The 142560-nt window shown below is 49.6% G+C and overlaps 3 protein-coding genes across 35 annotated transcripts; all 3 read left to right on the forward strand.

The window, feature by feature from the left end:
* The first annotated feature begins 2061 nt into the window (after positions 1–2061).
* Positions 2062–3633, forward strand: LOC127038003 (hepcidin-2-like). The gene is made up of 3 exons (XM_050930325.1): positions 2062–2162; positions 2635–2700; positions 3559–3633. Exons 1-3 carry the CDS (start codon positions 2079–2081, stop codon positions 3631–3633), a joined length of 225 nt encoding a protein of 74 aa, XP_050786282.1. The 5' UTR covers positions 2062–2078.
* A 40604-nt stretch (positions 3634–44237) lies between these two features.
* On the forward strand, positions 44238–102628 carry LOC127037973 (uncharacterized PPE family protein PPE40-like). Of its 33 annotated transcripts, XM_050930243.1 has the most exons (26): positions 44240–44377; positions 44805–44825; positions 46226–46282; positions 47379–47402; positions 47850–47906; positions 49682–49705; positions 51742–51765; positions 52206–52262; positions 54433–54456; positions 54905–54961; positions 56737–56760; positions 58886–58909; positions 59358–59414; positions 61340–61363; positions 63508–63531; positions 63972–64028; positions 65804–65827; positions 67970–67993; positions 68441–68497; positions 89049–89072; positions 89526–89582; positions 90087–90110; positions 90556–90609; positions 92563–92592; positions 99455–99484; positions 102345–102628. In XM_050930243.1, the coding sequence occupies exons 1-26, from the start codon at positions 44306–44308 to the stop codon at positions 102354–102356; spliced, it is 963 nt and encodes a 320-aa protein (XP_050786200.1). In that variant the 5' UTR covers positions 44240–44305; the 3' UTR covers positions 102357–102628. The 33 variants fall into 33 exon arrangements, with proteins under 33 accessions (XP_050786234.1, XP_050786200.1, XP_050786201.1 ...); XM_050930244.1 differs by lacking the exon at positions 65804–65827; XM_050930245.1 differs by lacking the exon at positions 61340–61363.
* Positions 102629–133232: 30604 nt separating this feature from the next.
* On the forward strand, positions 133233–135035 carry LOC127038002 (hepcidin-like). Its single transcript, XM_050930324.1, has 3 exons — positions 133233–133404; positions 133873–133944; positions 134817–135035. The coding sequence occupies exons 1-3, from the start codon at positions 133321–133323 to the stop codon at positions 134889–134891; spliced, it is 231 nt and encodes a 76-aa protein (XP_050786281.1). The 5' UTR covers positions 133233–133320; the 3' UTR covers positions 134892–135035.
* Positions 135036–142560: the final 7525 nt, after the last annotated feature.

Genomic DNA, 142560 nt, shown 5'->3' on the forward strand with positions numbered 1-142560 from the left:
CCCCTCACCTGCTCCCCGCAAGGTGTCTGAGAAGTGGGGCCACCTGGCTTTTGAATTTAGGGGTGTCTAAGGATCTAGGCAGTTTTTAATCCAAAACTCAATGTGCAAATATACCCCCCCCCTCCCAGCTGGGCTGACAGGGGAGTGGGGACACTCCACACTCTGGCCTTCTTGATGCAGGACACAGGGCAACATTTTCAGACATTCATGGAAATGTTCAGACTCCATGTCGCTCTTTCAGACACGTCTCCTCACAGGGATTGGATCCCATCGGGTCGGCAGAGGAAATGCTGTTCATCCCCTGGGAGTGTTGTCTAGGTCCCGGTGCTCCTCTACACTCCTCGCCCCCACCAGCTCTGCCGGAGCCCCTCACTCCCGACCTGCAGCCCCCTGCTAGCTCAGCCCTGGGATCTCGTGGCCGGTCACTCGAACTGGGACCTAGACTATACTGCCCCGTGGCTGAGCAGCATTTGGTCTGTAGACCCGACGGGATCCGAGCACTGTGAGCCCTGTTAGAAACTGGGAATTTCCATGTCATGGAAAATTTGTGTCAAAGCTCCCACTGGTTCACTGCAACACAGAACAGGAGACTTTCCGGGTTAAGGGGCGGTTCCTCGCTTGGAGAGCCGTCCACACCTGAGCGTGGAGCTAGCTAGCGCCTGAGTGCAGAACAGAGTGCAGCCTCTGAGAACAGAGTGCAGCCTCTCCCAGCGACAGGAGAGGCCAGGTGACTGATCAGCCCTGAGCAGCAGCTGCCTGGACGGATTTAAGAACAAAATCAAATAAAACGAATGGACGATTTCAGTTACTGTCTCATGCTATCAGAATAGAATCCCGATATTCCCGGCCCCAAGCCCCACTCTGTCCATTGTCTTCTCTCCAGGTAAACAGGGTCGCAAAGAGGGTGGCCTGGGTCTCCTCTCCTCTCAGCCCCCCTCGGGCTGGAACCGGCTGGTCAGGTCACCGGGGTCCTATCTTCACAGCCCATTGTCCTCCCACTGGCCAGAACCAGCTGTGACTCCTGAGCTGGGTCACCAGGTCACCAGTCGTTGGGGTCTCCATCCTGCAGGCCATCGGCCGGGGTCCCAAGTTCCCTCTCTGGTCCCCTGTAACAACAAACTCCTTCTCCCCTCACCTCGTTACACCAGTAACACCTGGGGACACTCCTTCTGCTTGCAACCCACTGGAAAACACGGGAACACCAAGAAAACCCCCCACTTTGTCACAGAAGTGAATTTGTTTTTTCCAAAATGTTTCCTCAGCTGGGGCAGGGACTGTTTCGCTGTGTCAGGGCAGCGCCCAGCCTGGCCGGTCTGATCTGTTGGGGTCTACTGATGCACCTCTGTAACATAACTAATGACAAGTCCCCACAGCCCTGGAGTCTGGGAGAGCAGCATCTGTGAGACTCCTCTCCAAGCTGATCCAGCTGAACATGGAGTCAGTCAAAATCTCTGGCCAAAGTCTGAAAATATTGGCCTGTGTCCTCCAAACAGGATGGCCAGACTGTGGAGTGGTGTGAAAGGGTGTTAAAGGGAATTGGAGTCAGGACACCTGGGTTCCAGCACCAGGTCTGGAGGGAAGTGGGGTGTAATGGGTCAGAGCAGGGGAGCTGGGAGCCAGGATACTTGGGTTCTCTAGGGGTGCCAACCCTCCAGGTTGTCTCCTAGAACTGGGGATTAAGCTTTAATGAAAGATTCTGACATGTGATGAAACCTCCAGGAATACGTCCAGCCAAAACTGGCAACCCTCGTTCCACCCCACTTTGGGGGGGTCTAGCAGATCAGAGTGCGGGCTGAGAATCAGAACTGTCTAGTAGAGGGTGTTGTCACCTGGTTAGAGATGGAAGCATTTCGGTAAAAATGTCCAATATTTTGTAACCACAAGAGTCTTTTCCCATAAAGATGTGGATCGTAGGTAAACAGCTGTTCATCCAGCCCTGTCCTTACTGGAATCTCCCTTCCCCTGCCAATCACTGACTCCACTGGCCAGGAGGGCTCTGAGCTAGTGAATAAATACAGGCCCCCGTAGCTCCCAACTCCACTCAGCTGTTCGCAGAGAAGACCCAACCCCTAGAGAAGATGAGAGTCCAGATGCTGGCTGTCCTGCTCCTGTTCGTGTCCCTCCTTTGCGCTGAGGGAATCCGCGGAGCATCCCTGGCCGATGTGAGTGGGGGACCCTGTTCCATTCCTGGTGTGCCAGGTGCTGTCCAGACACACAGCGAGAGGCTGACCCTGCCCCAAAGAGATTCTGATACAGTAAAAGGTGGGAGGGGAAACTGAGGCACTGCCTGGGGAAGTGAGTTTCTCCTGGTCACACAGTAAGGCAGCAGCAGAAGTGGGAATTCAGCAGTCCTGCCTCTCAGACCCCCCTGCCGACCTCTCCCTCCACTGCTCTAATGAAATGGATTTCCCTCCCCTCCCAGAGTCAGGGACACACCCCAGGTGTCCTGACTTCCAGCACCCCTGCTCTGATCACTAGACCCCGCTCCCCTGCCACAGCTGGGGCAGAGCCCAGCAGTCCACTCAGGACGTGCTTTGGAGACGGGCATCAGATTCCCTGTGATCCCTCGGGAGCCGCGAATGCTGGTCAAACAAACACGGGCACCAGTGACTCCCTGCTCTCTCGCTCTGACAGGGCTCCGAGTCCCAGCGCACGGAGGAGGGCCTAGGCGAGTCCAAGGTGATGGTGAAGAGAGAAGCGGTGAGTAGGGGGAGGTGGCTTCACTTGTGTCACTGCTGGTACTGATGGGGGGAGATGAGGGGTATGCTCGGTGCCATGGGCTAACGCCAGTAAACTTCTGTGGCAGGTGGTTTGACAGATTTATGTCTAAAATGTCCCCTAGGTTGACTGCATTAATATCCAGTGGTAGGGAGTCGCACAGGCTAACCCCAGGAAACTCTGTGGTAGGGAGTCCCAACTCCAACATATCCTGTGGCAATGAGTTCCACAGTTTAACACCTATACTATTGCATGGGTTAACCCCAACAATATCTTCTACCAAGAAGCATTTCTCCTGCCCAGCAAAGGATCAGTCTGTGAACTCTGACATCTTGCAGAGAACATAACCCTTTAGCACTCACTCATTGCTGGGAGTCAGGAATAGAACCCAGGAGTCCTGATTCCCAGTCTTGTCCTTCCTCTGTTCCCACCCACCCCCGATCTGACCACTAGACCCCAATCCCTTCCCATAAGCCTTTAAAAATTTAAATCTTTCTATACAGATCAAAAAATGTCTCTAACACCACTTGGGAATAAGAGGTTGGGGAAAAGCTGGGAGGGGACTGGGAGCCAGCACTCCTGGCTTGTGTCTCCATTTCTGGGAAGGGAGTGGGGTCTAGTGGTTGGTGCAGGGGGGGCTGAGAACTAGTACTCCTGGGTTGTGTCCCCAGTTCTGGGACAGGAGCGGGGTCTGGTGGTTAGTGTAGAGGGGCTGGGAGCCAGGACTCCTGGGTTGCGTCCCTGGCTCTGGGAAGGGAAAGCGGCTTGGGAGAAGGTAGGCGGGGGGTCGGTTCAGGGCAGGCCTCACTCTTGTCTCTCCATCTCTTCCTGACGGCTCAGAGTTTCGCTGGATGTCGCTTCTGCTGTAACTGCTGTCCTGATATGGGAGGCTGTGGGATCTGCTGCACCTTCTGACCCCCTTTGCCAGTCACTCTGATGGCACCATGAGAGTCCCCAGCCTTTCCTGAGAGCAGATCGAAACCGGCCTGGGGCTGAATTTGCCTGGGTTCAGGGGGATGCTAACCCTCCTGCTGAACCCCAATAAAGTGTCTGCCTAGACATGGAGTTTGTGTCTTTATTCTCATGTGTCATGTGCTTGTCACCCATTCCCTGTGGGGCTGTGCCCGACCCCACTCCCTGCAGCACAGCGCCCCCGACTGCCATGCTAGGGCACTGCAGCCAGCCCTGACTGCCAGGGGAGATGCCCCACCCCAACCTGCCCCCCTGCAGCACAGCGCCCCCTAGCACTGCACTGGGGCACTGCAGCCAGCCCTGACTGCCAGGGGAGATCCCCCACCCCAACCTGCCCCCCCGCAGCACAGCGCCCCCTAGCACCGCACTGGGGCACTGCAGCCAGCCCTGACTGCCAGGGGAGATGCCCCACCCCAACCTGCCCCCCCGCAGCACAGTGCCCCCTAGCACCGCACTGGGGCACTGCAGCCAGCCCTGACTGCCAGGGGAGATCCCCCACCCCAACCTGCCCCCCCGCAGCACAGCGCCCCCTAGCACCGCACTGGGGCACTGCAGCCAGCCCTGACTGCCAGGGGAGATGCCCCACCCCAACCTGCCCCCCGCAGCACAGCGCCCCCTAGTGCCACACGCTTGGGCACTGGGGCCAGGCCTGTGGGCAACGTGAGGGCCCCTCTCACAGGGCCACTTACTGCAAGTGCAGAGAGCTTAGCAGGTTTGCTGAGATAACGCCTCTCAGTGGTAAGGCTGGTAACACAATGGAAGGGTCCCAGGCACCCTTGTTTTATGCCATTGGTTCCACAACTTTTCGGCGTCACGCCCCCGTTTTTAATTTTTGAGAAACCCTCACCCCCCTCACGTCCCCTTTACCATCATCCAACCTCCCTTTTAATAAATTCAATTCATAACTGAAACCTCCGGCTCCTTGTCCCCTGACCCCCCCCCTCCCGGGACCTCACACTCGTCCAACCCCCCTGCTACTTGGCCCCTGACCACTCCTCCTGGGACCCCACCCCCTCTCCAACCCCCCTGCTCCTTGTCCCCTGACTCCCCCCAGAACATCACACCCATCCAACCCCCCCTGCTCCTTGTCCCCGATTGCCCCCTTCCAGCACCTCACACCCATCCAACCCCCCCTGCTCCTTGTCCCCTGACCCCCCCTCCCACGACCTCACACCCATCCAACCCCCCCTGCTCCTTGTCCCCTGACCCCCCCTCCCACGACCTCACACCCATCCAACCCCCCCTGCTCCTTGTCCCCTGACCCCCCCTCCCAGGACCTCACACCCATCCAACCCCCCCTGCTCCTTGTCCCCGATTGCCCCCTTCCAGCACCTCACAACCATCCAACCCCCCCTGCTCCTTGTCCCCTGACCCCCCCCTCCCGGGACCTCACACTCGTCCAACCCCCCTGCTCCTTGGCCCCTGACCACTCCTCCTGGGACCCCACCCCCTCTCCAACCCCCCTGCTCCTTGTCCCCTGACCCCCCCCTCCCGGGACCTCACACTCGTCCAACCCCCCTGCTCCTTGTCCCCTGACTCCCCCCAGAACATCACACCCATCCAACCCCCCCTGCTCCTTGTCCCCGATTGCCCCCTTCCAGCACCTCACACCCATCCAACCCCCCCTGCTCCTTGTCCCCTGACCCCCCCTCCCACGACCTCACACCCATCCAACCCCCCCTGCTCCTTGTCCCCTGACCCCCCCTCCCAGGACCTCACACCCATCCAACCCCCCCTGCTCCTTGTCCCCTGACCTCCCCCTCCCAGGACCTCACACCCATCCAACCCCCCCTGCTCCTTGTCCCCGATTGCCCCCTTCCAGCACCTCACAACCATCCAACCCCCCCTGCTCCTTGTCCCCTGACCCCCCCCTCCCGGGACCTCACACCCATCCAACCCCCCCTGCTCCTTGTTCCCTGACTTCCCCCTCCCACGACCTCACACCCATCCAACCCCCCCCCCCTGCTCCTTGTCCCTTGACCGCCCCCTCCCAGGACCTCACATCCATCCAACCCCCCCCCACTCCTTGTCCCCTGACCCCCCCTCCTGGGACCTCACACCCATCCAACCCCCCCTGCTTCTTGTTCCCTGACCTCCCCCTCCCAGGACCTCACACCCATCCAACCCCCCCTGCTCCTTGTCCCCGATTGCCCCCTTCCAGCACCTCACATCCATCCAACCCCCCCTGCTCCTTGTCCCTTGACCGCCCCCTCCCAGGACCTCACATCCATCCAACCCCCCCCACTCCTTGTCCCCTGATCGCCCCCTCCCGGGACCTCACACTCATTCAACCCCCCCTGCTCCTTGTCCCCTGGCCCCCCCTCCCAGCACCTCACATCCATCCAATCCCCTTGCTCCTTCTCCCCTGACCTCCCCCTCCTGGGACCCCACTACCTATCCAACCCGCACTCCCTGCTTCCTGTCTCCTGACTGCTCGCCCAGAACCTCTGCCCCGTCCAACCGCTCCCTGTCCCCTGACTGCACCCAGGACCTCCTGCCCCTTATCCAACCCCTCCTCCCCCCACTCCCTGCCCCCTTGCCATGCCGCTCAGAGTGGCAGGACTGGCTTATTGGAAAACCTGGGAGGTGGGTGGGGGCAGAGCGGGGGTGGGGCGGGAGGCTGGCCTCCCCCACCGGGAGCTCAAGGGCCAGGCCTCTGCAGCGTGGGGGACGGGGCACTTGCTGGAGGATTCTCTGCACCTTGAGGTCTTTAAACCACGAGCTGAGGAGTTCAATAGCTCAGACGTAGGTCGGCGTTTGTTACAGGAGTGGGTGGGGGAGAATCTGTGGCCTGCGCTGTGCAGGAGGTCAGACTAGATGACCATAATGGTCCTTTCTGACCTTAAATCTAGGAGTCTATGAGGATGGTCCCACGGGCCAGATACGACTTGCCCACCTGGGGTCTATTAAATAATGAATAAAAAATAATGGTTACGATGATAATTTTATTTTATGAAAATTTCACAGCTGCGTGCCCCCCCCTTGGAATTTCTTCATGCCCCCCAGTTTGAGAACCAATGTTCTATGCCCTGTACCCCAGTCCCCTCCCAGAGCCGGGGAGAGAACCCAGGTGTCCTGACTCCCAGCCCCCCCTTCCTTCCATTGTAACCCACTGGACCCCCCTGCTTCCCACTACAAGGATTGTAGAAGAGGTGCTGCTTCCTCCCTGCTTTGACTCCCTGCAAAGATCAATAACCGGCATCACTATCACCTCCCAGTCTGACCAGTGACACCACCCCCAGGAACAGCCCTGGACTCCCCAGCCACCTGCCGTGCCACAGCACCCCCTGGTGGTCAGCAGCATTAGTGCAGCCCCGTCATTTTCACCAGCAGCCAGTTTTCCTGGATGCTCACAGCTTAACTTGCAAAGATCCTGAAATTGCAAAAATTCCCCTGGCCCCGTCCCTGCCCCTGAGACTGTCGGAGCAGAGCCGGCGCCCCCTAGACGTGAGCAGCCCTGTGTCCCATTCCCTGCGCCAGCCAGGCCCCTTCTCCGTCCTGTCTTTGGGGTCTGATGCCCTTTGGCCTTTCCCGGGCAGCTTTCGAAGGGACCCGGGTGGCCATGGGGGCAGGAGTCTCTTAGCAGGCAGTCCCACGCCCAGGCTGAGCGCCCCCTACAGGGCTATAGTCAGGAGGTTGAGGCTAGTGATCAGGGAAGGGGCTCCTGGCTCTGCAAGTCTGGAAGAAGGCAGCCAGGGGCAGGTGGACGCTCCCTCAGTGCTGGGGGGAAGCGATGAGGAAGTCACTTTTCTCCATGGGGTGATCCTGCGCACGAGCAGGGACTGGGAACACGCAGCCCCCTGCTCCCCGGTGCAGGGATGGAGCAACGCAGCAGGACGCCGTCTCTCCCCTCACTGCTCCCAGACCCTGCGGGCATCTCGGCCCGGCTTAGCTCTAGGGCCCTCTGTTGTGAATGGGCCCGTTAGCTGCAGAAACAGACTTTGGTTGGCTAGAATGATCCCTTCCCCTGGGAAACTGCCTGGTTAGCTGGCAAAGGGCAGGGACTGTCTCTGGCTGTGTCTGGGCAGCACCCGGCACGATGGGGCCCTGATCTCAGCTGAGGCAGGGTCTATCTCTGTCTGTGTCTGGGCAGCACCCGGCACGATGAGGCCCCAATCTCAGCTGGGCCAGGCACGACGGGGGATTTCTAGTTGTTATTGTGACACAAAGCCTGACTCTTGGCAATCCCAGCACTAAGTGGCAGGGACGGGAGGCTGGGGGTTGTTATGTTTAGAGGAATAGTAAAGGGTTGCACACAGCGTTGTTTTTGCAGGTTGCACGCATTGCACCCCTACCCCCTGGGTGCTCACCTTGATTTTCAGACTCCCTGCAACCCCCCACCTCCTCCCTCAAGCCAGGGGCTCCGTGTGCCCCCCTCCTCCCCCTGCCATAAAATTGAACCCCTCCAAGGTGACTTGGAGGCTATGACAGGGGCTTATAACTGACAGAGGCACATTATAATGTGAGAGAACAGAGCATGAGACGGATTCTATTCTGAGAACACGACACCGTTGAAATCTTCCATTCCTTGTGTTCGTAAAATCCGTCAGGGCAACTGCTGCTCAGGGCTGATCAGACACCCGGCCTCTCCTGCCGCTCGGAGCGGCTGCGCTCTGTTCTCAGGCGCTAGCTCGCTCCGCGCTCGGGTGGGGTTGGCTCTCCGAGCGGGGAACCCCCCTCCAGTGCAAAGTGGGGATCTGCCCGGAGCGTCTCCTGTTCGTGTTGGGGTGAACCAGTGGGACGCTCTGACACAAATACCTGAGAACTGGAAATTCTCAGTTTCAAACAGGGAATCAGATCCTGTCGGGTCTACAGAGCAAATGCTGCTCATCCACCGGGAGTGTAGTGTAGGCCCCGGTCACAGTGGGCAACCATGAGATTCCAGGGCTGGGCTAGCAGGGGGCTGCAGGGGGGGGGAGGGGGAGAGAAGGGGGAGGGGAAGGGGCTCTGGCAGAGCTGGGTGTGAGGAGCCCAGGGCTGGGCAAGCAGGGGGCTCTGGGTCCAGGTTAAGGGACAGCAGTAGCAGGGCTGCCCAGAGGATTCAGGGGGGCTGGGGCAAAGTAATTTTGGGGGCCCCTTCCATAAAAAAAGTTGCAATACTATAGAATATTATAGTCTCGTGGGGGCCCCTGTGGAGCCCAGGGACTGGGGCAAATTGCCCCACTTGCCCCCTTCCTGCCCCCCAGGCAGCCCTGAGCAGCAGAGCTGAGAGTTGGGGCAGCTCAGATCTGAGCTAGTCAGGGGCTATGGGGAGGAGTGAGGGGCGCCAGCAGAGCTGGTCGGGGCGGGGAGCCCAGGGGAGCCCCGTCCTGTATGTCTCTACTTTGCAGCCTGTCAGAGACCTCCCAGCCCCTCCCTGACACCCCCGTGCGGGGCATTCCCAGATTTGCAGCCCAATTAACCCTTGAAACCTCCTGGGAGCCAGACATGGGCCAGGGGGCTGGATCTTTGCTTTCTGCCCTTCACCCGCACCCCACAGGGTGTCTGAGAAGTGGGGCCACCTGGCCTTTGAATTTAGGGGTGTCTAGGGATCTGGGCTGTTTGTAATCCAAAGGTAAAGGGGTGACTCCCCCCGCCAGTCTATGCTGGTAGGGGAATGGGGATCTGGTTGTGATATCACCTCTGTACATGGCATTACTCAGAATCATGGGGTAACCCAACTAAATCCCAGGGGCAGGGAGTCCCAAAAGTTAACCCTGCTACTATCCAGTGACAGAAAGTTCGGGGGTTAACCCCACTGATACCCAGCGGCAGGAAGTCCAATAGATTAGCACTACAAATATCCAGTGTCAGGGAGTCACGTGAGTTAACCCACTAATACCCAGTGGAAGAGGATCCCACCGGTTAACAGCACCAGTGCATACTGGCACGGAGTCTCGCAGGTTAACACCACTAATACCCAAAGAAAGATAGTCCTGCCATTTAACAACACCGGGCGGCCTAGATTCGCTCAGAGAGAGCGAGCTCAGCACAGCCCCTGCAGTGTGAGCATGAGACGGGGGGCAGGAGAGAGGATGGGGCAGACCAGGGCCAGCTGCACCTAGACCCTTCTCTGACTGCAGCCGTCTCTGAGCTGCCACCTCCCCGAGTGGGATCTCGCGCTCGGCCACAATAACCGGGACCTAGACAACACTCCTGGGGGATGAGTAGCATTTCCTCTGCCGACCCGATGGGATCCAATCCCGTGAGGAGACGTGTCTGAAAGAGCGACTGTCTCTGGCTGTGTCTGGGCAGTACCCAGCACAACATGGCCCTGATCTATTGGGGGTCTATCTGTGCAGCTCTGTAATATAACTAACGACAAGTCCTCACAGCACTGGAATCTGGGAGAGCAGCACCTCCCGGAATCTTTTCCAAGCTGATCCACCTGAAAATGTTGCCCTGTGTCCTGCTAAGAAGAAAGCCAGAGCATGGAGTGTCTTAAAGGGTGCTCCCCATTCCCCTGTCAGCCCAGCCTGGCGGGGCATTCGCCCCTGGAGCTTTGGATTAAAAACGGCCCAGATCACCAGACACTCCTAAATTCAAAGGCCAGGTGGCCCCACTTCTCAGACACCCTGCGGGGAGCGGGTGAGGGGCAGACAGCAAAGATCCAGCCCCTGGCCCATGCCCAGCTCCCAGGTGGGTTCAGGGGTTAATCGTTAACCAGGCATGTTACAGTAACAGGCCAAGATCCTGGCTCTGGGGCTGCAAATCTGGGAATGCCCCACACGGGGTGTCGGGGAGGGGCTGGGAGTCTGGACTAGCCCCAGCTCTGGGAGGATCCAGTGGGGGTGGGGCTGAGAGTCAGGACACCTGGGTTCTCTACCCCTGGTTTCAGGACCCCTTGTGGTTCCTGGCCAAGAAAGAGCAGGGCCAGTGCTACTCGCGGTGTGACCCCTCTGGTATCAGCGGGATTGTCAGTGCCTGGCAGAGCCGCAGAGCTGGGGCCTGCACGTCCCCTCTAAGGCAGGACCTTGGTTTGTGTGGCCGAGCCCACATGCCCCAGGCCTTGCTGTGCTGTCTGCGGAGGGGGCTGATCACATCCTGTCAGGGTGTAAATCCAGCACTCGCGGCTCCGCTTTATTAGCTCAGGTCTCTGACAGTCTGCGAGGTAGAGACAATTGACCACTGAGAAGAGTCTAGAGCCATCCTCTTTGGAATCCCCTTTCAGGTAGCTGAAAGCAGCTGTCAAGGGATAGCTCAGTGGTTTGAACATTGTCCTGCTAACCACAGGGTTGTGAGCTCAATACTTGAAGGGGCCACTTAGGGATCTGGGACAAAATTAGTGCTCTGCTAGTGAAAGCAGGGGGCTGGATTCAATGACCCTTCCAGTTCTAAGAGACAGGATATCTCTATTAATTTAAAAAAAATACTGGGAGAGTGGGGCAGCTTTCTTACCAGGCACATTGCTACTCCCAACAGATAAATTGCTGCTCCTCCAGCAAATCACAGTTACCTTTTTCAGGTTCACTTTTACAAGCTGTACTAGCCAACAATCCATCACCCATCAAAAATCTACCCTTTACATCCTCAGTTAGGGCTCTATCTTGACTATCCACTTTAATCTGCTCCTGAGAAATATTTTCCTGAACAATGAGATCTTTCTGTGCATGATCTAATTCCAGATTCACTTCTGAGACATTTGACAGACATTCAGAAACTTCATTCACAGACAAACTGCTCTTTTCCTTAGACAGACATTTGGAGAAACCCTCCCCAGGCAAATCATTGCCCATAACAGACACAGGTTTAAGATCATTCCCTTTCTGTGACTGGCTCCTTGGACTGAACAAAGCTTTAATATTGTCCCCAATCAAAAGATCCTCTGACAATAACATCCTTACACCAGCTATAACTTCATGTTTAGCACCATTCCATTCAAGGTGGATTCTGGCTAACGGCACACGTACAGGAAACTCATGGAGGATCACAACATTCACACTGATTTGGTAAGCAATCTTCCTCTTTGACAAGATCCACTTTTACAAGGGTGATGTCAGAAGCCATAATTTGCCCTAAACAGTTTTTACCATTGACTTTTACACTCTCTATGAATTTTTCATTACCACTCCCATAACTAGCTTCTACTGAACTGACAGTAACAGTATTTACATAAAAGGCGGCAGTGTTGGGGTACATTTGGTTACACCCAGACAATTGCTCAGAGTTATACAACATAACAACATTGTTATAACCTGAACTTTCAGGATAGCGTTTCTGCTGTTCTGCACTTGGAGCTGAAGTCCAGCCGTGTCCTGTTGCAATTGGTGAGTCTTCTGCTGCATTTGGTGAGCTTTCTCCTCAGCAGCCAGCAGCACCAGATGCCCCTATGAGCTCTTTCTTCTCTTCTAGCAGCTTCTCTTTCGAATTCAGCATTCCTTTCTTTGGCTTCTTTCCATAGCTGGGCCAAGGCTTGCTTCTCTCTCATTCAAATTTCTGCCAGTTTTTGTTCATGTTCCAATGTCAGGCTCTTTCTCAGGGCTTGCAGCTTCATTGCTTCTGCAGGTTCTGTAATATCAGGTGAGGGCTGTGCTGCTGCCTTCTGATCAATGGCCATATAGAATCAGATCTTACCCACAAGTCACGTTGTTGCCAATCCTTTAGAATCTAAAATTTAAAGGTTTATTAATAAAAGGAAAAAAGTAGAGATGAGAGCTAGAATTGGTTAAATGGAATTAATTACATACAGTAATGGCAAAGTTCTTAGTTCAGGCTTGCAGCCGAGCTAGAACAAACTGCAGGTTCAAATCAAGTCTCTGGAGTACGTCCCCAGATGGGATGGGTCATTCAGTCCTTTGTGTAGAGCTTCCCTTTGTAGCAAAGTCCCTCCAGAGGTAAGAAGCAGGACTGAAGACAAGATGGCGATGAGGCATCAGCCTTTTATAGTCTTTTCCAGGTGTAAGAACATTTCTTTGTTTTTACTTTGGAAAATTACAGCAAAATGGAGTTTGGAGACGCATGGGTAAGTCCTTGCACACTTTGCTGAGGGTATGTCTACATCTACAATTTTGCAGCGCTGGTTGTTACAGCTGTATTAGTACAGCTGTATAGGGCCAGCGCTGCAGAGTGGCCACACTTACAGCAACCAGCGCTGCAAGTGGTGTTAGATGTGGCCACACTGCAGCACTGTTGGGCGGCTTCAAGGGGGGTTCGGGGAACGCGAGAGCAAACCGGGGAAGGAGACCAGCTTCGCCGCGGTTTGCTCTCGCGTTCCCCGAACCCCCCTGCAAACCGCAGGGAAGGAGACCTGCTTGCTCGGGGGTTCGGGGAACGCGAGAGCAAACCGGGGAAGGAGAACTGCTTGATTACCAGAGGCTTCCTCAGGTATGCTGGGATACCTGCTTATTCCACGGAGGTCAAGAAAAGCGCTGGTAAGTGTCTACACTTGATTACCAGCGCTGGATCACCAGCGCTGGATCCTCTACACCCGAGACAAAACGGGAGTACGGCCAGTGCTGCAAACAGGGAGTTGCAGCGCTGGTGATGCCCTGCAGATGTGTACACCTCCTAAGTTGCAGCGCTGTAACCCCCTCACCAGCGCTGCAACTTTGTGATGTAGACAAGCCCTGAGTCACCAGGTGTATCTGCCTTCTCTCAATGGGTCAATTGTATAGCTGATGGTCCTTAATGGGCCATCGAGCAGGCTAGGCAGAGCTGACATCAGCTTGGCTGGGGTGTCACCCAGAAGCACAACATAAGTTTGAAATACAGACAGTATAGAGCCAATATGTACAACTTCAACTACAAAAATGAAACACACATATAGACAGCATAATGATACCCGCAAACCATAAGCTCTTCATAGACCATTTACACAACAACCTTTAGACAATATTTTGCTGCAAATATATAACAGTGGTCGCAACAGTGATCTATACAGTTACAGGGCTTGGCTACACTTGAGAGTTGCAGCGCTGGTGGTGGTTTTACAGCACTGTAACTTACTCCCCGTCCACACTGGCAAAGCACATACAGCGCTGTATCTCCCTGGTACAGCGCTGGTTGTACTCCACATGGACGAGAGGAATAAAGAGAACAGCGCTGGTGCTGCAGCGCTGGAGTGCCAGTGTAAACAGTGATTAATCTTACGACGCTGTAACTGACCTCCGGAATTTTCCCATAATGCTTTTAACTGAAGAACTCTCTTTGGTTTGTTGTGAACTTGGGGCTCCCGGAGCTGCTTATCTAAAAAACAAACACAGCAATTGTTTGCTGGAGCAGAGGCAGGCAGGGAATGTCCACAGCTAGTGTTTGCTTGAGGAGAGAAAAAGCAGGGCGGGGAGGACGGGGGAGGGAGTCCTTCGGAGCAGCTGCTTAGCTGGTCTGAAGGCTATTTGCATTTAAGAGTGAATGGGAGAGGGGTGGGGGAAAATCCATTCTCTCTCTCTCTCCCACGCTCCCTGTCATACTCCACTCCACCCACCTCTTTTGAAAAGCACGGTGCAGCCACCTGAACGCTGGGATAGCTGCCCATAATGCACCACTCCCAATGCCATTGCAAATGCTGCAAATGTGGCCACACTGCAGCGCTTTCCCTACACAGCTGTACGAAGACATCCTTAACTCCCAGCGCTGCACAGCTGCAAGTGTAGCCAAACCCACAGATTGTGTCAATAACGTCATATGTGGGGAGTAAGAACTGCCTGAGCTAGCAACTGCCTGAGCTCAGGGGCCAGAACAGACAGAGGCGGGGTGAGGAGCAGGTGTTGTATGTGGGAGGAGAGATATAGGGGGTGTCTGTACAGCACCTGGCACAGCCAGAGCTGGTGCAACCACTAGGCAAACTAGGCGGTCGCCTAGGGTGCCAAGTGGTTGGGGGTGCCAAAAAGCGGCGAGCCCTAGCAATGGAGGAGCCGGCCTGGTGCAGGGTGGGCAACAGCCCTGAAAAGGGGGCGGCACCACCAGCAGGGAGCAGCCGCACCCCCCCTCCCCTCCTGCCCAGGCTGCAGCTGGCACCCCCCCCCAACTCCTGAAGGCTGCAGCAGATGCATGTGGGTGGCAGGCAGCCCCCGTGGGCCCCCCTGGCTCTCCTCTCATCACGCTTGGGCTCTGCGGCTCCTGGGCATATGAGCCACCGCCACCGCCTGGGCGCAGGGCCCTGAGCCTGCTCCTGGGAGCCGCAGAGCCTGAGTGCGGTGAGGGGAGGAGCTGGGGGGGGGCGCACGGGGGCTGCCACCTGCATGTATCCACTGCAGGAGCCCCCAGGGGGTGCACTCCCCGGTTCCCCCCTCACCGCACTCGGGTTCTGCGGCTTCCCGGAATGTGAGCTGCCGCCACCACCATCACTGCCCCTGCTGGAGGGCTCCGGTGATCTGCGGGGGACAGAGGTGGTAGGCAGCATCCAAGCACGCAGCCACCTCCTCCTCGGGCTCCAACTTTCCCGACTCCTGCTGCTCTCCAGCCCGTGCGCTCCCAGCCAGGCCATTCCCCAGTGCATCAACAGCTGGAGCTGAGGAGGGATTGGGGTGGCGGGGAGGCAGGAAGTTGATTCAGGCCCCGTGGTTCAGGGAGCCGGGAAAGTTGGAGCCCGTGGAAGAGTTGGCTGCGCACTAGGATGACACCCGCTGCCTCTATCCCTCGCAGATCGCCCGAGCCCTCCGGGAGGGGCACTGGTGGTGGGCAGCATCCGAGTCCGCAGCCGTCTCCTCCCTGGGTTCCAACTTTTCTGGCTCCTGCCGCTCTCCAGCCCATGTGCCCCCAGCCGGGGGCTTCCCCTGTGCAGCAGCAGCTGTGGGGGTTGGGGTTGTGGGGGAGGCAGGAAGTTGATTCGGGCCCCATGGTTCAGTGAGCCAGGAAAGTTGGAGCCCAGGGAGGAGGCGGCTGTGCGCTCGGATGCCACCTGCCGCCTCTGTCCCTCGCAGATCACCGGAGCCGGGGTTGGCTCCTGACCTGGGAGCAGCAGCGGGAGGTGGTGCAGGACTAGGAGGGATGCTGCCATGGACTGTGGCCACCAGGCAGAGTGGGGTTCCCGGGAAATGTTCCTGACCATCCCCGTCTGTCTGGCTTGGCAGGAAACTGCCACGGCGCCGACCCCAATGGCCGATGACCTGAACCTGGGAGTTGTAAGTTGCTGCCCTGTGGGGGCCCTTCCTCACATGTTGCATGGGCCAAGCCTCCACAGCTCAAAAAAAACCCTGGACTTTCTAGCTGTATTTCCCTGTATGGATTAATCTGGGCTTTCTATGAGAAAACAATCTATTTAAAAAGTTACATGATTAAATTTTTGATATTTGCATTAACCTAACTTTCAAAAATATGCCCCAACTTTTTTTATTTGCAGTGTTTAAATCAAGAAAACAATTCCAGTGCAATGATGTATCCTGCTCTTTAAACTGTTCAGAAAGCCACAGCATACAAAGAAATTAATGTAGCTAGCATTTTAAAAAATAATTCAACTGAGTATAAAACACAGCCACAAAACTAGGACTATCATGCCAAGACAGCTGGTTTCACACTTCCCACATAAGGAAGTGATCAGTAAAGTAAGAAACACACATGCATAAGCGGAGTCAATGTCAAATAGAAACAGAAGTTTCAGTAAATATTAGTTTAAACTTAAAGACAAACTTTAGAATCATATGGGAGGGGCCTATTTTATGAAGAACATTTCAAAAAAACACTTTTCTTCAGCTGTTGGAAAGTTGTCAGGTCATTTTTAAGTAGAGATATCAAAGGTCTGCAAATCTGTCATTGAACTTATTACTATGAACACGAAAGGTATGAAGATCATGATTTTTAATGTCTAGCAACGTTCTGAATTCAAGCTCCCAGACTCATCTTTTGAAAAGCGTTTTGCAGGTTTCCTTTGAGGATGAGGACTGATAGGTCAGATATCGAGTGATTTTGTGGGGGCCCAACTCATGAGTTTGAGGTTGGCAATACGGAATATTACATCATGTCACCAAAGAAATTTAAGTCATGGTTTCTCAAACTTTTTCACAGGTTGCATCTTAATACAGTTATTATTTCATGGGCCAAATCTTCCCTCTCTGTATTAATTCTAATGAACAATGCCATATTATGCCATATTCATTTTTCAAAGTTTATACTAAGCAATGCTCGGGAGGAAAGGAGGGAGACGGGGGCGCAAGGTAGAAGTTTCACCTAGGGCGCAAAAAATCCTTGCACTGGCCCTGGGCACAATGGGGCCCGATTTCAGCTGGGGCAGGACCTGTCTCTCACTGTGTGCCAGGGCAGGGCCCGGTTCGGGGGGCGTATGTTTCTCAGAGGAGTTGGTGAATGGGAAAATCTGTTTTGTATCAAAACAGGTGATTGTGGTGCGAGTGCTTGGGGGTCTGTATCTCAGTGAGGGGTGATTGAGATGGGGGGGCTGACAATTTTGAGGTTCTCTCAGCAGTCCTGAGGGTGAGAAGGGGGGATTACGATCCCCAGGTGGGGCCCCCAGGTTGGGATCCTGTGAGCCAGCCCAACGGGGTCACACCTCCCTAGGCTGATACCCAACAATATTACTGCAGAAAGGTCATGGGGCCACATTACCCATCCCCTGGCTCAGGCCCAGCTCCCATCCAGCTCTCCCTGGGGCTCCCTCAGCCCCTCCGGGCAATAAGCAATGGGTCACCACAACTTCCCACTGCCCCTCCCTGCCATGCAGTGGGCAGCCAGCAAGGGCAGGGGCAGGGACAGCCCTGCTCAGGGCACGTCTAGTTCGGGGGCTGCAGAAGAGGCAGCAGGAGCTGTGAGGAGGCAGCCCCAAGTGCCTAGGTGTAGATCTAGTACGATGACCCGGGAGACACCATGTGTCCATGGGGCAGAGTAGCCCCCAGGGCCTGGACTGTACCAGAGCCCCTTGCCCTGGGCATCTGCTGAGGGTGCAGAAGGGGTGAGTAGGGTCCCATTGCTCAGGAAGTGTCCGTGGGAGGCTGTGTAGGAGGCTGTGCATGTAGGAGGCAGAACGTGCATCACCCACAGGCTGTGTGCGGATCTGGGTGCCCTTCATGATGAGTCACCTGCTGAGCCACCTGCAGAGTTCCCTGGAACTGAGCAAGAGGGAGGGACAGAACCGAGCTGTGTAATGTGACTGTTGCTGGGATGAGGGTTTGTGTCTCAGTGAGAGGTGATTGGGTGGGGGTGGCTGGGGGGGTCTGTGTCTCAGGGAGGGGTGATTGGGTGGGGGTGGCTAATGAGATCTGTGTATCATTGAGGAGGTAAGTGGGATGGGTGGTTGGCTGAGGTTTCTGCCAGCCCTTTAACAATCCATTCCTCTCACCCTAGACAGTAACACAAACCCCTGAGTCTCCTGCTCTGCCCATAGCCAGCTGTTTAACCCTTTGGCACCCACTGGGTAGCAACTCCTAGACAAGTCAGTCCCTGCCAGGCATCTCATCCAGAAAAACATTGCAGAGAATTCCCGCTCCCCCCCAGACACAGAAACCCTCTGTCCTCTTGTCACTAACGGTACACAAGTGGGAGCAGACTCAGCCCCAGCCTCAGACACCTGGGTTCCCCTCCCCAGGCTGACCAGGTCCGAGGCAGATGGGGTGTGTGAGAGTGAGGGGCTCCTCTGTGGGCTGAGGGAAGACATCTGCTCTCTGCTCATCGCCAGAAGCTCTGTGATCAGCGAGGTCAGTGCGATCTCCCTGCCCTGCCCAGGTGTCAGGTCAGACAGACAGGGTGAAGGGCAGCAGAAGCTGGAGCTTGCCAGATCCAGCGAGCTGCAGCCTTTTCCCCCCAGCCCAAGAGGGGCCGGCACAGACCAGGCTGCAGAGGCCAGGTCATTAGAATCCAGGACGAGGTTCTGGAGACTGGGTCTAGCCATTGCTCAATGGTGGTGCCAGGGCCAGGGGCTCACGGTGCCTCTTGCTCTTGCCCTAACGCTTTTCCTCAGCGCTGCTGACACCGGGGACCAGCCCAGCCCCTGCCAGCACTGCAGGGTCCAACATATCCCTGGCACTGCCAGTGCCTGACTCTGCCGGTGTCTAAACCCAGCTGTGGGGTCTGTGACTGTGGGGCTGTGCTAGAGCCAGGCCCTCTCATAGGTCCAGAGAAGCCTGGGCCACTTCCAGCTTTTGAGGCCCCTAGCCATAAGAAAAATAAAAATGATGGCACATGAAAACAAAATAAGGTACAAAAAAGAGAGTGAGACAGAATTTGAATATTGGTTTATTTAACTGTAACCCTTCTGCCCGTCAGAGCTGGCAGCACTAGGGGCCGGGTGAAGTATCCAGGGGTTCCGTTTCAATAACGCAATGAATAACCGGCTCGAGCCCCCACCCAGTGACAATTACATACCCCCCCCGGGCGCCTCTAAGCGGCAATTCTTCCCCTCTCCAAGCACAGTCTGAGTGTAGCAAAAGTCTTTTAATAAAGGAGGGAAACAACCTGGTGTTATCTTGGGGAAACACCACAAACACGAGTCATAACACAAACTATGAGCAAAGACCCACCCCCAAGTGAGTTTGGCGGTGTCCTTTTCCCCTCAGGGTCTTAAGTCCAGCAACCAACCGTCACCCCTCCCACAGTTTCTGACCTTGGTCAGTGCAGCCCCAGAGTTCAGAAGTTCATCTGCAGAGTTTACCTCCCAGCCTTTGTTGCCGGCACAGACAGTGCCCAAGGCCAAGCACCAGCGGGGGGTCCGTCGCCCGGTGTGCCGCGCCAAGAAACACACCAGGGTGGAGAACCAAACAAAATTTATTTGAGATCTCAAAGCGATGCAGGGAGGCTGACGCCTCAAATCGTGCACACCGAACACAAGCAGTTTCCTCCTTTTATATCCCAGTTGCTTTCTGAGAATTTTTTCTTGCTGACTAGCTGGTCTCTCACTCCCCCCTCCTTTCCCATCCAGCTGCAGTATCTTTTCTCACTCAATCTTTTGTCTTCCCCCTTCCTCCCCCCTCTCCACTGCTGAGACATGTACACAGTATTTTAAAACGGCCTTGCGCGGGCTTTAGCCTAGCTTCAATGTATTACAGCAGAGAACTGGCTCTTACAACCGAAAACTAATTGCTAATGCTACATTTTTGCAGCTATTAGTACATTAGGTTACACAAAGTGTTTAACACGGAGGAACATTGGTTTATTGAGGCCTGAGCAGGAGGGCTTCATCGACACTCGTGATCGTCCACCCTCCCGAGCTACCTAGATTTATGCCTAGTGACACCAACAACTCCCTCCTTTGAGAATACTCAACAAACTTTTGGCTGAGTGTTGTTACATTTAAAGGATAACATGTGATTAAGCTTTAGGGAGCTGGAGTGCTTTACAGCAAGCAAGCAAGAGAAGAGTAACGATACACAACACCACACCAGTGAGCAGGAGGTGAACAATGCCTTCCCCTAGTTTTTCCATATTGAGTAACCAGCCGCAGAGGGAATCAGAAATAGCGGGTTTTCTTTTCTGGGCCTTTTACTGTTTAAAAGCTTGTTTGACTGACAGGATGTGCTTGTTAATATTCTGTGTGTTTTCTGGGACATAAGTACAGCATTTATTTCCTATAAGGGCGCACACCCCGCCCTGTGAAGCCACACTTCCACCCAGGAAGTGTCCACGTATGTCTCCATGATCACAGATTAGATGGTATTCCTGATGCGTCTGTAAGGGCAGTGGGCCAAGTCTGGTACTTAAGATTACTTTGAATGGCCATCAGCTGGTTATTCAGGAAATTCCAAATTTCTAAACATACTAGATTTCACTGCAATGCCTTTTTAGCTTTAGTTATATTTAATACCATTTTTTGGTGTAGTACTATAATACACCTGTTATTTAACTATTTTTAAGTACTGTTAAAAGGCATTAACATTAATAACATAGGAGGGGAAAGTTACTGGAATGGTTTTAATATGGGTAAAATTTCTAGTGGCAGAACAAACTTTTTGGGTACTTGTTATTTAAACTTTAATTAGAGAGAGCTATACATGCTGAAGGATTTATTCAAAACACAGGGAGCAGCCTGTAGATTAAACCCCAAAATTTAATTAATACCACATTCCCAAGCATGGGTTCCACAAATGTTCTTCTGCCAGTGTATAATTTTTTGTTTTTTTACCAGGGTCAGTCTTTAATTTTTTTTTTAGTTAGGAATTTCTGGACTTAATGGCAATTTTAGTAGAGCTAGTGTTTCTTTTTTTAAAAAAAAACAGTCGTGGTTTAGCATTTTACAGAGGAGAGGTTACCAGCACATCACCCTGTAATGGTTTTGATTTTTCTAGAAAAAATTCAAAGGCATAGTAGATTTGTCAGTGGACAAGGGAGAGGTTACTAGCACTTTACCTTGTACTTTTTCCCTGCTGTCCAGAAGGCACAGTGGAGCTAGAAGGCAAAATAGGCTAATCATTAGTAGGAGAATTTTTCCGATGTGGAGGGGTTTTTTTGCAGTGAGAATCTTGGGTTCAAGCAGTCAGTCTTCGGCACTTTACAGCGGTGTTGGTAGTCAGCGGGACTTAATAAGGGCCTTTTCAGGGTGGAGCCAGAGCAGTTTTTTATTGGTGGACCTTTACATTGATCCCGTCTCCTGGTTTCAAGGAGTGGCAGGACTGCTAGGGATTTTGGGTAGCGCTTCTTTATCTGTGAGAAAAGAAACTTAACACATTTTATTAGTGCCTGGCAGTGTTTTTTAGATTTCATAGCTGCGTGGGCAAATTTAAGCCCTTCTTTTTCTGATTGTCAGCAAAGTTTTAACTGTGAGCAGTGTTTTTGAGTGGAGTTAGTGTTTTATTTATAGCCTGAGCTTGCTATTTTATTTTATTTTATTTTTTAGTTAATTTATTTTGTTTTTTGGGTTTTTTTGGCTTTTTTTTTAACCTACAAAGGAAACTTTTACTTTTTACTTATACACCTTTTTCCAACAACGAACACATAAACATTGCCATTATACAGTACATTAGTTTTATTATTGAATGTATGCCACATATATCCTTTTACTAAAGTAACCTTATTACAGAGCTTTGGAGCAACAAGCCAGGATAAGCACACCCACTTTGAGGAGTTTACTCAATACAACCTTTAGTCCAATAGCCTCCCACCATTCCCAACCTTCTGGCTAGAAATTTAAGGTAGCCAGAAGGATTCCATATACAATATGGGGAGTGGGTTAACTTTTTATGTTTTTGCTTTTAAAGACTGTTGGTATGCAAATTTTAACAACAATTTTTGCAATTAACAATTTGGCCAATGAAATTTTTTTTTCTTACTTAAGGAAATGCATTAGACTTTAGTATATTACATTTTTCTGATTTATTTAAGCACTTTGTATTTCAAGTTGAACAAAACAAGTATTTGCATTTTAATTTAACCTTTTTGTTTGATTTTAAACTAGACTATTCTGTAAAAATATTAAACACAACAATTCCGGCCACAAGACAAACACCACAAGACAGAACATAGAACACAAAACATAATTTCTATTGTGCCAGTAAATGCATGGTATGTTGAATGCTGTTCAGCTAGCATCAGTTTTCTCTGATTATCTGAAAGACAAAAAAAAAAAAAAGGTTTACCCCTTCTAGGCAGACAATTATTGCTTAAAATATACAAATACCCTTGTTGACTTCAGGCAAAACAGAGGAATTACCCCATATTTTTTTGTATTTGTTTTATAGGCAGCCCAGGTTTTTAATTACATTACACTGTATATACATTCTTTAGCTAATTTAACTAAATTGTTTATAGCCAAATTAAATGATTGCAATCCAATAATTTTTTTGCCTGAATTTATTTACAAACATTTTACAGACACCAAGAATTTTTTTTTAGCATTTTTACAAAGTTTAACTACTGTTTCCTTCAGCAACTACAGAATTAACTTTTTACTCTCCTTTAAATTACTTGCTTGTCTTCCAGTAGCCACTTTTATTAACTTAACTTACCATTTTAAGTAAGTCCTGGGTATTTGAAATCCCCATGCTTACACTTACTGACTTCTTTCTTCCACTACACCCTCAAAGTTTTCCAACCTGTTTTTCAATCTTTCTGTCTGTTGCCTGCCCGCCTGGGCCCGATCCTGCTTTTTTTGCTGAACCGTCCCTTCCATGGGCACCAACTTGTTCCACTACCAGTTTAGCTAGGAGGGTGGGCTTCTCAACTAGCCCCCACCCCTCCTGGTCTCTTCCCTTAAACATTCTTACTCACAAGGCTACCCGAGTTCTCCCTCGTGAGGCTTGTCACCTGAACAAAAACACATGGCCCACTGGGCAAAGGCCATTTACTTAACACGTAATTTAAAGAACTGTCCTTAGAGGGTTTACCCAAAGACTTATTCATCTGTCTGACACTTAAACAGAAAAGAGAATTACACAGAGCAGAGGACCTTACAGTTTAAGCCAGGCTTTCCCACTTCTATACACTGACCGCTACAGGGGACGGGACAGAAGGATTTCAATTTAACCTCAGAGCTTCCTCGCACGCATGGCATCCACTCCGAGAAATTACGAACGAGAAGCTCAGTTCCACCCACACTTCTAATGCCCAAATGAACAGAGCAGAAAAACAACAGTAACCGGTTAAACAGAACAGAACCAGAACCAGAACGCGTTTTTTTATCCTATTAGGACTCACTTTTACTTATGCAATTTTTAACATATAACACCAACACTACCAAGCAAAGCAAACATAAAATAACAAGGGTAAAACAAATAGATGGTGTAAATTCTGCAGGGCTCCCCCCTTTTTAATTGCTTACCAAACTGTGACAAATTTCTGTTACCAATCTATTCCTTGTGTCAGGTGATCAGGCTGACACTACAGGATCGTTGGGGGAAGATAAAGAAAACACACCATATAACTGAATTTTAAAGCTTCATTAATAAAATAATAGAACGACAATGGAGAGCATTGGGAATGCTCCCTTATTACTCAGGAAAACATTAATGCCCCAGGCCCTAAGCCCCTTTTTTACTCACACACATACGTCCAGACTGGTCACGTCTGTGTATAATGTTTAGAGAAGGGGGAGAGGTGGATGGGAGATTATTCTGTATACAGCTTGTCCAGAATTTCCAACATGCTTCTGCTCTTGGGAGGGCTGTTCTCTTACACCCTGGAATCTCCTGCGGCATTTTTTTTAGAGATTCCAGTCCAGGTTGGCTGCCTGTGGCTTTTTTGGTGTCACCAAGCCACATCGGCTCTGGGGTCACAAAGGCACACTGTGGGATCTTACTGGACAGTTAAGCTTTGCAAATGTAATCTTAGTTCTGTAACTTGTATTGCCTTTGGTTCGCCTTTGTCTATATTTTTTTCACAGCCAGCTGGGGCTGAAAGCAGCCCCTCCCTGCACCAAGCACAGTCCGCACCGATTCCTGACCCTGAACGCAGAGCAACCCCCCCCCCCTTCATTCCTGGGCCAAGATGAATTTTAAATTAACCCGTTTTTTTTTTTAATAGACAAATTTGCTCATGCTGTGTTAGGGCTTTTTGGTGATTAAACGCTCCTCTTAGATGTATGATCTTATCTAGATTAAAGTACGTTCCAGTGGGCATTGTTTAGATGGATTTTCACACCTGTAAATATTTCAATTCATTAAATACCTGCAGGTTGATGAACCATAATGTACATACATGTAATATGCTGGGGTACCCTTAGGGGGTGAGATGGAATGTTTAGACTGTCCCCCCCCCCCATTTTCCACTTACACACACAGGGAGGGTGCCCTGTCCGCACTAGCGGCTCATAAACTAAGGATTTTTCCCTACAGGGTACTCACACAGGAGAGGCTAACGAGGGTGGCCATGACCCTCCTACACCTCCCTTCAGCAAAGAGCGTCGGCTAGTCTCTGGGAGACGGCGCCGCTCACTCTGATTGCATCCTGTGAGATGATCAGACTGTCAGTAGCTCACACGGAAAAGGAAAGAGGAAGGGAAGATGGGTACACACACTCCTAGACCCGGGTAGCTTCCTCACCGGACAATGCCAGGCCGAGTCAGCCCACCATGGGTCGGACCTCCTAAAGATCCACTAGTTACCGGGCTTGCATTAAAGTAGTCCTGGTCACGAGCTTTTGCTTTACAGGGTACTCTGGGCGTCTTCCTGTAACAGTCACTCATACTGGCCCCCAGTACCATTCTGCAGCTGATCTTGCTTTTTAGCTACAACAGGGAGAGAGTGCACTAGGACATAGGGTCTCCCCTTTCTAGACAGGTCTCTCCTTTGTCCCTGCACTATCCCTAACCTGCTTTTAAATCCTTGCACTCCGCCAGACAGGGGGAAGAACGGGAGCTATGATGGGGGATTTTTTTTACAACAGCTCTTCATACAAACAGCTTCAGAAGCTACCCGTTCACTGACAAAACAGGAGTAATTGGAGGATCGTGTTATAATTAAGTGATCCTTCCGGTGGCCACCTTTTCTGGTCCTCTAGCTGATATTGAGGCCAGTCTACTGTACAGAACTTTTTCAGTTTATTTTTAGTCATCGGATTCGAGCCAAACACCTTCCAATTCACTAGAATGCATTCTAAGGGTGTACACCGTACCTGGCACCCCATACCATGCCCTTGACCCATTATATGATGCTCTATCGTCTAATGGGAATTACAATGACTGGGCGTCCCCAGCCTCGGGCCTAAGTCCACACTACTGGACTGTTCCTACCTTATCCAAGGGACCGGTTCCTCACTGTCGCCCACAACTGCTTCTCCACTACTCGAGCGCGTTGCATCGTTGTGCCCTCTGGGGTCGCTCACACTGCGTCTCTGGCAAGACCCCCGGTGAAGTCACCGGTGCGCGCTGGGCGTCGGGCATCGCCGCGATCCGTCGACCACCAGGAGGGATCCAGGCAAGGCTAATTTTAGCCTTGAGCCCCTCGTTGGGCACCAAGAACCGTTGCCGGCACAGACAGTGCCCAAGGCCAAGCAACAGCGGGGGGCCCGTCGCCCGGTGTGCCGCGCCAAGAAACACACCAGGGTGGAGAAACAAACAAAGCTTATTTGAGATCTCAAAGCGGTGCAGGGAGGCTGACGCCTCAAATCACGCACACCGAACACAAGCAGTTTCCTCCTTTTATATCCCAGTTGCTTTCTGAGAACTTTCTCTTGCTGACTAGCTGGTCTCTCACTCCCCCCCCTTTCCCATCCAGCTGCAGTATCTTTTCTCACTCAGTCTTTTGTCTTCCCCCTTCCTCCCCCCTCTCTGCTGCTGAGACATGTATACAGTATTTTAAAACGGCCTTGAGCGGGCTTTAGCCTAGCTTCAATGTATTACAGCAGAGAACTGGCTCTTACAACCGAAAACTAACTGCTAATGCTACATTTTTGCAGCTATTAGTACATTAGGTTACACAAAGTGTTTAACATGGAGGAACATTGGTTTATTGAGGCCTGAGCAGGAGGGCTTCATCGACACTCGTGATCGTCCACCCTCTCGAGCTACCTAGATTTATGCCTAGTGACACCAACACCTGGGTGGAAGTGAGGGAGGTATGGGGAGCTTCTTACATGCTCCACCGCTCGGGTTGATGGCCGAGTGCCACGTCTCCCCGTGGGGTTCTGCTGCTACCTTCACCACCAGCTGCACCTCTCCGCCAGCCGCCCTACTTTCCGCTCCGCTGTCCACCAGCCACCCTGCTCTCTGCTCTGTTCTCCGTTCCTCTCCACCAGCTGCCCTGCTATCTGCTTTGCTCTCCGCCAGCAGCCCTCTTATCTGCTCTGCTGTCCACCAGCCACTCTGCTCTCTGCTATGTTCCTCTCCGCCAGTCAACCTGCTATCCGCTCCGCTCCCCTCTCCACCAGCTGCCCTGCTATCTGCTTCGCTCCGCTATCTGCCAGCCAGCCTGCTATCTGCTCTGCTCTCTGCCAGCCACCCTGCTATCCACTCCGCTCTGCTCTCCACCAGCCACCCTGCTATCTGCTCCACTCTCCGTTCCTCTCCACCAGCTGCCCTGCTATCCGCTCTGCTCCACTCTCCACACCTCTCTGCTAGCCGCTCACCAACTTGTCTTCAGTCCCCCCCAACACACTTAACCCAGCTCTCAGTGATCTCAGCTCTTTGTAATGCCAGCATTTTAGTGACTTCCACTCTCAGGCCATGGCTACACTAGAGAGTTGCAGCACTGGTGAGGGGGTTACAGCGCTGCAACTTAGGATGTGGCCACACTTGCAAAGCACGGCCAGCACTGCAACTCCTTGGTTGCAGCGCTGGCTGTACACACGGTCGAGCCTCGGGTGTAGGGATGCCAGTGCTGGTGATCCAGCGCTGGTCAGCAAGTGTGGACCCCACCAGCGCTTTTATTGACCTCCGGGGTATAAGGAGGTATCCCAGAATTCCTGTCCACAACAAACCGGAGGAAAGGGAGAGCTCGGAGTTCAGCCAAACTACTTATTTAAAAAACAAACACAGCTCCTGCTTGCTGAGCGAGCGGAGGCAGGCAGGGGAATTACTTTGGAATGTTCACAGCTGTTTGCTTGAAGAGAGAAACAGCACGCTCACACGGCAGAGGGGGAGGGGGAAGTCCGTGTTGAGCAGTTGCTGATCTGGTCTGACGGGTATTTAGCAGTATATAATTTGCATTTAGTGAATGAGAGAGGAGTGGGGGAAGGGAGTTAGAACTTTTAAAATGATTGAAGGTAGGCACAGTCCTTAGAACTTGCAAGGCAGGGAGCTGAGAACAGTGTCAACTCCAAAAATCCACTCTCTCTGTCTCCTCCACGCTCCCTGTCACATTCCACCCCACCCCCCTCTTTTGAAAAGTACGTTGCAGCCACTTGAATGCTGGGATAGCTGCCCACAATGCACTACTCCCTACAGCGCTGCAAGTGCTGCAAATGTGGCCACACTGCAGCGCTGGTAGCTGTCAGTGTGGCCACATTGCAGCGCTGGCCCTACACAGCTGGATGAACCCAGCTGTAACTACCAGCGCTGCAAAACTGTAAGTGTAGCCATGGCCTCAGTGAGTTTAGCTGGTAGTAGAGGAGCCTCAGTGTTAGCGCACCACTAGCCCAAAGTAGGTCTAACACTTAGACCCAGGTATCAGAGATCTCAGCTCTGCAGCCTGTAACAAGACTCCTAATGGAATCAAAATTATTATTACACAGTTGAGAAATAAGGGGTCAAAATAGTTTTTAGAACCCTCAGACATGGCCCATACTACCAGGTATACATACCTGTCTCCAGCCTCCCTCAGTTCACTGGGCTTTGGAACCCATGTCCCTTGTCTAGCGAGTGCTGCTAAGTTGAGGACAAGTCCCTCGATCATAAAATGCCAAGTACAATTCTACTGTCCTTGATTCACATAACCAGGACAACAACCCTTTATTATTCCTGCCCCGATAACAAAGAGACTGGGGATCCCACAGCAGCCAAAATGACCATTTGGGCAGGCAGTCCATCATGTTAGGCAGGGAGGGTGTGCCCATGCAAACAAGATCAGCTCCTGAAGTCCTTGTCCACAGCTCACCACCAGATGCTCATTCTGACTCTGCTTACATAACAAATGCCTTGATGTCAGTAGGGCAGGGTCTGTTTTTCACTGTGTGACTCTGCTGTGCCTGGCACAATGGTTCCCCAATCTTTGAGGCCTCTGTGTCCTGTCCAATCCAGCTCATAACACAACCCATTGGTCTGAGCTGTGGGAGGCCAGCGTGTGCTCCATCCACAATGGCGTGAAGTTCAGTATTTCAGGATGTCCTGTAGTACCCACCAGGCAGCAGAAGGAATCCCTGGAGCTGGATGGATTGATCCTGGGTGCTTGGCGGGTGCTAGTTATAGAGAAGTCCTTGGGACATCACCCTGGCGTGGTTCTCTGCAATGCCACACAGCCACTCTGGCAGGGTCGCTGCTCAAATGGGACCAAAAACTGCACCTTCCTCAGGAGAGTTCGGAATGGGCATTGTTTCTACAAGGACATGACTCGTGCTGATCAAAAATCTCCAGGGCGTGAAGGCACACAGTGTGACGTTGCAGTCTATATGATTTTATAAAAAATTGATGAGGGAATATAATGTAACCAAAATATGCTTCATGCAAAAGGTCTCTTGTAAGGTATCATTACAAAGCTTATTGTCTACTGAGTGTGGTCATCCTATTTGTATAAAGGTACCACTCTTGTATCTGAAACTAGAAATATGAAATAAAACTCTGAGGGCCTATTGTAATTATGCAAAGTGTGGGCCATTAATGGTGGTATGGAATCTTAATGGCTCCCATCAACAGAACAATTGACTGGATGGCTCTGTTTGCAGGCAGGCCTTCCTGTGAGTCAGGCTGGGAGGAATGAAGGCTTGGGGTCTGAGGGCTTGGCTACACTGGTGCTTTACAGCGCTGCAACTTTCTCACTCAGGGGTGTGAAAAAAACACCTTCCTGAGCGCTGCAAGATACAGCACTGCAAAGCGCCAGTGTAAACAGTGCTGCAGCGCTGGGAGCGCAGCTCCCAGTGCTGCAAGCCAAATCCCATGAGGATGTGGAGTACATGCAGTGCTGGGAGAGCTCTCCCCCAGTGCTGGCGCTGCGACCACACTCAGGCTATGGCTACACTGGAGAGTTGCAGCGCTGGTGGTGGGTTTACAGCGCTGCAACTTAGTAACTGTCCACACCTGCAAGGCACATCCAGCGCTGCAACTCCCTGGCTGCAGCGCTGGCTGTACACCTGGTCTGCTTGGGGTATAACGATTGCAGCGCTGGTGATGCAGTGCTGCTCATCAAATGTGGCCACCAAAAGCGCTGTTATTGGCCTCCAGGGTATTAGGAGGTATCCCAGAATGCCTGTTCACAACAAACCGGAAGAGTGGCGGAACTCCGGGCACCCCGGAGCTGCTTATCTAAAAAACAAACACAGCTCCTGTTTGCTCCAGTGAGCGAGCAGAGGCAGGCAGGGGAATTGCTTTGGAATGTTCACAGCTGTTTGCTTGAGGAGAGAAGCCACATGGCGGAGGGGGAGGAGGGAGTCCGTGTTGAGCAGCTGCTTATGTGGTCTGAAGGCTATTTAGGAGTGCATAATTTGCATTTAGTGAATAAGAGAGGGGTGAGGGAAGGGATCAAAACTTTTAAAATGATTGAAGGTAGGTGCTGTGTATCTTCCAGTCCTTAGAACTTGCAAGGCAGGGAGCTGAGAACAGCGTCAGCTCCAAAAATCCACTTGCTCTGTCTCCCCCACGCTCTCTGTCACACTCCACCCCATCCCCCTCTTTTGAAAAGCACGTTGCAGCCACCTGAACGCTGGGATAGCTGCCCACAATGCACCACTCCCAACAGCGCTGCAAATGCTGCAAATGTGGCCACACTGCAGCGCTTTCCCTACACAGCTGTATGAAGACAGCTGTAACTCCCAGCGCTGCACAGCTGTAAGTGTAGACACACCCTCACACTTCAAAGCGCTGCCGAGGCAGCGCTCCCTGCGGCAGCTCTTTGAAGTTCTGAGTGTAGCCATACCCACACAGTAATATGTGATCATGTCACCTGAACTGGAATCCATCTTTAACCTGGTGCTTTTCCAGTGTGGGGAGCGGGAGAGTGGAAACCCAGAGGGACAAAGCATTCCTGCCTTGTGCAAAAGATATATAAATGGGTGGAACAGAACAGAGCGGGGACAGGAGCCATCATGAAGAATCTCCTGGCTACCACCTGAGCTGGAATAAGAGCTGTACCAGGGGAAAGAATTGTGGCCAGCCCTGGAAGGTGTCCAGTCTGAGGAAAAAACTTACTGAAGCATCTCTGAGGGTGAGATTATCTGTATTTAGTTTGGTTAGAAATAGATATTTGCATTTTATTTTATTCTGCTTGGTGAGTTACTTTGTTCTGTCTGTTATTACTTGGAACCACTTAAATCCTACTTTCTGTATTTAATAAAATCACTTTTTACTTATTAATTAACTCAGAATATGTATTAATACTGGGGGGAGCAAATAACTGTGTATATCTCTCTATCAGTGTTATAGAGGGCGAACAATTTATGAGTTTACCCTGTTTAAGCTTTATACAGAGTAAAACAGATTTCTTTGGGTTTAGACCCCACTGGGAGTTGGGCATATGAGTGCTAAAGACAAGCACACTTCTGTTAGGTGCTTTCAGGTAAACCTGCAGATTTCGGGCAAGTAATTCAGACCCTGGGTCTTTGTTGGAGCAGATGGGAGTGTCTGGATCAGCAAGACAGGGTGCTGGAGTCTTGAGCTGGAAGGAAAACAGGAGCAGAGGTACTCTTTGCACATCGGGTGGCAGCTCTCAAGAGGGTTTCTGTGATCCAATCCGTCACACCCGGTCCCTCCTCTTTTCTAGGAAGCCCAGCGCATGCCCTGACCTTCCCCCAGGCTAGCAAACCTCGTATCTTAGGAGCAAAGGAGACTATATAAGTGCAATTTGGCTGCTGGGGAAGGAACATTTCCAATGTGAGCATAGGACCAGGCCACAACATTTTGGCACCTGAGGCAGGTAGCTCAAATGACGCTCCCATGCCCCCTCACTTGGGTCAAAACTTTGAAGGGTCTCAGTTCTGCCTTCTTTCTCTTCTACTTCTCTCATAGTACTGCTCTGCTACCTACCCCAATAAAGGAGAACTAACAACTTAAAATGCCTTGTTCAAAAATTTTATCTGTTTGAATAATCAAAGTGGTGCCTTCCATGCCTTCATGGTTGCAAAGATTTGAACGGCTTCCTGAAGGTCCACAGTCTGGGCCAGCTCATGCTCTATTAAGATGGTTGCAAGGCCAACCAGCCTCTCCTGTGTCATTGTGGAGCGTAGATGTGTTTTTATTAATTTCAGCTTGGAAAAGCTGCATTCTCCACTGGAAACTGTTACAGGAAGTGTAAGAAGTATGCATAGAGCAACGAAAGCATTTGGAAAGAAGGTGGTCATTTTATTTGTGCACATACATTCCAGAACAGCCTTTGGCACCTAAATCACTCACATCAATATCACGTCATCACGTGTCAACACTGTCTCTAGTGCCCTGCATTGCTAGTGCAGGTCTTCATCAGGTATAATGAGAAGTTTTGGACTATCATACAACATCCCAAATATACTGCTGTGTTCCTTGAGCTGCATGAAACGTTGTTCTGTTGACTGTATTGCACAATCTAGCACTTGGTTAAAGAATTCAACTTTGAATTGTTGTTTGGGGTCTCTTATGGGATTATCCCGTGCCTTGTAATCAAAATGTCATCTTCTTCAGTGACTCTTGTATTCTTGAATGGGTGGGAAAATAGTTTCAGTGTGAAGTTCCTCTGCCAATTCTTTGCACTCTTCAGAACGTTTTAAAATCCCTCATCTGACTGGTAAGACTGTAGGTATGTCTTTGCGTTGTCCAGTTGTTCCATTGCTTCAGATGTATCAAGGTCAACACCCTGGAGTCTCTTGCTTACAACATTTATTTCAAACAGTATGTCAGGCCATAGCACTAAGCCACACAGAAATGTGAAGTTATGTATGTTTCTGATGGTTCCATTTCCCTCTGCCACTGTTCTCCCACAAACAGTTCCTGTCATAGCATTCTCCTCCATATTGGCAACTATGGCATCATCTATCTTCCCAATTTGGTGTTTGATAGGCTTTATTGCCTCCACGCGACGTTCCCACTCAGTGGTTACAGTGTCAGAGAGGATATTCCCAGATGTTGCTTCAAAATTTGCCATCAATGAGTTGATGCAGAGAAATATGCTTTGAATTACATTAAAAAACTTCAGCAGCCTCACTAGAAGCTGATGCTGCATCACTGACCACCAAGTTCAAAGAATGAGAACTGCATGGAACAAAAAAAAACCCTCAAGGTTTTAACTCTCGGGTCTATGTCTGCACTCCTCTGTTCTTTCCTCTCATGTTGGCACCATTATTGTAGTCCTGACTTCTCATGTCAGCTATCGCAATTTCCATATCGTCCAGCTTTTTAAGAAGCACATTTATCATACCAGCTCCTGTAGTATCATCTATGTCAATAAATTCTAGAAAATGCTCTTTGACAGTCACTACCGCAGGGGCGTTTTCACTTGGTTCTGTTGTCGTTACAAAACACACCATTCAAGTAATTTGTTCCATATGGCTGATGTGAGGTGTGCAGTCCAGAATCACAGAGTAATATCTTGCTGACTTCTGATCTGCCACAATCTTCTGTTTGACTTTCGTTGACAGTAACTGTATGATCTCATTTTGAATTGTTTTCCCAAGGTAGTGGTGTGTGTACATTTCTTGGGTGGTAACCCTTCTTAGATGCTCCTGAAGTACAACATCAAACTCAGCCATCAGCTCCACAGTTTTAAGGAAGTTTCCATTGTCTGGCACATACAGCTGATCTGAAGTGCCATGCAGTGCTAGGTTTGAGTAGCGAGCATTCTCACATTGGCAATGAGCCTTTTCAGAACATTTTGCCAGTAAAGCGCCCGGCAATGTAATCTTCTCTTGATGCTGATCATCTATGGTGGCCTTTAAACTTGGTCTCATTTCAAATTCTTTCCACCTATGGAATGCTCTCTGGTGATTTGCTGCCTTCTCATGGCATGCCAGATTTCTAGACAGATTTTTCCAGTCTTTTGTTCCTGTAGAACCCAATGTGGCTGGAACATTAGACTGGAAGAGTTTGCAAGAAAAACAGTATGCAGTATTCTGGGTTTTTGAGTACATAAGCCATGGCCTCTCCACTTTGCCACCATTGGGGATTTCACTCCAGTAATATGTTGGATGGAAACTTCTATTTTCATTGTCTTTGGGGAACATGACGTTTTTCACTTGCTGTGGCCCAGGCAGTACAAGGAAGTCCCTCAGGCTGCTGCTCAAGTAGGTCCACAGTCCTGGATCATCTAGGCTTAAGAAACAAAGCTGTTTCTTGTGCCTCCACCACACTCTTCTCAGGGTACGTCTACACTACGGGATTATTCTGATTTTACATAAATTGGTTTTATAAAACAGATTGTATAAAGTCGAGTGCACGCGGGCACACTAAGCACATTAATTCGGCAGTGTGCGTCCATGGTCCGAGGCTAGCGTCGATTTCCGGAGCGTTGCACTGTGGGTAGCTATTCCGTAGCTATCCCATAGTTCCCGCAGTCTCCCCCGCCCCTTAGAATTCTGGGTTGAGAGCCCAGTGGCTGATGGGGCAAAAATCATTGTCGCAGGTGGTTCTGGGTAAATGTCATCAGTCATTCCTTCCTCCGGGAAAGCAACGGCAGACAATCATTTCGTGCCCTTTTTCCCTGGATTGCCCTGGCAGATGCCATAGCACGGCAACCATGGAGCCTGTTCAGCTTTTTTTTTTTTACAGTCACCGTATGTGCACTGGATGCCGCGGACAGAGGCGATACTCCAGCGCTACACAGCAGCATTCATTTGCTTTTGCATGATAGCACAGATAGTTACCAGTCGTTCTGTACCGTCTGCTGCCAGTGGAATTTGGCAATGAGATGACAGTTATCTGTCCTTCTGTGCTGTCTGCTGCTATCATGGGTGCCCCTGGCTGAGATCGGCCGGGGGCGCAAAGGCAAAACTGGGAATGACTCCCTGAGTCAATCCCTCCTTTATGGTTTCTAAAAATAGCCAGTCCTGCCTAGAATATGGGGCAAATGTACTAGAGAAGCAGTGTATCAGAGAGTACAGCTGCTCCGTGTCAGATCCCGCAGAAATGATGAGCTACATACCATTCACGGGGGGTGCCCCTGCAATAACCCCACCCGTTGCTTCCCTCCTCCCCCAACCATCCTGGGCTACCGTGGCAGTGTCCCCCCCATTTGTGTCATGAAGTTATAAAGAATGCAGGAATAAGAAACACTGAGTTTTTAGTGACATAAAATGATGGGGAGGCAGCCTCCCGGTGCTATGATAGTCCAGGCAGGACATTAAGCAGTGTGGGAGAGAGGAGCCCAGCATCCCACTGCTATGATAATCCAGGCAGTACAGAATCTTTTCTTTTCACATGAAAGGAAGGGGACTGATTGAAGCTCAGCCCCCAGTTGCTATGATGAAGACGGTTACCAGCCATTCTGCACCATCTACTGGAAATGACCGGGAGTCATTCCTATTTTCACCCAGGCGCCCTTGGCCAGCCTCACCTGAAGCCAGCCAGGAGCACTCACAGGTTGATAAGAAGGACGGTTACCAGTCCTACTGCACCATCTGCCACCGGGGAGGGGAGAGGAGTGGATACTTCTCTTCACTGCCGCAGCATCGCGTCTACCAGCAGCATTCAGTAGACATAGGGTGACATTGAAAGAAGTCAAGAAATGCTTTCTTTCCCTTTTCTTTCACGGTGGGGGGGGGGGAGTAAATTGACGAGCTATTCCCTGAACCACGCCGGACAATGTGTTTGAACCTACAGGCATTGGGAGCTCAGCCAAGAATGCAAATACCTTTCGGAGACCGCTGGGGACTGTGGGATAGCTGGAGTCCTCAATACTCCCTCCCTCCCTCCATGAGCATCCATTTGAGTCTCTGGCTTCCCGTTACGCTTGTCACTGTGTAGCCTGTAGATTTTTTTTCCAAACGCTTTGGCATTTCGTCTTCTGTAACGGAGCTTTGATAGAACAGATCTGTCTCCCCATACAGCAATCAGATTCAGTATCTCCCGTACGGTCCATGCTGGAGCTCTTTTTGGATTTGGGACTGCATCGCCACCCGTGCTGATCAGAGCTCCACGCTGGGCAAACAGGAAATGAAAATCAAAATTTCGCGAGGCTTTTCCTGTTTACCTGGCCACTGCATCCGAGCTGAGATTGCTGTCCAGAGCGATCACAGTGGTGCACTGTGGGATACTGCCCAGAGGCCAATACCGTCGATTTGCGGCCACACTAACCCTAATCCGATACGGTAATACTGATTTTAGCGCTACTCCTCTCGTCGGGCAGGAGTACAGAAATCAATTTAAAGAGCCCTTTATATCGACATAAAGGGCCTCGTAGTGTGGATGGGTACAGCGTTAAATCGGTTTAACGCTGCTAAAATCGGTTTAAACGCATAGTGTAGACCAGGCCTTTGAGCTACACTTTTGTTCAGGAATGTGCATGGTTACATCCATTTGAGATGGAGATATGGATGCTGCAGTAGGTGACTGGTCACCTGAACTCTGACTAACTGGAAGATCAGGCATCTCCTCACCAGTCACATCCTCACTGGGGCCGGAAGGCTCAGCATGAACATTTGTGTCTATGTATCTCAGGAGAGCTCCTTCCTGCTTAGATAGAAAAGCTTCCTTTGCTTGTTTTCTTTTTCTAAATGCTGCCCCAGTGGGGCGTTTTCTTCTTTCACTCATGACTGCTGTTCTGTGCCAGCTATAGTGGCTCTCAACACTCAATTGAAGGGGACAAATAAGCAGGCTGGTAGCAGGGCCTGAGTGAGGGAAGATATCAGTGTCTTAAGGGCCTAACTGGCTCCTACTACTTCAGGTGACTGCCTGTTCTCCTCAAGTGGGTTCAGGGAAGCAGCAGGAAACAGGAATCTCCCAGAGAAGCTGGTGTGAATCAGTCCAGGCTCCTGGGAGGGCTAGAGAGGTACCTCTCCCTGCAGCTCCTGCTGCTTTCTGTTATTCCCTCCCACCTCTTCTCCTGCCTACCTCTTGTATCTCTTGTGCCCTCCTTCCTCCAGCACAGCTCTCCCCATCTCTGTGCATCCAGAGCAGAGAGAAGACATATGCACCAGCAGCAGACACAATTTTCTACACTCTGGGTCCTAGTGGCATTTTCCTCCCCAACACACACACAGTCTGGCACCTGAGGCGGCTACCTCAGTTTGCCTCATGCTAAGGCCAGCCCTGTCTGAGCATCCAGTGACTTCAAACTCTGACTGACGGCACGGCAGAACAGCATGGCAAAAACTGCCATATTCCAAATGTACACTTCACCAGCTGTGCAGATCTCTGAAGAGAAACCACTTATAATCAAGGAATTAACTGATTCCACGGTCCAGACTATCACTGTGGTGAGAGACCCCTGGGTTTTCTTGGATTTGCTCAATTATGGAAGAGACTTTATAATCTACAAGGAAGGAAAAGATCAACCATTCCCTACTACACTCAAAGGCAGGATCATCAAATCTATGTGCATGATCAATGGGGGAAATCGACAGCTCCAAAATCACCTTGTATCCTCACCCTTTTTTCAAGGGTACAGAGGAGTCATTTCAAAGTAAGACACCTCAAGTAGAGGGCACATATTTTTCTCTCAAAGTTGCTAAGGTAGCTGTGGTCTTCTTTGATGACGAAAACTACACAGGAGAAAAGAGGATCCTGCTGAAAGGAGACAAGGTGCAGAATTTCAGTGCTGTGAAGTTAACCTCCATTGGCAAATCAGTGAAGACTGCCTGGGACATGGGGCCGCAATGAAAATGGGTGAGAACATTCCCCTTCCCTGCATACAGAGGAATGGCTCCAGGTCCCCACCTGGTCCCTAGAAGAGGATTCACTCCCTGCTCTGACGATGACGGGCGCTGATTGCAGACATTCCCCTGCCTGACTGTGCGACCCCTCCCTGAGCACACAATGAGCACTGACCCAGGAGCAGAATCAACCCAGCTGAGACGATGGGAGGAGGAAAGAACCTGTCCCAGCCACTGTCCCCAGCCAGCTGGACTCAGCACCCCAGAGCTGACCCATGGAGCGGGAGCCCCTCACCACTGCGGCACTAAGGTCCCTGGCTTTGCGGCCCCAGGGAAAGGCAAGGCCGGTAACATGCAGTCAGAGCCCATGGGCGAGAGCCCATCTCCCCACCGTTTGTCACCAAGGGGGCTGCAGACACTCCAGAGGGGGCAGGACAGTGACTCCCTGTCCATCTGGGCCTCCCCAGCCATCTGCCTGACACAGACCCTGCCCCGGCTTCTCCTGCTGCTTTGCAACAATAAACATAATTTTCAAGTAGAATCTGCATCTAATTATTAATGAAAAAGGCAGGGGAAAGGAAAGGGGATAACCTGTGTCTCAGTGAGGGCTGAGTGGGTTAGGTGGTGGCTGGGGGGGTCTGTGTCTCAGGGAGGGGTGATTGGGTGGGGGTGGCTAATGAGATCTGTGTATCATTGAGGAGGTAAGTGGGATGGGTGGTTGGCTGAGGTTTCTGCCAGCCCTTTAACAATCCATTCCTCTCACCCTAGACAGTAACACAAACCCCTGAGTCTCCTGCTCTGCCCATAGCCAGCTGTTTAACCCTTTGGCACCCGCTGGGTAGCAACTCCTAGACAAGTCAGTCCCTGCCAGGCATCTCATCCAGAAAAACATTGCAGAGAATTCCCGCTTCCCTGCAGACACAGAAAGCTTCTGTCTTCTTGTCACAAACGGTACACAAGTGGAAGCAGACTCAGCCCCAGCCTCAGACACCTGGGTTCCCCTCCCCAGGCTGCCCAGGTCCGAGGCAGATGGGGTGTGTGAGAGTGAGGGGTTCCTCCATGGGCTGAGGGCAGACACCCGCTCTCTGCTCATCGCCAGAAGCTCTGTGATCGGCGAGGTCAGTGCAGTCTCCATACTCTGCCCAGGTGTCAGGTCAGACAGTCGGGGCGAAGGGCAGCAGAGGCTGGAGCTTGCCAGAGCCAGCAAGCTGCAGCCTTCAGCCCTCCAGCCCAAGAGAGGCCGGCACAGACCGGGCTGCAGGGGCCAGGTCATTAGAATCCAGGACGAGGTTCTGGAGACTGGGTCTAGCCATTGCTCAATGGTGGTGCCAGGGCCAGGTGCTCACGATGCTGCTTGCTCTTGCCCTAACGCTCTTCCTTAGCACTGCCGATGCCGGGCGCCAGCCCAGCCCCCTGCCAGCACTGCAGGGTCCAACGTATCCCTGGCACTGCCAGTGCCTGACTTTCCCTGTGCCTAACCCCAGCTGTGATCAGGAGCAGGCCCGGCTGCCAGAGCTGTGTGGGGAACGGTGATTCCACGGTTGGGAGGAGTTGCTAGCTGAAAACCCAGCTTGGTTCCCATTTGAGGAAGAACCTGAAATGCTGAAATTTGCCATGAGAGGGAAGGTTGTGGAGTCCATAACTGTGGGGCTGCCCTATAGCCCAGAGCCTGCGTGCCCTGGGATCCATGACTCTGGGGCTGTCCACCTGTCACGGTGCCCTGGAGGCCAGAGCCTGTAGGCCCAGGGTGCTGTAAGGCTGCAAGCCTAGGATCCTCATGGCCAGCGCTGCCAGGGGGATTCTGGGCACGTCGAGGGGACTGGCGCCCTGGGAGGCTGGGAAGAGACTTCGTCAGTTTATACCTACCCTGTTGCACAGCAGCAGAATGGGAAGGGGCATCTCGTACCCCGGGAGCTGCAGCACCCTGGAAACACTGTGTATAGGAGCAGTGAGACTGTCTACTTTCCAAGAACACTATCCTGCATTCCCCAGAAGGGAGTGGTTTTATAACTGCCAGGGCACAGATGGTTTAGAGTGTCCGGGTGCAGACTTCGGTTCCGGCGAACTCTGCAGGTGACTCATCATGAAGGGAACCCAGAGCCGCAAGCAGCCCGTGGGTGATGCACGTTCTGCCTCCTTCATGCAGAGGACTTCACAGCCTCCCACGGACACTTCCTGAGCAAATGGGACCCTGCTCGTCCTTTCTGCATCCTCAGCAGATGCCCAGGGGCAAGGGGCTCTGGTACAGTCCAGGCCCTGGGGGCTACTCTGCCCCATGGACTCGTGGTGTCTCCCGGGTCATCGTACTAGATCTACACCTAGGCACTTGGGGCTGCCTCCTCACAGCTCCTGCTGCCTCCTCTGCAGCCCCCAAGCTAGACGTGCCCTGAGCAGGGCTGTCCCTGCCCCATTCCCTGCTGGTTGCATGACAGGGAAGGGCAGTGGGGAGTTGCGGTAACCTGTTGCTTGCTGCCCGGTGGGGCTGTGGGAGCTCCAGGGAGAGCTGGATGGGAGCTGGGCCTGAGCCAGGGGATGGGTAACGTGGCATGTGGCCCCACGACCTTTCTGCAGTATTAACTGCTTTGTCTTGACCCCAAGACGAAGTAGCAAAAGACACAAGATTAACAGCTATTTTATGAAGGACAGATTCTGTTCACACAGCCAGGCTTGCCCAGTGTCCACTGCATTTTTTAATCCCTTTGTGTACTATGATAGGGGCTTAGACACAGATCCTCCTGCCTTTCCGGAGAAGGCTCTCAACGTTTTTCTTTCCCCAGCCCTGAAGAGGCAGTCTTATCTTTAACAAAGGTAGCACAATGGAATGCTTTGGACTGGTAAGATCCCCTCGGTTACCCCACTCTCTGTTCCCAAAGGTCAGCTGGGAGAACACTTGCCTCCAGGAAATCAGACCCCCAGTCTTCCCTTAAAACCTGATCCACAAGTGAGGGGTCTGGCATTTCAAATGCAGATCTTTCACCCTTCTCCTGAGAAAAATTCTCCCTACAAAAGGAGGGAAGATCCTCCTGTTCCACCTCACCTTCCATCTGGACTTTCCTCTGTGAGCACCCCTCTGATGCAGACACCCCTGTGTCCCCCAAAAGGGAAGATGACCCTGATCCAGCTGTGGGCTCACAGCTACCAGCTATGACAGACCCTTCACTGGTCAGCAAAATCCCTCCCGTTCACTCAGGTTGGGCTTGCTTCCAGCCACAGCGCCCTTCCCACCACAGTGGACACCAGGACCCCAACTTCCATCTCCGGGATACATGTCTGTGTGCACCCCAGGGCAGGGCCTGTCCCCTGCTGACCTGTAACTTCCTGGCAGTCAGCAGGACGCCCTCCCTCTTACAAGGTGAAACATTCCCCCGCCACCTGAGATGATCACGGACAGGAGCTGGCTGTATCCAGTCCTTCCTGCAGGGACCTGCCTTGAGCCCCAGGGCTGCAGGAACTGCTTACGACCATCCGTGCTGCTACCGAGCACCTATGACTTTACCCTCCCCTCAGAGATTTTCAGCACAAGATTCCTTCTTGCTGCTAACAAACCCTGGGACAGATTCTGCCACATCAAAAACATCATTCCCCAGTAGAAACAGTGCAAACATGTGTGCCACTGCTGCAGCAGTCAGTTCAGCCTGCTGATCACCAGTGTCCATGCACACCTTAGCTAAAGGTGCAAGGACTCTGTAACCTCCCACCAGTTCTAATTCTCCCATTTGTCCTGGTAACAAATCCTTCTCCTGGATCAGGTCCCTCCTGACCACAGAAATTTCTGCACAAGTCTCTCTCCATCCGTGGAGCACTTTCCATCAAGCTTAACAGCATGCATATGCTCACTGCTTGGCTGTGTAGAAGCAACCTTTACAAATCCTGCCTGGAAAGAGGCAGTAGCCCAGGATACCCCTGTGCTCTGGGAAGCAGCAGCTTCATGTGTTACCTGCTGCCTGTTCCCACTTAGCCTCGGACATTTATTCCTCAGGTGCTCAGTGGACTTACAATGATAGCACCTCTTGGGCTCCTCTGCTTGTACAGGAGACTTGGAACGAGTAACAGGGGAATGGAGGAGATGAACGTCCAGCCTCCTTTTTCCCAGGGGTGAAATGGTGATTCTGCTTTCCACCAACCCTCTACCCCTCTGCCAGTGGTTTATGTTTAAGTGCAGCTTGTGATTGCTTGTAAGAGTCTGCAAACTCAGCTATTTCCCCCACTGCACCCACCTTTTTCTCCCACAAATACTGTTTTACATCTTCACTGCACATATTCAGGAACCGCTCCTGAGTAACCAAATCACACATTTCTTCAAAGCTTGTAATGCCTTTTCCTCTCACCCACTTGTCTAACAAATCTCTCATTTCATTTAAATAGGCCACATTACTTAATACAGATCCCCTCTTAAGACTCCTGAATTTAACCCTGTAGGTTTCCGGTGTAATCTGAAACTGTTCCAAAACCAGTTCCTGAAATTTACCATAGTTCGAAGCGTCTGCAATAGGCATCTTATTGAATATGTCCAGAGCTCTCCCAGTCAATTTTGCAATTCAAGTAGTCATTTTTGATCTTCAGGAACCACATGGAGAGTGCATGGTCTCTCAGAGGTGATGAAATATTCAGCAATATCACTGCATTCATCATACTGCGGGCATAATCGTTCCCAAGGGTGGATTTTGGGAGAAGCAGAGCCAGCTGCTGAAGGGTATGTCTCTTCATCTCCATTACAGACAGTTCATGCTTCTGGGTCTCAATTTGGGCCTGTAGTTCTCTGTATTTTAACTCCAGGGCTTGATGCCTCTTTCTTTCCTTCTCCTCCTGAGCATGTTGCCTCTCCCTTTCCTTCTCTTCCTGGGCAGCTTTCTGTGCCTCAACTTCTATGTCTTTTAAGTCTATGGCTTTTTTGTGAGCAGCTTCCTCCCTGGCTGCCTCTGCTTCTTTTTAGCCTCATTTGAAACTCACAGTCCTTTGCCTTCTCTTCCGCTTCCAGTCTGGCCAGCTCTAGTTTTGTAGTTCCCTCACTGGTAGTCATTTTCCTGCTTTCTTGTGCTTATTTCACTTACCAGAAATAAATAAACAGAAAATAATAAACCAGTAACCAGTTTGTTTGTTCTCCAGCCACCACACTCAAAACTTACTTACCATCACTACCAGTATCTCAAAGCAATCAGCTGTGCACAGATCCTGCCGACTACGCCACTGTGATGGGTTCAGTCACAGAGACCCCCTTGGGACTGTCACCTGATGTGCTGGACTACCTCTGAGTCTGTTTTCTCTGTCAATTTGGGCCTCCAGAACCCTGCCTTGTTGAGCCAAACACGCTATCCTGATGGAACACAGACCCAGGGTCTGAACCACGCCTCCAAAGCTGCAGACTTAACTGAAAACAGCTTAAGAAGTGCTCCTGTCTCCAGCACTCAGACACTCAGCTACTAAGGGGATCCAAACCCCAAAATAAATATGTTTTACTCTGTATAAAGTTTATACAGGATAAACTCATAAACTGTCCACCCTCTATAACACTGATAGAGACATATGCACAGCTGTTTGCTCCCCCAGGTATTAATCACTTACTCTGGGTTAATTAATAAACAAAGGTGATTTCATTAAGTATAAAAAGGATTTAAGTGGTTTCAAGTAATAACAGAAAAAACAAAGTAAGTTACCAAGCAAAATAAAATAAAATATGCAAGGCTAATGTTACTGAAATATTGGGTCTGCCTAGCTGAGGGCCAATAACAGCCTGACAGGGATAAGGAAAAGATGCTTTATTTTGCAGAAGAAAGGAGAGCCTTGTACGTTGGTTCAAAACACTTTACTCAGTACAAAAATTAAGAATTTTTTATACACACTCACACACAGGCTTCGGTCGTGCTAGCATTTGATTGGTGGTTAACAAACCCTGCACTTCTGCAATTTGCTCAGCAAAAACCAACTAAGAACCAGCTTTAACTGCCTCAAAACTGATAAGGGGAGACAGTTTAAAAGTTTAGGGTACTGTGTCTGTGAGCCTTTTCCTTTTTTTACTGGCTGCTTGTAAGCTGTTAAGGGGGGCTAACAGTGACTTTCACACTAACTTAATACACTAAGGCTCTAGTTACAAATACTAACTTCTCACCCTAGATGTTATCTCAGGTACAAGCCTTTTGAGGACAAGGTTGTAGTTTATGGCCTGGGTCCAGCAATCACTCATCTCCCCCGTAGTCTCTTGAGCCACCTGAAGACAGGGCCTTTTATATTCTCTCTCTTGTGGATGGAAACCCCTTTGTTCTTTTGCGCAAAATCACAGAAACAAGATGGAGTTTGCAGCCACCTGGGTAAGCCACATGTCCATGAATGATTCAGCGTTTTGCAGGCAGATGCCATTGTTTACATGTTAGGTTGAACGTTACCAGGAAAGTTCAGATGTGCATTGGCATCTCTCCAAGTTCATTGTTAGTTAAGCACTCCCAATACTTGAATTGTCCCTTCACAATATGTTGGGCAAACCTCCCTTGTGTTTACCCTAGAGCAAACACTTCAAATACAAGCATGGAGCCAACACTCCTAACTTCAGAAATAAAAATGATACATACCTACAAATAGGGTGAATATATTCAGGAAATCATAACCTTTGCAAAGATACGTTACATGACATATCTAGCACAAAGCACGTTCCAGTTATGTCATATTTACACTCATAAACATATTTCCATAAACATACAGGGTGGAACATCACAGTCTCATAAAACCACTGGATCCCAGGAGTGAGAGGGAACAATTAGGTCATGTCTACACTTCTGTGTGGTGAAGATGCTCTATGCCGACAAGAGAGAGCTCTCCCGTCAGCATAAAAAAACCACTCCAGCAAGCAGCATAAGCTGTGTCAGGAGGAAAAACTCTCCCGCTGACATAGTGCTGTGCACACTAGCGCTTTTGTCAGTGTAACTTATGTGGAATATTCACACCCTTGAGCGACATACGTTTTGCTGATATAGGCAGTACTGTAGATACAGCTTACATAATAATTCTGTATAGTAATAAGCAGTACTATTAGGGGAGTTGTACCACTTGAATTATATCAACACAAAGTGCCTGGGAGACTTGGGAACCTACTTCCCATTTTCAGATGTCTGCTCCAGGCCAAGAAACACTGGGGTTGCAACCTGTTTCCTACGGCCTGACCTAGCTCAGCCACTCTTGATTCTCAAAAGCCTGGGGTTGCTGCAGAATGAAAAAGTGAGTGTGAAAGTCTGGGCTAAAACAGGATGTGGTGGAGGAAAGAAAGGAATGAGGATGTGATAAGGAGGAATGGGAGGGTTTAGGGGAGGAGAAGGAAGCAATTGGCTCTCACTGCAATCATGTTATCAGGGGTTGGAACAACGAAGTGTGCAGTGCCCCGCCCAGCATACAGTATAAATACAGTGCTCAGCCTTGCCATCTCCCACAGAGCGTGCCAGACCAGAAACAACTCCGCTCCAGAGAGAGTAAAGACGCAAAGATGAAGGTGTCATATGTGGCCGCTTTCCTCATCGGGCTCCTCTCCCTGGAGAGCACCAGAGCGATTCCGTTGGTGAGATGATGTACCAATTATTTATATTACAGTAGCATTTAGATGGTCCATCTGAAATCAGGACCCCATTTTGCTGGGCGCTGCCCTGACACAGGAGAGATAGTCCCTGCCCACACTCTGGTGAGGATTTATTCTGCTGGGTGTTCAAAAGACAGAGAGCGAGGGACAGATGTGGACCCAACTGGAATCAGGGGTCCTTATGCCAGGTGCTGCACAGACACACCACGAGGGCAGCACTGCAAAACTGGCCCATGTAGGAGGCAGGATACCAGACCAGAGGGGCCCATTCCTCTGTTTTAGTCCCAGCAGGATATCAGGCTAAGCTGACGCATCGGTCTCATCTAGAGCAACAGTTCATAACTTACTGCATGTAGGCTGGTGGGGGCCGACCAGCATGCACTCCTAACTTTTCTTTCTCTTGTTGCAGAAAAACCAGTTGTGGTCTGTGGTGAGTATCAGCTGTCCTCTTTGCTATCAGACTTTCATGCTTTGCCTCACCAGTATCCTACATCGCTGCTCAGTAACAGCACAACCGTATTCCGGGAAAACCTTCTAGGCAACTGTCCTCCTGCTCTGCTTTATCCATTAATCTGACTTGGTGAAACAAATTATGCAGCCTTGGGATGTCTGGGGTTTTTTTCTGAAGATCATCTCTAGGTTTCCAGGAGTAGATAGAATGATGTTGGGAGCAGAGCCAAGCTGTTCTAAATGCCCCGTAGCTCTATTGGAGCAAATGAGACCAGCTCCCCTAGATGATGTAAATTGTCTGTAGCTCCATTTGGTCAATGGATAATCAGGAGGGGGCCTCTAGAAGTTACCATAAAACACATAATAAATACCTCTCATCTTACAGGGCTCTGGTAGCTTCAATAACAAAGTGGGTGATAGCAGCTTTAATGACAACAGCATAAATATCAGTGATTCCCTCCTCACGCCATGTAGCTTTATAAATATCAGGTCAATCAAGCCTGCTCCAGCTGGTTTCTTGTCTGGTAAACTTTACCAAGCAAGGAGCATTTCCTGCAGTTTTTCCATGTTACAAAGGCAATTTAGAAATGCCACCTGCTGCAGGGGGCTTATGAAAATCTCCACAGGCTTATGGCAGGTTGACCACCTCTGCCACAATTCCCCTGCACTGCTATAAATACCCCACAAGCGGATTTCCAATATCACCCAGAAGACACTGCTGCTTGGAGCTACTTTAGAAGGTCCCCATCCCATGTGAACACAGAGTAGGTTAAAGGAGGCTTATGAGAGAAGGACTCATTTCTCTGCCCCAATTTAGGCAGGGATTCAAAACAGACTGGCCCAATGTTCTGACTAGGTGTGGCAATTCTTTAATTACTCAGTGATACAACCCCTGATACACTGGTGGGGGGCTGAACAGAATGTTTTGCTAAGTTTTCCTTCTATTGGAGCAAAAAAACCAGTTCTGGTCAGCGGTGACTATCAGCTGTCACCTTTCCTATTGGACCATCATGCTTTGCCTCAAAAGTACTCTGTAACACTGCTGACTAACAGCCCAGACCTTGGCTGGAAAAGTTCTCTGCACAAATGCCATCCTAAACCCTTTTTTCCCCATCAGTCCAGCCTTGTATAACAAATTTAAGGCCTTGGAATGTTGGAGCTTTACCAAAAATTCTCTCTTGGTTTCCACCAGTGGATGAGAATGAAGTTGGTGCAGATCTCCAGTTCATGTAAATTTGCTGTAGTTTCATAGGAATCAATGGGGCCCGGTTCAAATTGGTGTAAATTGTTCAGAGAAGCACTGGAATCAACATGCCACATCCTAAGATGCTATAAATCGTGGTTACACAATAAATGTAATACAAATTCCCCACTTTGCAGGGCTCTGGTAGCGTAAAGACCGGTGACGTGGGCCACGGCAGCTTTAACGACAACAGCGTAAGTGGCTGAGATTACCTCTCCATGCTATGTAGCTTCAAACACATCAGTGAATTGACCCCGTTTTGGCTAGTTTGATCTCAGGTAATGTTTGCCTTCGAAGAGCATTGGTGGCATTTGCCCATGATGCGAAGACAGCATGGGAAGCCCTCTCACTCCACAGGGCTTATGAAATATTGAGAAACTTAAAGCAGATTGACCTCCCTCTAACACAGTTCCCAGGGTAATAATTAGGAATGTCAGACGAGGCTTTTTTATATTACCCAGAAGGCATTTCTGCTGGGAGCTACCTGAGAGGTTCTCCAGGTGAAAGCGTATTTGGGAGGCTTGTATAAGATTGGCCAGGTTGATGGGAACTTGTCCTCCCAACAATTACTTTGGGCACCAATGAAATATCTTGCATGGGTGATCTCTGACATCAACCACAATGCATTGCACCTGGGAGCTATCCCAAGAGCTTTTGCATAGATGTACATACCCACTGGGCGCCTAATGACAATTTCCCATAGCCTCAGGGGAGGATGATCTCTTCTTCTACAAGTCCACTGGACAGGCATGAAGTGTCCCACAGTTCCTTTGAATACTCACTAAATATCTCACACGAGATCCTTCTGAAATCACATGGAATTAACTGCTCTTGGCAACAGTCCTAGGAACTGAAGGTAAATTGTGCCCTATCAAGGATACGTAGGCTGACTTCTTTCCAATTAATTTTGCCGTGTATCATCTGAGTGCGAATAACACGTGGCTTGTTTCTTGCAGAACAAAAGAGGAGATTCAGATATCTATGAATAAGAAACATACTTAGCTGTGAGGGGATCTAAGTATAGCATAAGAGTTAAAGTGCTAGATTAGCACTGAGTTGATATTATTTATGTCAATAGCATTGATGAGGTCAGCACTGGAATACTGGGCCTTTTAGGAGATATAACTGGGGGACCCATTCCTCTGTTCCAGCCCAGGGAGGGACATCAGGTTAAATTGGCCTATTGGTCTGATCAGGTGTGGCTATTCTGAAGTTACTAGATGATACAACCGCTCCTACCCTTGTGGGGAGTTGAACAGTGTGCATTCCTAACTTCTCTTTCTCTTGCAGAAAAACAACCAATTCTGGTCAGTGGTAAGTACCGCTAGTTATTTTTCGTATCGAACTAACATGCTTTCTTGAATAGTATTCTGCGTTGCTGCTCATTAACAGCCCAGCCCTATGCTGGTAAAGCTCCCTACGCAACTGCGATCCTGAACCATTTTATCCCATCAGTCCAGCCTTGTATAACAAATATACAACTTCAGAATGTGGGCCTTTACCAAGGATTATATCTGGATTCCACCAGTGGATAAGATTGATGTTGGGGCAGATCCCCAGTTCATGTAATTTTGCCATAGTTTAATGGGAATAAATAGGGTCAGTTTCCCATTGATGTTAATTGTTCCGAGAAGCACTGGAATCAATATGCCACAACCTCAGATTCTTTAAATTATCCATGACCCACTGGGCGAATGTAAGATCTGTTGGAGCCCTATAGGTGTTAAACAATAAAAACAATAAACATTCCCCATCTTGCAGGACTCTGGTAGCGTAAACACCGGTAACGTGGGCCACGGCAGCTTTAACGACAACAGCGTAAGTAGCAGAGATTACCTCCCCATGCTATCTAGCTTCACGCACATCAGTGGGTGGACCCCATTTCAGTTAGTTTGATGTCTCATAATGTTTGCCTGCGAGGAGCATTGACTACATTTGTCCATGTTGCGAAGGCAGCATGGTAAGTCCTCCCACTCCACAGAGTTTATGAAAATCTCCAGAGCTTATAGCAGGTTGACCTCTCTCTCTCACAGTACCGGGGTAATAATGAGGGATGCCAGATGAGGCTATTTTTATATCACCCAGAAGGCACTTCTGCTGGGAGCTCCTTCAGAGGGTCTCCAGGTGAACACATATTTGGGAGGCTTATATGAGATAGCTAGGGTTGATGAGAGGTTGTCCTCTCCACAATTCCTTTGGGCATGTCGCAAGTCACTGGCGCAGCACCTCCTGCTGGTCATCTCGGGAGTCAGCTCAATCCAGCCCAGAGCGCCCTTTAGAGGACGATGTCTTGCCTGCCGCTGGCCCCATGTCCCACCTCCACGCACTGCCCTTCTTGGTCCAGGTATTGCCCCGCCTGCAGTAGCGCACCATTTGGGTCTCACCACCTAGCAGAACCCCCAACCCTCTATCCCCACTTTGTCTCAGTCATTACTGCCAGTCACCATCTAGCTCCCGCTCTCTGAGGCAGACTGCAATCTGTAAACTTCTCAATGTCAGCAAGGGGGGCTGGACCAACTGCCTCTGTCTATATCAGGACTATCTCTCTGCACTCCTAGTTCCCTCTTGCGGGCCCTTAACTCGCCTTGCAGCCTGGGGTTTTCTAGGCTGGAGCTAACCCGCTCCTTCTCCCCTTCTCAAACACCGCTCCACTTCAGCTACCCTTCCCAGCTTTCCAGGCAGCAAGGTCCTCCTCTCTCGAGGAAGCTAGAGAGTGTGTTCTCTCAGCCTCTGGCCATCAGCCCTCTTATAGGGCCAGCTGTGCTCTGATTGGGGCTGGCCCCACCTGTGGCCGCTTCCACCAATCAGACTAGCATTTCTCCTGCCCCAGCCCCCATCCAGGGCTTTTTTAACCTCTTCCAAGGCTGGAGCAGGGTGACCACCACGCTACAAGGCACCCATGAAATATCTTGAAAGAGGGTCTTTGATATCACCCAGAATGCATTGCACCTGGGACATATCCCAAGAGTTTTTGCTTATATATCCATACTCACTGGGCGCCTCATGAGAATTTCCCATGACTGCATGGGAGAATGATCTCTACTCCTACAAGTTCACTGGATAGCCATGAAGTATGCCACAGATCCTTTGCGTACCCACTAAATATCTCACAAGAGATCCTTCCAAAATCACACCGAATGCACTGGTTTTGGCAACAGTCCTAGGAACTCAGGGTCAATTCTGTTGCCACCTCTTTCCTATTAGATTAATTTTTGCCTCATATCATCTGAGTGGGAATAACACATGGCTTGTTTCTTGCAGAACAAAAGCAGAGACCCATTTATCTATCCATAAGAAATGTACATAGCTGTGAGGGGATCTAAGCATAGCATAAGAGTAAAAGTGCTAAATTAGCACCAAGGAGATATTATCTGTCTATAGCATTGATGAGGTCAGCATTCGAATACTGGGCTTTTTAGGAGATATGATTGAGGAGCCCATTCCTCTGTTCCAGCCCGGGGAGGGACATCAGGGTAGATTGGCCTATTGGTCTGATCAGGTGTGGCTATTCTGAAGATAATAGATGGTATAACCGCTCCTACCCTTGTGGGGAGTTGAACAGTGGGCATTTCTAATTCCTCTTTCTGTTGTAGATAAACAACAAATTCTTGCCAGTGGTGAGTATAAGCAGTTATTTTTCTTATCAGACTATCATGCTGTATTCTGTATTGCTGCTCACTACAACCCAGCCCTTTGCTGACAAAGCTCCCTAAACAACTGCCATCCTGAACCCTTTCATCCCATCACTCCAGCCTAGTATAAACAATTTACAGGTTTGGAATGTTGGAGCTTTACCAAGGATTCTCTCCTGGTTTCCACCAGTGGATGAGAAAGATATTGGGGCAGATCCCCAGTTCATGTAAATTTGCTGCAGTTTCATAGGAATCAATTAGTCCAGGTTTGCATTGGTGTAAATTGTCCAGAGAAGCACTGGAATCAATATGCTACATCCCCAGATGCTATAAATTGTACATGGCACATGGCGTCGATGGAATATCTGTTGGATCCTGTCATAAAAATACAGCTCAGGATAGCATAAAATCCCTCTTTACCCTGTAAAGGATTAATTCCTCTTTTACCTGTAAAGGGTTAAAAAGCTCAGATAACCTGAGCTGCACCTGACCAAAAGGACCAATAAGTATAAAAACACTTTCTGTTATTTTAGCCTTTCTGCGCTTAGCCTAACTAGAGCTAGAAAAGAAAACAAAAAACAAAAAAACAACTTGTGATTTTTCTTGCAGGAAGTTAACTATCCTGCCCTCATGCAGAGAAATAAACTCCATCTATTCACAGCTTAAAAAAATAGTAAAAATTAAAAAAAAACCCTCTGCTTTTTAAGAAGCAAAAAAGGAAAAAAAAATTGTCCTTAAAAAATTTTACTGGGCTTCTGGTTTAAAATGATCACACCTCTCCCACAATGTCAGGGTTTCTTCCCCACTCGGAACTCTGGGGTACAGATGTGGGAACCCGCATGAAAGACCCCCTAACCTTATTTATACCAACTTAGGTTTAAAACTTTTTTAAGGCATATGCTTAGATTTAACGACAACAGCGTAAGCGGCTGAGATTACCTCTCCATGCCATGTAGCTTCATACACATCAGTGAATAGACCCAGTTTCAGCTAGTTTGATGTCTGACAATATTTGCCTGCGAGGACCATTGGCAGCATTTGCTGATGTTACGAAGGCAGCATGGAAAGTCCTCTCACTCCATAGGGCTTATGAAAATCTCCAGAGGCTTATAGCAGGTTGACCTCCCTCTCCCACAGTACCCAGTAATAATGTGGGATGCCAGAACAGGCTTTTTGATATCACTCAGAAGGCACTTCTGTGGGAAGCTACCTCAGGGGGTCTCCAGGTGAATGCATATATGGGAGGTTAATATGAGAGTGCCATCTTCGATGGGACGTTGTCCTCTCCACAATTCCTTTGGGCACCCACAAAATATCTTGCAAGAGGGTCTTTGACATCACCCACAATGCACCGTACATGGGAGCTATCCCAAGAGTTTTCGGATACATGTCCATCCCCCACTGAGGAGCTCATGAGAATTTCCCATGACATCATGGGAGGATGATCTCTTCTCCTAGTAGTCCACTGGACAGGTATGAAGTGTCCCACAGATCCGTTGGATACCCACTAAATATCTCACATGAGATCCTTCTGAAATCACATGGAATACACTGCTCTTGCCAACAGTCCTAGGAACTCAGGGTCAATTGTCTCCTGTCAAGGATACCTAGGCTGACTCCTTTCCTATTAGATTAAAATTGACTCATGTCATCTGAGTGGGAACAACATGTAGCTTGTTTCTTTCAGAACAAAAGAGGAATCCAAGATATATATGAATAAGAAACGTACGTAGCTGTGAGGGGATCTAAGCACAGCACAACAGCTAAAGTGCTAGATTAGCATCGAGTTGATACTATTTATGTCAACAGCACTGATGAGGTCAGCACTGGAATACTGGGCCTTTTAGGAGATATGATTGGGGGGCCCATTCCTCTGTTCCAGCCCAGGGAGCGACATCAGGGTAGACTGGCCTATTGGTCAGATCAGGTGTGGCTATTCTGAAGTTACTAGATGGTACAACTGCTCCTACCCTTGTGGGCAGTTGAACAGTGTGCATTCCTAACTTCTCTTTCTCTTGTAGAAAAACAACAAATTCTGGGCAGTGGTGAGTATCAGCAGTTATTTTTCCTATTGGATTATCATGCTTGACTCAATTGCATTCTGTATTGCAGCTCACTAACAGCCCAGCCCTTTGCTGGCAAAGCTCCCTACACACCTGCCATCCTGAATCCTTCTATCCCATCAGTCTAGCCTGGTATAACCAATTTACAGGTTTGGAATGTCAGAGCTTTACAAAGGATTCTCTCCTGGTTTCCACCAGTGGATGAGAATGATGCTGGGGCAGATCCCCAGATCATGTAAGTTTGAGGAAGTTTCATAGGAATCAACGGGGTCAGTTTCCCATTGATGTTAATTCTTCCGAGAAGCACTGGAATCAATATGCCACAACCCCAGATTCTTTATATTCTCCATGGGCCACTGGGTCAATGGAATATCTGTTGGAGCCCTTTAGGTGTTACACAATAAACATTTCCCATCTTGCAGGGCTCTGGTAGCGTAAAGACTGGTGACGTGGGCCACGGCAGCTTTAACGACAACAGCGTAAGTAGCAGAGATTACCTCTCCATGCTATCTAGCTTCACGCACATCAGTGAATGGACCCCATTTCAGTTAGTTTGATGTCTCATAATGTTTGCCTGCGAGGAGCATTTGCTACTTTTTCTCATGTTGCGAAGGCAGCATGGAAAGTCCTCCCACTCCACAGGGCTTGTGAAAATCTCCAGAGGCTTATAGCAGGTTGACCTCTCTCTCCCACAGTTCCTGGGGTAATAATGAGGGATGCCAGATGAGGCTTTTTTTATATCACCCAGAAGGCACTTCTGCTGGGAGCTACCTCAGACGGTCTCCAGTTGAACACATATTTCGGAGACTTATATGAGATAGCTAGGGTTGAAGAGAGGTTGTCCTCTCAACAATTGCTTTGGGCATGTCGCAAGTCACTGGCGCAGCACCTCCTGCTGGTCGTCTCGGGAATCAGCTCAATCCAGCCCAGAGCGCCCTTTAGAGGCCGATATCTTGCCTGCCACTGGCCCCATGTCCCTCCCCCACCCACTGCCCTTCTAGGTCCAGGTCTTGCCCCGCCTGCAGTAACGTGCGATTTGGGTCTCCCCACCTAGAAGAACCCCCAACCCTCAATCCCCACTTGGTCTCAGTGGTTACTGCCTGTCACCATCTAGCCCCCCCTCTCTGGGGCAGACTGCAGTCTGTAAACCACTCAACATCGGCAAGGGGGGCTGGACGAGCTGCCTCTGCCTATATCAGGACTATCTCTCTGCACTCCTAGTTCCCTCTTGCGGTCCCTTAACTCGCCCTGCAGCCTGGGGTTTTGCTAGGCTGGAGCTAACCCGCTCCTTCTCCCCTTCTCAAACACCGCTCCACTTCAGCTACCCTTCCCAGCTTTCCAGGCAGCAAGGTCCTCCTCTCTCGAGGAAGCTAGAGAGTGTGTTCTTTCAGCCTCTGGCTATCAGCCCGCTTATAGGGCCAGCTGTGCCCTGAATGGGGCTAGCCCCACCTGTGGCCGCATCCACCAATCAGACTAGCATTTCTCCTGCCCCAGCCCTCACCTTGGACTGTTTTAACCCCTTCCAGGCCGGATCAGGGTGACCACCGTATTACAGGGCACCTATGAAATATCTTGAAAGAGGGTCTTTGATGTCACTCACAATGCATTGCACCTGGGACATATCCCAAGAGATTTTGCATACATGTCCATACCCACTGGGTGCCTCATGAGAATTTCCCATGAGTTCATGGGAGAATGATCTCTTTTCCTACAAGTTCACTGGACAGCCATGAAGTATCCCACAGTTCCTTTGCGTGCCCACTGAATCTCTCACAAGAGATCCTTCCGAAATTACACCGAATGCACTGGTTTTGGCAACAGTCCTAGGAACTCAGGGTCAATTTTGTTGTCACTCCTTTCCTATTAGATTAATTTAGCCTCATGTCATCTGAGTGGGAATAACACATGGCTTGTTTCTTGCAGAACAAAAGCAGAGACCCATTTATCTATGAATAAGAAACGTACTTAGCTGTCAGGGCAGTGCCGGCTTTAGGTCTATTCCACTAATTTCTCCGTATTTGGCCCTGCGCCTAAGAGGGCCCCGCGCCCAGTAAGAATCCCTTCCCTGGCTAGAGGCGTCTTTTTAATTTTTACTCATCTAGCAGCGCTTCAGGTCTTCAGCAGCACTTCGGCGATGGGACTTTGCTTGCTCTGGGTCTTCGGTGGCGGGTCCCTCAGTGTCTCCAAAGACCTGAAGCGAGTGAAGGACCCACCGCTGAAGTGCCGCCAAAGACTCAGAGCATCTTCTAGTGAGAACAAGCCCCACATTTTTTTTTACATGTGAATTTATTTTTAGTCATTCCTGCCGGGGGTACGTCAAAACTGTTCAAATTGGGCCCTGCACTTCGTAAAGCCGTCCCTGTGTGAGGGGATCTAAGCATAGCATAATAGTTAAAGTGCTAGATTAGCACCGAGTTGATATTGCTTATGTCAATAGCATTGATGAGGTCAGCACTGGAATACTGGGCCTTTTAGGAGATATAACTGGGGGGCCCATTCCTCTGTTCCAGCCCAGGGAGGGACATCAGGGTAGATTGGCCTATTGGTCTGATCAGGTGTGGCTATTCTGAAGTTACTAGATGGTACAACCGCTCCTACCCTTGTGGGGAGTTGAACAGTGTGCATTCCTAACTTCTCTTTCTCTTGTAGAAAAACAACCAATTCTGGTCAGTGGTAAGTATCGCTAGTTATTTTTCCTATCGAACTAACATGCTTTCTTGAATAGTATTCTGTGTTGCTGCTCACTAACAGCCCAGCCCTATGCTGGTAAAGCTCTCTAGGCAACTGCGATCCTGAACCATTTTATCCCATCAGTCCAGTCTTGTATAACACAAATTAAGAGCTTCAGAATGTGGGCCATTACCAAGGATTATATCCGGATTCCACCAGTGGATAAGACTGATGTTGGGGCAGATCCCCAGTTCATGTAATTTTGCCATAGTTTAACAGGAATCAACAGGGTCAGTTTCCCATTGATGATAATTGTTCCGATAAGCACTGGAATCAATATGCCACAACCTCAGATTCTTTAAATTATCCATGACCCACTGGTGAATGTAATATCTGTTGGAGCCCTATAGGTGTTACACAATAAACACAATAAACATTCCCCATCTTGCAGGACTCTGGTAGCGTAAACACCGGTGACGTGGGCCATGGCAGCTTTAACGACAACAGTGTAAGTAGCAGAGATTCCCTCCCCATGCTATCTAGCTTCACGCACATCAGTGGGTGGACCCCATTTCAGTTAGTTTGATGTCTGATAATGTTTGCCTGCGAGGAGCATTGGCTACATTTGTCCATGTTGTGAAGGCAGCATGGTAAGTCCTCCCACTCCAGAGAGCTTATGAAAATCTCCAGAGGCTTATAGCAGGTTGACCTCTCTCTCTCACAGTACCGGGGTAATTATGAGGGATGCCAGATGAGGCTTTTTTTATATTACCCAGAAGGCACTTCTGCTGGGAGCTACCTCAGATGGTCTCCAGGTGAACACATCTTTCGGAGACTTATATGAGATAGCTAGGGTTGATGAGAGGTTGTCCTCTCCACAATTCCTTTGGGCATGTCGCAAGTCACTGGCACAGCACCTGCTGCTGGTCATCTCTGGTATCAGCTCAATCCAGCCCAGAGCGCCCTTTAGAGGCCGATGTCTTGCCTGCCGCTGGCCCCATCTCCCTCCCCCACCCACTGCCCTTCTAGGTCCAGGTTTTACCCCACCCGCAGTAACACGCGATTTGGGTCTCCTCACCTAGCAGAACCCCCAACCCTCTATCCCCACTTGGTCTCAGTGGTTACTGCCAGTCACCATCTAGCCCCCGCCCTCTGGAGCAGACTGCAATCTGTAAACCTCTCAACATCAGCAAGGGGGGCTGGACCAGCTGCCTCTACCTATATCAGGACTATCTCTCTGCACTCCTAGTTGCCTCTTGCAGGCCCTTAACTCGCCCTGCAGACTGGGGTTTTCCTAGGCTGGAGCTAACCTGCTCCTTCTCCCTTTCTCAAGCACTGCTCCACTTCAGCTACTCTTCCCAGCTTTCCAGGCAGTAAGGTCCTCCTTGCTTTAGGAAGCCAGAGAGTGTGTTTTTTCAGCCTATGGCCATCAGCCCTCTTATAGGGCCAGCTGTGCCCTGATTGGGGCTAGGCCCACCTGTGGCCGCTTCCACCAATCAGACTAGCATTTCTCCTGCCCCAACCCCTACCCGGGGCTGTTTTAACACCTTCCAGGCCGGAGCAGGGTGAACACCACGCTACAGGGCACCCATGAAATATCTTGAAAGAGGGTCTTTGACGTCACCCACAATGCATTGAACCTGGGACATATCCCAAGAGTTTTTGCATACATGTCCATACGCACTGGGCGCCTCATGAGACTCTCCCATGACTTCATGGGAGAATGATCTCTTCTCCTACAAATTCACTGGACAGCCATGAAGTATCCCACAGCTCTTTTTCATACCCTCTAAATCTCTCACAAGAGATCCTTCCGAAATCTCACAGAATGCACTGCTCTTGGCAACAGTCCTAGGAACTCAGGGTCAATTCTGTTGTCGTTCCTTTTCTATTAGATTAATTTTGCCTCATGTCATCTGAGTGGGCATAACACATGGCTTGTTTCTTGCAAAATAAAAACAGAGACCCATTTATCTATGAATAAGGAACGTACTTCGCTTTGAGGGGATCTAGGCATAGCATAAGAGTAAAAGTGCTAAATTAGCACCAAGTTTATTTTTCTATGTCAATAGCATTGATGAGGTCAGCACTGGAATACTGGGCCTTTAGGAGATATGACTGAGGAGCCCATTCCTCTGTTCCAGCCCGGGGAGGGACATCAGGGCAGATTGGCCTATTGGTCTGATTAGGTGTGGCTATTCTGAAGTTATTAGGTGGTACAACCGCTCCTACCCTTGTGGGGAGTTGAACAGTGGGCATTTCTAATTCCTCTTTCTGTTGTAGATAAACAACAAATTCTTGCCAGTGGTGAGTATAAGCAGTTATTTTTCTTATCAGACTACCATGCTGTATTCTGTATTGCTGCTCACTACAGCCCAGCCCTTTGCTGACAAAGCTCCCTAAACAACTGCCATCCTGAACCCTTTTATCCCATCAGTCCAGCCTGCTATAACCAATTTACAGGTTTGGAATGTCGGAGCTTTACCAAGGATTCTCTCTTCATTTCCACCTGTGGATGAGAACGATGTTGGGGCAGATCCCCAGTTCATGTAAATTTGCTGCAGTTTCATAGGAATCAGCTGGTCCAGGTTCGCATTGGTGTATATTGTCCAGAGTAGCACTGGAATCAATACGCTACATCCCCAGATGCTATAAATTGTCCATGGCACACTGCATAGACGGAATATCTGTTGTATCCTGTATAAACATACAGCTCAGGATAGTATAGAATCCCTCTTTACCCTGTAAAGGATTAATTCCTCTTTTACCTGTAAAGGGTTAAAAACCTCAGATAACCTGAGCTGCACCTGACCAAAAGGACTAATAAGAGTTAAAACACTTTCTGTTATTTTAGCCTTTCTGTGCTTAGCCTAACTTAGAGCTAGAAAAGAAAAAAAAAACAAAAAAAAACACTTGTGATTTTTCTTGCAGGAAGTTAACTATCATGCCCTCATGCAGAGAAATAAACTCTAGCTGCTCACAACTTAAAAAAATAATAAAAATTAAAAAAATACAACCTCTGCTATTTAAGAAGCAAAAAAAAGGAAAAAAAGTTGTCCTTTAAAAATTTTACTGGGCTTCTGGTTTAAAATGATCCCACCTCTCCCACCATGTCAGGCTTTCTTCCACACTCGGAACTCTGGGGTACAGATGTGGGAACCCGCATGAAAGACTCCCTAACCTTTTTTTTTTACCAACTTAGGTTTAAAACTTTTTTAAGGCATATGATTAGATGTATGTTTGTAACAGATGAGTATACGTGTTACACGATAAACATAATAAACATTCCCCACATTGCAGGGCTATGGTAGCGTAAATACTGGCGACGTGCGTAAGCAACTGAGATTACCTCTCCATGCCATGTAGCTTCACACACATCAGTGAACGGACCCAGTTTCAGTTAGTTTTATGTCTGACAATGTTTGCCTGTGAGGAGCTTTGGCAGCATTTGTTGATGTTACGAAGGCAGCATGGAAAGTCCTCCCACTACACAGGGTTTATGAAAATCTCCAGAGGCTTATAGCAGGTTGACCTCCCTCTCCCACAGTACCCGGGTTATAATGACGGATGCCAGAATAGGCTTTTTGATATCACTCAGAAGGCACTTCTGTGGGAAGCTACCTCAGAGGGTCTCCAGGTGAATGCATATATGGGAGGTTAATATGAGAGTGCCATCTTTGATGGGACGTTGTCCTCTCCACAATTCCTTTGGGCACCCACAAAATATCTTGCAAGAGTGTCTTTGACATCACCCACAATGCACCGTACATGGGAGCTATCCCAAGAATTTTCTCATACATGTCCATCCCTCACTGAGGAGCTCATGAGAATTTCCCATGACATCATGGGAGGATGATCTCTTCTCCTAGTAGTCCACAGGACAGGTATGAAGTGTCCCACAGATCCGTTGGGTACCCACTAAATATCTCACATGAGATCCTTCTGAAATCACATGGAATACACTGCTCTTGCCAACAGTCCTAGGGACTCAGGGTCAATTGTGTCCTGTCAAGGATACCTAGGCTGACTCCTTTCCTATGAGATTAACTTTGACTCATGTCATCTGAGTGGGAACAACATGTAGCTTGTTTCTTTCAGAACAAAAGAGGATTCCCAGATCTCTATGAATAAGAAACGTACGTAGCTGTGAGGGGATCTAAGCACAGCATAACAGCTAAAGTGCTAGATTAGCAATGAGTTGATACTATTTATGTCAACAGCATTGATGAGGTCAGCACTGGAATACTGGGCCTTTTAGGAGATATGACTGGGGGGCCCATTCCTCTGTTCCAGCCCGGGGAGCGACATCAGGGCAGACTGGCCTATTGGTCTGATCAGATGTGGCTATTCTGAAGTTAATAGATGGTACAACTGCTCCTACCCTTGTGGGCAGTTGAACAGTGTGCATTCCTAACTTCTCTTTCTCTTGTAGAAAAAGAACAAATTCTGGTCAGTGGTGAGTATCGGCAGTTATTTTCCTATTGGACTACCATGCTTTGCCTCAATAGCATTCTGTATTGCTGCTCACTAACAGACCAGCCCTTTGCTGGGAAAGATCCCTACACAGCTGCGCTCCTGAACCCTTTTATCCCATCAGTCCAGCCTGGTATTACCAATTTACAGGTTTGGAATGTCAGAGATTTACCAAGGATTATCTCCTGGTTTCCACCAGTGGATGAGAATGATGTTGGGGCAGATCCCCAGTTCATGAAATTTGCCGAAGTTTCATAGGAATCAACCGGGTCGCTTTCCCATTGAAGTTAATTCTTCTGAGAAGCACTGGAATCAAAAAGCGACAACCCCAGATTCTTTATATTGTCCATGGTCCACTGGGTCAATGGAATATCTATTGGAGCACTATCGGTGTTACACAATAAACAGAATAAACATTCTTCATATTGCAGGGCTCTGGTAGCGTAAACACTGGAGACGTGGGCCACGGCAGCTTTAACGACAACAGTGTAAGTAGCAGAGATTACCTCTCCATGCTATCTAGCTTCACGCACATCAGTGAATAGACCCCTTTTCAGTTAGTTTGATGTCGGATAGTGTTTGCCTGCGAGGAGCATTGGCTACATTTGCTCATGTTGCGAAGGCAGTATGGAAAGTCCTCCCACTCCACAGGGCTTATGAAAATCTCCAGAGGCTTATAGCAGGTTGACCTCTCCCTCCCACAGTACCTGGGGTAATAAAGAGGGATGCCAGATGAGGCTTTTTTTATATCACCCAGAAGGCACTTCTGCTGGGAGCTACCTCAGTGGGTCTCCAGCTGAACACATATTTCGGAGGCTTATATGAGATAGCTAGGGTTGATGAGAGGTTGTCCCCTCCACAATTGCTTTGGGCATGTCTCAAGTCAGTGGCGCAGCACCTCCTGCTGGTTGTCTCAGGAAACAGCTCAATCCAGCCCAGAGTGCCCTTTAGAGGCCACTGTCTTGCCTGCCGCTGGCCCCATGTCCCTCCCTCACCCAGTGCCCTTCTAGGTCCAGGTCTTGCCCTGGCTGCAGTAACGTGCGATTTGGGTCTCCCCACCTACCAGAACCCACAACACTCTCTCCACACTTGGTCTCAGTGGTTACTGCCAGTCACCATCCAGCCCCTGCTCTCTGGGGCAGACTGCAGTCTGTAAACCACTCAACATCGACAAGGGGGGCTGGACCAGTTGCCTCTCCCTATATCAGGATGATAGATTATTAGGGTTGGAAGGGACCTGAAGAGATCTAGTCCAACCCCCTACTCCAAACAGGACCAATCCCCAAATCCCTAAATGGCCCCCTCAAGGATTGAACGCACAACCTTGGGTTTAGCAGGCCAGCGCTCAAACCACTGAGCTATCCCTCTGCACTCCTAGTTCCCTCTTCTGGGCCCTTAACGCGCCCTGCAGCTTGGGGTTTTGCTACGCTGGAACTAATCCGCTCCTTCTACCCTTCTCAAGCAATGCTCCATTTCACTTACCCTTCCCAGCTTTCCGGGCAGCAAGGTCCTCCTCTCTCGAGGAAGCTATAGAGTGAGTTCTTTCAGCCTCTGGCCATCAGCCCGCTTATAGGGCCAGCTGTGCCCTGATTGGGGCCAGCCCCACCTGTGGCCGCTTCCACCAATCAGACTAGCATTTCTCCTGCCCCAACCCGCACACAGGGCTGTTTTAACCCCTTCCAGGCCAGAGCAGGGTGAACACCATGCTACAGGGCACCTATGAAATATCTTGAAAGAGGGTCTTTGACGTCAACCCACAATGCATTGCACCTGGGACATATCCCAAGAGTTTTTGCATACATGTCCATACCCACTGGGCGCCTCATGAGAATTTCCCATGAGTTCATGGGAGAATGATCTCTTCTCCTACAAGTTCACTGGACAGCCATGAAGTATCCCACAGTTCCTTTGCGTACCCACTAAATCCCTCACAACAGATCCTTCCGAAATCTCACAGAATGCACTGCTCTTGGCAACAGCCCTAGGAACTCAGGGTCAATTCTGTTGTAGCTCCTTTCCTATTAGATTAATTTTGCCTCATGTCATCTGAGTGGGAATAACACGTGGCTTGTTTCTTGCAGAACAAAAACAGAGACCCATTTATCTATGAATAAGGAACGTACTTAGCTTTGAGGGGATCTAAGCATAGCATAAGAGTTAAAGTGCTAGATTAGCACCGAGTTTATTTTTCTATGTCAATAGCATTGATGAGGTCAGCACTGGAATACTGAACCTTTAGGAGATATGACTGAGGAGCCCATTCCTCTGTTCCAGCCCTGGGAGGGACATCAGGGCAGATTGGCCTATTGGTCTGATCAGGTGTGGCTATTCTGAAGTTATTAAATGGTACAACCGCTCCTACCCTTGTGGGGAGTTGAACAGTGGGCATTTCTAATTCCTCTTTCTGTTGTAGATAAACAACAAATTCTTGCCAGTGGTGAGTATAAGCAGTTATTTTTCTTATCAGACTACCATGCTGTATTCTGTATTGCTGCTCACTACAGCCCAGCCCTTTGCTGACAAAGCTCCCTAAACAACTGCCATCCTGAACTCTTGTATCCCATCAGTCCAGCCTGGTATAACCAATTTACAGGTTTGGAATGTCGGAGCTTTACCAAGGATTCTCTCTTTATTTCCACCTGTAGTTGAGAATGATGTTGGGGCAGATCCCCAGTTCATGTAAATTTGCTGCAGTTGCATAGGAATCAGCTGGTCCAGGTTCGCATTGGTGTATGTTGTCCAGAGTAGCACTGGAATCAATAATCTACATCCCCAGATGCTATAAATTGTCCACGGCACACTGCGTAGACGGAATATCTGTTGGATCCTGTCATAAACATACAGCTCAGGATAGCATAAAATCCCTCTTTACCCTGTAAAGGATTAATTCCTCTTTTACCTGTAAAGGGTTAAAAAGCTCAGATAACCTGAGCTGCACCTGACCAAAAGGACCAATAAGGGTAAAAACACTTTCTGTTATTTTAGCCTTTCTGCGCTTAGCCTAACTTAGAGCTAGAAAAGAAAAAAAAACAAAAAAAACACTTGTGATTTTTCTTGCAGAAAGTTAACTATCATGCCCTCATGCAGAGAAATAAACTCTAGCTGTTCACAGCTTAAAAAAATAATAAAAATTTAAAAAAAACCCCTCTGCTTTTTAAGAAGTAAAAAAGGAAAAAAAATTGTCCTTTAAAAATTTTACTGGGCTTCTACTTTAAAATATTCCCACCTCTCCCACCATGTCAGGGTTTCTTCCACACTCTGAACTCTGGGGTACAGATGTGGGAACCTGCATGAAAGACTCTCTAACCTTTTTTTTACCAACTTAGGTTTAAAACATTTTTAGGGCATATGATTAGATATATGTTTATAACAGATGAGTATAGGTGTTACCCAATAAACATAATAAACATTCCCCAAATTGCAGGGCTATGGTAGCGTAAATACCGGCGACGTGGCCTATGGCAGATTTAAAGACAACAGCGTAAGCAACTGAGATTACCTCTCCATGCCATGTAGCTTCACACACATCAGTGAATGGACCCAGTTTAAGCTAGTTTGGTGTCTGATAATGTCTGCCTGTGAGGAGCTTTGGCAGCATTTGCTGATGTTACGAAGGCAGCATGGAAAGCCCTCCCACTCCACAGGGTTTATGAAAATCTCCAGAGGCTTATAGCAGGTTAAGCTCCCTCTCCCACAGTACCTGCGGTAAGAATGAGGCATGCCAGAAGAGGCTTTTTGATATCACTCGGAAAGCACTTCTGCTGGAAGCTACCTCAGAGTCTCCAGGTGAATGCATACATGGGAGGTTAATATGAGAGTGCCATGTTTGATGGGACGTTGTCCTCTCCACAATTCCTTTGGGCACCCACGAAATATCTTGCAAGAGGGTCTCTGACATCACCCACAATGCACTGCACATGGGAGCTATCCCAAGAGTTTTCGGATACATGTCCATCCCTCACTGAGGAGCTCATGAGCATTACCCATGACATCATGGGAGGATGATCTCTTCTCCTACTAGTCCACAGGACAGGTATGAAGTGTCCCACAGATCCATTGGGCACCCACTAAATATCTCACATGAGATCCTTCTGAAATCACATGGAATACACTGCTCTTGCCAACAGTCCTAGGGACTCAGGGTCAATTGTGTCCTGTCAAGGATACCTAGGCTGACTCCTTTCCTATGAGATTAACTTTGACTCATGTCATCTGAGTGGGAACAACATGTAGCTTGTTTCTTTCAGAACAAAAGAGGATTCCCAGATCTCTATGAATAAGAAACGTACGTAGCTGTGAGGGGATCTAAGCACAGCATAACAGTTAAAGTGCTAGATTAGCATCGAGTTGATACTATTTATGTCAATAGCACTGATGAGGTGAGCACTGGAATACTTGGCCTTTTAGGAGATATGATTGGGGGGCCCATTCCTCTGTTCCAGCCCGGGGAGCGACATTAGGGCAGACTGGCCTATTGGTCAGATCAGGTGTGGCTATTCTGAAGTTACTAGATGATGCAACTGCTCCTACCCTTGTGGAGAGTTGAACAGTGTGCATTCCTAACTTCTCTTTCTCTTGTAGAAAAAGAACAAATTCTGGTCAGTGGTGAGTATCAGCAGTTATTTTCCTATTTGGATTATCATGCTTTGCCTCAATAGCATTCTGTATTGCTGCTCACTAACAGACCAGCCCTTTGCTGGCAAAGCTCCCTACACAGCTGCCATCCTGAACCCTTTTATCCCAGCAGCCCAGCCTGGTATAACCAATTTACAGGTTTGGAATGTCAGAGATTTACCAGGGATTATCTCCTGGTTTCCACCAGTGGATGAGAATGATGTTGGGGCAGATCCCCAGTTCATGTAATTTGCCGAAGTTTCATAGGAATCAAAGGGGTGGGTTTCCCATTGACGTTAATTGTTCCGAGAAGCACTGGAATCAATAAGCCACAACCCCAGATTCTTTATATTCTCCATGGTCCACTGGGTCAATGGAATATGTGTTGGAGCCCTATAGGTGTTACACAATAAACATTCCCCATCTTGCAGGACTCTGGTAGCGTAAACACCGGTGACGTGGGCCACGGCAGCTTTAACGACAACAGCGTAAGTAGCAGAGATTACCTCTCCATGCTATCTAGCTTCACGCACATCAGTGAATGGATCTCATTTCAGTTAGTTTGATGTCTCATAATGTTTGCCTGCGAGGAGCATTGGCTACATTTGCTCATGTTGCGAAGGCAGCATGGTAAGTCCTCCCACTCCACAGAGCTTATGAAAATCTCCAGAGGCTTATCACAGGTTGACTTCTCCCTCCCACAGTACCCGGGGTAATAAAGAGGGATGCCAGATGAGGCTTTTTTTATATCACTCAGAAGGCACTTCTGCTGGGAGCTACCTCAGACGGTCTCCAGGTGCACACATATTTGGGAGGCTTATATGAGATAGCTAGGGTTGATGAGAGGTTGTCCTCTCCACAATTCCTTTGGGCATGTCGCAAGTCACTGGCGCAGCACCTCCTGCTGGTCGTCTCGGGAGTCAGCTCAATCCAGCCCAGAGCGCCCTTTCGAGGCCGCTGTCTTGCCTGCCACTGGCCCCATGTCCCTCCCCCACCCACTGCCCTTCTAGGTCCAGGTCTTGCCTCGCCAGCAGTAACGTGCGATTTGGGTCTCCCCACCTAGCAGAATCCCCAACCCTCTCTCCCCACTAGGTCTCCGTGGTTAATGCCAGTCACCATCCAGCCCCTGCTCTCTGGAGCAGACTGCAGTCTGTAAACCTCTCAACATCGGCAAGGGGGGCTGGACGAGCTGCCTCTGCCAATATCAGGACTATCCCTCTGAACCCCTAGTTCACTCTTGCGGGCCCTTAATTTGCCCTGCAGCCTGGGGTTTTACTAGGTTGGAGCTAACCAGTTCCTTCTACCCTTATCAAGCAATGCTCCACTTCACTTACCCTTCCCAGCTTTCCAGGCAGCAAGGTCCTCCTCTCTCGAGGAAGCTAGAGAGTGTGTTCTTTGAGCCTCTGGCCACCAGCCCTCTTATAGGGTCAGCTGTGCTCTGACTGGAGTGGCCCCACCTGAGGCCTCTTTCACCAATCAGACTAGCATTTCTCCTGCCCCAACCCCCACCCAGGGCTGTTTTAACCCCTTCCAGGCCGGAGCAGGGTGACCACTGTGCTACAGGGCACCTATGAAATATCTTGAAAGAGGGTCTTTGACATCACCCACAATGCATTGCACCTGGGACATATCCCAAGAGTTTTTGCTTATATGTCCATACCCACTGGGCAGCTCATGAGAATTTCCCATGACATCATGGGAGAATGATCTCTTCTCCTACAAGTTCACTGGATAGCCATGAAGTATCCCACAGTTCCTTTGCATACCCACTAAATCTCTCACAAGAGATCCTTCCGAAATCTCACAGAATGCACTGCTCTTGGCAACAGTCCTAGGAACTCAGGGTCAATTCTGTTGTAGCTCCTTTCCTATTAGATTAATTTTGCCTCATGTCATCTGAGTGGGAATAACACGTGGCTTGCTTCTTGCAGAACAAAAACAGAGACCCATTTATCTATGAATAAGGAACGTACTTAGCTTTGAGGGGATCTAAGCATAGCATAAGAGTTAAAGTGCTAGATTAGCACCGAGTTTATTTTTCTATGTCAATAGCATTGATGAGGTCAGCACTGGAATACTGGGCCTTTAGGAGATATGACTAAGGAGCCCATTCCTCTGTTCCAGCCCGGGGAGGGACATCAGGGTTGATTAGCCTATTGGTCTGATCAGGTGTGGCTATTCTGAAGTTATTAAATGGTACAACCGCTCCTACCCTTGTGGGGAGTTGAACAGTGGGCATTTCTAATTCCTCTTTCTGTTGTAGATAAACAACAAATTCTTGCCAGTGGTGAGTATAAGCAGTTATTTTTCCTATCAGAGTATCATGCTGTATTGTGTATTGCTGCTCACTACAGCCCAGCCCTTTGCTGACAAATCTCCCTAAACAACTGCCATCCTGAACCCCTTTATCCCATCAGTCCAGCCTGCTATAACCAATTTACAGGCTTGGAATGTCGGAGCTTTACCAAGGATTCTCTCTCTATTTCCACCTGTGGATGAGAATGATGTTGGGGCAGATCCCCAGTTCATGTAAATTTGCTGCAGTTTCATAGGAATCAGCTGATCCAGGTTCGCATTGGTGTATATTGTCCAGAGTAGCACTGGAATCAATACGCTACATCCCCAGATGCTATAAATTGTCCATGGCACATTGCGTAGACGGAATATCTGTTGGATCCTGTCATAAACATACAGCTCAGGATAGCATAAAATCCCTCTTTACCCTGTAAAGGATTAATTCCTCTTTTACCTGTAAAGGGTTAAAAAGCTCAGATAACCTGAGCTGCACCTGACCAAAAGGACCAATAAGGGTAAAAACACATTCTGTTATTTTAGCCTTTCTGCGCTTAGCCTATCTTAGAGCTAGAAAAGAAAAAAAAAAAACCACTTGTGATTTTTCTTGCAAGAAGCTAACTATCGTGCCCTCATGCAGACAAAATATACTCCAGCTGTTCACAGCTTAAAAAAATAATAAAATTTTTAAAAAAAACCCTCTACTTTTTAAGAAGCAAAATAGGAAAAAAAATTGTCCTTTAAAAATTTTACTGGGCTTCTGGTTTAAAATGTTCCCACCTCTCCCACCATGTCAGGGTTTCTTTCCCACTCGGAACTCTGAGGTACAGATGTGGGAACCCGCATGAAAGACTCCCTAACCTTTTTTTTTACCAACTTAGGTTTAAAACTTTTTTAAGGCATATGATTAGATGTATGTTTATTACAGATGAGTATAGGTGTTACACAATAAACATAATAAACATTCCCCAAATTGCAGGGCTATGGTAGCGTAAATACCGGCGTCGTGGGCTATGGCAGATTTAAAGACAACAGCGTAAGCAACTGAGATTACCTCTCCATGCCATGTAGCTTCACACACATCAGTGAATGGACCCAGTTTCAGCTAGTTTGATGTCTGATAATGTCTGCCTGTGAGGAGCTTTGGCAGCATTTGCTGATGTTACGAAGGCAGCATGGAAAGTCCTCCCACTCCACAGGGTTTATGAAAATCTCCAGAGGCTTATAGCAGGTTGACCTCCCTCTCCCACAGTACCCGGGTTATAATGAGGGATGCCAGAATAGGCTTTTTGATATCACTCAGAAGGCAATTCTGCTGAGAGCTACCTCAGAGGGTCTCCAGGTGAATGCATACATGGGAGGTTAATATGAGAGTGCCATATTTGATGGGATGTTCTCCTCTCCACAATTCCTTTGGGCACCCACGAAATATTTTGCAAGGGCGTCTTTGACATCACCCACAATGCACTGCACATGGGAGCTATCCCAAGAATTTTCGCATACATGTCCATCCCTCACTGAGGAGCTCATAAGAATTTCCCATGACATCATGGGAGGATGATCTCTTCTCCTACTATTCGACAGGACAGGTATGAAGTGTCCGACAGATCCGTTGGGTACCCACTAAATATTTCACATGAGATCCTTCTGAAATCACATGGAATACACTGCTCTTGTCAACAGACCTAGGGACTCAGGGTCAATTGTGTCTTGTCAAGGATACGAAGGACGACTCCTTTCCCAATAGATTAACTTTGACTCATGTCATCTGAGTGGGAACAACATGTAGCTTGTTTCTTTCAGAACAAAAGAGGACTCCCAGATCTCTATGAATAAGAAACGTACGTAGCTGTGAGGGGATCTAAGCACAGCATAAGAGTTAAAGTGCTAGATTAGCAACGAGTTGATACTATTTATGTCAATAGCACTGATGAGGTCAGGACTGGAATACTGGGCCTTTTAGGAGATATGATTGGGGGGCCCATTCCTCTGTTCCAGCCCGGGGAGCGACATTAGGGCAGACTGGCCTATTGGTCTGATGAGGTGTGGCTATTCTGAAGTTACTAGATGATACAACTGCTCCTACCCTTGTGGGCATTGGAACAGTGTGCATTCCTAACTTCTCTTTCTCTTTTAGAAAAAGAACAAATTCTGGTCAGTGGTGAGTATCAGCAGTTATTTTCTGATTGGACTATCAGGCTTTGCCTCAACAGCATTCTGTATTGCTGCTAACTAACAGCCCAGCCCTTTGCTGGCAAAGCTCCCTACACAGTGCGCTCCTGAACCCTTTTATCCCATCAGTCCAGCCTGGTATAACCAATTTACAGGTTTGGAATGTCAGAGCTTTACCAAGTATTATCTCCTGGTTTACACCAGTGGATGAGAATGATGTTCGGGCAGATCCCCAGTTCATGTAATTTGCCGAAGTTTCATAGGAATCAGTGGGGTTGGTTTCCCATTGACGTTAATTGTTCCGAGAAGCACTAGAATCAATAAGCCACAACCCCTGATTCTTTATATTCTCCATGGGCCACTGGGTCAATGGAATATCTGTTGGAGCCCTATAGGTGTTACACAATAAACAGAATAAACATTCCCCATCTTGCAGGGCTCTGGTAGCGTAAACACCGGTGACGTGGGCCATGGCAGCTTTAACGACAACAGCGTAAGTAGCAGAGATTACCTCCCCATGCTATCTAGCTTCACGCACATCAGTGAATGGACCCCATTTCAGTTAGTGTGATGTCTCATAATGTTTGCCTGCGAGGAGCATTGGCTACATTTGCTCATGTTGCGAAGGCAGCATGGTAAGTCCTCCCACTCCACAGGGCTTATGAAAATCTCCAGAGGCTTATAGTAGGTTGACCACTCTCTCCCACAGTACCCGGGGTAATAATGAGGGATGCCAGATGAGGCTTTTTTTATATCACCCAGAAGGCACTTTTGCTGGGAGCTACCTCAGAGGGTCTCCCGGTGAACACATATTTCGGAGGCTTATATGAGATAGCTAGGGTTGATGAGAGGTTGTCCTCTCCACAATTCCTTTGGGCATGTTGCAAGTCACTGGCGCAGCACCTCCTGCTGGTCGTCTCAGGAATCAGCTCAATCCATCCCAGAGCGCCCTTTAGAGGCCACTGTCTTGCCTCCAACTGGCCCCATGTCCCTCCCCCTCCCAGTGCCCTTCTAGGTCCAGGTCTTGCCCCGCCAGCAGTAACGTGCGATTTGGGTCTCCCCACCTAGCAGAATCCCCAACCCTCTATCTTCACTAGGTCTCAGTGGTTGCTGCCAGTCACCATCCAGCCCCTGCTCTCTGGGGCAGACTGTAGTCTGTAAACCACTCAACATCAGCAAGGGGGGCTGGACGAGCTACCTCTGCCTATATCAGGACTATCCCTCTGTACCCCTAGTTCACTCTTGCGGGCCCTTAATTTGCCCTGTAGCCTGGCGTTTTGCTAGGCTGGAGCTAAACCGCTCCTTCTACCCTTCTCAAACACCGCTCCACTTCACTTACCCTTCCCAGCTTTCCAGGCAGCAAGGTCCTCCTCTCTCGAGGAAGCTAGAGAGTGTGTTCTTTCAGCCTCTGGCCACCAGCCCTCTTATAGGGTCAGCTGAGCCCTGACTGGGGCTGGCCCTGTCTGAGGCCTCTTTCACCAATCAGACTAGCATTTCTACTGCTCCAGCCCCCACCTAGGACTGTTTTAACCACTTCCAGGCCAGAGCAGGGTGAACACCGCGTTACAAGGCACCTATGAAATATCTTGAAAAAGGGTCTTGACATCACCCACGATGCTTTGCACCTGTGACATATCCCAAGAGTTTTTGCATACATGTCCATACCCACTGGGCACCTCATGAGAATTTCCCATGACTTCATGGGAGAATGATCTCTTCTCCTACAAGTTCACTGGACAGCCATGAAGTATCCCACAGTTCCTTTGCGTGCCCACTAAATCTCTCACAAGAGATCCTTCCGAAATATCACAGAATGCACTGCTCTTGGCAACAGTCCTAGGAACTAAGGGTCAATTCTGTTGTCACTTCTTTCCTATTTCATTAATTTTGCCTCATGTCATCTGAGTGGGAATAACACATGGCTTGTTTCTTGCAGAACAAAAGCAGAGACCCATTTATCTATGAATAAGGAACGTACTTAGCTCTGAGGGGATCCAAGCATAGCATAACAGTAAATGTGCTAGATTAGCACCAATGAGATATTATCTCTGTCTATAGCATTGATGAGGTCAGCACTGGAATACTGGGCCGTTTAGGAGATATGACTGGGGAGCCCATTCCTCTGTTCCAGCCTGGGGAGGGACATCAGGGTAGATTGGCCTATTGGTCTGATCAGGTGTGGCTATTCTGAAGTTATTAGATGGTACAACCGCTCCTTCCCTTGTGTGGAGTTGAATAGTGTGGATTCCTAACTTCTCTTTCTCTTGTAGAAAAACAATGAATTATGCTTAGTGGTGAGTATCAGCAGTTATTTTTCCTACTGGACTATCATGCTTTGCCTCAATAGCATTCTGTATTGCTGCTCACTAACAACCCAATGATGTCGGGGCAAATCCCCAGTTCATGTAAATTTGCCATAGTTTCATAGTAATTAATGGGTCCAGGTTCCCACTAGTGTAAATTGTCTGGAGAAGCAGTGAAATCAATACGTCATATCCCCAGATAGTATAAATTGTCCATGGCCCACTGGGTCGATGGACTATCCATTGGAACCATACATGTGGACACAATACACATTATAAACAGTCCCCATTTTGCAGGGCTCCAGATGCAAAAAGACCGGCAAAGTGGTCGACAGCAGCTTTGACAACAAAAGCGTAAGTAGTAGAGATTCTCTCTCCATGCTATGTAGCTTTACACACATCTGTGAACAGACCACGTTTCAGCTAGTTTGATGTCTTGTAACCTTTGCCTGCGAGGAACACTGGCTGCATTTGCCCATGTTGTAAATGCAGCATGGAGAGTCCTCCCACTCCACAGGCTCCTCCCCACAGCTCCCATTGAACGGTTTCCAGACAATGGGAGTGCCGACCTGTTGCTTATAGTGGGGGCATAGCTTCATGGCCCCTCTTCCTAGAAGCTGGACCTGCTGCTGGCTGCTTCCGGGGCACAACGCGGTGTCGGAACACGTAGGCACTAGGCTGCCTTAGGTGGGCAGCATTGACGACAGGACTTTTAACATCCCCGTCGGTGGTGCTGACCAGACCTACCCAGTGTCTTAAATGCCCATCCCCGCTGGGGTAGTGGGTTCATACATACTGAGAGCTGTGATTTGCTGCAAATGCTGTCATTCTGAACCTTTGGAGTGGGGATAATATTATCACCATGGACAATCATACACATGATTTCAACTGCACTTCTGGTCCAGTAACCGAGCCACTAAACGACACTGCCCTCTAGACTGCTGGGTACATAAGCACCCATTGCGCTTTTGAATCTCCTGCTAACCTAAGTGAGAGTTCAGGAAAGACTCTTATCTCTTCTCAGGTGTAATAAGATTCAATTAAACACCTTCCAGTTCTTTTTATGGGGCCTTTTTTTTGGTTTTTCAACAGAAAACAAAATCATAATTTTTTTTCATGTGCAAAAGAACACTGTTGTTAAATTTTTGAGGTGCTGACTTTCTAATGTGCCCCCAGTTCTGCCCCAGGCCCTCCCCCCACTCCACACCTCCCCCTAAGGCCCCACACCCTCCCCATCTCTTCCCAACCCCACTCTAACCCACTCCACCCCTTCCCCCAAGTGTGCCCCACCCTCGCTCTCACCCCCTCGCCTCCAGCACCTCCTGCACACCACTGCACACCTCTGGGGGCAGAGGGGAGGAGCTGATCGGCAGGGTTCTCACTCCCTTCTCCAGTCTATCAATAACACAGTTTGCAAAGGGCACTGATGTAAAATGCACCCAGCTGGCTGGGGATAGAAAGGGATGGAATTCCTTCAGGGTATGAGGAAGAGTACTTGTCTAATTCCCAGTGGGTTAGTGGGACCATAATTGCTGTTTGCCATCTCTCCCTGGCCCTGCAGACCCTGGAATGATTAATTAATAAGAGAGACGCTGATGAAACCACATTTGCTGAATACGGCGATGATGCCTGCCATTACGCTTCCTGTGCTGCTGCCTCTCACCTCTCCTGACCAATCAAATGGCACATGAGAATCATCAATTGGACTGATTGGGACTCTAACGGATTACTGTGCTGTTCATTGATTGTGGTTTCTTTCGATATAACAGAGGGCAAAGAACTCTGTCCCTCTCTTGCCCTGGCGAATGGCAAGAGCTTTGCAAAAACATAAATAAATGCAACTGCACAAAAAGCTTTGGGATTGTTTCTTTTAAAAATATTTCTTGATAAATTAATTTTACTTCCAGATTCGCACAGGATTTGCTCCATTCTCAGGATGTGTCTACACTTCAGCCTTAAGTCAACCTATGTTAGTAATTACTGTGGTGGCAGATGTCCACACTACCCTCCTTCTGTCTGTGATGCGTGTTCTCACCAGCAGTGCTTCCACAGACTAAAGAGGGGCAGTGTGGGAGGCTGAGAGCCAAAGCTCTCAGTTCCCTGCAGCTCCTCTCCAGGAGATCACCTGTCTCCCCTGCCCCGTCACCCCCACTGAGAGCGGGGTCCAGCTGCCCGGGGTTCTTGACTCCGTGAACGGGAAGCAGGGAGCCTCCCGGCAGCAGCCTGCCTGAGAGTGGGGAACTGGGGGTAACCGTGCTCAAGACAGCAACAGCCGCTGTAAATAACAGTATTTGCACAGACATTGTGTCACTAACTACACCAACAGAAGTGCTACACCTCTCGTGGGGTTATGATGTCGCTGTAGTAGGGCACTTTCATCAGCAGGACAAAGCTGCAGTGTGGACACTGACATAATGAGGTTGAGGTGAACTGCCTCACGTTTAGACCAGGCCCAAGTGCTGTCATTTCTGTTCGGCAATTCTGAACTTTGTGCAGGTGAGGCAGGGGGAACAGGTTGTGCTCTCCAGTATCCTTCCCTCTCCCTCGGTTAGGAAGCACCGAGAAAAAATAAATAATTGAGCAACTCACAGATCCAATCGAGTAGGAAGGAAAAGGGTCTGTAAACGGAGCTCCAGAGCGACAGTTCCCAGGGCTGTGACTGGGAGAACAAGTGGCAATTTTCCTTTCAGGGTAGATGTTCCAGCACGTGCTCCCCAGAGGTCTGGAGATGTGTCCCTGCACTCCGTAAAACAAACTCTTTCCCGAACAATTACACTCTTTTGGCCTAAACATCACACAGGTATTCGCTGCCATCAAAACCACCCATAAACTGCACTTCAGTCTTGCTTCTTCAAAGGTCCAAATGTATCCCTGGCACTGCTGGTGCCTGACTCTCAGGGTGTCTGACTCCAGCTGTGATCAGGAGCAGGCCCAGCTGCCAGAGCTGTGTGGGGAACAGTAATTCCACTACAGGGAGGAGTCACTAGCTCAAAACCCAGCTGGGTTCCCATTTGGTACAGAACCTGAAATGCTGAAATTGGCCATGAGGGGGAAGGTCGTGGGGTCCATGACTCTGGGGCTGCTCACCTGGCAGACAACCCTGGAGGCCAGAGCCTGTAGGTCTGGGGTGCTATAGGGCTGAAAGCCTAGGAACATCACAGCCAGTGCTGCCAGGGGGATTCCAGGCACGGCAAGGGTTAGGAGGCCCTGGCAGGCTGGGGAGAGACTTTCCCAGTTTATACCTCCCTGTAGCGGAGTGGTTACCTGCTCTAGCCCTGACAGTAGAAGCCAGTCCTGGAAAAGGGCTCCGGGCTAGGAGAAAAAGCCCAAGGTGATTGGAGAAGGAGCTACACCTGGGCTATGCCCCAATCAGGGCATCTGGGCCTTATAAGAAGGCCAGGGTCACCAGAAGCTGAGCAGAGTTGCTCCTCTAGCTGTGGAGAGAGACTAACCTGGCTGTAGGGGTGTAAGATGGTACCTGGGAGTGAAGTAGGGCTGGGAAGAGCTAGAGGAGCAGGGGAGCTCCAGGCTGATGACTCTCCAGGCTGCAGGGCCTAGTTCCAGCCCCACAGAGGTACTGGGTGGTAGAAGAAGACAGCAGGTCAAACCCCCTTGCCTGTGAAGAGTGGCTTTTATACTGCAGTCTACCCCAGTGAGTGGGGCTAGGTAAGGACTGGCAGTGTCCCAGACTGAGGTGAGGGTAGTGGGTGGGGGTTCCCTAGGGAAGGGAGACCCACAGAGAGTGTTGGGGTATTGCCAGGGGGCAGCACCTCAGAGAGAACAGGGTCTGGGAAGGACACGAGCGGCCAGCTGTGGCAGATTATTGCCCTGCAGAGGGTGCTCCAGGCTGGAAATTGAGCTAATTCACTGAGAGACCAGCAAGAGGTGTTGCTGGGTGAGTCTATGCATGCTTACACTCCCCTGCACAGCAGCAGAGTGGGAAGGGGCAACTCCCACACTGGGAGCTGGGAAACGATATGTAATGGAGTATGTGGGGCACAGGTGCTCTCTCTGCGCCCTTAGATCAGTGGTTCCCAAACTGGGATTAAAGAACCCCTGGAGGTTTGTGAAATGTTACAGGGAGTTGGAGAGGAGGGGGGAATTCCTTAATGGCGAACAGAGCTAGAGCTAAGCTGATCAAAGCAAGCATCTCTATCACACTGAGGAGATCTAAATTTCAAGACTGCTTATCAGAAATGGAAAGGAAGGTGTCTATTTTTTGCTGTTTTTAAAATTAAATAGGCAGCCAATATTGTTTTGAAAATTATTATGAAGAAGAAGTTTAAGCTTTGTGGTGTTTGCCTGGATGGCTCAAAGCCTGAATGCTCGTGTAGGAGGAACTCTTCGAGTTGGCTTCTTAAATACCTTCCTGCTGTTTCACATCTGATACTCCTTGATGAACCATAGGAGCCTTGTCTTATAACAGGCTGCTTCAACGTGATGCAAGCTACGAAAGTGAGATCTTGGAAGAGTGTTGCTGTTTTCATAATGTAATAAAAATACTGTAACTATAAATAATAAGTATGTCATAAAAACAATGTTTATATTTTCCAGATCACTGATTTTATAATTTATACTCACATAAAGGAGAAAATTCATGGCAATATTCATTTTTTTTTTTAGGAGGGGGTTCACGAGACTTGACATTTTAGAGAAAGAGGTTCACAGGTTGTTAATGTTTGGGAACCATTGCCCTAGGGGAACGTCGCACATTCCCCAGAAGGGAGCAGTTTGATACCTGCCTGGGCACAGATGGTGCAGGGAAGCCAGTTCCTCAGAGCTCTCGGAGGGGATTAGGGGCAGGATCCCTTGGCACATTACACAACTCAGTTCATTCCCACCCTCCCGCTCACTAGCAAGGAACCATTAGGTGACTTAGCAGGAAACCCAGCCATGAAGGGCACCTAGCTCCACATGCAGCTTGTGGGTGATACATGTTCTGCCCCTTTCACACAGAGGATTTCACAGACATGCCTGAGTGAACAGGACCCTGCTCGCCACTTCTGCATCCACAGCAGATTCCTAGGGGCAGGGGGCTCCAGTACACTGCAGACCCTGGGGCTACTCTGCCCCATGGACTTGTGCTGTCTCCTGAATCATTGTCCCAGATCCACACTCAGGCACTTGGCATCATCTGCCCACCACTCCTGCTGCCTCCTGTGCAGCCCCCAAGCTAGATGTGCTCTGAGCAGGGCTGTCATGTCCCAGCCCCTGCCTGCTGCATGGCAGGCAGGGGCAGTGGGGAGTTGTGGGGACCCATTGCTTGCTGCCCAGAAGGGCTGTGGGAGCCCCAGGGAGAGCTGGATGGGAGCTGGGCCTGAACCAGGGGATGGGTGGCATGTGGCTCCGTGACCTTTCTGCAGTAATATCGCTGGGTGTCAGCATAGGGCGGTGGGACTCAGGCATCTCATCCAGAAGAAACATTGCAGAGAATTCCCGCTTCCCCCCAGGCTGCCCAGGTCAGAGGCAGAGGGGGTCTCTGAGACTGAGGGGTCCTCCGTGAGCTGAGAGAAGACACCCGCTCTCTGCTCATCGCCAGAAGCTCTGTGATCGGTGAGGTCAGTGCAGTCTCCATACCCTGCCCAGGTGTGAGGTCAGGTAGACGAGGCAAAGGGCAGCAGAGGGTAGAGCTTGCCAGTCAGCGAGCTGCAGCCTTGTTCCTCCCCCTGCCCAAGAGAGGCCGGCACAGACCAGGCTGCAGGGGCCAGATCATCGGAATCCAGGACGAGTCTCTGGAGACTGGGTCTAGCCATTGCTCAACGGTGGTGCCAAGGCCAGGTGCTCACGGTGCCTCTTGCCCTTGCCCTAACGCTCTTCCTTAGCACTGACGATGCCTGCTTATGCCTAACCCCAGCTGTGAACAGGACCAGGCCCAGCTGTCAGAGCTGTGTGGGGAACAGTAATTCCACTGCAGGGAGGAGTCACTAGCTCAAAATGTAGCTTGGTTCCCATTTAGGACAGAACCTGAAATTGATGAAATTTGCCATGTAGGGGAAGGTCGGGGGGTCCATGAGACTGGAGCTGCCCTAGAGCCCTGGCGTCCATAACTCGGGGGCTGTGTGACGAAGCAGTGGGTTTTCTTGTTGTTTTCAATGGTTTACATGCAGAGGGTGTGGGACTCAGTTTCCCTGTGGGTTACTGGTTTAAGAAGGTGATGGGAGTGGGAGTTTGTTGTTATACAGGGCCAGCGAATGGCCTGGAGAATGGATACCCCAGCGACTAGTGACCTGGTAACTGGGAGGCCCAACTCGGGAGTCACAGCTGGTTCTGGCCAGGAGGACAATGGGCTGAGGAGAGAGGACCCTGGTGACCTGACCAGCTGGTTCCAGCCAGAGAGGAACAAAGGACAAATGAGAGGAGAGGAGGCCAAGGCAGCCTGTCTACCTGGACGAAAGACAAAAGACAGAGGCAGGACTTGGGGGATGGTGATATCAGATGCTCAGCTGGAAGGAGGAGGTTTTCTGGGCTAGGAGGAGAGAGCACCTAGAGCCCACCTGGAGGCAGGACAGACCTAGATGTATGGTGCTGAGGGAGGCCAGGCCTGAGGCCCTGAGAGTTTCCTGTGCTGTGTTCAGATGCTCAGTAAACCTTCCTGTTTTAAACTGTCTGAGAATCGCTCTGGTCTAGAGAACGGGGTGGCATTATTCCCTCTGGGAGTGGAGGCCCCGGGTGTCCAGAGCAGGTGGACTCCCTGAGGGGGCCCACAGCGAAAGACAATCATGCTGAAGGCTCAGATTGGGGCAGTTCCAAGAGTCAGAGGGGCCCATGGCTTAATCCCAAGAGAGAGTGGATCCCCGAGAAGGGTGTCATACTGAAGAGGGTGACTCCAAGGGACTATGCAGAGCCAAGAGAACACGAGTCCTGTGAGTTCGTGACAGGCTGCCCTAGAGAAGAGACCCTGTGTGCCCTGGGCTCCATAGATACCAACTTTCTCCAGTGACATTGGGTGCCCGTTCCCCCCCTACACCTGGCCCTGCCCCAACTCAACCTTTTTTCCCACCTTGGCCCCGCCCCCATTCCGGCCCCATCCCCAAAGTCCCTGCCCTAACTTCGTCCCCTCCCTGCCCCTATTGGATCCCTTCCCCAAATCCCTACTCCGGCCCAGCCTCTTCCCCCAGCCCACCCCGTTCCCCCTCCCTCCCTGCTCCTCGAATCAGCTGCTTTGCAAAGCAAAGGCTGAGAGGGAGGGCGGAGAAGTAGGATGCAGTGGCACAATCACAGCAGAGGTGGAGGTGAGCTAGGGCAGGGGTGGGGTGCGGACTTGCCACTGGGTGCTAAGCACCCAACAATATTTTCCAGGGGTGCTCAAGACCTGGAGCACCCACAGGGTTGGCACCAATGCTGGGCTCAGTGACTCTGAGGCTGTCCACCTGTCACGGTGCCCTGGAGGCCAGAGCCTGTAGGTCCAGGGTGCTGTAGGGCTGCAAGCCTAGGAACCACGGCCAGTGCTGCCAGGGGAATTCTGGACACGTCGAGGGGTTTGGGGCCCTGGCAGGCAGAGGAGAGACTTCCCCATTTTATACCACCCCTGTTGCACAGCAGCAGAGCGGGAAGGGGCATCTCGAACTCCGGGAGCTGAAGCAGCCTAGAAACATCGTGTATTGGAGCAGTGAGGCCATCTCCTTTCCAAGAGCAACATCCCACATTCCCCAGAAGGGAGTGGTTTTATAACTGCCAAGGCATAGATGGTTTAGAGTGTCCGGGTGCAGTTCCTCAGAGCTCTCAGAGGGGTGGGAGCGAAATCCCTTGGCATATTACACAGCTCGGTTCTGTTCCTCCCTCTCGCTCAGTTCCAGGGAATTCTGCAGGTGACTCAGCAGGTGACCAGGCCATGAAAGGAATCCAGAGTCGCACACAGCCTGTGGGTGATGCATGTTCTGCCTCCTTCATGCAGAGGACTTCACAGCCTCCCACGGACACTTCCTGAGCAAATGGGACCCTACTTGCCCCTTCTGCATCCTCAGCAGATGCCCAGGGGCAGGGGCTCTGGTACAGTCCAGGTCCTGGGGGCTACTCTGCCCCATGGACTCGTGGTGTCTCTCGGGTCATTGACCCAGATCCACACTGAGGCACTTGGTGCTGCCTGCCCACCACTCCGGTTGCTTCCTCTGCAGCTGCCGAACTAGACGTGCTCTGAGCAGGGCTGTCCCTGTCCCTGCCCCTGCTGGCTGCCTGCTGTGTGGCAGGGAAGGGCAGTGGGGAGTTGTGTTGACCCGTTGCTTGCTGCCCAGTGGGGTTGTGGGAGCCCAGGGAGAGCTGGATGGGAGCTGGGCCTGAGCCTGGGGATGGGTAACATGTGGCACATGGCCCTGCGACCTTTCTGCAATATTAACTCCTTTGTTTTCACCCCTAGATGAAGTAGCAAAAGACAGAAAATTAACTGCTAATTTATGACGGACAGATTCTGTTCATAGAGCCCGGCTTGCACAGTGTCCACTTAATTTTTTAATCCCTTTGTGCACCATGATAGGGGCTTAGACACAGATCCTCCTGCCTTTCTGGAGAAGGCTCTCAACCCAGGCATTTGTTTGCAGTTTTGGTGAGGAAAGGGTGCACCACAACCATGTCTGCCCTTGGCCTCTCCCTCTAGAATTTCTTTGGGTTGGACTCCACTCCCTTATGAAGCTTCCCAAATGCAACGTTTTTCTTTCTCCAGCCCTGAAGAGGCAGTCTTATCTTTTACAAGGGTAGCAAGAACAACATTTTTAATGGCGTGCTTTGGACTGGTAAGATCCCCTCGGTTATCCCACTCTCTGTTCCCAAAAGGTCAGCTGGGAGAACTCTTCCCTCCAGGAGATCTGACCCCCAGTCTTCCCTTAAAACCTGACCCACAGGTGAGGGGTCTGGCATTTAAATGCAGATTCTTCACGCTCCTTCTGGGGAAAGGCCTCCCTACAAAAGGTGGGCAGACCCTCCTGTCTCCCCTCACCTTCCATCTGTACTTTCCTTTCTGTGCTCCCCTCTGATGCAGACACCCCTGTGTCCTCCAAAAGGGAAGGTGACCCTGATCCAGCTGTGGGCTCACAGCTACCAGCTATGACAGACCCTTCACTGGCTAGCAAAATCCCTCCTGTTCACTCAGGTTGGGCTTGCTTCCAGCTACAGTGCCCTTCCCCCCACAGAGGTCACCAGGACCCCAACTTCTATCTCCGGGATACATGTCTGTGTGCACCCCAGGGCAGGGCCTGTCCCCTGCTGACCTGCAACTTCCTGGCAGTCAGCAGTTCGGACGCCCTCCCTCCTATAAGGAGGAACATTCCCCTTCCTCCAAGGAGAGGATCACAGAAAGGAGCTGGCTGTATCCAGCCCTTCTTGCAGGGACCTGCCTTGAGCCCCAGGGCTGCAGAAACTGCTTACGACGATCCGTGCTGCTACCGAGGAATTAAAGAAACGCTCTACTATTCCCCCAGCAGCACCTGTGACTTTACCCTCCCCTCGCGGATTTTCAGCACAAGATTCATTCTCGCTGCTAACAAACCCTGGGACAGATTCTGCCACATCAAAAACATCATTCCCCAGTAGAAACGGTACAAAAATGTGTGCCACCGCTGCAGCAGTCAGTTCAGCCTGCTGATTACCAGTGTCCATGCGCACCTTAGGTAAAGGTGCAAGGACTCTGTAACCTCCCACAAGTTCTAATTCTCCCATTTTTCCTGGTAACAAATCCTTCTCCTGGATCAGGTCCCTCCTGACCACAGAAATTTCTGCAGAAGTCTCTCTCCATCCGTGGAGCACTTTCCATCAAGCTTAACAGCATGCATATGCTCACTGCTTGGCTGTGTAGAAGCAACCTTTACAAATCCTGCCTGGAAAGAGGCAGTAGCCCAGGATACCCCTGTGCTCTGGGAAGCAGCAGCTTCATGTGTTACCTGATGCCTGTTCCACTTAGCCTCAGACATTTATTCCTCAGGTGCTCAGTGGACTTACAATGATAGCACCTCTTGGGCTCCTCTGCTTGTACAGGAGACTTGTAACGAGTAACAGGGGAATGGAGGAGGTGAACGTCCAGCCTCCTTTTTCCCAGGGGTGAAATGGTAATTCTGCTTTCCACCAACCCTCTACCCCTCTGCCAGTGGTTTATGTTTAATTGCAGTTTGTGACTGCTTGTAAGAGTCTGCAAACTCAGCTATTTCCCCCACTGCACCCACCTTTTTCTCCCACAAATATTGTTTTACATCATCACTGCACATATTCAGGAACCGTTCCTGAGCATCAAAATCACACATTTCTTCAAAGCTTGTGATGCCCTTTCCCTTTACTTACTTGTCTAACAAATCTCTCATTTCATTTAAATAGGCCACATTACTTAATACAGATCCCCTCTTAAGACTCCTGAATTTAACCCTGTAGGTTTCAGGTGTAATCTGAAACTGTTCCAAAACCAGTTCCCGAAATTTACCATAGTTCGAAGCGTCTGCAATAGGCATCTTATTGAATATGTCCAGAGCTCTCCCAGTCAATTTTGCAATTCAAGTAGTCATTTTTGATCTTCAGGAATCACATGGAGAGTGCACGGTCTCTCAGAGGTGATGAAATATTCAGCAATATCACTGCATTCATCATACTGCGGGCATAATCGTTCCCAATGGTGGATTTTGGGGGGAAGCAGAGCCAGCTGCTGAAGGGTACGTCTCTTCACCTCCATTACAGACAGTTCATGCTTCTGGGTCTCAATTTGGGCCTGTAGTTCTCTGTCTTTTAGCTCCAGGGTAGCTGCCTCTCTTTCCTTCTCCTCCTGAGCATGTTGCCTCTCCCTTTCCTTTTCCTCCTGGGCAGCTCACTGTGCCTCAATTTCCTTCTCTTTTAAGCCCATGGCTCTTTTGTGAGCAGCTTCCTCCCTGGCTGCCTCTAATTCTTTTTAGCCTCATTTGAAACTCACAGTCCTTTGCCTTCTCTTCCGCTTCCAGTCTGGCGAGCTCTAGTTTTGTAGTTCCCTCACTGGTAGTCATTTTCCTGCTTTCTTGTGCTTATTTCACTTACCAGAAATAAATAAACAGAAAATAATAAACCAGTAACCACTTTGTTTGTTCTCCAGCCACCACACTCAAAACTTACTTACAATCACTACCAGTATCTCAAAGTAATCAGCTGTGCACAGATCCTGCCGACTATGTCACTGTCTCCTTGGGACTGTCTCCTGATGTGCTGAGACTACCTCTGAGCCCATTTTCTCTGTCAGTTCAGGCCTCCAGAACCCTGCCTTGTTGAGTCAGACATGCTACCCTGCTGGAACACAGACCCAGGGTCTGAACCACACCTCCAAAGCTGCAGACTTAACTGAAAACGGCTTAAGAAGGGCTTCTGTCTCCAGCACCCAGACACCCAGCTACCAAGGGGATCCAAACCCCAAATACATCTGTTTTACTCTGTATAAAGTTTATACAGGGTACACTCAAACTCTCCACCCTCTATAACACTGATAGAGACACATGCACAGCTGTTTGCTCCCCCAGGTATTAATTACTTACTGTGGGATAATTAATAAACAAAGGTGATTTCATTAAGTATAAAAAGTAGGATTTAAGTGGTTTCAAGTAATAACAGACAGATCAAAGTAAGTTACCAAGCAAAATAAAACAAAATATTCAAGGCTAACTTAATACACTAAGGCTCTAGTTACAAATACTAACTTCTCATTCTAGATGTTATCTCAGGTACAATGCTTTTGAGGCCAACGTTGTAGTTTATTGCCTGTATCCAGCAATCACTCACACACCCGTACTTGCAGTCCTTTTTTCTAGTTTCTTTCAGGCATCTCTTTGGTGCGGAGAGGCCGTGTCTTGAGCCAGCTGAAGACAAAAATGGAAAGGCTTCCAGGGCCTTTTATATTCTCTCTCTCTTGTGAACGGAAATCCCTTTGTTCTTTTGTGCAAAACCACAGCAACAAGATGGAGTTTGTAGCCACCTGGGCAAGTCACATGTCCATGAATGATTCAGCGTTTTGCAGACTGACGCCACTGTTTACATATTAGGTTGAACGTTCCCAGGAAATCTCAGATATTGATTGGCATCTCTCCAAGTTCATTGTTTGTTAAGCACTCCCAATACTTGAATTGTCCCTTCACAACATGTTGGCCAAACCTCCCTTATGTATACCCTAGAGCAAACACTACAAATACAAGCATGGAGCCAACACTCTTAACTTCAGAAACAAAAACGATACGTACCTACAAATAGGAAGAATATAGTCAGTAGATCATAACCTTTGCAAAGTTGTACCACTTCAGTTATATCAACACGAAGTGCCTGGGTGCCTTAAAAAACCTACCTCCCATTTTCAGATGTGTGGTCCAGGCCAATGACCACTGGGGTTGTGACTTGTTTCCTACGGCCTGACCTAGCTCAGCCTCTTTTGAGTCACAAAAACCTGAGATTGCTGCAGAATGAAAAAGTGAGTATGAAAATCTGGGCTACAGAAGGATGTGATGGAGGAAAGGGAATGAGGATGTGATAAGAAGGAGGAATGGGAGGGTCTAGAGGAGGAGAAGGAAGCAATTGGCTCTCACTGCAATCATGTTATCAGGGCTTCGAACAACGAAGTGTGCAGTGCCCAGCCCAGCATACAATATAAATACAGTGCTCAGCGTTGCCATCTCCCACTGAGCATGCCAGACCAGAAACAACTCCGCAACAGAGTGAGTAAAGACGCAAAGATGAAGGTGTTGTACGTGGCCACTTTCCTCATCGGGCTCCTCTCCCTGGAGAGCACCAGAGCAGCTCCGTTGGTGAGATGATGTACCTATTATTTATATTACAGTAGCACTTAGAGAGTCCATCTAAAATCAGGACCCCATTTTGCTGGGCGCTGCCCTGACACAGGAGAGACAGTCCCTGCCCATACTCTGGTGAGGATTTATTCTGCTGGGTGTTCAACAGACGGAGAGCGAGGGACAAACTTGGACCCAACTGGAATCAAGGCCCCTTATGCCGGGTGCTGCAGAGACACACCATGAGAGTAGCATTGCAAAACTGGCCCATGTAAGAGGCAGGATACCAGACTAGAGGGGCCCATTCCTGTTTCAGCCCCGGCAGGATATCAGGCTACGCTGGCCCATCGGTCTCATCTAGAGCAACAGTTCTTAAATTACTGCATGACGTGACCTCTGGTAGCCTGGTGGGGGGCTGACCAGCATGCACTCCTAACTTTTCTTTCTCTTGTTAAAGAAAAACCAATTGCGGTCAGTGGTGAGTACCAGCTGGTCCTCTTTGCTATCAGAGTTTCTTGCTTTGCCTCAGCAGTATCCTACATCGCTGCTCACTAACAGAACAACCATATTCTGGGAAAACCTTCTAGGCAACTGCCTTCCTGCCCTGCTTTATCCATTAATCTGGTTTGGTGAAACAAATTATGCTGCCTTGGGATGTCTGGGTTTTTTTTCTGAAGATCATCTCTAGGTTTCCAGGAGTGGATGGAATGATGTTGGGAGCAGGGCCAAGCTGTTGTAAATGCCCCATAGATCTATTGGAGTCAATGAGACCAGCTCCCCCAGATGATATAAATTGTCTGTAGCTCCATTTGGTCAATGGATAATCAGGAGGGGGCCTCTAGAAGTTACCATAAAACACATAGAATCATAGAATATCAGGGTTGGAAGGGACCTCAGGAGGTATCTAGTCCAACTCCCTGCTCAAAAGCAGGACCAATTCCCAACTAAATCATCCCAGCCAGGGCTTTGTCAAGCCTGACCTTAAAAATCTCTAAGGAAGGAGATTCCACCACCTCCCTAGTTAACCCATTCCAGTGCTTCACCACTCTCTGAGTGAAAAAGTTTTTCCTAATATCCAACTTAAACCTCCTCCACTGCAACTTGAGACCATTACTCCTTGTTCTGTCATCAGGTACCACTGAGAACAGTCTAGATTCATCCTCTTTGGAACCCCCTTTCAGGTAGTTGAAAGCAGCTATCAAATCCCCCCCTCATTCTTCTCTTCTGCAGACTAAACAATCCCAGTTCCCTCAGCCTCTCCTCATAAGTCATGTGCTACAGGCCCCTGATCATTTTTGTTGCCCTCCGCTGGACTCTTTCCAATTTTTCCACCTCCTTCTTGTAGTGTGGGGCCCAAAACTGGACACAGTACTCCAGATGAGGCCTCACCAATGTCAAATAGAGGGGAATGATCACATCCCTCGATCTGCTGGCAATGCCCCTACTTATACAGCCCAAAATGCCGTTAGCCTTCTTGGCAACAAGGGCACACAGTTGACTCATATCCAGCTTCTCATCCACTGTAACCCCTAGGTCCTTTTCTGCAGAACTGCTTCCTAGCCATTCGGTCCCTAGTCTGTAACAGTGAATGGGATTCTTCCGTCCTAAGTGCAGGGCTCTGCACTTGTCCTTGTTGAACCTCATCAAGTTTCTTTTGGCCCAGTCCTCTAATTTGTCTAGGTTCCTCAGTATCCTATACCTACCCTCCAGTGTATCTACCACTCCTCCAAGTTTAGTGTCATCTGCAAACTTGCTGAGAGTGCAGTCCATGCCATCCTCCAGATCATTAATGAAGATATTGAACAAAACCAGCCCCAGGACTGACCGTTGGGGCACTCCACTTGAAACTGTCTGCCAACTAGACATGGAGCCGTTGATCACTACCTGTGAGCCCGACGATCTAGTCGGCTTTCTATCCACCTTACAGTCCAATCATCCAGCCCATACTTCTTTAATTTGCTGGCAAGAATACTGTGGGAGACCGTATCAAAAGCTTTGCTAAAGTCAAGGAATAACACATCCATTGCTTTCCCCTCATCCACAGACCCAGTTATCTCCTCATAGAAAGCGATTAGGTTAGTCAGGCATGACTTGCCCTTGGTGAATCCATGCTGACTGCTCCTGATCACTATCCCAAGAGTTTGGGGATACATGTTCATACCCACTGGGCGCCTCACGAGAATTTCCCATGACTTCATGGGAAGATGATCTCTTCTCCTACAAGTTCACTGGAGAGGCATGAAGTATCCCACAATTCCTTTGGGTACCCACTAAATATCTCACAAGAGATCCTTCCAAAATTCCATGGAATGCACTGTTCTTGCCAACAGTCCTAGGAACTCAGGGTCAATTGTGTCCTGTCAAGGATACCTAGATTAACTCATTCCCTATTAGATTAATTTTGCCTCATGTCATCTGAGTGGGAATAACATGTGGCTTGTCTCTTGCAGAAGAAAAGAGGAGACTCAGATATCTATGAATAAGAAATGTACTTAGCTGTGAGGGGATCTAAGCATAGCATAAGAGTTAAAGTGCTAGATTAGCACCAAGGAGATATTATCTCTGTCTATAGCATTCATGAGGTCAGCACTGGAATACTGGGCCTTTTAGGAGATAAGATTGGGGGGGGTCATTCCTCTGCTCCAGCTGGGGGAGGGACATCAGGGTAGATTGGCCTATTGGTCTAATCAGGTGTGGCTATTCCGAAGTCACTAGATGGTACAACGTCTGCTACTCTGGCGGGGAACTGAACAGTGTGCATTCCTAACTTCTCTTTCTCTTGTAGAAAAAAAACCAATTCTGGTCAGTGGTGAGTATCAGCAGTTATCTTTCCTATCGGACTATCATGCTTTGACTCAATAGCATTCTGTGTTGCTGCTCACTAACAGCCCAGCCCTTTGCTAGCAAAGCTCCCTACGCAACTGCGATCCTGAACCTTTTTATCCCATCAATCCAGCCTGGTATAACCAATTTACAGCCTTGGAATGTCAGAGCTTTACCAAGGATTCTCTCTTAGTTTCCACCAGTGGACGAGAATAATGTTGGGGCAGATCCTCAGTTCATGTAAATTTGCTGTTGTTTCATAGGAATCAACTGGTCCAGGTTCCCACTGGTGTAAATTGTCCAGAGAAGCACTGGAATCAATACACCACATCCCCAGAAGATATAAATTCTTCATGGCCCACTGAGATGATGGAACATCTGTTAGAGCCCTATAGGTGTTACACAATAAACATAATAAACATTCCCCATCTTTCAGGGCTCCGGTAGCATAAAGATTGGCAACGTGGGCGACGACAGCTTTAATGACAACAGCGTAAGTAGCAGAGATTACCTCTCCATATTATGTAGCTTCACATACAACAGTGAATGGACCCCGTTTCAGCTAGTTTGATGTCTGGTAACGTTTACTTTTGAGGAGTATTGGCTGCATTTGCCCATGTTGCGAAGGCAGCATGGAGAGTCCTCCCACTCCACAGTGCTTATGAAAATCACCAGAGCCTGATACCAGGTTGACCTCCCTCTCCCACAGTACCTGTGTTAATAATGACAGATGCCAGATGAGGCTTTTTGATATCACTCAGAAGGCACTACTTCTGGGAGTTACCTCAGGTATGCACATATTTGGGATGCTAATATGAGATTGTCAGGTTTGATGGAACGTTGTCCTCACCACAATTCCTTTGGGCACCCATGAAATATCTTGCAAGAGGGTCTTTGACATCACCCACAATGCATTGCACCTGGGAGATATCCCAAGAGTTCTGGGATACATCCCCATCCCAACTCGGGGCCTCATGGGTATTTCCCATGACCTCATGGGAGAATGATCTCTTCTCCTGCAAGTTCACTGGAGAGGCATGAAGTATCCCACAATTCCTTTGGGCACCCACTAAATGTCTCAGAAGAGATCCCTCTGAAATCACATGGACTGCACTGCTCTTGGCAACAGTCCTAGACTCTCATGGTAAATTGTGTTCTATCACAGCTACCAAAGATGACTCTTTTGTTATTAAATTTGCCTCATGTCATCTGACTCAGAATAACATGTTGTTTGTTTCTTGGGGAATAAAGGAGACCTAGATATCTATGAATAAGAAATGTACTTAGCTGTGAGGGGATCTAAGCATAGCATAAGAGTTAAAGTGCTAGACTAGCACCAAGGAGATATTATCTCTCTCTATAGCATTGATGAGGTCAGCACTGGAATACTGGGCCTTTTAGGAGATAGGTCTCCAGGTGCTCATTCCTCTACTCCAGCCCTGGGAGGGACATCAGGGTAGACTGGCCTACTGGTCCGATCTGGTGTGGCTATTCTGAAGTTACTAGATGGCACCACCTCTGCTACACTGGTGGAGAGTTGAACAGTGTGCATTCCCAACTTCTCTTTCTGTTGTAGAAAAATAACCTATTCTCGGCAGTGGTGAGTATAAGCAGTTATTTTTCCTATTGGACTATCATGCTTTGCCTCAATAATATTCTGTATCACTCCTCACTAACAGCCCAACCCTTTTCTGGCAAAGCTCCCTACACAATTGCCATCCTGAACACTTTTATCCCATCAGTAAGGCTTCGTATAACAAATTTACAGTCTTGGGACGTCAAAGGTTTACCAAGGATTATCTCTTGATTTCCTCCAGTGGCTGAGAATGATGTTGGGGCAGATCCCCAGTTCAAGTAAATTTGCCGATGCCTCATAGAAATCAACAGGGCCAGGTTCCCACTGGTGTAAATTGTCCACAGAAGCACTGGAATTATTATATCATATCCCCAGATACTATAAATTGTCCATGGCTCCACTGGGTTGATGGAATATCTGTTCAAGCTCTACAGGTGTTACCACAATACACATAATAAACATTCACCATCTTGCAGGGCTCCTGTAGGATAAAGATCGGTAATGTGGGTGATGGCAGTTTTGACAACAACAATGTAAGTACCAGAGATTACCTCTCCATGCTATGCAGTTTTACACACAACAGCGAATGGACCCTTTTTAAGCTACTTTGATGTCTGGTAACGTTTGCCTGCGAGGAGCATTGGCTGCGTTTGTCCATGTTGCAAAGGCAGCATGGAAACTCCTCCCACTCCACAGGGCGTATAAATATCTCCAGAGGCTTATAGGCGGTTGACCTTGTCTCCCACAGTCTTCAGGGTAACAGTCAAGCATGCCAGAAGAAGCTTTCTGATATCACTCAGAAGGCACTTCTGCTGGGAGATTCATCAGAGGGTCCCCAAGAGAACACATATTTGGAAGGCTTATATGAGATTGTCAGGGTTGATACGAGATTGTCCTCTCCACAATTTATTTGGGCACCCATGGAATATCTTGAAAGAGGGTCTTTGACATCACCCACAATGCACTGTACCTGGGAAATATCCCAAGAGTTTTTGCAATCATGCCTAGCCCCATTGGGGACCTCATGAGAATTTCCCATGCCCTCATGGGAAGATGATCTCTTCTTCTACAAGTCCAGTGGACAGGTATGAAGTGTCCCACAGTTCCTTTGGGCACCCACTAAATATCTCACAAGAGATCCTTCCGAAATCACATGGAATGCACTGCTCTTGGCAACAGCCCTAGGAACTCAGGGTCAATTGTGTTCTGTCAAGGATACCTAGGTTGAATCCTTTGCTATTAGATTAATTTTGCCTCCTGTCATCTGAGTGGGAATAACCCATGGACTTGTTTCTTCCAGAACAAAAGAGGAGACCCAGTTATCTATGAATAAGAAACCTACTTGGCTGTGTGGGGATCTCAGCATAATATAGTAGCTGAAGTGTTAGAGGAGCACCAAGGAGATATTACCTATGTCTACGGCATTGATGAGGCCAGCACTGGAATGCAAGGCCTTTTAGAAGTTAGGACTAGTGTCGCTCATTCCTCTCTTCCAGCCCGGGGAGGGTCATCAGGGTAGATTGGCCTATTGGTCTGATCTGGTGTGGCTATTCTGAAAGTATTACATGGTACAACCTCTGCTACCTTGCTGGGGAATTGAACAGTATGCATTCCTAACTTATCTTTCTGTTGTAGAAAAACAACCAATTCTGGTCAGTGGTGAGTATCCATAGTTATCTTTGCTATCAGACTATCATGCTTTGTCGCAATAGTATTCTATATTTAGCTACTCACTAACAGCCCAATCCTTTGCTGGCTAAAATCTCTACGAATTGCTGTCCTGAACCCTTCTATCCCACCAGCCAAGCTTTGTATAACAAATTTACTGCCTTGGAATGTCAGAGCTTTTCCAAGGATTATCTCTTGGTTTCTGAAAGATGATGAGAATGATGTTAGGGAAGATCCCCAGTTCATGTAAATTTGCTGCAGTTTCATAGGAATAAAAGGGGCCAAATTTCCACTGGTGTAAATTGTCCAGAGAAGCGCTGGAATCACCATGCAACATCCTCAGATTCTACAAATTGTCCATGGCCCCACTGAGTTGATGGAATATCCATTAGAGCCCTATAGGTGTTACTACAATAAATATAAGAAACATTCCCCATCTTGCAGGGCTCTGGTAGCGTACAGATCGGAAATGTGGGCAATGGCAGATTAAACGACAACAACGTAAGTAGCAGAGATTACTTCTCCATGTGATGTAGCATCACACACAACTGTCCAAGGAACTGAGGGGAAATTGTGTCCTATTAGAGTTACCTTGACTGACTCCTCTGCTATTAGAATAAATTTGCATCACGTCATCTGCGTGGGATTAACATGTGTCTTGTTTCTTGTGGAATAATAAAGGAGACTCAGATATCTGTGAATAAGAAACCTACTTAGCTGTAAGGGGATCTACGTATAGCATAAGAGTTAAAAATGTTCGAGTAGCAGGAAGGAAATATTACCTTTGTCTATCACATTGATGAGGCCAGCACTGGAATACTGGGCCTTTTTGGGAGATAGGACTAGGGGCACCCATTCTTGTGTTCCAGCCCAGGGAGGATCAGGCAAGATTGGCCTCTTGGTCTGATCTGGCATGGCTATTCTGAAAGTACTACATGATACAACCTCTGCTACCTTGCTTAGGAATTGAACAGTGTGCATTCCTAACTTCTATTTCTGTTGTAGCAAAACAAACAATTCTGGGCTGTGGTGAGTAGCAGCAGTTATCTTTCCTATCGGACTATTATGCTTTGCCTCAATAAATTCTGTATCGCTGCTCATTAACAGCCCAACCCTTTGTTAGCAAAGCCCGCTACACAACTGCCATCTTGAACCCTTTTATGCCATCAGTCAGGCTGGGTATAACAGATTTGAAATCTTGAGATGTCAGAGCTTTACCAAGGTTTATCTCTTGGTTTCCACCAGTGGATGAGAATGATGTTGGGTCCAGATCCCCAGTTCATGTTAATTTGTCGTAGCGAATCAACAGGTCTAGGTTCCCACTGGTGTAAATTGTCTAGAGAAGCACTGGAATCAATACACCCCATCCTGAGATTCTGTAAATTGTTCATGGCCCCTAAGGGTAGATAGAATATCCATTGGAGCCCTATAGCTGTTACCACAATACATATAATAAATATTCTCCATCTTGCAGTGCTCCGGTAGCGTAAAATCCGGCAACGTGAGCAATGGCATCTTTGACATCAGCGTAAGTACCAGAGCTTACCTCTCTATGCCATGTAGCTTCACACAAATCAGGTGAATGGATCCTGTTTCAGCTAGTTTGATGTGTGTCAACATTTGCATGCAAGGAACATTGGCTGTGTTTTTCCATGTTACAAAGGGAGCATGAAAAGTCCTCCCGTTCCACAGGGTTTATCAAAATGTCCAGAGGCTTATAGCAGATTGACCTCCTCTTCCACAGTCTGCAGGGTAGTAATGAGAGATGCCAGAAGAGGCTTTCTGATAATACTCAGAAGGCACTTCTGCTAGGAGTTACCTCAGAGGATCCTCAGGTGAGCACATAATCAGAACAACCCATAAACTGCACCTCAGTCTTGCTTCTCCAAAGGACACGGGTAAAGGGACATATTTATTAAAGGGCTTAGAATAAAATAAGCTATATTGAGCTCCAACTCCTTCCATTGGTTTGCCACCCTCATCCACCCCTCTGGCCTACCTCTGACTATCACCATCTATCCTTCCCATGAGACACTGAATCTTTTCCCCAAAAGACATTAAGGCTGCAATTTCTCAAAGTAGTTAGTGGATCTGGACCCCTACTTCACAGCCCCTTTGAAAATCACTGCAATAGAACAATGTGTTTTGCAAACAGATGGGTGCAGGGCTGCTCTTTTGGATTATTTTAGTAGAAGCAATATCAAACACTATCAGAAATACATGTGGTAGCTGCTTCCTGAACCCCCTTCCTGAAGCGTAGGATGCTAGATGACCATGAATGCAGAAGCAGTGCTCTCATACTACTTTTTAAGTAGCCACAACAAAATTTTGCCGGAAAAGCTGAGGTCATCATAAAAATGTAAAGAAAATGCAGATGTGATTCACACTTAGGGTGACCAGATGTCCCGATTTTATAGGGACAGTCCCAATACTCAGGGCCGAAGACAACAGAACAGCAGCAGTTTACACCAGAATAGAATTGGGCCCACTTGAAAAAGAGTTTCCTAACATGGCAGATAACAAAGCATGCAAGGGGGGACATCTATGAGATATTTCAGTACAGGGTGTCAGAGGGGGATATCCCAGACAGGGGTGTCAGAGTTAATCCAGGTGTTCTTTGCAGTGTCAGTTCTCCCATTACCCAAGTAGCCAGTTTGTTGGGCTTCTGTAGGCTCTCTTCTTTACAACCATGATAAGAACCACTTCCCAGTGGAGTCAGACACACTGGTAGCTACGATTTCACTGGAAATCCTCATTCTGCACATCACGGACAATCATATATATGGTCTCAACTACACCAGGGAGCAGCTCCCCAGAAGATGTAAATTGGTCACGCGCCACTAAAGTCAATTGAGAAATGTCAGTTTACATCAGAATAGAATAAACCTCATTTGAAAAAAGGGATTTCCTAACATAGAAGCTAGTGAAGCAGGCGGAGATGTAGGAGATATTTTAATAGAAGGGACAGTGGAAATCAACCAGGTAGCTGGGAAATTTCCCATCCCAGGAGCTGCTTGGCTCAGCCACTGTCATGAAACCAGCACCATTTCAATGATATTGGAGAAAGAGCAGCACTAAATAACTCCTGCCTTTGTCTGCCTAGTGGTTTGGGGGCACATTGAGCCCTGTTGGTGGTGCTCTCCAAAGACAGTTGACTCTGAGAGTTTGAAAAGTGATTCTGGTGCATTTGGCTGTGACCGATCAGACTAAATGAAGGAAGGCAAAGAGAAGAAAGAAAGGCACAGAGAGGAGAAGCAACACATCTAAAGTTACTGGGAAAGTCAGCAGCAGAGCCCCGAACAGATCCCCGAGCTCATCTCCCAGCCCAGCTCCCTTTTTACCAGACCACACTGGCTCCCATTTCCCAACCAGCAGCCGTTTGAGTCCAGTTCCTTTCAGGACATCATTTTCATTTTACCGCTCCCAGAGAAAGAGCAGCAACAAGTAATTAAGGTTTTAGTAACTTACTTTTTTCCTGTAGGTTGATGGAAGACTGGGAGGAGGCATGTCTGTGAGTATTCATAATTTACTCTCCTTTGGAGCTTTTACATTAGCCTGGTACCTGTAAATCAGATTTTAAATCAGATTAAACATAGGAAGGCCATTGGCCTCCAGAGGTGGGCTCAGAGGTTAGGCTACCTGAGAGAGCCCGGGGAGTCCAAAAACAAGAAGCACAATCTATTTAGTTTACAACAGAGACAGTTAAGAGGTGACTTAATCCTGGTATACACGTATCTGCAAGGGGAAAAGATTTCTGATGGGAGATGGCTCTTTAATCAAACAAAGGAAGATGAGATTCAATAATCTAAAACTGAAGCAAGCTAGATAAGTTGAATCAAGAAATAAGGTGCAAATGTTAACAGTATTTATTAACCACTGGAACAATTATTCTAGGAGGTGGTGGAATCTCTGACTATGTCTACATTAGAGAGCTTACAGCGGCACAGCTGTACCCATGCAGCTGTGCCACTGTAAGATCTCTCGTGTAGCCGTTCTATGCCAACAGGAGAAAGCTGTCTCATTGATGTAATTAAATCACCCTCAATGAGCGGCGGTAGTAATGTCAGTGGGAGAAGCTCCCTGAAAATCTTTAAATCTAGATGGAATACCTTTTTTTAAAGTATGCACTAAATAAAACAGAAGTTATGGTCTGGATGCAGCAATCACTGGGTGAGAGTCTGTGCTCTGTTATGCAGGAGGTCAGTCTAGATGATTCCAATGACCCCTTCTGGCCTTAAGATCTAGGATAGGGGTCGGCAACCTTTCAGAAGTGGTGTGCCAAGTCTTCATTTATTCACTCTAATTTAAGGTTTCGTAGGCCAGCAATACATTTTAATGTTTGTAGAAGGTCTCTTTCTATAATTATAGAATATAGAACTAAACCATTGTTGTATGTAAAGTAAATAAGGTTTTTAAAATGTTTAAGAAGCTTCATTTAAAATTAAATTAAAATGCAGAGCCCCCCGGACTGGCGGCCAGGACCCAAGCAGTGTGAGTGCCACTGAAAATTAGCTTGTGTGCCACCTTCGGCACATGTGCCATAGGTTGCATACCCTTGATCTAGGACTATTATTTCTCACCATGGGATGTCAGATTAAATAAAAGAGATCTAGTTCTCATAGATTCTAGCACTTAATTCTGATGGGAAGAATAATGGGGAGGTGGAATGTTTCTAAAACCGAAGTTTCCTGCCTGCACTGGGAGGAAATTAGCTTGGTTTGGATGATAATGCAGAAGGAGCAGGATCACTTCATTCTGGCTTGATTTCCTGTCAGATAGTAAGGATATCCTTAGTGCCCTGCCAGTGATTATTCAGAAATTACTTCGCTGTCAGGAATATTATATTATCGTGCTGTCTCTAAGAAGCCCAAATCTTGAACCCAGTGTTTGGCTAGAGTAACCTGGGCAGTCAGTTATTATCTGTATGACAGTACTGCCTGTACAGCTCTCCTGACTCATGATCCACTGACCTAGCCACTGAACGACACTGCCCCCGAGGAGTGCTGGGTGCATAACTGCTCACTGTGTTTTTCAAAATCTCCTCCTTGCCTACGCGAGAATCCAGGAAAGACCCTCATCTCTCCTCAGGAGAAATAAGGTTCAATAAAAGAGCTACTGTCATAAACAGATAAGTTTAAGAGTTAATAGAACAGGCGTACTTCATGTCTCTTTTGCCTGTAAAGGGTTAACAAGATCAGTGAGCCTGGCTGTCACCTGACCAGAGGACCAATCAGAGGACAGGATACTTTCAAATCTTGAAGGAGGGAAGTTTTTGTGTGCCCTGTTAGTGTTTGGTTGTTGTTCTCTCTGGGTTCTGAGAATGACCAGATGTGCAACCAGGTTTCTCTCCAATCTCTCTGATACAGTCTCTTATATGTCCAGAATAGTAAGTACTAGATAGATAAAGTGAGTTAGGCTTATGGTTGTTTTCCTTTATTTACAAATGTGTATTTGGCTGAGAAGAGTTCAAATTTGTATTTTGCTGAAAGGATTTTAATTTGTACTTGTATACTTAGGCTGGGAGGGTATTCCCAGTGTCTATAGCTGAAAGACCCTGTACCTATTCCATCTTAAATTTACAAAGATAATTTTTACTGTTTTTTCTTTCTTTAATTAAAAGCTTTTCTTGTTTAAGGACCTGATTTTTTTTTTATTCTGATGAGACCCCAAGGGACTGGGTCTGGATGCACCAGGGAATTGGTGGGGAGAAAGGAGGGAAGGGGGAGAGAGAGGTGATTTTCTCTCTGTTAGGATCACTTTCTCTCTCAGGGAGAGTCTGGGAGGGAGAGAGAGAAGGAGGGGGGAAGGTGCATTTTCCTCTCTGTTTCAGATTCAAGGAGTTTGAATCACAGTGATCTTCTAGGGTAACCCAGGGAGGGGAAGCCTGGGAGAGGCAACGGTGAGGGAAAGGGTTTACTTTCCTTGTGTTAAGATCCAGAGGGTCTGGGTCTTGGAGGTCCCCGGGCAAGGTTTTGGGGCAACCAGAGTGTACCAGGCACTGGAATTCCTGGTTGGTGGCAGCGCTACAAGTACTAAGCTGGTAATTGAGCTTAGAGGAATTCATGCTGGTACCCCATCTTTTGGAAGCTAAGGTTCAGAGTGGGGAATTATACCATGGCAGCTTCTAAATTCATCTTTTTCTTCTAGTTTTAAAAATAGCCCAGAGAATGTTGTTGGTTTCTTGACTGAAAAAGGGAACCATCCAGTTTTGGTTTTCAAAAACATTTTGAGAGTTTCAGTAAAAATATTTAGTTTTGGAAAACCAAAATCAACAACATTTTTCACCTAATTTTTTTAGATTCTTAATTTTTCATCTAAAATTTTTTTCTAAAAAACCTTGGCTGAAAAACAACTTTTAAGTTGAAAAACTATTTTGATGAAAAAATTTCAACCAGCTCTAGTGAACCAAATATATTTTTTGGTCAATATGAAAAGTTTCATGGAAAAATTTGTGTCTTCCAATTTCTTCTGATTTTAACACAAAGAATGAAAACCAAAACACGGCGAAAGCTTTGGTTTTAGATGTCCCGCCCTTGTCAGTGGAAAAGTAAAGGGGGAAAAATTTCAGTTTTTTATTTAAAAAAAACAAACAGAGTTCCAAAAAAGTTTTCATAAATGCTGAAATTCACCATTATTTTTTAATTTCTAAAAGCAAACAACATTTTCCGAGCACCTCCAGAAAAAAGGAAATAATGGGTGAAACGAAAAGGGGGGTGAGAATCATAAATGAAAAATCTGCAAACAATTTTCATTTCTGAGTTTGTCCAAAGAATGAAAAAAATTGAAAAAACAATGGACAATATATTTATAAAAATTAATTTGGAAAAATTTCAACCAGCTCTAGTTCTTATCTTGAAGACTAGGGAAACTGCCAAACTCTACAGGTTAATCCCAGCACTGGGAGAGAATGGCAGTGGGAATGTTGACTATCTGAGGCCTTGTCTACACTGCAGACTTCTGCTGGCATAGCGGTGTTGGTCTGAGGTGTGAAGATGTTTGATCTCTGACCGACACGGATGTGCTGGCAAAAGCCCCCAGACACAGTTATAGCAGCAAAACTCTGCTTGTGCCCATACATTTAGTTCAGAATGCACTGGAGTAACCTACAATTACAAAAGCGCGCTAGTGCACTGGGATAGCTACACTGACAGGGTGCTCCTAGTGTGGCCATGGTGTGGTTATGCTATTGACAGTGGGAGGGAAATAGCTATATTTTGATGATACTGGAGAAAGCGTAGGATCAAGTAACTCCCAGCTTTTTCGTTGCAGGCTGTGGGGGGCATAGATGGGAGAGTTCCTGGGGTGAGCGTTCCAAATTTGATTTGCTATCAGGCTGTCTTATATTACCACAGGACCTTTTAGCATGCCCAAATCCTGAGCCAGTGATAAGTTGGAACAGTCTGGACAGATGTGGAAGGATTGGGGCAAAAGACAAAGGATGGTTTTCTAAATCCTAAAGGGGAGTGTCAGCAGTGGTGCAGATAAGCCAGTACGGTCAGGTACACTGTACCAGTAAGACAGTTTTTGCCAGTACACCGTACTGGAAAGACACATTTTCAGAACCGCAGGGCTCTCCCGGGAACCACAGTGGTGAAAGGAGGGCCATGGGGCCACCACTCCCAGGACATCTTCCCCAGTGTCCTGGGTGCAGGGACGGCCAAGGACTCTGTATGCTGTCCCCAGCATGAGTGCCAGCTCCGCAGCTCCCACTGGCCGGGAACCATGGCCAATGGGAGCTGCAGGGGTGGCGCCTGCAGGTGGAGGTAGCAGCAGGGCACAGAGCCGCCTGCCTTACCACACCTCCGCCTAGTACCCAGAGGGAAATGTCGCTGCTTCTGGGGAGCCGCCCGAGGTAAGCGCCGCCTGGATCCCACACCCCCTCCCGCAACCAAACCCCCAACCCCAGCTCTGAACCTGAACCTTGCAGTGGGGTCTGCAGCTTTTTTTTGGAAAAGATTCGGCTTTGATTGAACATCCATTTTTCAACTGAAAGCTTATTTTGATGACAAAATTTCTATCAGCTTTAGTCAACCAAAAATTTTTTTTTTGTTCAAAATGAAGATTTTCATGGGAAAAAAAATGTTCTTCCAATTTTTTTCTGATTTTTTAATCCAAAAAATCAAAAATAAAAAAAGGAAAGGAGATTTAGTTTTTGATCCGCTGCCCTTCCTTTCTTTCCCTTTTCCCTCCTTTATCAGTGGGAAAGTAAAGGGGGAAATTTTAGTTTTTCCTTAAAAAAAAAAAGTTTAAAAAAACCCTAAAATACGGACACCCACAAATTTATTTATTTATTTTGGAAAATTTCACCAAAACCAATCATTATTCAAAAACATCTGCAGAAAAGGGAAATAAGGCATGAAGTGAAAAGGAGGAGCTGGGAAGTATAAATGAAAATCCTGCAAACATTTTTCATGTCGGATTTTGTCCAAAAAGGGAAAAAATTGAAAAACAAGGGGTTTATCAGAATTAATCCAGACATTTTTTGCAGTTTCATTTCTCCTATTATAATAGTAGCTGGTTTGTTACATCTCTGTGGGCCTGTTCTTTATAACCATTTTAAAAACCACTACCCAGTGGAGTCATACATACTGGGAGCTGTGATTCGCTGGGAATCCTGTTCTGCACCTTTGGAGTGGGAATAATAGTATCACCACAGTCAGTCATATACATGGACTCAGTTACATGAGGGAGCAGTAAGGAAATCACTAAACTCTGGAAGTTAATCCCAGCACTGAGAAAGAAGGGCAGTGGGAATGCTGCCCCCCACAGAGCTGTCTGGAGACATGTCTACACTACAGACGTCTCCTGGCATAGCAGTGTGGGTCTGAGGCGTGAAGACATTTGGTCCCTAGCTGACATGTTTATGCTGGCAAAAGCCCCTAATGTAGACACAGTTAAACTAGCAAAACTGTTCTTTTGCTTTCATAGCTTATGTTTCTCAGGGGGGAATAGAATAAGCTACAGCAACAAAAGTGCACCAGAATAGCTATATTGACAAGGTGCTCCTAGTGTAGCCATGGTGTGGTTCAGCTATGGACAATCTGAGTGATTTAGTTAAATTTTGATGGTACTGGAGAAAGAGGAGAATCAAGTAGCTCTCAGCAATTTCCTTTCAGGCTTCTGGGAGCGTATCCAGAAGCGTCTCTGGGATGAGTATTCAAAGTTGCTTTGTGGTCCAGCTGTCTTACATTATTGCAGTGCCTCTTCTCAAGCCCCAGCGCTGAGCCCAGTGGTCAGCTGGAAGAGCTGAGGCAGATGTGAAAGGATTAAGGCAGAAGACAGAGCAATGGGCTTCTAAATCCAAAAAGGGGGTGTCAGAGTTAATCCAGTATCAGAGGGGTAGCCGTGTTAGTCTGGATCTGTAAAAAGCAACAGCGTCCTGTGGCACCTTATAGACTAACAGACACATTGGAGCATAAGCTTTCATGGGTGAATGCCCACTTCATCAGATGCATGTTAATCCAGGTGTTCTTTGCAATTGCAGTTGCCCCATTATCCAAGTAGTCAGTTTGTTGGTTCTCTGTGGGCTCTGCTCTTTACAGCCATGATAAGAACCACTTCCCAATGGAGTCAGACACACTGGGAGCTGTAATTCAGTGGGAATCCTCTCATTCCACACCTTTGGACTGGGGATAATATCAACATGGACAACCATAGACATAGTCTCATCTACACGAGGGAGAAGTTCCCCGGCAGATGTAAATCAGCCTTGCACCACTGAAGTCAATAGAGAAATACTAGTTTACACCAGAATAAAATTTAGCCCAGGTGAAAAGGGGTTTCCTAACATGGAAGCCAATGAAAAACATGGAGATCTAAGAAGTATTTCAATACAAGGGAGAGTGGAAATTGACCAGATGGCTGGGAAATTTCCCACCCCAGGAGCTGCCTGGCTCAGCCACTGCCATGAAACTAGTCTGATTTCAACGATATCAGAGAAAGAGCAGCACTAAATAACGCATATCTTTTTCCTTCTAACATTTGGGGGCATGTTGAGCCCTGCTGGTGGTGCTCTGTCCATAGATACTCCAGAGGCAGTTGACTCTGAGAGTCTGTAAAGTGATTCTGGTGCATTTAACAGTGACCAATAAGACTGAATGAAGGAAGGCCAAGAGAAGAAGAAAGGAAAGCACAGAGAAGGGAAGCGACTCATCTATCACTCGGCAGTTCAACAGCTGAGCCCAAAACAGATCCCTGAACTCTTATCTCCCAGCCCAGCTCCCTTTTTACCAGACCACACTGGCTCCCATTTCCCAACCAGCGGGAGTTTGAGTCCAGTTCCTTTCAGGACATCATTTTCATTTCACTGCTCCCAGAGAAAGAGCAGCAGCAAGTAATTGATGTTTTATCAACTGTTTTCCTTTTTCTTGTAGGCTGATGGAAGCCTTGCAGGCAATGTGTCTGTGAGTATTCAGAATTTACTCTCCTTTGTGCTTTTACATTAGACTTTAGGATCAAATTAAGCAGAGAAAGCCCATTGGCCTCCAGAGGTGAGCTCAGAGGTTAGGCTAGCTGAGAGATCCTGGGAAGTCCAAAGACAAGAAGTGCAATCTATTTAATTTACCACAGAGACAGTTAAGAGGTGACTTGATCCTGGTATACATGTAACTGCAGGGGGGGAAGAGATTTCTGATAGGAGATGGCTTTTTAATCAAACAAAGGAAGATGAGATCCAATAATCTAAAATTGAAGCTAGCTAGACAAATTGAATCAAAAAATAAGGTGCAAATTTTAATAGTATTAATTAACCACTGGAACAATTAACCTAGGATGTGATGGAGTCTCTGGTTACATCTACACTAGAGAGTTTAGTTGAGAGGTTAGTTGGAATAGCCTGGACAGATGTGCAAGGATTCGGGCAAAAGACAAAGAAGTGGGTTTCTAACTCCCAAAGCTATGTCAGAATCAATCCAGATGTTTTTACAGTGTCAATTTTTCTATTATACTAGAAGCCATTTTGCAGGGAATCTGTGGGGTCTGTTCATTATACCTATGTTAAGAACCACTCCCTAGTGCAGTGGTTTTCAAACTTTTTTTCTGGTGACCTAGTTGAAGAAAATTATTGATGCCCGCGACCCAACAGAGCTGGGGATGAGCGGTTTGGGGTGTGGGAGGGGGCTCTGGGATCAGGAGGGGGTCACAGGTCTGGGCTGGGAGTACAGGCTCTGGGGTGGAGCCGGGGATGAGGGGTTTGGGGTGCAGGAAGAGATTCTGGTTTGGGGGGGCTCAGGGCTGGGGCAGGGGTTTGGGACACGGGGTTACCTCTGGCGACCCGTGGTCAGCGGTGCAGGCAGGGTACAAGGCAGGCTTCCCACCTGTCCTGGCAAGGGGACTGCTCTGCATACCGGAAGCGGTCAGCAGCAGGTGTGGCTCCTAGGCAGAGGCGTGCAAACAGCTCCAGGCAGTTCTTACCTGCAGGCACCACGCCCAACCCCGGCGCTTATTGGACAGTTCCCAGCCAGTGGGAGTGCAGAGCTGGTGCTCAGGGTAGGGGAAGTGCGCGGAGTCCCGTGGCCTCCCTGCCTAGAAGCCAGGCCCGCTGCTGGCCACTTCCAGGGTGCAGCACGGTGCTAGGCAGCACTGCCGACAGGACTTTTAACCTCCTGGGGGCGGTGCTGACCAGAGTAACCCAGTGCATTACATGCCATGACCCAGTACTGGGTCACTGGTCGAACTTTGAAAAATGCTGCCCTAGTGGGATCATACACACTAGGAGCTGTGATTTGCTGCAAATTCTGCACCTTTGGAGTGAAGAGAATAGTATCACCATGGACAATCATATACATGGTTTCACCTACACTCCTGGTCCACTAACCCAGCCACTAAACGACACTGTCCCCTACAGTGCTGGGTACATAAATGTCCATTGCGCTTTTGAATCTCCTGCTAACCTAAGTGAGAGTTCAGAAAAGATCCTCATCTCTTCTCAGGATGTGTCATAAGATTCAATAAAACAGCTTCCAGTTCTTCTTTTTCTTCTAGTTTTAAAAATAGACCAGGCCTTTTTTTTCCCTTTGCAAAAAACATTGTTGTTAAATTTTTGAGGTGCTGACTTTCTAATGCGCCAGGGGTTGCTCAACCCTCAGCTTTGCCCCAGTCGCTGCCCAGGACCGGCGCTACAGTTTTTCACGCCCTAGGCACATGGCCATTTCGCCGCCCCGTGTGCCGCTCCTGCGGCTCTGGTGGAGCTGCCGCAGCCATTTCTGCGGAGGGTCCATTGGTCCACAGCTCCGGTGGAGCTGCAGCACCCGTGCCTGTGGGAGGTCCACCGGAGCTGCGCGGGACTGTCCACAGCGGACTGTCCACAGGCATGCCTGCGACCAGGGCTGGCGCTACCATTTAGGCAGCCTAGGCAATCGCCTAGGGCGCCAGAATAATTGGTGGGCGCCGTTTTGCCGGAGGGGGTGGCAGGCGGCTCCAGTGGAGCTGCCGCAGTGGTGCCTGCGGAGGGTCCGGTGCTCTGCGGCTCCGGTGGAGCTGCCGCAGTGGTGCCTGCGGATGGTCGGCTGCTCACGCGACTCCGGTGGACCACCCGCAGGCATCACTGCCGCAGCTCCACCGGAGCCACGGAGCACTGGACCCTCCACAGGCACCACTGTGGCAGCTCCAGCGGAGCTGCGGGACCAGCACGCGGGACAGCGAAATTGCCGTCCGCCTAGGGCGCTCAAACCCCTAGCGCCGGTCCTGCCTGTGGCAGCTCCACCAGAGCTGCGGACCAACAGACCCTCTGCAGGCACGACTGCGGCAGGTCCACCGGAGTCGTCTGCCGCCCCCCCTGGCAAAATGCTGCCCCCCAAAAATCCTGGCGCCCTAGACGATTGCCTAGTTCGCCTCAATGGAAGCGCCGGCCCTGTCCCTACCCCCATTCTACACCTTCCCCCATGGCCCCACCCCCACTCTGCCTCTTCCTGCCCCCTCCCTCCCTCTTCCTGCCCCTGCTCTGCCCCACCTCTTGCTGCCCCATTCCACCCCTTCCCCCAAGCGTGCACCACCCTCGCTCCCACCCCCTCACCCCCAGCACCTCCTGCACACTGCTGCACACTGCTGTGGGCAGAGGGGAGGAGCTGATCGGCGGGGCTCTGACTCCCTTTTCCAGTCTATCAATAACACAGTTTGCAAAGGGCACTGATGTAAAATGCACCCAGCTGGACAGGAATAGAAAGGGATGGAATTCCTTCAGGATATAGGGGAGGGTACTTGTCTAATTCCCAGTGGGTTAGTGGGACCATAATTGCTGTTTGCCATCTCTCCCTGGCCCTGCAGTCCCTGGAGTGATTAATTAATAAGAGATACGCTGATGAAACCACATTTGCTGAACACGGCGATGATGCCTGCCATTACGCTTCCTGTGCTGCTGCCTCTCACCTCTCCTGACCAATCAAATGCCACGAGAATCATCAATCGGACTGATTGGGATTCTAACTGATCACTGTGCTGTTCATTGATTGTAGTGTCTCTCGATGTAACAGAGGGCAAAGAGTTCTGTCCCTCTGTTGCCCTGGGGAATGGCAAGAGCTTTGCAAAAATACAAATAAATGGAACTGCACAAAAAACTTCGGGATTGTTTCTTTTTTAAATGTTTCTCGGTAAATTAATTTGGCTTCCAGACTGGTAAAGGATTTGCTCCATTCTAAGGGCATGTCTACACTTCAGCCCTAAGTTGACCTATGTTAATAATTATAGTGGAGGCTGATGTCCACACTACTCAACTTCTGTCTGTGATGCGTGTTCTCACCAGGAGTGCTTCCACAGACTAAAGAGGAGCAGCGTGGGAGGCTGAGAGCCAAAGCTCTCAGTTCCCTGCAGCTCCTCTCCAGGAGATCACCTGCCTCCTATCCTCCTTTTCTCTCCCGTCCCTGCTACTGCCAGCTCCCCAGTGGGATCGGGGTCCAGCTGCCCGAGGTTCTTGACTCCCTGAATGGGAAGCGGGGAGCCTCCAGGCAGCAGTCTGGCTGGGAGTGGGGAACTGGGGGTAACCATGCTCAAGACAGGAAACAGCCGATGTAAGTAACACAGTGTTTTCACAGACACTGTGTCACCCTAACTACACCAACAGAAGTGCTACGCCTCTCGTGGGGTTATGATGTCGCTGTAGTAGGGCACTTTCATCAGCAGGACAATGCTTCAGTGTGGACACTGACATAATGAGGTTGAGGTGAACTGCCTCACGTTTAGACCAGGCCCAAGTGCTGTCATTTCTGTTCGGCAATTCTGAACTTTGTGCAGATGAGGCAGGGGGAACAAGTTGTGCTCTCCAGTATCCTTCCCTCTCCCTCGGTTAGGAAGCACTGAGAAAAAATAAATAATCGAGCAACTCACAAATCCAATCGAGCAGGAAGGAAAAGGGTCTGTAAATGGAGCTCCAGAGCGACAGTTCCCAGGGCTGTGACTGGGAGAACAAGTGGCAATTTTCCTTTCAGGGTAGATGTTCCAGCACGTGCTCCCCAGAGGTCTGGAGATGTGTCCCTGCACTCCGTAAAACAAACCCTTTCCTGAACAATTACACTCTTTTGGCCTGAACATCACACAGGTATTCGCTGCCATCAAAACAACCCATAAACTGCACCTCAGTTTTGCTTCTTCAAAGGACACAAGTTATGGCACAAACTTATGAGAAGGTTTAATTTGTTCTAAATTGTTTTGGGATTCAGCCCCTTCCACTGGCTTCTCAGCCTCATCCACTCCCTCTCTCTACGCCAGGACCAGCACTATTCATCCTCCACAGGAAAAACAAAATCTTTTCAGAGAAAAAAAAAAAGACATTAGGGTGGAATTTTTCAAAGGAGACTAAAGGAGTTAAAGGACCTGGCCTCCTAACTTCCTTAGACCAATCTGAAAATCCCAGTCTAAAACAGTAGAACAATATGTTTTGCAAAATACATGGATGCAAGGCTGCTGTTTGGATCATTTCAGGACGGGCTCTGTCGAACACTATTAGGAAAAAAGTGGTAGCTCCTTCCAGAGCCCCTCTCCTCACTCTTCTGGATTGTGACAGCACAAGCAGCAACACCCACACAACCTGTTAGGAAGCAGTGGCACAGTTCGGATTGAGCACCCCCTCTTGGCCACTCACCAGACTGCTGTAGGGAGACCCAGCAGCTGCCTTCCATATTTTAAGCCTCCAGAGTCTGAACAGAGCCCAGTCACTGCCCATCTTGAGGTCCCTGTGCCTTCTCTTGAGGTGCTAATCCTCTATCTAGCACCCCCTGTTGAGAGTTGCAATGCAGTTCAACCCCCAGGCCCCCATCAGTGCTGCCCCCTTTACTTACGCTGCATCTTAAATACACCCTCTCCCAAAATCCCACTGAACACACAACACAAGCCTTACAATTTAACTCTCTCAGGGGGCCCAAGATAAGATGTACCACATCACAAGAGTGATTAAAGGATTAAAACGCAGGCCTTATAGTGCAAGACTCAGGGAACTCAATATACTTTGGTTACCAAAGAGAAGGTTAAAGGATGACATAATGACAGATGATAAGTACCTACAAGGGGAACAAATATTTAACAACGAGCTCTTCAATCTAGCAGAGAAAGGTATAACATGATCCAACGGCTAGAAGTTGGCACTAGACAAATTCAGATCGGAAACAAGGCATACATTTTTAACAGTGGAAGTAATTATCCACTGGAACAATTTTTCAAGGGTCATGGTGGATTCTCCATCTCAGACAAATTTTAAATCAAGATTGGATATTTTTCTGAGAGATTTGCTTTGGTAATTATTTTGGAGGAGTTTTATGGCATGGGCTATATAGGTGGTCAAACTAGATGATTACAATAGTCCCCTCTGGCCATATAATAACAGACAGACTTGGCATAGGATTCTAACACACTATTGCCCTTTACCTGAGCAGGAAAAATACACAGAGCGAGCAGATCATATAGAAAACCTCCAACATCCTGAACACGATGACCCTCACTCTGGCGCATCCCCATTGTGGGAGTCCTTTGGGGACCATCTGTGTTCAGCTAGGCAGAGTTGCCCCTGCCTCGTCAGGCTCCTGCAGCAGCTCCCCTTGGCTTGATCTGGTGACAACGGCCAAAGACCCCAAACGGATCAGCTCCTGCCTTCCATTCCCCCTGTCAGGTGACTCCTGGATCTGCCTCCTTGAGTGGCAAGTGAGCACTCCCCTGACAAACTGGTTCTCCTAACTGGGAGCCAGTCCACTCTCTGGAATGTTTGTGTTTGAATACAGGCCAATCCCAAATTAACAACACTCTAGGGCAGGAGTCCCCAAACTTTTTGATGAGCCATGGAGGACCATGGTGGTGGACGAGCATCCGCCGAAATTCTGCCAACAAGCAACAACGTCAATAGGTGTCGCTGCCGAAATGCTGCCCACAAGCAGCATCATCCAGAGGCGTCACTGCCGAAATACCGCCGAAAATCAGTGGCATTTCGGCAGCGACGCCTCTGAATGACGCAGCTTGTCGGCAGCATTTCAGTGGATTCTCATCCGCCGGCCAGTACGCGGGAGCACTTAGAAGCCCAGGCGGGCACCATGGCGCCAGCGGGCACCACGCTGGGGACCCCTGCTCTACGGCAATGATACTCAGACCGAGGATCAAAAGCTGTAAGTGGCTCTTTAACGTGTCTCCTGCAGCTGTTTGCAGCGCATGATATTAAAATACTGATTTAATTATTAACCAAGCTAAGTTAATAACCAATCAGGATGCTTTTACTATGTTATTAACCAGTTAAGTTATTAACTTATTTGCAGTGAGAATAACATACACCTCTACCCCGATATAACGCAACCTGATATAACAGGAATTCGGATATAACACGGTAAAGCAGCGCTCTGGGGGGTGGGGGGGCTGTGCACTCTGGCGGATCAAAGCAAGTTCGATATAATGCTGTTTCACCTATAACGTGGTAAGATTTTTTGGCTCCTGAGAACAGCGTTATATCGGGGTAGAGGGGTGTGTGTGTGTGTGTGTATATATATATATATATATATATATATATATATATAAAAATTACAGCACCTCCTCACTTAATGTCATCCCAGTTAACATTGTTTTGTTGTTACATTGCTGATCAATTAGAGAACGTGCTCGTTTAAAGTTGCGCAGTGCTCCCTTATAATGTTGTTTGGCAGCCACTAGAAAGAGCAGCCCACTGCAGCTAGCAGGTGGGGGCTTGGAACCAGGGTGGACCGGCAGCCCCCTGTATCAGCTCCCCTAAGGACCCTGTGAGGCAGCCACCCAGGAGGCTATCTATTGCTGGACAGTTAAGCTGTCCGTACCTCACTGTAGGGTGACCAGATGTCCCATTTTTAAAGGGTCAGTCTCCCTACCCCCGTCCCGTTTTCTCCACAGTTGCTGTCTGGTCACCCTACCCCACTGCCATGTGCTGCTCCTGCCCTCTGCCTTGGAGCTTCTTCCAGGAGAGCGGGGGGAAGAGGGGTGCTAATGTCAGGGTGTCCTCCTCCCCCAGCTTCTTTACCCCATCTCCACTGAGTAGGGTGACCAGACAGCAAATGTGAAAAATCTGGACAGGGGGTGGGGGGTAATAGGAGCCTATATAAGAAAAAGACCCAAAAATCAGGACTGTTCCTATAAAACCGGGACATCTGGTCACCGAACCACAGAGCAGGGAGGGACACAACAGGGCTCAGAGTGGAGGGAGCTTGCTGGCAGCAGCTGCTATCTCAACTTGCCAATCTACTTAAAAAGTCAATGTACTTAGAGTTGGGTCAGCGTACTTAAAGGGGCAATGTGCAGCTCTCTCACACACAAGGTGTGTGTCTGTCTCTCTCTGCCATGCTGTGTCTCCTCCCTCCATTCTGTCTGCCTTTCAGCATGTGAGGCTACATTAACAACATGTTAACTCTTGAGGTCTCAGCTGAGTGCTATTTCATCATTTAACAATAAGGCATTCCCTGGGAAATATCCCACTCTCTTCCACCCTCTGACTCCACCACCTCAACCAAGCTTCACAATCATCATTGCTGTGTACAGTATTAAATTGTTGGTTTAAAACTTATTGTGTGTGAGTGTGAGTATTTTAGCCTTTTGTCTGGTGAAAAACATTCCCTAGAACCTAAACCCCCCATTTACATTAATTCTTATGGGGAAATTGGAGTCGCTTAACATTGTTTCGCTTAAAGTAGCATTTTTCAGGAACATAACTACAATGTTAAGCAAGGAGTTACTGTACCTATTTCCCCCATCATGCTGTTTAAATCTTAATCTATAGTACTATAGTAAATGCAACAATGAATTCTCACTACTGTGGCCCTTTTGGGTAATGTTCATCACCAGTTTGGCTCCTGAATCACTGAGGTCTGAGTATCACTACTCTAGGGTAAGCGCTGTATCATTACATATTGGAATTCCAGTCTAACATGGAGGCATAGAGATCACAGAGAAGGCCCCCTGCCCCCACATTCAAAATGGAGTTTGCCATCTGATAAAGATACATATGGACAGTTCATAAGCTCTCCCAAAATTCATAAACTGTATGGACAGATTCCCAAAGCATCAAGAAGCCATGCCAACGTTTTGCCTACACAAGCTAGTGTCCACAATCAAATCTCAAGAAAATGCAGGTGTAATTCATGCCGACCCAGCATGGCTGCGTGCCGTCTTGCAGCAGGACAACATAGAGATTTATTAATTAGCTACTGACTTTGGGCTAAGCGAGACAGCTCTTTTAGTGCAGGCAGTAGAGACTCATGCATTTAAGGTCCTATAGACAGGATTCAATCCCCAGTGATAACTCCTTACCCAGTATCAGACGGGTCGCTGTGTTAGTCTGGATCTGTAAAAGCAGCAAAGAGTCCTGTGGCACCTTATAGACTAACAGACATATAGGAGCATAAACTTTCGTGGCTGATTACCCATTTCATCGGATGCCTTACCTAGGTGAGTTGCATCACAAGTGATGGCACATATCAGAATCTGTGTCATGCTGGACCTCAAAATTGGGATAAGCGTTCACAGCCAGGGGACCTTTTGAATTATGGGTAAGCGGGCAGTATCACTAGTATTATTATACATTGCAGGTCTCTGTCCCCTCTACCCGCGAGACCACTTACAGAAGTTTATGAGTCCATTATTGCCATTAACTTATGGAATCTGAATTCCTTAAGGACACTTGCATTCAAAGCCAGAGGTCCTGGGCTCAATCCCCATAACCAGCAACCCAGCCAGGGCATTGCATTGCAAGTAAACCATAGGGCCGGCCTGAGGATTTAAAAGGATGCATCTCTGCTGCAGGATTCTTAGCCGAGGGGCTACTAGCTCAAAGCCAATAGCTGACTCAAACTCCAGCCACCAGTGGAGAACACGGAGCCACGCGATGGAGTACAGGAGTCAAGGGAAAAGTGATCGGGGATCGATTTATCGTGTCTACACTACACTGCCATCCTGATTATCACTACAAAAGTTTTTTTTCTTCTGCTGCTAATAGCCCACCTTAATTGATTACTCTTGTTATAGTTGGTATGGCAACACTCATTTTTTCATGTTCTCTGTGTGTGTGTGTGTGTGTATATATTTTCCTACTGTATTTTCCACTGCATACATCCAAAGAAGTGGGTTTTAACCCACGAAAGCTTATGCTCAAATAAATCTTTAGTCTCTAAGGTGCCACAAGTACTCCTCGCTCTTTTTGCTGATACAGACTAACACGGCTACCACTCTGAAACCTGTCACCAAATTCACTTAGAGACTATGGCCATAAGAATGACCATACTGGGTCAGACCAAAGTTCCATCTAGCCCAGTATCCTGTCTACTGACAGTGGCCAATGCCAAGTACCCCAGAGGGAATGAACCTAACATGTAATGATCAAGTGATCTCTCTCCTGCCATCCGTCTCCACTCTCTGACAAACAGAGGCTAGGAACATCATTCCTTACCCATCCTGGCTAATAGCCATTAATGGACTTAACCTCCATGAATTTATCCAGTTCTCTTTTAAATGCTGTTATAGTCCTAGCCTTCACAATGTCCTTAGGCAAGGAGTTCCACAAGTTGACTGTGCACTGTGTGAAGAAGAATTTCCTTTTAATTGTTCTAAACCTGCTGCCCATTAATTTCATTTGGTGGCCCCTAGTTCTTGTATTATGGGAACAATTAAATAACGCTTCTGAAATATATATTTAAGTAACCATAAAAACAAATGCCCATCCAAAAAGCTCCAGGTGCCCTAACAACTGATTCAACTTACAGTCACATAATGATGGCTGCCGAGCAGGACTCTCATAAAGATAATAAATTGACTCTGCCAAATCAATAAATCAAAGTAACAAAATAGTCCATTAGTCCCTCCCCAGAAAGGAACCTTCAACCTTCCTCTAAGTCAAGGGTGGGCAAACTTTTTGGCACGAGGGCCAAATCTGGCTATGGAAATTGGATGATGGGCCATGAATGCTCAAGAAATTGGGGGTTGGGGTGCAGAAGGGAATGAGAGCTCCAGTTGGGGGTGCAGCCTCTGGAGTGGGGCCAAAAATGAGGAGTTCAGAGTGCGGGAGGGGGCTCTGGACTGGGACAAGGGGTTGGCATATGTGGGGGATAAGGGCTCCATCTGGGGATGCAGGCTCTGGGGTGGGGATGAGAGGTTGGGGTGCAGGAGGGTGGTCCAGACTGGGACTGAGGGGTTTAGAGGGCAGGAGGGGGATCAGGGCTGGGGCATGGGGTTGGAACACAGGAGGGAATCAGGGGTGCAGGCTCCAGGCAGCGCTTGCCTCTGCTTCTGGGAGCTGCTTGAGGTATCCTTCGAGGGAGCTGGAGTGGGGACATGCTGCTGCTTCCAGGAACCCCACAGAGTGGGGCAAGCCCTTGACCCCACTCCCTGGCTGGAGCACCAGAGTGGGGCAAGCCTCGGACCCCACTCCCTGACGGAAGCTCAAAGGCCGGATTAAAATGTCTGGAAGGCCGGATGCACCCCACCCCTGCCCTAAGTCTTGACAAATAAATGTAGGCCTATAAAGTTTAGGGAAGACAACATCAAACAGACAAGTTCTCCTGAAAAGCCTCGAAAACAAGCTTTCAAGAAGGTCAGTAGGATTTGCTCTCTACCAGGTGTACATGGAAAATATGTCAGATTTACACAATATAGGTTATAGAGTGAATAATGGGAAGGGGGGTTAATGTGAAAATGGATGTGCCTTATTCTTGTTAGGTTATATACGGTACAGGAGATTGCAAGAGTGCTGACACCTCAATCAGTTATCAATATCACCAGAGTATCCCAGAGAACCCATTAAAATGAGGCAAAAATGCATTAAAAAAAAAACAAAAACCCGATCTACCTTTGCCAGATGTCGATGGCAGAAGTTGAGGTTAAATGCAGGCTGCAGTCAGGTGGCGTTGAGGGCAGATGTTTCAGCCAGATGTTCAGACCAGACGTTGAGGCCAGATGTTTGAAGCAGATACAGAAATCCAATGTTGCCACCAGGCATTTAGTCCAGATGCCGAAGGCGGGGAAAGACGGCCAAGTGTTGAGTGCAGCTGCTGAAGCCGCAGACAAAAGACTTCGCCTGGATGTGGAGCCCGAAGAGGAGAAGCCGGGCCCTGAGGCCAGACATGGAGGTGGCTGCTGGGTTTACCTAGTGGCCAAGGACCTCTCAGTCCTAGGCCCCTCACGCTGTAGGAGGGGGCCTGTAACAGGGTGGACCACTGCTCCGGCCCTGAAAGGGTTAAAACAGCCCTGGATAAGGGCTGGGGCTGGAGAAAGCAGCCTTTTAGGCTGGGCTGATTGGGGGAAGTGGCAGCAGCTGGGGCCATGCCCCAAACTGAGCAACAGGCCCTTGTATAAGGCAGAGAAGCTAGGAGCACAATCACTCTGTCTCTCTAGTTGTAGAGGGAGATGGACCTGGCTGTAGGCAGCTAGACGAGGTACCTAGCGTGGAGCAGGGCTGGGGAAAGGCAGTAGAGCTGGGGAGCTCCTGCCTGGAAAGCCCTAGGCTGTGGCCTAGGGTTAGGCCAAGAGGTACTGGGGTTGGAGGGTGCAACCCAGGGGTAGGTCAAGGCAGCAGGTCCAAACCCCTTTGCTGATGATGAGTTGGCTGATACTGCAGTCTGCCCTAGGGCGTGGGGCTAGATGATGGCTGGCAGGAGCCATACACTGAGGCAAGGTGGGAATAGAGGGTGGGGGTTCCCTTGGGAGGGGAGACCCTGAGAACAAGGGGTCACTGCTGGGGCAGCACGCTTTGTAAAAGGGCACCGGGGTCCAGGGAGGGACACGGGGCCAGTAGCTGGAAGGCGGATCACCGGCCTGCAGAGGGCGCTCTGGACACTGGACTGAGCTAATGCCAGAGGATGACCAGTAGGAGGCGCTGCAGGGGTGAGGCCACCTGGTTACAGAGCCCCTCGACCCCAAGGCTCAGAGGGGACCATGACGCCTCCCTGTGAGGGGAACAGGGCCATGGGGGCGAGACCCACCAATTCTGAGGGAGGGGTCACACCTCACTGTCCAGGGGTTGTCTCCCTCATGTGCCCCCCCCCCGTGTGGGGAGGAAGGGGGGAGGGAGCGGCTCCCTTGTCCCCAGCCCTCAGGCTGTGAGGGGGCATCAGAAAGAGGCTGTTCCAGCCCCCCTCCCCCACGGATGATGCCTCCAGGCTGGAGGGAGGGGGCTGTTCCGGGGCGCCTCCCCCTGCTGTTACTGAGGGTGGCCGCTTCTGGCTGTTGGCGCCTCGCGCCGTCCCGCCGCCTGTGTGCGCGCGCTGCCTCCCCCTCCCTTCTAGCCCCGCTGCTGGCAGCGCGCGCCCGCCTGGCCGCGCACACGCAGCGCGCGCTGCCTCCCCCTCCCTTCTACCCCCGCTGCTGGCAGCGCGCGCCCGCCTGGCCGGGCACACGCAGCGCGCGCTGCCTCCCCCTCCCTTCTACCCCCGCTGCTGGCAGCGCGCGCCCGCCTGGCCGGGGGGGCCGAGGGTGAGACACACTGGGCGCGCGGGCCCAAGGGTCGCTGCCTCGCTCGTCCCCCTTTGGGGGGGGCTCCTGAGGGGTCACCTTGGGGGGCTGTGAGGGGGGTTATGGGGGGCTCCTGAGGGGTCACGTTGGGGGGCTGTGAGGGGGGTTATGGGGGGCTCCTGAGGGGTCACCTTGGGGGGCTGTGAGGGGGGTTATGGGGGGCTCCTGAGGGGTCACCTTGGGGGGCTGTGAGGGGGGTTATGGGGGGGCTCCTGAGGGGTCACGTTGGGGGCTGTGAGGGGGGTTATGGGGGGGCTCCTGAGGGGTCACGTTGGGGGGCTGTGAGGGGGGTTATGGGGGGGCTCCTGAGGGGTCACATTGGGGGGCTGTGGGGGGGTTATGGGGGGCTCCTGAGGGGTCACGTTGGGGACTGTGAGGGGGGTTATGGGGGGCTCCTGAGGGGTCACGTTGGGGGGCTGTGAGGGGGGTTATGGGGGGCTCCTGAGGGGTCACGGGGGGGCTGTGAGGGAGGGTTATGGGGGGGCTTCTGAGGGGTCACGTTGGGGGGCTGTGAGGGGGGTTATGGGGGGCTCCTGAGGGGTCACGTTGGGAGGCTGTGAGGGGGGTTATGGGGGGCTCCTGAGGGGTCACGTTGGGGGGCTGTGAGGGGGGTTATGGGGGGCTCCTGAGGGGTCACGGGGGGGCTGTGAGGGAGGGTTATGGGGGGGCTTCTGAGGGGTCACGTTGGGGGGCTGTGAGGGGGGTTATGGGGGGCTCCTGAGGGGTCACGTTGGGGGGCTGTGAGGGGGGTTATGGGGGGCTCCTGAGGGGTCACGTTGGGGGGCTGTGAGGGGGGTTATGGGGGGCTCCTGAGGGGTCACGTTGGGGGGCTGTGAGGGGGGTTATGGGGGGCTCCTGAGGGGTCACGTTGGGGGGCTGTGAGGGGGGTTATGGGGGGGCTCCTGAGGGGTCACGTTGGGGGGCTGTGAGGGGGGTTATGGGGGGGCTCCTGAGGGGTCACGTTGGGCGGCTGTGAGGGGGGTTATGGGGGGGCTCCTGAGGGGTCACGTTGGGCAGCTGTGAGGGGGGTTATGGGGGGGCTCCTGAGGGGTCACATTGGGGGGCTGTGGGGGGGTTATGGGGGGCTCCTGAGGGGTCACATTGGGGACTGTGAGTGGGGTTATGGGGGGCTCCTGAGGGGTCACGGGGGGGCTGTGAGGGAGGGTTATGGGGGGGCTTCTGAGGGGTCACATTGGGGGGCTGTGAGGGGGGTTATGGGGGGCTCCTGAGGGGTCACGTTGGGAGGCTGTGAGGGGGGTTATGGGGGGCTCCTGAGGGGTCACGTTGGGGGGCTGTGAGGGGGGTTATGGGGGGCTCCTGAGGGGTCACGTTGGGGGGCTGTGAGGGGGGTTATGGGGGGCTCCTGAGGGGTCACCTTGGGGGGCTGTGAGGGGGGTTATGGGGGGGCTCCTGAGGGGTCACGTTGGGGGGCTGTGAGGGGGGTTATGGGGGGGCTCCTGAGGGGTCACGTTGGGGGGCTGTGAGGGGGGTTATGGGGGGGCTCCTGAGGGGTCTCGTTGGGGGCTGTGAGGGGGGTTATGGGGGGCTCCTGAGGGGTCACGTTGGGGGCTGTGAGGGGGGTTATGGGGGGCTCCTGAGGGGTCACGTTGGGGACTGTGAGGGGGGTTATGGGGGGCTCCTGAGGGGTCACGTTGGGGGGCTGTGAGGGGGGTTATGGGGGGCTCCTGAGGGGTCACGGGGGGGCTGTGAGGGAGGGTTATGGGGGGGCTTCTGAGGGGTCACGTTGGGGGGCTGTGAGGGGGGTTATGGGGGGCTCCTGAGGGGTCACGTTGGGAGGCTGTGAGGGGGGTTATGGGGGGCTCCTGAGGGGTCACGTTGGGGGGCTGTGAGGGGGGTTATGGGGGGCTCCTGAGGGGTCACGGGGGGGCTGTGAGGGAGGGTTATGGGGGGGCTTCTGAGGGGTCACGTTGGGGGGCTGTGAGGGGGGTTATGGGGGGCTCCTGAGGGGTCACGTTGGGGGGCTGTGAGGGGGGTTATGGGGGGCTCCTGAGGGGTCACGTTGGGGGGCTGTGAGGGGGGTTATGGGGGGCTCCTGAGGGGTCACGTTGGGGGGCTGTGAGGGGGGTTATGGGGGGCTCCTGAGGGGTCACGTTGGGGGGCTGTGAGGGGGGTTATGGGGGGGCTCCTGAGGGGTCACGTTGGGGGGCTGTGAGGGGGGTTATGGGGGGGCTCCTGAGGGGTCACGTTGGGCGGCTGTGAGGGGGGTTATGGGGGGGCTCCTGAGGGGTCACGTTGGGCGGCTGTGAGGGGGGTTATGGGGGGGCTCCTGAGGGGTCACATTGGGGGGCTGTGGGGGGGTTATGGGGGGCTCCTGAGGGGTCACATTGGGGACTGTGAGTGGGGTTATGGGGGGCTCCTGAGGGGTCACGGGGGGGCTGTGAGGGAGGGTTATGGGGGGGCTTCTGAGGGGTCACATTGGGGGGCTGTGAGGGGGGTTATGGGGGGCTCCTGAGGGGTCACGTTGGGAGGCTGTGAGGGGGGTTATGGGGGGCTCCTGAGGGGTCACGTTGGGGGGCTGTGAGGGGGGTTATGGGGGGCTCCTGAGGGGTCACGTTGGGGGGCTGTGAGGGGGGTTATGGGGGGCTCCTGAGGGGTCACCTTGGGGGGCTGTGAGGGGGGTTATGGGGGGGCTCCTGAGGGGTCACGTTGGGGGGCTGTGAGGGGGGTTATGGGGGGGCTCCTGAGGGGTCACGTTGGGGGGCTGTGAGGGGGGTTATGGGGGGGCTCCTGAGGGGTCTCGTTGGGGGCTGTGAGGGGGGTTATGGGGGGCTCCTGAGGGGTCACGTTGGGGGCTGTGAGGGGGGTTATGGGGGGCTCCTGAGGGGTCACGTTGGGGGGCTCAGAGGGGTTATGGGGGGCTCCTGAGGGGTCACGTTGGGGGGCTGTGAGGGGGGTTATGGGGGGCTCCTGAGGGGTCACGTTGGGGGGCTGTGAGGGGGGTTATGGGGGGCTCCTGAGGGGTCACGTTGGGGGGCTGTGAGGGGGGTTATGGGGGGCTCCTGAGGGGTCACCTTGGGGGGCTGTGAGGGGGGTTATGGGGGGCTCCTGAGGGCTCACGTTGGGGGGCTGTCGGGTTATGGGGGGGCTCCTGAGGGGTCACGTTGGGCAGCTGTGAGGGGGGTTATGGGGGGGCTCCTGAGGGGTCACGTTGGGCAGCTGTGAGGGGGGTTATGGGGGGGCTCCTGAGGGGTCACATTGGGGGGCTGTGGGGGGGTTATGGGGGGTTCCTGAGGGGTCACGTTGGGGACTGTGAGTGGGGTTATGGGGGGCTCCTGAGGGGTCACGGGGGGGCTGTGATGGAGGGTTATGGGGGGGCTTCTGAGGGGTCACGTTGGGGGCTGTGAGGGGGGTTATGGGGGGCTTCTGAGGGGTCACGTTGGGGGCTGTGAGGGAGGGTTATGGGGGGGCTCCTGAGGGGTCTCGTTGTGGGGCTGTGAGGGAGGGTTATGGGGGCTCCTGGTTTGCTTTGTTTTGAAACAGAATCTGGACAGAAACAAGTAAATCCAGGGCTTTTCCTTGCAGGTTGAAACATTGGGGTGGGAAACACTGATCCTTCTTGTGAAAGGCTTGCTGCTGTTTGTCTGCTAATCCTCAACCTGTTGGCAGGTGTTCATCATGCTTGGACAAGGTAAGAGGGTTCTGCTGACTCTATGCTTTCCAGCCCTCCAGGACTGGCCTGGAGTCTCCAGGGATTAAATCTTAATTTTTAATGAAAGATTATGTCATGTGATTAAATCTTCAGGAATATGTCCAACCAAAGTTGTCATCCCTAGCTGACTCACTGAACCAGGTAGCACATTATCCCCCCTGGATATAAGGGAGGTGGGAATAGCTCACTGATGAGCTAGAGCAGAGAAAATCTAGGGCATGGGATGAGCAGTCTTGGAGGGATGAGCCTGGAAAGCAGTCAGACATGGGAGGAAGACAAGGGTTTTAAAGAGCTCAGGATTGTTGTTTATATTCTGATCTGCATTACAGCAACATGTAGAGGCCCCCTCTCTGATCAGAGTCCCACTGCTCTGGTCTGCACAGCTACATAGAGATAGTGCCTGCCCCAGAGGATTTACAGTCTTAATAAACAAAGGAAGGCTTGTTATCCACATATTACAGGTAGGGAAACTGAGCCACAGAGAGATTAAATGATTTGTCCGAAGTCACACAATGAGTTTGTGGCAGAGCTGGGTGTAAAACTCATGTCTCTGTCCAGCACCTGAATCACAAGCCATCTGGGGTCCAGAGCGAGGGGATTCCCTGAGGGGGCCAAACGCAAGAGACAGGCGTGCTAAGGCTCAGAGAGATGCAGTTCCAGGAGGAAGAGGGACTTAACCCCGAAGAGAGAGTGGACCCCCGAGAAGGGATGTCACACTGAAGGAGGTTCCCCCCCAGAGACCAGATACAGGCAAGAGTGAGCACGACCTGGGAGTTTGTGCAGAGGGGCCCTCACTTTGCAGTTAGGGCTGACCCACTGCACCAGTGTGGCCCTAGGGGGTGCTGTGTTGCTGGGAACGGGGTGGGGGCTCTGCCTTGACAGGGCTGGCCCTGATGCCCCAGTGTTGTGCTCGGGGGTGCTGTGCTGCAGGGAGCTTTGTGGGGGAGTCTCCTGTGGCAGTCAGGGCTGGCCCTAATACCCCAGTGCAGTGCTAGGGGGTGCTGTCGTGCTGGGAGCAGGTCAGGTACATCCCCACAGGGAATGGGTGACAAGCACATTGCACGTGAGAATAAAGAGGCAAACTCAGAGCCCCTGGCATTAGGGAGCAGGTGGGGGGTTGCAGGAAGCCTGAAAATTGAGGTGGGCACCCATGGAGCAGGGGTGCAATGCATGCACCCTGCAAAAACAACACTGTGCAACCCTCTACTAGTCCTCTAAACAGAATAACCTCCAACCTCCCGTCTCTGTCAAATGAAATAGCTGGCTTCAAGACTAAGATTGAGGAGTTTATGGAGGGGATGGTATGATGGGATAGCCTAATTTTGGCAATTAATTGATCTTTGATTATTAGTGGAAAATATACCCAATAGCTTGTGATGGGACACTAGATAAGGTGGGATCTTAGTTACTACAGAGAATTCTTTCCTGGGTGCTGGCTGGTGAGTCTTGCCCACATGCTCAGGGTTTAGCTGATTGCCATATTTGGGGTCGGGAAGGAATTTTCCTCCAGGGAAGACTGGCAGAGGCCTTGGCGGTTTTTCGCCTTTCTGTCCAGTGTGGGGCACGGGTCACTTGCTGGAGGATTCTCTGCACCTTGAAGTCTTTAAACCACGAGTTGAGGACTTCAGTAACTCAGACATAGGTTAGGGATTTGTTACAGGAGTGGGTGGGTGAGATTCTGTGGGCTGCGCTGTGCAAGAGGTCAGACTAGATGACCATAATGGTCCCTTCTGACCTTAAAGTCTATGAGAAGGGAGTAGGGGCTTGGCTGGCTTAGGGAATGGGACACAAGGCTGCTTTCATCTAGGAGACAACGTCTCTCATCCAGCTAGCTCCGAGGCAGGGACTGGGACAGGGGAATTTTTGCAATTTCAGGATCTTTGCAAGTTAAGCTGTGAGCATCCAGGAAAACTGGCTGCTGGTGAAAATGACGGGGCTGCACTAACACTCCTGACCACCAGGGGGAGATGTGGCATGGCAGGCGGCTGGGGAGTCCAGAGCTCCCAGCACAGGGCTGTTCCTGAAGGTGTTTGTCCACTGGTCAGACTGGGAGGTGATAGTGATGCCAGTTATTGATCTTTGCAGGGAGTCAAAGCAGGGAGGAAGCAGTGCCTCTTCTACAATCCTTGTAGTGGAAAGCAGCGGGGTCTAGTTGGTTATTGCGGAGGGAAGGGGGGGCTGGGAGTCAAGACTCCTGGGTTCTCTCCTCGGCTATGGGAGGGAGTGGGGTATAGGGCATAGAACAAAGGTGACTGGGACTCTTCCATTGAGAGGTGTTATCTCAAGCAAATTTCTTAAACTCTGTGTACTTGCAGTCAGTGGCCTTGTGAGAGGGGCCTTCATTGTGCAGTCAGTGCTGGCCCACTGCACCAGTGTGGCACTAGGGGGCACTGTGCTGCAGAGACAGGGCAAGTTGGGGTGGGGGATCTCCCCTGGCAGTCAGGGCTGGCTCCAGTGTGGTGCTAGGGGGCGCTGTGGTGCAGGGAGTGGGGTCGGGCACAGCCCCACAGGGAATAGGTGGCAAGCGCATGGCACATGAGAATAAAGACACATACTCCACATCTAGGCAGACACTTTATTGGGGTTGAGCAGGAGGGTTAGTGTCCATCTTTCCTGAACCCAGTCACTCAGTGCCAGGCGATTGCAGCCCCAGGCTGGCTTGGATCTGCTCCCGGGCAGGGCTGGGGAGTGTCATGGCGCCCACAGGATGACCGGCAAAGGAGGTCATGAGGAGCAGCAGAATCCAAAGCCACCATTCCCAGGACAGCAGTTATAGCAGAAGCGACAAACGAAATCCTGAGCTTTCTGGAAGAGATGGAGAGACTAGTGAGGCCTCCCCTTAACTAACCCCCCAACTACCTTCTCCCAAGCTGCTTTCCCCTCTGAGAGCTGGGAACACAACCCAGGAGTCCTGGCTCCCAGCCCCGCTGCACTAACCACTAGACCCCACTCCCCTCCTCTCCCAGATTTTTCCCAAACTATTATTCCCATTTCGTGTTAGAGGCACCTTTTGATCTGGGAGGGGAGCAGTTAGATCAAGGGTTGCGGGAAGCAGGACTCCTGGGTTCTATTCCTGACTCCCAGCTGTCATAAACAGATAGCTAAGGGTTAATGTCTCTTTCACCTGAAGCACCTGACCAGAGGACCAATCAGGAAACCGGATTTTTTCAACTTTGGGTGGAGGGAATTTGGTGTCTAAGGTTTTTGTGTCTGTCTGCCTGCTTTCTCTGAGCTTTGGAGAAGTAGTTTCTACTTTCTAGTCTTCTGTTTCTAAGTGTAAGGACAAAGAGATCAGATAGTAAGTTCTATGGTTTCTTTTCTTTGGTATTTGCATGAATATAAGTGCTGGAGTGCTTTGATTTGTATTCTTTTTGAATAAGGCTGTTTATTCAATATTCTTTTAAGCAATTGACCCTGTGTTGTATCATCTTAATACAGAGAGAACATTTGTATGTATTTTTCTTTCTTTTTATATAAAGCTTTCTTTTAAGACCTGTTGGAGTTTTTCTTTACTTCAGGGAAATTGAGTCTGTACTCACCAGGGAATTGGTGGGAGGAAGAAATCAAGGGGAGATCTGTGTGTTGGATTGCTAGCCTGATTTTGCATTCCCTCTGGGGGAATAGGAAAGTACTTTTTGTTTCCAGGATTGGGAACAGAGAGGGGGAGTCCCTCTGTGTAGTTTCACAGAGCTTGTGTCTGTGTATCTCTCCAGGAGCACCTGGAGGGGGGAAGGGAAAAAGGATTATTTCCCTTTGTTGTGAGACTCAAGGGATTTGGGTCTTGGGGTCCCCAGGGAAGGTTTTTCAGGGGGACCAGAGTGCCCCAAAACACTCTAATTTTTTGGGTGGTGGCAGCAGGTACCAGGTCCAAGCTGGTAACTAAGCTTGGAGGTTTTCATGCTAACCCCCATATTTTGGACGCTAAGGTCCAAATCTGGGACTAAGGTTATGATATGGTGGCAGCTGGTGGGATATAGACAGAATCCAGAAGCCAGTAGGAATATTATATTTTTCTTTTCTCTGCTAAGGGCTTTTTAGCAGAGAGAGAAGCAGTTGGTTTTAAAAGGGAACCAGAGAGAATTTTTTTTTCTGCTCTCTCTGGCAGTTTGTGGCTTGCATGTTAAGCGAGAAGCCATTACCAGACTGTTAAGGGTCTTTTGTCATGCAATAGCCCTCCCATTAGGAGGCAAGTACCAGCACTTATATGCATGCAAATAAAGTGGTTTTTCTGGTTTCCCTTCATTGAACATTAGCTAGAGAGAGAAAGGGAAAAAAGGCACTGTTGCTAGGCAGACTCCAGGAGGCAACAGAGAACCTGCAGTTCAGAAAATAAACACCGGAGGGCACCCCAACACAAGAAAACAGGAACCATGACTTCTAAGGCAAAAATTGAGGCCGAAGAACAAATCAAAAAAGCTGAACACAGGCAACAGATGGAGATGAAAGAAAAGGAAGAAAGCATGAAACTGGCAGCCTTCCAAAGAGAACAGGCAGCCCAAGAGGCAGCACACAAAAGAAAACTAGAAGAAGAAGAGTTGGCCTACCGAAGGAAACAAGCAGAAGAAGAGGCGGCCCACCGCCGAAACATGGAAAAACACCAAAAAGAAATGGAAAAACACCAAAAAGAAATGGAAAAACACCAAAAAGAAAATAAAGAGAAGGAAAAACAGAAAAAACATGAACTGGAGATGGCAAAAGCTGGGTTGCATGTGCCAGCCAACCCTAACAACCCGGCGCCAATTATTGCTCCACAGCACAGGAAATTTCCCACCTACAAGGCAGGTGATGACACCGAGGCCTTCTTGGAAAATTTTAAAAGAGCCTGTCTTGGGTACAACATCCCCGAAGACCAGTACATGGTAAAATTAAGGTCACAGCTCAGTGGACCTTTAGCAGAGGTGGCAGCTAAAATGCCTAAGCTGCAAATGAATGACTATAAACTTTTTCAAACCAAGGCCAGATACCGAATGGGGATAACCCCAGATCATGCCCGTCGGCGCTTCAGAACCCAAAAGTGAAAACCCGAGGTGTCATTTCCCAAACACGCCTACTACATTGCAAAAAACTATGAGGCCTGGATAACAGAAAACAACATTCAAACCTTAAAAAAATTAAACCTCCTCATACAAATGGAGCAGTTCTTGGATGGTGTTCCTAAAAACATCACACGGTACATACAAAATAAAAATCCCAAAAATATCGCAACCCAAAGGCCAAAGTTACAATTTACCCCTTCATGTCACAAGCTGTAGACTTGCCTACAGCTCAACTGCCTGTCCAGTACAAAGGCTGGTCAGGAATGTGGACTTTTGCAGTCTATGACAATTATCCTATCCCCATGCTACTGGGGGAAGACTTGGCCAACCAGGTCAGGTGGGCCAAGAGAGTGGGAATGGTTACACGTAGCCAAACCAGGCAAGCTTCCAGACCCATTCCTGTTCCTGAGCCGTCCACAGAGGCCCCGTCTGTGTTACCAGAGACCCAGACAGAGGTAGTGGACCCGGATTCCATGCCAACCACTGAAACAGCCACAGCACCTCCAGTCCCAGGCCCGGAACTGGAACAGCAACCAGCACCAGCAAGTGCAACCCCATCTTCAAACAACGCCAGAGGGCGCCAGCGAGCCAAAACTGGCAGAAGCAACAGACAGCCATACCCAAAAGGCTCAGCCAGAGCCTGAAATACCCTCAGGTGCACCAGCGGAGAGCAGTTCACCAGCAACGGAAACAACCCCATCACCTACATCGCTTCCAGAGGGACCAAGCCCAAGTCCACAGTCTGAGGAAGAACTGGTGACCCCAGCCTCAAGGGAACAGTTCCAGACTGAGCAGGAAGCAGATGACAGCCTTCAGAAAGCGTGGACGGCGGCACGGAGCACCCCACCGCCTCTCAGCTCTTCTAATCGATCCCGGTTTGTTATAGACCAAGGACTTTTATACAAGGAAATTCTTTCTGGTGGACACCGGGAAGAATGGCAGCCGCAAAAACAGTTGGTGGTTCCAACTAAGTACCAGGGGAAGCTCTTAAGCTTAGCCCATGATCATCCCAGTGGGCATGCTGGGGTGAACAGAACCAAGGACCGGTTGGGGAAGTCCTTCCACTGGGAGGGGATGGGCAAGGACGTTGCCAAGTATGTCCGGTCTTGTGAGGTATGCCAAAGAGTGGGAAAGCCTCAAGACCAGGTCAAGGCCCCTCTCCAGCCACTCCCCATAATTGAGGTCCCATTTCAGCGAGTAGCTGTGGATATTCTGGGCCCTTTCCCAAAAAAGACGCCCAGAGGAAAGCAGTACGTACTGACTTTAGTGGACTTTGCTACCCGATGGCCGGAAGCAGTAGCTCTAGGCAACACCAGGGCTAACACTGTGTGCCTGGCCTTAACAGACATCTTTGCCAGGGTAGGTTGGCCCTCCGACATCCTTACAGATTCAGGGTCTAATTTCCTGGCAGGGACCATGGAAAAACTGTGGAAAACTCATGGGGTGAATCACTTGGTTGCCACCCCGTACCACCATCAAACCAATGGCCTGGTGGAAAGGTTCAATGGAACTTTGGGGGCCATAATACAAAAATTCATCAACGAATTCTCCAATAATTGGGACCTAGTGTTGCAGCAGTTGCTGTTTGCCTACAGGGCTGTACCACATCCAGTTTAGGGTTTTCACCATTTGAACTTGTGTATGGTCACGAGGTTAAGGGGCCATTACAGTTGGTGAAGCAGCAATGGGAGGGGTTTACGCCTTCTCCAGGAACTAACATTCTGGACTTTGTAAGCAACCTACAAAGCACCCTCCGACACTCTTTAGCCCTTGCTAGAGAGAACCTAAAGGATGCTCAAGAAGAGCAAAAGGCCTGATATGACAGACATGCCAGAGAACGTTCCTTCAAGGTAGGAGACCAGGTTATGATCTTGAAGGCGCAACAGGCCCATAAGATGGAAGCATCATGGGAAGGGCCCTTCACGGTCCAAGAGCGCCTGGGAGCTGTAAACTACCTCATAGCATTTCCCAATTCCTCACTAAAGCCTAAAGTGTACCATGTTAATTCTCTCAAGCCTTTCTATTCCAGAGACTTACAGGTTTGTCAGTTTACAGTCCAGGGAGATGATGCTGAGTGGCCTGACGGTGTCTACTACGACGGGAAAAAAGACGGTGGCGTGGAAGAGGTGAACCTCTCAACCACCCTGGAACGTCTGCAGCGGCAACAAATCAAGGAGCTGTGCACTAGCTTCACCCCATTGTTCTCAGCCACCCCAGGACGGACTGAACGGGCATACCACTCCATTGATACAGGTAATGCTCACCCAATCAGAACCCCACCCTACCGGGTGTCTCCTCATGCCCAAGCTGCTATAGAACGGGAGATCCAGAACATGCTACAGATGGGTATAATCCGCCCATCTACCAGTGCATGGGCATCTCCAGTGGTTCTGGTACCCAAACCAGATGGGGAAATACGCTTTTGCGTGGACTACCGTAAGCTAAATGCGGTAACTCGTCCGGACAACTATCCAATGCCACGCACCGATGAGCTATTGAAGAAGTTGGGACGTGCCCAGTTCATCTCTACGATAGACTTAACCAAGGGGTACTGGCAAGTACCGCTAGATGAACCTGCCAAGGACAGGTCAGCATTCGTCACCCATGCGGGGGTGTATAAATTCAATGTCCTTCCTTTCGGCCTTCGAAATGCACCCGCCACCTTCCAGAGGCTGGTAGATGGTCTACTAGCTGGACTGGGAGAATTGCAGTTGCCTACCTCGATGATGTGGCCATTTTTTCAGACTCCTGGCCCGAACACCTACTACACCTGGAAAAGGTCTTTGAGCACATCAGGCAGCCAGGACTAACTGTTAAGGCCAAAAAGTGTCAAATAGGCCAAAACAGAGTGACTTACCTGGGGCACCAGGTGGGTCGAGGAACCATAAACCCCCTACAGGCCAAGGTGGATGCTATCCAAAAGTGGCCTGTCCCAAAGTCAAAGAAGCAGGTCCAATCCTTCTTAGGCTTGGCCGGATACTACAGGCGATTTGTACCACACTACAGCCAAATCGCTGCCCCACTGACCGACCTGACCAAAAAGACCCAGCCAAATGCAGTTAAGTGGACTGATGAGTGTCAAAAGGCCTTTACCCAACTTAAGGCAACGCTCATGTCTGACCCTGTGCTCAGGGCCCCGGACTTTGACAAGCCATTCCTAGTAACCACGGATGCATCTGAGCGTGGTATAGGAGCAGTGCTCATGCAGGAAGCAACAGATCACAACTTCCATCCTGTCGTGTTTCTCAGCAAGAAACTGTCTGAGAGGAAAAGTCACTGGTCAGTCAGTGAAAAGGAATGCTATGCCATTGTGTACGCCCTGGAAAAGCTACGCCCATATGTTTGGGGACGGCGGTTCCAACTACAAACTGACCATGCTGCACTAAAGTGGCTTCATACTGCCAAGGGGAACAACAAGAAACTTCTTCGCTGGAGTTTAGCTCTCCAAGATTTTGATTTTGAAATTCAACACATCACAGGAGCTTCTAACAAAGTAGCTGATGCACTCTCCCGTGAGAGTTTCCCAGAATTCAGTAGTTAAAAAGTGTTCTTAAAATGTAGAAGTCTGTTAGTTATATACTTAGGAGTATATGTAAAGGTGTATGTGTTGTATTAATCTGTTTATTTTCCAGTTCTAGAAGGAAATCGCCGCCAGTGAGCTTCCCCACTGTCTGCAATTTGGGGGGCGTGTCATAAACAGATAGCTAAGGGTTAATGTCTCCTTCACCTGAAGCACCTGACCAGAGGACCAATCAGGAAACCGGATTTTTTCAACTTTGGGTGGAGGGAATTTGGTGTCTAAGGTTTTTGTGTCTGTCTGCCTGCTTTCTCTGAGCTTTGGAGAAGTAGTTTCTACTTTCTAGTCTTCTGTTTCTAAGTGTAAGGACAAAGAGATCAGATAGTAAGTTCTATGGTTTCTTTTCTTTGGTATTTGCATGAATATAAGTGCTGGAGTGCTTTGATTTGTATTCTTTTTGAATAAGGCTGTTTATTCAATATTCTTTTAAGCAATTGACCCTGTGTTGTATCATCTTAATACAGAGAGAACATTTGTATGTATTTTTCTTTCTTTTTATATAAAGCTTTCTTTTAAGACCTGTTGGAGTTTTTCTTTACTTCAGGGAAATTGAGTCTGTACTCACCAGGGAATTGGTGGGAGGAAGAAATCAAGGGGAGATCTGTGTGTTGGATTGCTAGCCTGATTTTGCATTCCCTCTGGGGGAATAGGAAAGTACTTTTTGTTTCCAGGATTGGGAACAGAGGGGGGGGAGTCCCTCTGTGTAGTTTCACAGAGCTTGTGTCTGTGTATCTCTCCAGGAGCACCTGGAGGGGGGAAGGGAAAAAGGATTATTTCCCTTTGTTGTGAGACTCAAGGGATTTGGGTCTTGGGGTCCCCAGGAAAGGTTTTTCAGGGGGACCAGAGTGCCCCAAAACACTCTAATTTTTTGGGTGGTGGCAGCAGGTACCAGGTCCAAGCAGGTAACTAAGCTTGGAGGTTTTCATGCTAACCCCCATATTTTGGACGCTAAGGTCCAAATCTGGGACTAAGGTTATTACATGGTGGCAGTGGTGGGAGATAGACAGAATCCAGAAGCCAGTAGAAATATTATATTTTTCTTTTCTCTGCTAAGGGCTTTTTAGCAGAGAGAAGCAGTTGGTTTTAAAAGGGAACCAGAGAGAATTTTTTTTTTCTGCTCTCTCTCGCAGTTTGTGGCTTGCATGTTAAGGGTCTTTTGTCATGCAATAGCCCTCCCATTAGGAGGCAAGTACCGGCACTTATATGCATGCAAATAAAGTGGTTTTTCTGGTTTCCCTTCATTGAACATTAGCTAGAGAGAGAAAAGGAAAATTAGCTAAAGGCACTGTTGCTAGGCAGACTTCAGGAGGCAACAGAGAACCTGCAGTTCAGAAGATAAACACCGGAGGGCACCCCAACACAAGAAAACAGGAACCATGACTTCTAAGGCAAAAATTGACGCCGAAGAACAAATCAAAGAAGCTGAACACAGGCGACAACTGGAAATAAAACAAAAAGAGATGGAGATGAAAGAAAGAGAAGAACAGATCAAAGAGGCAGCACACAAAAGAAAACTAGAAACTATTCCTGACTCCCAGCTGTCATAAACAGATAGCTAAGGGTTAATGTCTCTTTCACCTGAAGCACCTGACCAGAGGACCAATCAGGAAACCGGATTTTTTCAACTTTGGGTGGAGGGAATTTGGTGTCTAAGGTTTTTGTGTCTGTCTGCCTGCTTTCTCTGAGCTTTGGAGAAGTAGTTTCTACTTTCTAGTCTTCTGTTTCTAAGTGTAAGGACAAAGAGATCAGATAGTAAGTTCTATGGTTTCTTTTCTTTGGTATTTGCATGAATATAAGTGCTGGAGTGCTTTGATTTGTATTCTTTTTGAATAAGGCTGTTTATTCAATATTCTTTTAAGCAATTGACCCTGTGTTGTATCATCTTAATACAGAGAGAACATTTGTATGTATTTTTCTTTCTTTTTATATAAAGCTTTCTTTTAAGACCTGTTGGAGTTTTTCTTTACTTCAGGGAAATTGAGTCTGTACTCACCAGGGAATTGGTGGGAGGAAGAAATCAAGGGGAGATCTGTGTGTTGGATTGCTAGCCTGATTTTGCATTCCCTCTGGGGGAATAGGAAAGTACTTTTTGTTTCCAGGATTGGGAACAGAGAGGGGGAGTCCCTCTGTGTAGTTTCACAGAGCTTGTGTCTGTGTATCTCTCCAGGAGCACCTGGAGGGGGGAAGGGAAAAAGGATTATTTCCCTTTGTTGTGAGACTCAAGGGATTTGGGTCTTGGGGTCCCCAGGGAAGGTTTTTCAGGGGGACCAGAGTGCCCCAAAACACTCTAATTTTTTGGGTGGTGGCAGCAGGTACCAGGTCCAAGCTGGTAACTAAGCTTGGAGGTTTTCATGCTAACCCCCATATTTTGGACGCTAAGGTCCAAATCTGGGACTAAGGTTATGATACCAGCAATGAGTGAGTACTAAAGGGTTTTGTTCTCTGCAGGATGTCAGAGTTAATGGATGGACCACCACTACCCTCTGCTGGGCAGGAGAGATGCTTATTGGTGGGATATTATTGAGATTAACCCATACAATAGTGTTGGTCTTATCCTGTGGCAATGAGTTCCACCGTTTGTTGGAGTTGGGACTTCCTACCACAGGGTTTCCTGGGGTTAGCCTGTGGGACTCCCTACCACTGGATATTAATTCAGTCAACATAGGGGACATTTTAGACAAATCTTTTGAACTTCCTGCCACAGGATTTTACTGGGGTTAGCTCACAGCATCCAGCATAGCCCTCCCCTACCCACTTCAGTCCCAGGAGTGACACAAGCGAAGCCACCTCCCACTACTCACCGCTTGTCTCTTCACCATCACTTTGGACTCGCCTTGTCCTTCCTCAGAGTGCTGGGACTCCAAGACCTATCAGAGTGAGAGAGCAGGGAATCACTTCTGCCCCACATGTTTGTTTGACCAGCAGTCGCTGCTCCGGAGGGATTATGGGGAATCTAACGCCCGTCTTTAAAGCAAGTCCTGAGAGGACCGTGTGGGCTCTGTCCCCAGCTCTGAGAGAGGAGCGGGGTCTAGTGGTCAGAGCAGGGGTGCAGGAAGTCAGGACTGCTGTGTTGTATCCCCAGCTCTAGGAGGAGGGGGAAATCCACTGCCTTAGAGCAGCGGAGAGAGAGGAGGGCGAGGGTGGAGTCTGAGAGGCAGGACTGCTGAATTCCCAGCTCTGCTGCTGCCTTACTGTGTGACCAGGAGAAACTCACTTCCCCAGGCAGTGCCTCAGTTTCCCCTCCTACCCATTGCTGCATTGGAATCTCTTTGGCGGCAGGGTCAGCCTCTCGCTGTGTGTCTGGGCAGCTCCTGGCACACCAGGAATGGAACAGGGTCCCCCACTCACCCCAGCCAGGGACGCTCCATGGATTCCCTCAGCGCAAAGGAGGGACACGAACAGGAGCAGGACAGCCAGCATCTGGACTCTCATCTTCTCTGCAAACAGCTGAGTGGAGCTGGGAGCTACAGGGGCCTGTACTTATTCACTAGCTCAGAGCCCTCTTGGCCAGTCGAGTTTGTGATTGGCAGGGTAGGAGAAATTCCAGTAAGAATGGGGCTGAATGAATAGCTGTTTACCTACGATTCACGTCCATGGGTAAAGACTCTTGTGGTTACAAAATATGGGATGTTTTTACCAAAATGCTTCCATCTCTAGCCAGGTGACAACACCCTCTGCCAGTCAGTCCTGATTCTCAGCCCCCTGCTCTGACCTGCTTGACCCTCCAAACGGGGGGTGGGGGGTGGAACGAGGGTTGCTAGTTTGGTTGAATATATTCCTGGAGGTTTCATCATGGCATAATCTTTTATTAAAGCTTAATCTTCAATTCCAGGAGACATCCTGGAGGATTGGGATCCCTAGAGAACTCAGGAGTCCTGGCTCCCAATCCCCCTGCTCTGACCCATTACACCCCACTTCCCTCCCAGACCTGGTGCTGGAACCGAGATGACTTCACTCCAATTCCCTTTAACACCCTTTCACACCATTCCACAATCTGACTCTCTAGTTTAGAGGACACAGGCCAATATTTTCAGACTTTGGCCAGAGATTTTGACTGATTCCATGTTCAGCTGGATCAGCTTGGAAAAGATTCCTGGAGTTGCTGCTCTCCCAGACTCCAGAGCTGTGGGGACTTGTCATTAGCTATATTACAGAGGTGCCCGGATAGACCCCAACAGATCAGAGTCGCATTGGGCTGAGTGCTGCCCAGACACAGCACAAGGCAATCCCTTCCCCACCTGAGGAAACTTTTTGAAGCAAACAAATTCACCTCATTTCAGGTCATTCCAAAATTTCTCTTTGAAATGTCCATTGGACTTGCGTTTTCTCTTTTGTGTATATTTTCCCATTTGTTTTATTTCAGCTCTGTTGGCTATTTCAGATCATGCCCTTGGCAACGGGGCCTAATATGCACTAGACTCCAAGATTCCAAGGCAGAAGGGACCATTGTGATCATCTCATCTGATGTCCTGTGTCACACAGGCCAGGGAAAGGCCCCCAAATAATCCCTAGAGCAGCTTTTTTTAGAAAGACGTCCCATCTCCAACCCCCTTGATAAGATATTCCAGTGATTCATTATCCTCACTGTTAAAACTCCATCCCTTTCCCATCTCAATATATCTAGCTTCATCTTCCAGCCATTGGATCACGTTAGACCTTTCTCTGAGAGACTGAAGAGCTCATTATCAAATATGTAATTCTTCCAATACGCCTTGGAAACCACAACAGGTGCTTATAAATTACTTCGGGCATGTCACTATGTGACAGAACAGAGCACAGGACAGATTCCATTCTGATAACATGACACAGTAGCTGAACTAGTCCGTTCGTTTTACTTGATTTTGTTCATAAAATCTGTCAGAGTAGCTACTGCTCAGTGCTGATGGGACACCCAGCCTCTCCTGTCACTTGGAGTGGCTGCGCTCTGTTCTCAGCACGCTCAGCGCTCAGCTGAGGACAACTCTCCACGAGTACGTCTTGTCCCGCGCTTTCTAGGCCAGCACACACAAGGGGCCTTAAAGCCAGGGGTAGAGAATCCAGGAGTCCTGACTCCCAGCCCCAGCCCCATCCCCAATAGATCCTCCCAGAGCTGGAACTAGTCCAGACTCCCAGCCCCTCCCCGACACCCAGTGTGGGGCATTCCCAAATTTGCAACCCCAGAGCCGGGATCTTGGTCTATTATTGGAACATGCCTGGTTAACGATTAACCCCTGAACCTGCCTGGGAGCCAGGCATGGGCCAGGGGCTGGATCTTTGCTCTCTGCCCCTCACTCGCTCCCCGCAGGGTGTCGGAGAAGTGGGGCGAGCTGGCCTTTGAATGTAGGGGTGTCTAGAGATCTGGGCTGTCTTTAATCCAAAGCCTAAGGGGTGAATCCGACCCCCACCCCAGGCTGGGCTGGCAGGGGAGTGGGGAGCACTCTTTAAGACACTCTATGCTCTGGCCTTCTTGTTAGCAGGACACAGGGCAACATTTTCAGGTGGATCAGCTTGGAAAAGATTCCGGGAGGTGCTGCTCTCCCAGACTCCAGTGCTGTGAGGACTTGTTGTTAGTTATATTACAGAGCTGCACAGATAGACCCCAACAGATCAGGCCGTGTTGTGCTGGGTACTGCCCAGAAACAGCCAGAGACAGTCGCTCTTTCAGACACGACTCCTCACAGGGATTGGTTCCCATCGAGTCGGCAGAGGAAATGCTGCTCATCCCCCAGGAGTGTTGTCTAGGTCCGAGTTGTTGTGGCCGAGCGCGAGATCCCATCCAGGGAGGTGGTGGCTCAGAGATTGCTGCAGTCAGGGAAGGGTCTAGGTGCAGCTGGCCCTGGTCTGCCCCTGTCCCCACTCTCATGTTCACACTGCAGGGGCTGTGCTGAGCTCACTCTCTCTGAGCGAATCTAGACCGCCCGGTGCTGTGACAGCTCGGCTCGAGGTCTGACTGATAAACAGCCACAGCCTGCAGCCCCGCGTTGCAATTCCCCGGCCCTTCGGCCTGGAGCTCGGGCACAGACTGATACAGTTATTGAAATGCTGAGCAGCGTCTTTGCCTGCAGTGCAGGGCCGGCACGGGGCCTTGGAGTGCGCAGCAGTGACTGAGCTCAGGGTGACCTGCCATCCACACCCAGATTTCAAGGGCTGCTTCTGTGTCTTAGGGGGTTAACCCGTGGGACTCCCTGCCACTGGGTTCTAGAGGGGTTAGCATGTAGCACTCCATTCCAGTGAGTGTTGCCAGGGTTAAGCTGTGGGACTCCTTCCCACTACGTTTTGGTGTTGTTAAATCGCAGGACTATCTTTCTTTGGGTATTAGTGGTGTTAACCTGCAAGACTCCATGTCAGTATGCACTGGTGCTGTTAACCGGTGGGATCCTCTTCCACTGAGTATGAGTAGGTTAACTCACGTGACTCCTTGCCCCTGGATATGTGTAGTGTTAACCTGTTGGACTTCCTGCTGCTGGGTATCAGTGGGGTTGACCTCTGAACTTCCTGGATAGTAGCAGGGTTAACTCATGGGACTCCCTGCCCCTGGGAATTAGTTGGAGTACACCAGGACTCAGACTAATGCCATGTACAGAGGTGATATCACAGCCTGCTTCGCATTGACCACTTTTAGCTTTGGATTAAAAACAGGCCAGATCCCTAGCCACCCCTAAATTCAAAGACCAGGTCACCCGGCTTCTCAGACACCCTCCGGGGAAGGGGTGAGGGGCAGAGAGCAAAGATGCAGCCCCCTGGCCCATGCCTGGCTCCCAGGCAGGTTGAGGAGTTAATCGTTAACCAGGCATGTTCCAGTAACAGGCTGAGATCCCGGCTCTGGGGCTGCAAATCTGGGAATGCCCCACACGGGGTGCGGGGAAGGGGCTGGGAGCCTGGACTAGCCCCAGCTCTGGGAGGGGAGTGGGATCTAGTAGAGGTGGGGCTGGGAGTCAGGACTCCTGGGTTCTTGACTCTACTCGTTGATTCAAGACTCCTTGTGTGCTGGCCTAGAAAGAGAGGGGCCAGCGCTACTCGTGGTGTGACCCCTCTGGTATCAGCGGGATTGTCAGTGCCTGGCAGAGCTGCAGAGCTGGGGGCTGCACGTCCCTTCTAAGGCAGGACCCCGATTTGCATGGCCAAACCCACACGTCCCATGCTTTGCTGTGCTGTCTGCGGAGGGGGCTGATCACATCTTGTCAGGGTGTAAATCCAGCGTTCGCGGCTCCGCTTTATTAGCTCAGGTCTCTGACAGCCTGCGAGGTAGAGACCATCGACATGGGCTTCTCTATGCTCCCTACCCCCACCAGCTCTGCCGGAGCCCCTCACTTCTGACACACAGCTCCCATTATACCATCCCCAGGAACTCGCAGTTGGCCACTCCAACTGGTACCTAGACAACACAGCCCATTGCTCTACTGAGCCACCTGGATCCAGTTCCTGCCAGGCGACTGTCATGGGAAATTTGTGTCAAAGCGACCCACTGGTTCACTGCAAAACAGAACAGGAGACACTCTGGGCAGTGGGGGGATCCCTGCTTGGAGAGCCGTCCCCACTCGAGCACTGAGAACAGAGCGCAGCCACACTGAGTGACAGGAGAGGTCGGGTGTCCGATCAACACCAAGCAGCAGCTGCCCTGCTGGAGTTTAAGAACAAAATCAAATAAAACGAATAGACGATTTCAGATACTGTGTCGTGTTATCAGAATAGAATTCATCCCGTGCTCTGTTCTGTCACATAGTGACATGCCCAGAGTCGTTTATAAGCACCAGGTGTAACCTCCGAGTAGTCTTGGAAGAATTAGATGTTTGATAACGAGCTCTTCGATCTCTCAGAGAAAGGTCTAAGGATGCAATGGCTGGAAAGTGAAGCTAGATACATTCAGATGGGAATGGTGTGGATTTTTAACAGTGAGGATAATAAAGCACTGGAATATCTTAACAAGAGCAGTGGGAGTGGGACGTCTTTCTAAAAGATCCATTCTAGGGATTATCTGGGGTCCATTCTCAGGCCCGTTTGATACAGAAGATCAGACAAGATGATCACAATGGTCCCTTCTGCCTTTGAATCTCGGAGTCTAGTGCATATTATGCCCCATTACTAGTGGCATGATCTGAACTAGCTGTCAGAGCTGAGATAAAACAAATGGGAAAAATACACATATAAAAGAAAAACCAAGTCCGACGGATATTTCAAAAATTTCACTGAAATGGAGGGAATTTGTTTGTTTCAAAATGTTTCCTCAGCTGGGCAGGGACTGTCTCTCACTGCGTCTGTGCAGCACCTGGCCCAAGGGGACCCTGAACTGTTGGAGTCTTTCCGGGCGCCTCTTAATGTAACTAATGACAAGTCCCCACAGCCCTGGAGTCTGGGAGAGCAGCACCTCCGGGAATCTTTTCTAAGCCAATCCAGCTGAACATGGAGTCAGCCATTATCTCTGGCCAAAGTCTGAAAATATTGGCCAGTGTCCTCCAAACAAGACAGCTGACTGTGGAGTGGTGTGAAAGAGTGTTAAAGGGAATTGGAGTCAGGACACCTGGGTTCCAGCACCAGGTCTGGGAGGGAAGTGAGGTGTAATGGGTCAGAGCAGGGGAGCTGGGAGCCAGGACACCTGGGTGCTCCAGGGTTGCCAACCCTCCAGGATGTCTCCTGGAACTGAAAATTAAGCTTTAATGAACGATTATATCATGTGATGAAACCTCCAGGAATAAGTCCAGCCAAAACTGGCAACCCTCATTCTACCTGACTTTGAGGAGCTCGAGCAGGTCAGAGCAGGGGGGTGAGAATCAGGACTGACTGGCAGAGTGTTGTTGTAACCTGGTTAGAGACGGAAGCATTTTAGTAAAAAAATCCCATCTTTTGTAACCACAAGAGTCTTTTCCCATAAAGACGTGGATCGTAGGTAAACAGCTGTTCATCCAGCCCCGTCCTTACTGGAATCTCCCTTCCCCTGCCAATCACTGACTCCACTGGCCAAGAGGGCTCTGAGCTAGTGAATAAATACAGGCCCCTGTAGCTCTCAGCTCCACTCAGCTGTTTGCAGAGAAGACCCAACCCCTAGAGAAGATGAGAGTCCAGATGCTGGCTGTCCTGCTCCTGTTCGTGTCCCTCCTTTGCGCTGAGGGAATCTGCGGAGCATCCCTGGCTGAGGTGAGTGCGGGACCCTGTTCCATTCCTGGTGTGCCAGGCGCTGCCCAGAAACACAGCGAGAGGCTGACCCTGCCCCAAAGAGATTCCAATGCAGTAAAGTATGGGAGGGGAAACTGAGACACTGCCTGGGGAAGTGAGTTTCTTTTGGTCACACAGTAAGGCAGCAGCATAGCTGGGAATGGAATTCAGCAGTCCTGTCTCTCAGACGCCCCCTCCCACTGCTGCTCTAATGAGGTGGATTTCCCTCCCCTCCCAGAGCCAGGGATACACCCCATGAGTCCTGACTTCCAGCACCCCTGCTCTGACCACTAGACCCTGCTCCCCTTCCAAAGCTGGGGCAGAGCCCAGCAGTCCTCTCAGGATATGCTTTAGAGGTGGGCATTAGATTCCCTGTGATCCCTCTGGAGCCACGACTGCTGGTCAAAGAAACACGGGCTCAAGTGACTTCCTGCTCTCCCGCTCTGACAGAGCTTGGAGTCCCAGCACGCGGAGGAAGGCCAAAGCGAGTCCAAGGTGATGGTGAAGGTGAAGAGAGAAGCGGTGAGTAGGGGGAAGTGGCCTCACTTGTGTCACTGCTGGGATTGATGGAGGGAGGTGAGGGGTATGCTGGGTGCCATGGGCTAACCCCAATAAAATCCTGTGGCAGGTAGTTGAACAGATAAATGCCTGAAATATCAAATAGTTCAACTGCATGAATATCCAGTTGTAGGGAGCCCCACAGACCGTCAGGAAAGCCTATGGGAGGGCATCCTGTGTGTTAACTCCAACATATCCTGTGGCAATGAGTTCCACAGTTTAACACCTATACTGTTGCATGGGTTAACCCCAATAATATCTCATGGCAGATTCCTACCAACAAGCATCTCTTCTGCCCAGCAGAAGGCAGCAGTGGTCAGTCCGAGAACTCTGACACCCTGCAGAGAACATAACCCTTTAGCACTCACTCATTGCTGGGCGTCAGGAATAGAACCCAGGAGTCCTGATTCCCAGCCTTGTCCTTCCTCTGCTCCCGCCCACTCTGGTCTAACCACTAGACCGTACTCCCCTCTCAGAAACCTTAAAAAAATTAAATTCTTCTATACAGATCAAAAAGTGTCTCCAACACCACATGGGAATAACAGGTTGGGGAAAAGCTGGGAGCCAGCACTCTAGGCTTATCTCTCCAGTTCTGGGAGCAAAGTGGGGTCCAGTGGATAGTGCAGGGGGGGCTGAGAGCTAGTACTCCTGGGTTGTGTTCCCAGTTCTGGGAGGGGAATGGGGCCTGGTGATTAGCGAAAGAGGGGGCTGGGTGCCAGGACTCCTGGGTTGTGTTCCCAGCTCTGGGAGGGGAAAGCGGCTTGGAAGAAGGTAGTCAGGGGATCGGTTCAGGGCAGGCCTCACTCTAGTCTCTCCATCTCTTCCTGACGGCTCAGAGTTTCGCTGGATGTCGCTTCTGCTGTAACTGCTGTTCTGGGATGAGAGGCTGTGGGATCTGCTGCGACTTCTGACCCCCTTTTCCCATCACCCAGTCGGTGCCTGGAGGCTCCCCAGCCCTTCCTGGGAGCAGATCGAAGCCAGCCTGGTGCTGAATTTGCCTGGGTTCAGGGGGATGCTAACCCTCCTGCTCAGCCCCAATAAAGTGTCTGCCTAGACATGGAGTGTGTGTCTTTATTCTCATGTGTCATGTGCTTGTCACCCATTCCCTGTGGGGCTGTGCCCGACCCCACTCCCTGCAGCACAGCGCCCCCTAGTGCCACACTGGGGTACTGGGGCCAGCCCTTTCATTTGGCCACTGACTGCAAGTACAAAAAGCTTAAGACATCTGCTGAGATAACGCCTCTCAATGGTGATTCTGGTAACACAATGGAAGAGTCCCAGTCACCCTTGTTCTATGCCCTACACCCCACTCCCCTCTCAGAGCCAGGAAACAAAGCCAGGAGTCCTGACTCCCAGCCCCCCCCCCCAAGCCCGTTCTAACCCACTACACCCCTGCTTCCTGCCCTAGCCACTCTGACTTCCTGCAATGATCAATAACCAGCATCACTATCACCTCCCAGTGTGACCAGTGCACATCACCCCCAGGAACAGCCCTGTGCCGGCAGGTCAGGAATGTTAGTGCAGATTACGTTGGATTAAAATAGAAATCAATGTTTGTTTTAATATGGAAGAGCATAGTTTAAACCAGGCCCCAAGCTGAGCCTGACTATTAGCAAGAGATCTGGTTCCCAGCTAACACACAGAGGCTGCACTAATTAATATAAATGCCTCTCTGTAAAATTTACAGGGTCGATGCTAATTGTACCAGCACATCCCTAGACAAAGAGTCTGTTCTGAGAAGTGATAAGGACTTTGTAAAAACAACTGTCCTAAAAACAAGTGTCCTCCAGAACACACCAACAAGATTTGTTAGTTCTCACCCTTGATGCTCTTTTTCTTGCTTGTTTTCTTTTCCTGTGTAGCAAGCGGTATGGACAGATCTATTGAGGCGTGTCCTGCTCCAGTAATTGTAGAAGGGTTATGTTAAAGGAAGGATAGGTAATAAAATAGAGATGTAATAAAAAATATGTTCAGTGAAATAGAGGGTAAATGTGAATGTCTGTTTGAACTGAATGGGTGATAAAAGGGTGGAAGTGCCAGCTTAATGATTACAAGAGGGGAGGGGTAGCTCAGTGGTTTGAGCATTGGCCTGCTAACCCAGCGTTGTGAGCTCAATCCTTCAGGGGGGCCACTTAGGGATCTAGAGCAAAATCAGTACTTGGTCCTGCTAGTGAAGGCAGGGGGCTGCAATGACCTTTCAGGGTCTGTTCCAGCTCTATGAGATAAGTATGTCTCTGTATATTATAATACACCTTGGCTGAAGAATGCATGGAGTGAAATGACCAGGTGACCCTAAGGGCAAACCAGAATCCACACTTCCTGGGGGCAAAGAACAAGAGAACACCAAGCTGTCACAAATGCACCATCTGCTGATTAAACATCACTTCAGAGGTGGGAACAGTGATTAATTATCACTTCAAACATAAAAGCAGAGTGATAAAGCAGATTCCATAAACTCCTATAGGAGTAAATTCCTATAAAAACAAAACCTAAAAACTAAGAACCTTGAGTCTGGTTCTTGCAACCACCCTCCAGGAGCATCAGATGCACATCTGATAAGACCCAGCTCCACCCTCGTGTCCAGGCCACCTGGCCAGTGACTTGGCACAAGCAACTCCTAGGGGTATGGCTACACTTGCACTTCAAAGCGCTGCTGGCGGCGCTTTGAAGTTTCGAGTGTGGTCGCAGCGCCAGCGCTGGGAGAGAGCTCTCCCAGCGGTGCACGTACTCCACATCCTCTACGGGTGTAGCTTGCAGGCTGCGGCACTGTTTACACTGAGGCTTTACAGCACTGTATCTTGCAGCGCTCAGGGGTGTTTTTTTCACACCCCAAGCGTGAAAGTTGCAGCGCTGTAAAGTGCCAGTGTAGCCATGACCCTAGGCTAGTAACTATAACAACTTTGCAGAACGTGTGTGACTGAATGAGATGTTATAGCTACAACTGATTGCTTACTCTGATTCTTTCTGTATTCATAATAAACATGGCATTCTGCCTTATCCTCTTTAATACGATCCTGCTAGTTTTTATTTTATTGGTGTAACACCTCGTCACTTTCACCAGCAGGGCTACTCTGAGTTTAAAGTTTGAAGATCTCAAAATGTTTCAGTTTAACAGAGATGATGCTTTGTCCAAAGGGAATAAGGAACGGGAGAGAACAGGGGCTCTCAACCTTCCAGACTGCTCCAGCCCTTGCAGGAGGCTAGTTGGTCTTGCATACTCCCGCCGTCAGCGGAACATGTGTATAGCTCTGTGTGGTCCGACACCTCCCCCTGCACAGAGCTTGTGTCAGCTCCAAAGCAGAGGGGAGGAGGTGGGTGGTGGAGCGCCCCTGGGGACGCACAACTCGAAGAGCCTCAGTTACTGCACAGGGGAAATAACTGTCTCTTCTCCTGCTCCACCACGGGTGACTAGAGAGCAGGGCCTGAGATGGGATGGCTGGGCCTTCGGAGCAGCATCTCCCGCCAATGACGGGTTACAGAGAATCCACTAATTTAAACATGCGAGCGACCTGGGGCCCATGCTGCAGGGGAAGGCGAACTCCCCCAGGGTCTCTGCCAATCTGATCCAGGGGAAAATTACTTCCCTGCTCCAAGTGCAGCTCCCAGCGAGACCCTGAGCAGGTGGGCGAGATCCACCAGCCAGACACCTGGGGAAGAATTCTCCATAGGCAGCCCCATCGGACCATCCCCTCCATAAACATATCAAGCTCAGTCTTGGGATTAGTCGATATTTTGCCCCCTTTGGAGGCTGCTCCAGAACTTCACTGCTCTGATGGTCAGAAACCTTTGCCTAATGTCAAGCCTAAACTCGCCGGGTGTATTGGTTGATCCCAGGATGTCTCTGAACCTGTGGCCGTGATAAAGGCTCATGCAGACCTAGGATGTGTCCGATGAGGTATTTCCAGTAGCGACAGGGAAGTCTTAGGAGGAGACAAGGCACTGGCGAGACCCCTCTGGAGCACTGTGTGCAGTGCTGGGTTCGCAGGGTTAAGGAGGATGAATCCAAACTGGAGCAGGTGCAGAGAAGGGCGACTAGGATGATCGGGCAGAGGCTGGAATTGGTTCTAGCCAGACGCCTTTGTCTTCCAGGTCTGTGAGGAACCGCGTCTTGATGCCAGCAGCAGGCTGCAAAATCTCCCAGTGAGTGCCAGAGTCGTCTCCTTTCTCCTTTGCAGGGGTGGGCGCAGCTGCCAGGACTAGAGTCATGTTGCCTGGTTTGGTGCCAACAGGGAGCAGATCTCCTGAACGGGCCAGCGCTGGTTCCAGCCAAATTGGGCTGGGGCCCTTCTGGTCCAGGAGCCCAGAGCTGCTGCTGCTGCAGAAGCAATTCTATGTGAGGCGCAATAGTGCCCCCTTCTGGATAGAAACCGATCTGATCTTGCGTTTGTGTTTGAGCAGGGAGGCAGGGCTGGGAGTCTGGACTCCGGGGTCCTATCCCAGCTCTGGGGAGGGGGGAGGGGGGTCTAGAGGGTTAGAGGAGTTGGGGGCCTGGGAGCCAGGACTCCTGGGTTCTTGCCCCAGCTCTGTCACTGACCTGCTTTGTGATCTAGGGCAAGGAGACGTCCCTGCTTTGTGCCTCAGTTTCCCTCTTGTGCAACATGAAAAAACCATATGCAGTACTTGGAAAGAGTTATTCACACTGGGTTAATCCAACATTTGGCCTTAATCTATTGTCAGTTCCCCGGAATACTCTAATGAACTAACAGGTGCTATAGCTCCGTACACATGACTAGGGCTCCGAGGGCCTATGGTAACACAAATAAGAATAATAAACACCAGTGGAGCAACGGCCAATTGACATCAGCTGGGGGTCTGGCCCCATTGACTCTAGTGGAGCTATGGCCAACTGATACCAACTCGGGGTCTGGCCCCACTGATTCCAATAGAGCAACAGCTAATTCACACCAGCCCAGGATGTGGCTCGATAAATCCGGATTGGTGCCACTAAGTTATTTGCTTTATGTTTGAAGAAAATTGCATTTAGGTCTCAGGGAGAGGTGTGGCGCCGTCCATCTGTGTGGAGTCAGAAATGCTGACGGGTTTCTCTTTTTTGCTGTTCCCCAGAACTGAGGCCAGGTTGTTCCGTCTGTGAAAGGTGAACCGAGGTTATCATAGACGATGCCCCCTGTCTGATTCCTGGACCGGTACGAGTTCCATGGAATGGCTTTATCAGGAGTGTCTGTCTGGCAGGTGGCCTGGCCACGACGCAGGACGTTTATCTTTGCGACGGGCCGTTTCCTAACACCTTCTCAGCACCAGGACTTGTCAATTAATGAAGGCAGTGACACCAGTGGATCACAGAGGGATTTGGTGCGTAACCTGGCTGCCAGCCAATGTCCACAAACACATGGGCCCAGGTCTTCAAAGTTACCTTATGCTCCTAATGTCCATTGATTTAGGGTGACCAGATAGAAAGTATGAAAAATAGGGACAGGGATGGAGGGTAATAGGTGCCCATATAAGAAAAATTCCCAAATATCAGGACTGTCTCTATAAAGTCAGGACATCTGGTCACCCTACATTGATTTCAATATGCAGTGTTGTTGTAGCTGGGTTGGTCCCAGAGGGACAAGGAGAGAAAGGAATAGCTTTTCTTTGACCAACTTCTCTTGGTGAGAGAGATAAGCTTTCAAGCTACACGGAGCTCTTCTTCAGGGCCGGGAAAAGTACTCAGAGTGTCACAGCTAAATACATTGTTTGGCACGAGGAGTTAACACACAGTTCAAGGCCCTGCCTAGGTTTCAGAGACCAAGCTCCAGCCCACGCTAGAATGTCTACATAGCTATTAGCCCCATAGCACTAGCCCCCCAAGTCTGCAGGTCCAGGCTCGCGCTCCGCCGTGACATAGTGTCAGGGCTGGTAGAAAAATCCACACTGATTTCAATTCCCTCCTCAAAGCCACCTTTCCTGGAACACATCTAGGAAGCTGCAACCCGATGACAGCTGAGCAGATGGCAGAGCCATGCTAAGAATTATGCACAACTGTCAAGGTTCCTCCCCCACTCTGAACTTTAGGGTACAGATGTGGGGACCTGTATGGACACTTCTAAGCTTAATTACTAGCTTAGATCTGGTAACACTGCCACCATCCAGAAGTTAGTGTCTGGAGCACTCCCTGTCCTCCCAAAACTTTCCCCTCCCTGGGTTGCCTTGAGGGACTTCACCAATTGCCTAGTGAATACAGATCCAAACCCCTTGGATCTTAAAACAAGGGGAAGTTAACCATCCCCCCACCAATCCCTGGTGAATCCAGATCCAATCCCCTTGGATCTAAAAACAAGGAAAAATCAATCAGGTATTAAGAAAAAAAAGGCTTTTAATTAAAGAAAAGAATGGTAAAAATCATCTCTGTAAAATCAGGATGGAAAATACTTTACAGGGTAATCAGATTCATATAGCCCAGAGGAACCCCCTCTAGCCTTAGGTTCAAAGTTACAGCAAACAGAGATAAAATCCTCTCAGCAAAAAGGGACATTTACAAGTTGAGAAAACAAAAATAAAACTACTCCACCTTGCCTGGCTGTTACTTACAATTTTGAAACATGAGAGACTGATTCAGAAAGATTTGGAGAGCCTGGACTGACGTCTGGTCCCTCTTAGTCCCAAGAGCGAACAATCCCCAAAACAAAGAGCACAAACAAAGACTTCCCTCCACCCAGATTTGAAAGTATCTTGTCCCCCTATTGGTCCTCTGGTCAGGTGTCAGCCAGGTTTACTGAGCTTCTTAATCCTTTACAGGTAAAAGAAACATTAACCCTTAACTATCTGTTGATGACAACAACCTGTCCAGGTTATTTGTCACCTTATCTCTTTCATGCCTCCCTGGGGCTGGATCTTCGTCCCGCCCACCCATCACACATGGATGTTTTATATCTGTAAGCGCATTGGGGCAAGTGCTGCGGTTTATTATATCATCTCTCCTCTGCCTTGCATGTCAGTTCCCTGTTAGATGAGAAATCAGTCTGGCTATTCGTTGGTTGCCGTTGTTTATTTGCGCTTAAAGCTTTTTGTTTTCAGTTTGTACTGATTCTTAGAGAAAATTCCTGGGTTTTACAAAAGCTGTGACCTGGTGTTTGCCGATTTCCACCTGAATTTTGGACTGCTCCGGTACAAGAAAATACTGATGATATTCAGCAAAGCCAGTACACGATGTCAGGTCAATGTGTTGATGTTAATAATAAGTTAGGCTACGTGTACCTACGGGAGTGTCTATTAAAGTAAGGCGATGTAGTGGGCAATATTCGTGTATACGCGTGTGCCTATGTGTACAGAGTGTTAATGTCCAGTTCATTAAGTAAACCATGGCATTAAACTGCTTGACTTCCTTGGAAACCTTTTCTCTCTTTGTTGCTGTTCTCTGTTCTCCCATCTCCCAATCTTAACTCTGGTATTTACCCACAAAACTGCAAAGATTTTTTTGCATTGATTTTCACCTGTTTTTTCATTTTTATAATAACCACTGATATATTTTCAGGACGTTTTCAATAAAATAAAAACTGAAAACGAAGGGCCTTTGTTACGATATATACCGTAGCCCTGGAACAGAGGAGACACAAACAGCATGCAGGTGGCCCCCCCCTCAGTAATCCCAGCCCATACAACAATGCTTGGTTTCCAGGGAGCAGCCCTGCCTCAAGAACTGACTTCGGTTAGAGAGATTAAGGCAGGGAGCAAACTCTTTACTGCTTGCTACAGCTCCCTCCTGAAGTCAACCCCATCACAAAACGAACAACAACGCAGAATGGCTAAGGAGAAGGACTGGGAAGACTGTGAGTGACAGCACCACTTGGTGGCTCCTGATGTAATGTGTGTGCACAGTGCCCATCGCAGTTGAGTGGGTCCTTGTGACAGATGGGAGACCTTGGAAGCATGTAAAGATGTGCCAGACGCTCTGTGTCCCTGGGATATTGACAGCCTTTTGTACCAGGCTATGGTCTATGTATCTGTGTGTTCCTGGCTCAACGGGTGGGTTTCCTGTGGAAACTGGACTCAGTAACTGTGCTCCCCCAATGCTGGTTATGCTGATCCCCCTGACCCAAACTGTTTAACGGGACAGCCGGAACTGACTCAGGACCCTCGTTTGATCCTCCAGCTGACGTAAGTTTTTAAACAAAAGAGCAATGTCCTACTGGAAGGGTTGGAAACCCATCAGGGCCTCCTTGGGGATCCTGGTATAGAGCTGCCAACATTGCCTTATTATAAGCACCATCATCACACCTGCACAGTCTACTGAGGACTCCTGCGCCAGCCGAGTGACCACAGTCGGTGTCGTTGAACCAGGGGCAGCGTGTTGGGAAGTTCCGTTCTGGCTCAATCCTGCGACTCTGTGGCAGCACCGCAGGCAGCGGCAGGTAGAGTCAGGGGTCGTGCCCCTTCCCAAGTCGACAGAGACTCTGAGAGCACATTGTGCTGGGCTGTTTTTGTCCATCCCAATGACCTGGCCGAAGAGTGCGCAACACCAGCTTTGAATATAGTGAGCAGCTGAAGGAGGGCCAGATCTCTGGGAAATCACCACAACTTACAAGTGCCCGACCATGAGTTCAGTCTGCACCATTGGACCGCAGGAAGGTCGCTCTTTCC

The sequence above is a fragment of the Gopherus flavomarginatus genome, chromosome 20, assembly GCF_025201925.1.
Source record: "Gopherus flavomarginatus isolate rGopFla2 chromosome 20, rGopFla2.mat.asm, whole genome shotgun sequence".
In the NCBI taxonomy this organism is placed as follows: Eukaryota; Metazoa; Chordata; order Testudines; family Testudinidae; genus Gopherus; species Gopherus flavomarginatus.

Bases quoted from the DNA above. Each gene is read 5' to 3' on its own strand.
- LOC127038002 (XM_050930324.1), top strand. From the start codon at position 133,321: ATGAGAGTCCAGATGCTGGCTGTCCTGCTCCTGTTCGTGTCCCTCCTT. The intron at 133,405-133,872 runs GTGAGTGCGGGA...CCGCTCTGACAG, and splicing joins GCGGAGCATCCCTGGCTGAG to AGCTTGGAGTCCCAGCACGC. The intron at 133,945-134,816 runs GTGAGTAGGGGG...CTGACGGCTCAG, and splicing joins TGAAGGTGAAGAGAGAAGCG to AGTTTCGCTGGATGTCGCTT.
- LOC127037973 (XM_050930243.1), top strand. From the start codon at position 44,306: ATGAAGGTGTCATATGTGGCCGCTTTCCTCATCGGGCTCCTCTCCCTG. The intron at 49,706-51,741 runs GTGAGTATAAGC...TTTCTCTTGTAG, and splicing joins ACAACAAATTCTTGCCAGTG to AAAAACAACAAATTCTGGGC. The intron at 59,415-61,339 runs GTAAGTAGCAGA...TTTCTGTTGTAG, and splicing joins GCAGCTTTAACGACAACAGT to ATAAACAACAAATTCTTGCC.
- LOC127038003 (XM_050930325.1), top strand. From the start codon at position 2,079: ATGAGAGTCCAGATGCTGGCTGTCCTGCTCCTGTTCGTGTCCCTCCTT. The intron at 2,163-2,634 runs GTGAGTGGGGGA...TCGCTCTGACAG, and splicing joins GCGGAGCATCCCTGGCCGAT to GGCTCCGAGTCCCAGCGCAC. The intron at 2,701-3,558 runs GTGAGTAGGGGG...CTGACGGCTCAG, and splicing joins TGATGGTGAAGAGAGAAGCG to AGTTTCGCTGGATGTCGCTT.